The sequence below is a fragment of the Chiloscyllium plagiosum genome, unplaced genomic scaffold, assembly GCF_037043375.1.
Source record: "Chiloscyllium plagiosum isolate Xiang-an unplaced genomic scaffold, Cpla_swu_hap1 HiC_scaffold_36, whole genome shotgun sequence".
Classification (NCBI taxonomy): domain Eukaryota; kingdom Metazoa; phylum Chordata; class Chondrichthyes; order Orectolobiformes; family Hemiscylliidae; genus Chiloscyllium; species Chiloscyllium plagiosum.
Window position 1 is genome coordinate 53,807,063 of NW_028270174.1, and position 144,179 is coordinate 53,951,241.

Consider the following 144,179-nt stretch of genomic DNA (forward strand, 5'->3'; position numbering starts at 1 on the left):
GTATGTGCCTATTTCATTATTAAACGTGGACTTTAAAATTTTGTCGAAAATGCTGGCTTTGAAGGTCCATCGTGAAAGAGGACCATTTTTATTAGGGGTCGTAGGTCCTCTGATAATATTAGAAGAGTGCTAAATATGGTTCCAGTGTGCCAGCAAGGTTCGATTCCAGGCTCGGGGGTATCTCTGGATGCAGAGAAAGCACATGACCGGATGGAGTGGATGTGCACCTTTTATGTCCTTGAATGGTTTGGTCTTGGAGGGGTCTTCGCCAGGTGGATGGCAGTGTTATATAGTGACCCAAAAGCAGCGAATTTCACTAATGGTATAAGATCTGACAATTTTAGTATTGACAGTGGCAGCCAACAAAGTTGCCCTCTTTCACTGTTACCATTTACATTAATGATTGAGCCATTGGCATCCGGAGGGACGCCAATATCACTGGCAAGGAGGTAGGACCAGGAAGGCATACGATCACCCTTTAAGCAGATGGCGCTCCTCTCTTTCTAACTAACCCAATGATGTCTGTGTCCTGTTTAATACGAATGATTAATTTATTTGGATCTTTCTCAGAGTATAAAATCAATTTTATGAAATCGGAGGCCACCCCTGTTGGGGGTCTTAATAGAGTATCCGACCTTGTGGTGGAATCTGAATCCCTTTCAGATGGTCACAAGGAGGTTTCGGTATTTTTGTCATCCAAGAATTCGATTAATTATATAAAGCTAACTTTGTGCAGTTGCTAGAGAATATAAGACAGAATCATCCAATATTCTGTATGGGTTAACTCTGGTTAAAATGAATGTCCTTCCTTGCTTATGATACCCAATGCCAATGCTCCCTTTGACGCTGCACAGGCACGCGCTACGGAGGCTTAACAGTTGGCTTTGATCTTTCATCTTGCGTCACAGATGGCCTCCTATTAACCTGGACAAGTTGCAGCTTCTACAGTAAATGGGGGCGTGTCGATTTTCCATAGTTTAAGAAATACCAACCAACTTCCTTGCTTTCCGATGTGGCTGATTGGGCTTGCCAGGACCCATGGTCAATTTGGCTGGACATCGAGGCCTTCTAGACGAATTGTCCCCTTATTAATCTGTTGTTCATGGACAAGATGAGGACTGTTATGGAGAATTGCAGAAACCGATTGTCCTTAACACAGTGAAAGCATGATGGGACAAGTTGAGGGCACTTCACAAAACAAAAACTTCGGCTTTCACTCCCATTGTAGGATTGGTAGGATTCCAGCTGGGATTGACGGATTCTGGCTTTAGGTTCTGGGTGTCCAGATGAGTTTCCTGTTTGGGAGAATTTTTTTGACAGGGAGGTCATGATGAATTTTGAGCAGCTGAGCCAGGAATATGAGGTATCTGGGAGGGACCTTTTTTGTTACTTTCAGCTTCAGGACTTTATACAGAAAAAAGACTATATTAATGGTTCATCTCTGTAAGTCAGATATGGAAACGAGAGTGCTTCAGAGTATGGGCACTCTCTCGTTCAACGCCTTCTGTCATTTATTAGTAGGTAGTGTCTCGAAGGACATTGACCCTGTTACACCAGAACAGGAAGAGACTATTCAGTCCCTGGAGCCTGATATATAGTTACGGGAGGAGGCCAGTCAGCTCCTCGAGTCGATAACACTGGGCCCAGAGTAGGCCATGCAGCACCAGTATCCTGTTATGTAGCAACAGGATCAGTCTATTCAGCCTCCTCAAGTCTGTAACACAGAAACTGGAAGAGGGACTGGAGATTGGTGTACTGGGATACCAGGAGGATATTCAGTCCCATCGAGCCCGTTGCACGGGAATTGGAGAAGGATGCAAACTATGAGATTTCTTAGGGGAAAGGAGGAAGAATTTTATCTCACATGTCTCGTGTATGGGAACAGAAGAAGGCCAATCATTCCCTCAGTCCTATATCAGGGATGCAAGAAAGACCATTCAGTATCTCCAGCCTGTGATAGAGGAATATGAGTAGGTTTTCTCAGCCCCTCAAACTGTTATACAGCAACAGGAAGATTGCATAAACTCTCACGATCGTTACGCATGAACAGGAAGAGGACAGGCAGACCATCGAGATGGTGGTGTGGAACATGAGAAAAACATCAGCCCACCTATTTTGTGCACAAGGAAGAGAATGAGTCTATTCAACGACTCAGACCTCTTACAGAGCAATCACAGCAGGTCATTTCACGCCATGTTCCAATTATACAGGATTGGAGCGAACAAATAGATTATCGAGAGGTAAGAATTTAGAATTATCACCTTCGCAATGGAATATAGAGTAGTGAAAAAACTGTTCAAATTTATGAAATATTGTTAAAGTCGATTATTCAGGAATTAATGACAAGAAATTTGAAAAGTCAAACCACAATCCATCAGAATCAACATGATTTGGATCATTGTGGTCCTAGAGATGAAATATTTTGACTTCCAGAAGGCATTGAATAAGATCATTTACGATTAAAAGTAATTTATCAGCTTGGATACAGGCTTAGTGAAGCAACAAAATGCATTGAGAAGGAAAAAATATGGGTCATTTTCTGTTTGGCAAAATTCAACTTTTAGGAAACCATATGTCTTGGTCCCCAGGCTTCAACTATTTACAATCTATAGTCTTAAGTAGTTGAGAGGATAGAACATGTTATAACAAAATTAACAGATGACACTAACTCAGGTAAGAAATTGCAAGAAGTTAGAAAATGTATAGGTTGGGGGCAACATTTGACAGAAGAAACTGAACAACGAAAAGTATAAGTGTATCCGTTTGGATCAGTGTAACAGAAAGGCAAATTATTATCCAAATGGAGAGAGACTTCAGAATGATCAGGTGCAGAGGGATCTGGCTGCCCGTGTCCATACTACAGAATACTCTGATGTAGGTACAGCAGACAATGAGAAAGGCAAGTGCAACTTTGGCATTTATTTCTAAAACAATACATAATAAAAGGAGGGAGGTGTGAGATCGCAACTGAGTACTGTGCGCAGTCTTGGTGTCCTGAGGGATGCATTTGCCATGGACGCAGTTCAGAAGTGGTTTACTAGAATGACTCCAGAGATGGGGAGTTTCTCCTTAAAAGAGCGATTGAGCAGTTCAGGCAAACACTGCCTGGGAGTTTAGAAAAATGAGAGGAGATGTCAGACTCTGGACAATTTTAAAGGTGATTGACAATGTAGATGTGAAGTTGGTATTTCCTCATGTGGGACAATCTCGAACGATCCTAAAACCATAGTTTCAGGATGAGTTGGGGGAGAATTAAAACAGGGGTGAGGAGAGCCTACTTCTCTCACAGGATTAGGAATCTATGTAATTCACTGCCCAGAGTGCACTAGGTAATGGGATATTGAGTAACTTAAGGAACATGGAGAGCGGACAGGAACGGAGAACTGAGGCCGCAATGACATCAACCATGATTGTATTCAATGGCAGAACAGGCCTGAGGGGCTGGATTGCCGAACTGATGCTCCTCGTTCTTATTCAGCCCTTTAAATGTGTTACACATAAATGGGGGAGGGCTGGTTATTATACAGGAAGCAGGCACTCCGGAAAAATCAACCTTAGTCAGTTTGACAGAACGTCACCAGTGGAGTCACACAGTGACCAGTGTAGGGTCATCAGCTCTTTACAATTTCTATCAATGATCAGGAGGAGTGGAACAAATATACTACAACTAAGTTTGCCGATTTAACTAAGATAAACAGGAAGCTAAATTATCAAGGGAAGGTGGAGAGTCTGTAATTGGATATGGACAGGTGAAAGTGAGGACTGCAGATGCTGGAAATCAGAGCTGAAAAATGTGTTGCTGGAAAAGTGGAGCAGGTCAAGCAGCATCCAAAAATCAGGAGAATCGACGTTTCGGCCATGAAGAAGGGCTGATGCCCGAAATGTCGCTTCTTCTGAACTTTGGATGTTGCCGGACCTGCTACGCTTTTCCAGCAACACATTTTTCAGCTATGGACAGGTAAATTTAATGGATAAAAGTTTAGTGAATGGGATTTAAGATAATATATAGTCTGTCTCTTTTTAGGAAGAATGGCAGGCAGTATGTTACTGAAACGGAGAAAGACTACAGGACTTTGTGATGCAGTGTGTACTGGAGGGTTCATTCTGACCTGATCAGACATGGGAAATGTTGCTCCATCTCCCAGGGACCCCATTGCTCTTAATCACCGTATGTATCCTCCGACTCCAAATGGTGACGTTGATGTCGACATACTGGGAGATGATGGAGCTGTCACCCACTCTTGCCTGGAAAGTTCGGGATCATAGTAGCTGAATGAAACAGTGACCCTAACAACTACTGGCAGCACCGTCCTCCCCCTGGTGTGAAGCTGCAGGTCGTGTTTAAGGAAGTGACACCGGTCTGTGACCAGCTCCTTGTTCAATCAGGGTCCCCTCACACTCTGCTCGAGTTAAATGTAACTTGGGAAGCTGTTCCTGGAAAACGCAGACTGGATGCAGCAGATCCCTTTTCCCACACACACTCACTCCGTGGTTTCAGATCTTCCTCTCTGTGCAGCCTCTGCTCCATTTGTTGTTCATCTTACAGACACAGATGTTGTAACTACAGTCCCTCTGCTCCATCCTGAGTTGGGCCACCAAATCCTCAGGCCTCCCTGAATGTCTGAGGCAGCTCACCGCACAACATCCAGCAAACCATCCCCAGCAACTACACTGACTTTTCAATAACAGGAGTCAGTCAGAAGTTCCTCAGCTACAAGTTAGATGCCTGCTCGTTTACAATAATACTCGAGAGGTTTCCTCGTGTTACTAACCACACAATCATCTGAGAGGGACAAGCACAGGGGTTCAGTAGACACGCACAGAACAAGGTTCAAAGGTGTGTCTAAAGCTACTGGAACCCTTGTCCAACATAGAGCACCACATGGGGCACACCGGGAAGTGAACCGCAGCCCAGCACACACACATACACACCTGTCCAATGATCACCACATGGGGCACACCGGGAAGTGAACAGCAGCCAAACACACACACCCCTGGCCATGGATCACCACATGGGACACACCAGGAAGTGAACAGCAGCCAAACACACATACCCCTGCCCATGCAGCTGCACATGAGACACACCGGGAAGTGACCAACAGTCAAACACATAGACTCCTGTCCATGGAGTACCACATGGGACAAACTGTGAAGTGTACAACAGCTTGGTGCACACAGCCCTGTCCGTAGAGCACCACATGCGACACACCAGGAAGTGAACAGAAGCCTGACACATACCATTTCATTATTTCTGAGCTTTACAATGCCAGCTCTCGATACACTATGGAGCCAAATGGGACCCACAGACGGGATGTACAGGAGAGCACGAACCATACATTTTGCACATTGTTTCTGAGCTTCATAATGATTTCCCCCGGTTGCCAGGGATATGAGCACCAATGGCCAGGTTAAGGTACAGAAGAACGGATATTCACGTTATAATTGAATGATTACTTGATCGACAAGTTCAGTAGATGTGGCTCTTCTCAGACAAATGGGATTAACTAGATGAGTAGTACTTTCATAGGTCCAATAACAAAAATAAGAATATAAAGTAAATGTGCTGACAAATCAGCTGAAATCCACGTCACAGAATCAGACATCATAATCCAGATGATATATCTGTGCAGCATGTAGCAGTGTTCAGACAAGGCTAGTGTACTGTTCGATACAACCCAGCAATCTGTGCAGACCACACCAGTCCATGAACTACCTCTCCAGCATTGGGAGCTACACAATGAACAGCAGAGAATTGCTGTGTAAACTTGGAGCAGGTACCCTCCCAGCAGGTAGAGCAGTTTACACCACCCTAGGGCAATGATCTGTAAACCGGGAACATTTACCCTCCCAGCATGTAGAGCAGTGTACGCCACCCCAGAGCATGGATCTGTAAACCAGGAGTAGTTACCCTCCCAGCATGTAGAGCTGTGTACATCGCCCCAGTGCATTAATCAGTAAACCAGGAGCAGTTGCCCTGCCAGCATGTAGGACAGTGTACACCTCCCCAGTGCATTGTTCAGTAACACTGTATTAGATTACTGCCCAGAGTGGGGAAACTTGCAGCCCATGCTGGAAGTGACAGTATGTGCAGCTCTTATCCAGTTACAGCTCCATATCTCCATTGTGTCAATGGATGTAGAATATCTAAAGAGGAAGGAGGAAGATAACTTAAAGTTAAGTAGGCAAGGATCAGACAGGGCTCTAGAGGGTTAAAAGGTAGTCAGGAACGAAGTGAAGAATAATCTCAAGAGAACGTGAAGCGGGCATGAAAAAGACTTGGTGAGTAGGATTAAGGTAAAACTTAAGATGTGCTACACTTCTGTGAGGAACAAGATGATGGTCTGAGTGAGGGTGCGGCTCATCAGGATAGTGGAGGGAACTTGCGCCAGGGGCAGGAGAAGATAGGGAAACATAGAACATAGAACATTACAGCGCAGTACTGGCCCTTCGGCTCTCGACGTTGCGCCGACTGTCATACTATTCTGAAGCCCATCCCACCTACACTATTCCATGTACGTCCATATGCTTGTCCAATGACGACTTAAATGTGCTTAAAGTTGGCAAGTCTGCTATCTTGCAGGCCAAGCATTCCATACCCTTACTACTCTCTGAGTAAAGAAACTACCTCTGACCTCTGTCCTATATCTATCACCCCTCAATTTAAAGCTATGTCCCCTCGTGCTTGCCGTCATTATACTTGGAAAAAGGCTCTCCATGTCCACCCTACCTAACCTCTGATTATCTTAAAGTCTCTATTAAGTCACCTCTCAACCTTCTTCTCCCTAACGAAAATAGCCTCAAGTCCCCCAGCCTTTCCTCGTAAGACTTTCCGTCCATACCAGGCAACATCCTAGCAAATCTCCTCTGCACCCTTTCCAAAGCTTCTGCATCCTTCTTATAATGCGGTGACCAGAAATGTACACCAGAAATGCGGGCGCACTAGAGTTTTGTACAGCTGTAGCATAACCTCATGGTTGTGGAACTCGATCCCTCTCTTCAAAAAACTAGAAAACTGTTAGCCTTCTTAACAAACCTGTCAACCTGGGTGGCAACTTTCAAGGACTTGTGCACCTGGACACCGAGATCTCTCTGCTCATCTACACTACCAAGAATCTTACCATTAGCCCAGTACTTTGCATTCCAGTTACTCTGACCAAAATGAATCACCTCACACTATTCCGCATTAAATTCTATTTGCCACCTCTCAGCCCAGCTCTGCAGCTTATTTAAGTCTCTCTGTAACCTACAACATCGTTCATCACTATCCACAAATCCACCGACCTTAGTGTCGTCAGCAAATTTACTAACCCACCCTTCTATGCTCTCATCCAGGTCGTTTATAAAAATGATGAACAGCAGTGGACCCAACACCGACCCTTGCGGTACACCACTGGTAACTGAACTCCAGGATGAACATTTCCCATCAACCTCCACCCTCTGTCTTCTTTCAGTAAGCCAATTACTGATCCAAACTGCTAAATCTCCCACAATCTCATTCCTCCGTATTTTGTACAATAGCCTTCTGTGGGGAACATTATCAAATGCCTTGCTGAAATCCATATACACCACATCAAACGGTTTATTCTCATATACCTGTTTGAACACCTTCTCAAAAAACTCAATAAGGTTTGTGAGGCACGACCTACCCTTCACAAAACCTTGCTGACTATCCCTAATCAAATTATTATTTTCTAGATGATTATAAATCTCATCTCTTCTAACCTTTTCCATACTTTACCAACAACTGGAGTAAGGCTCACTGGTCTATAGTTACCAGGGTTGTCTCTACTCCCCTTCTTGAACAGAGGAACCACATTTGCTATCCTCCGGTCTTCTAGCACTATTCCTGTAGACAATAACGATTTAAAGATCAAAGCCAAAGGTTCGACAATCTCCTCCCTGGCTTCCCAGAGGATTCTAGGATAAATCCCATCCGACCCAGGGGACTGATCTATTTTCACACGCTGCATGATTTTTAATACCTCTTCCTTGTGAACCCCAATCACACCTAGTCTAGTAGTCTGTATCTCAGTAATCTCATCGAAATCATTGTCGTTTTCTAGAGTGAATACTGTTGAAAATATTCATTTAGTGTTTCCCCTATCTCCTCTGACTCCACACACAACTTCCCACAACTATCCTTGATTGGTCCTAATTTTACTCTCGTCATTCTTTTATTCCTTAAATACCTATAGAAAGCCTTAGGGTTTGCCCTGATCCTATCCAACAACAACTTCTCATGTCTTCTCCTGGCTCTTCTGAGCTCTCTCTTTAGGTCTTTCCTGTCTACCTTGTAACCCTCAAGTGCCATAACTGATCCTTCACATCTCTTCCTAACATAAGCCGCATTCTTCCTCTTGACCAGAGATTCCACTTCATTCATAAACTATGGCTCCCGCGCTCTACAGCTTCCTCCTGTCTGACAGGTACATACTTATCTAGGACACACCGTAGCTTTTCTTTGAATAAGCTCCACATTTCTAAAGTGCCCATTCCCTGCAGTTTCTTTCCCTATCATATGCTTCCTAAATCTTGCCTAATGGCATCGTAATTGCCTTTCCCCAGCTGTAACTCTTGCCAAGTGGTATACACCTATCCCTTTCTATCACTGAAGTGAAGATAATAGAATTGTGATTGCTATCACCAAAGTGCTCACCTACGTCCAAGTCTAACATCTGACCGGGCTCATTACCCAGTATCAAATCTAATGTGGCTCTGCCCCTTGTTGGCCTGTCTACATACTGTGTCAGGAAGCCCTCCTGCACACACTGGACAAAAACTGACTCATCTATAGTACTCGTACTATAGCGTTTCCGTTTAATATTTCGAAAGTTGAAGTCCACCATTACAACTACCCGGTCTTTGTCACTCCTATCGAGAATCATCTTTGCTATCCTTTCGACTACATTTCAGGAACTATTCGGAGGCCTATAAAAAGCTCCCAACAGGATCACCTCTCCTTTCCTGTTTCCAGCTTCAGCCCATACTACTTCAGTTGACAAGTCCCCAAACATCCTTTCTGCAACAATGCCACACCTCCCCCTCTTTTATCATATTCTCTGTTCTTCGTGAAACATCTAAATCCTGGAACCTGCAACAACTATTCCTGTCCCTGTTCTTAAGCATATCTCCAAAATGGCCACAACATTGAAGTCCCAGGTACCAATCCATGCTGCAAGTTCACCCACCTTATTCCATGTGCTCCTGGCGTTGAAGTGGACACACTTCAAAGATGTAGTCAGCAGGGACACTTGTGGTGACTCTATCCTCCCACATTCTGCAGGAGGAACATTCAACTGCCCTAACTTCCATTCCCACTATTGTAAATTCCCAAATAGGCTGTTGAAAAAAATAAGGAATTGAAAAAAAAACTCCTTACCTTACCAATCTGGTGCATAATCGGGTGACACAAACACATAAATATATGACTTCCCAGAAGTCCTTCGCTCTTCCTTCGTACCTCTCGACAAATGGAGGCCTGACTCCTGAGTTAAGCCCCTTATAATGCGGGAAACCTCACCCTTCCCGGTAGCCCTCGCTTCACTTCTCCTTCTCTCCTCTCAGCTCTGGCAAAATACATTAAGGACCTCTGGGAGAGGGACCTTCATGTTTTTAGGTACAGCGTTAAACAGGCAGATATGTTAGAACAGGAGGATGTGTTGAAAATTTTGAGAATCACAAGGATAGACAAATTTTCTTGGCCAGATGGGGAAAAAACCTAGGATACGAAAGGAAGCGAGAAAAGAGATTGCTGTGCGTTTTGCGATGATGGCAAATGTTATTCCCTTGTTCAAGAAAGGGAATAGAGATAATCCTGGGAATTAGAGGCAAATAATTCTTACACCATTGATGGGCAATTTATTGGACAGGATTTGAGAGAGACGATTTATGATTACTTCGAAAACCATAATTTGGCAGCATTCCTTTGTGGGGAACAGGTCGTACATCATAAATCTTATTGAACTTTTTGAGGTTGTGAAAAAAATACATTGATGCAGGTAGAGCAGTGGATGTGGTGTATTTGAATTTTAGAAAGTCATTTGATAAAGTTACCAATTGTGGGTTCATTCAGAAAGTATGGAGGCATGGGGTACAAGGAAATCTGGCTATCTAGATACAGAATTGGCTTTCTAAAAGCCGGGGAACTGAGTTTCATAGCTGTGAGGTTATGCTGCAGCTCTATGAAGTTGAGTGCTGTTCTTCATTAAAAGCTTGTAAGCACCTGTCATATAACTAGATAGCAGTCTCATAATGTACTTGGAAAATTGAAAATATGTAACATTTGGCTGTTAAAAAGATACCTTGAGTTTCAGTTGTTCTTTGGACAACTTTTCATATTTAACGAATCTGTTTAAATTAAGCCTCCGGATAATAAACCCAACAGATTTTGACTTTACTGTATTGCCAACATTGAACCAGAGATGACTTGTTGTTGAGGAGATAAAGCGGTAGACATTATGCAACTTAGACAGAGAGTAAACTGCCATCTACAGAGACTGCCATGCAAAACACTCTCTATCAAATTTATGGGGGTTTTTTGCATGAAATACCCTTGCAGTAAAAGACAGAAAACGACTCAGTTGAAAGGAAGAGGAGACTGGAGATGACAGCCGCTGTCTGGTTTTCAAATTAAATGATGTAATTTTAATTTAGTTATGTCTTAAAAGGAAACCGTATATTGTTATAGAGGAGGAGGCAGATAACAAACAGTTCAGAGAAAGGGAGCATAGAGCTGTGAATAGTCGTTTTTCAATGTTCACTTTTAAAGTTAAGGAATAAATTGATATCATTTTTCTTTAAATAGTGGAATTTTCGAGTTCTCTGTCACTCGTGCTTTAACAGATTATAAGGCAAGGTGAGCATTTCTGGGTGTTTGCTTTAATTAACAAACGGGTTCATTGCTGTGACGTAACAGCACACTTGGAACATTGTGTTCAGTGCTGGTCGCCTTGTTATAGAAAAGATGTGGAAGCTATAGTGAGGATGCAGAGGAATCCCTACGAATCAACAGAAATATTGGCACACACCACGCGATCGAGTGAAATATTGAGAAAGTCACCACGCGAAAAGTAAATACTGGCAGATTCTCCATGTCTGTATAAACGCCAGTGTGTCAGTGTTTGTGATGTGTCTGTACTGATGCCTGTAAATCTGTGTGTGCACATGCATCAGTGTATCGGAATTTGTCTCTGTGTGTCTGCTTTAGTATCTGTGTGACCGCACCATTCTCTGTGTGCCTATGTATCTATATTCATATCTGAGTGTATCTGCGTACCTCTGTGCGTATCCATGTGCACAGCGGATCTGCCAACCTCTGTAGTGTTTAAAGTGATGCAATGTCCGCCTCTGCTGGCCTTCCCACTCTACTGAATTGATGGCAGTGGAGGGAGAAAACCATAAGGGATTCAGTCTAGGAGGTGGGGAGAGGGAGATTGTTCATAGCACCATCCAAACTGACAGCACTATCTGCACACGCACACACACAGTTGGGCATAGGGAGGATCATAATTGTACGAGGACACTCAGAGTGGCTAATGCTCCTGAGGAGTAATATCTGTGCTTTTCTGCAATGTGGAAATGATTTTTCTTTGAAGATTACACAGAGTGTACACCTTAAAGAGTATTTCCACTGCAACTACATCCAAGCAACTCTGACCAAACCATTTGTAATGTGATGTGATGAATTTATTACATGTTCTTTAATTTGAAAGATTTTATAATTCACCCGTACAAGGTAGAAGTGAGAAAGGATTGAAAAGCCCTGAAACTGGCCCAGTGGTGGTGGTAATATATCTAGGTATCAGACAAAACTGTTCTGTGCACCCAGAGATATTTACAAAACCAAACAGCCGTGCAATGTGAAAGATTCACAGTATTTGATGTCCTCTGATAGAAACAAAACTGACACTTGTGCAGTGCATGGGGAGACGAGCAGAGGGTGGCATTGTATGACTATAAACTTATCAGGGACAGACGTAGAGGTAGAGGAGGGGAGTAAGGGTTTCTCTCAATTTCAGTGGATTTACCCCCAAAACCACAGAGCCATCATTTAACAGAGATGCACACAAACATACATAGACACATTAAACACACAACACACATACATACAGATATGGACACTTCTACACAAACACATGCAGACACCCCCAGACAGACACAGTGGTTTCTTTAAGATAGAGATAAGTACGTTTTTCATGAATAAGGGAATCAATGGTCAGTTGGTGAAGGCAGGAGAATGTGGCTGAGGAACATTTAAACCGTGATCAAACGGCAGAGCAGATCCAAGGGGCTAAATGGTCTCACCCTGTTCCAGTGTTCTATTTTGTGAAGAGATTCATTTTGGAAGTCGAATTTGAATGCAGATTACTGGGTCAAATGTAGGATTCGTAGCAGTATGGAGGAACAAACGGATCTTTGGGTCCATGTCTGTAGGTCTCTCAGTTGCCACATAATTTGATAGGGCTGTTAAGAAGGCGTATGGTGTGTTGGCTTTTATTACCAGGGGGACTGAGTTTAAGAGCCGCGAGATTATGCTGCAGGTCTATAAAGCCCTGGTGAGACCACAGTTGAAATGTCCTGATCGTCTCATTATAGAAAGGATGTGGAAGCTTTAGAGCGGCTGCAGAGGACATTTACCAGGATGCTGCCTGGACTAGAGGGCTTGTCTTATGAGGAAAGCTTGAGGGAGTTATAGCTTTTCTCATTGGAGTAAAGAAGGATGAGAGGTAACTTCATAGAGCTGAACAAGATGGTGCGAGTTACAGACAGAGTAAATAGCCAGAGACTTCTTCCCAGGGCGGAAATGGTTGTCACGCGGTGAGCATAATTTTAAGGTGTTTGGGAAAGGTTTTGGGAGCGGTCAAAGGCAGTTTGTTTTTTACACAGAGAGTGGTGGGTGCGTGGAATGCACTGCCAGCGGTGGTAGTAGAATCACATACATTAGGGACAGTTAAGTGACTCTTGGATAGGCACAAGGAAGAAAGTAAATTTAAGGGTATGTCGTTTAGCTTTATCTTACAGTAGGCTAAAAGCGTGGCACAACTTTGAGGGCTGAAGGGCTGTACTGTGCTGTATTGTTGTATGTTCTTATTTCCTACACTCTTGTGAGCTTATAGTATCTGGAATTCCTTTAACTTCAGTGGAGGTTACATTTGGTAGATATTTGATTGAAGCGAGTTAATGGAAATGTGGACAGGTTTGAGGGATTGAATGGTCTATATCTGTTCCTAATTGTTGTGTCCTTGTGTTTCGAAAGAGTGATGATAGGTTTGAGGGGAACACATTTTGAGAATAAGGACCTTCCCATTTCAGACTGAGACGGGGATGTTCCTTTCTCTTTGGGACTGTGTGATCTGTGGTGTTCTCATCACCAGGGAGCAGTGAAGACTGGGTTCCTGAACACACTCAAGGCTGAGTTCCGTAGCCCTTTGATGAACAAGAGAATCCATGTTTATTGGGGACAGGAAAGGGATTGTAGTTACAATCACGTCAACAATGCACACTCCGAATGGTGCAGCAGGCTCGAGGGGCTGAGTGGTCAACTGCTGCTCCTGCCCCATGTGTTGTTCTCTCACTCAGTCCCTCGAGGCTGTTACAGAGAGAGGAAGATCTCATTCAACCAGTCAGGATCGGTACAATGAGACACAAGGAGACCTTTGTGCCCCCTAAGGATTTATAAAGGGAGAGGATGAAGTCGTTCAGCTGTTTGAGTACAATACACAGCACAGGAGGAGGTCTTTCTAGGCTGCCACACAGGAACGTGGAGCCCTGAGTAACTATCAGGAAATTGACGTAAGGGATAAATGCTAATTTTCAGGTTGGAAAACTTTAACTTAGCGTAGTACTTCAGAGATCAGTGCAAGATCAACAACTACTTCGAACCTGTCAAGGATTTGGATGTGGGGACTGATTGTATTGGAGCTCAATTAGCTCAGTCACCAGGATAGTCATTCAATCAGATGTCAAGTGGAGATAGAGGGTCTGTAATGGCATATAGACAGGGGAGTTTAGTGTGGAAACCTTCAGCAGAAACAGCATAAGCTGTGCTACCGAGGTTTGTACTGTGAAAGAAAGATAAAACAACAATAAACTGTTTAAATGGCGCGAGGTCGCAAAACTCAGTGTGCAAAGGGATTTATAAATCCGGGTACAGACATCAGACAAAGTTATTAGGCAAACGTAGCGAGTGATTAGGAAGGTATATGGAATGACTCTAATGTATACAAAGGCTGTCAGGACATTTTACTCCATGTCTATAGGGGCCACATAAGAAGCATTTTATATAGCTATGATTCCCTAAACTGAATGGTAAATATACTCAATTGTTTTCGAGTCTTTGTTAAAATGTTTCACTTTACTTTTTTTTCCTGGAATGAAGGCCTTATTCTGTCTTACCCCATTAAAACAGAAACTTTGGTCCAACTTGCCCAGGCCGACTGGATGTCCTGAAGGAATCTAGTCCCATTTGGCAGCATTTGGCCCATATCCCACTGAACACTGCTTATTCATGCACCAAACTAATGGGCTTTAAATTATATAATTGTCCCAGCTTCCAAGACTTCCTCTGACAGTTCATTCCATAGACTCCATGAAAAGGTTACCACTTTTGTCTCTTTTAAATCTTACCCCTCTCGCCTTAAATTTATTTGATCTAGTTTTGGATTCCCCCAATCAAGGAAATGTCACCATGCCATTTCCATTCCCCTCGTCATTTTATACACCTCTACAGTTCAGAGTACTTCAGGATTGAGAATGAGTGAAATTCATACTGAACCATATAAGGTCTTGAGGATAGTCTATTAGTTGCATAGCTGATGGACATTTCCTACGGTTATGTGAGACAAGAATTAAGGATTCAAATTTAAGAGAATGATGTACTCATTTTAAAACAGATACTTTGACGACATGAATTGATTGAACAAAAATTATGAGGACATGTACAAAGGTATCTTCAAATCATACTTCATAAATTTCTTCTACAGGGAGCAGGTTACAGGGATGGAGTCATACAATCTCGAGGATGTTCAAGGAGGCTTCACATGATCCAGTATGGTGGTCAGATAACATTATTACATATTTCTGCTAAAAGATCGAGCGAATGCAACATTCTTGAGAAGCCACAGATTGCTGCTCCCTCTCTTTCCTCCTTCCTTCTCACAGCAACGTATGCAAGGTGAAATCCTGTCAGTCATCTTTACCATTCATGAAGAATTCCTGTTGAGGATTCATTCGAATATCCAAATTGCCTGAAGCAAAGGGAATTCAGCCAACTCCAAATGTCACAGGAAGGAATCTGATTGCCAACAGCTTGTGTGAGCAGAATAACCTCAGAGGCAGAATACTTATTATTTAGTTTTTTTTTTCCTTTTTGTCTTGAATCTAAATATTTCTTGTAAAGCTCTTTCGATCTGGTATTCGGCAGAGGTTTTTTTTCTGTCTGTCTTCAGGCATGTGTATGGGTGCGTCTGTGTGCACCTGTGTGTGTGTCTGTGTGTGTGCACAAAATGTGTTTGTTTATGCATTGAAAGATAAATATTAATGCACATATCTGTCCAAACTGCTTGTCATGTATCTTTCCATCTTACTTTGAGTATCTTTGATTTGGTGAATTATTTTTGCAAATGTAAGATACCGAACTGACTTGTCCCTCATAAAGAACGTGATCTAGTCTAAGACCAATATCATTGGCCAAAACAACAACCTGGTTACAATTAAAATTTATAATGACCAGTGGAGTAGCGGTACTATAAAATATAACAGTGACCGCAGTCTGAGCATGAGAGGAGAAATTCACAAAGGACGGTTTGAGTGGAAATGCTCTTCCCCAAAAGTTTGTATTGCCTGTGTGTTTGCCTTTAGTCAAAGTTAGTTAGATATTGGACAGTAAAGGACAATGAACTACAGATAGGAAATTGGGGCTTAGACCACAAACTGATCAGCCACAATCTTACAGTCTGCTGGAGAAGGCTCAAATTGTCGAATTACCCAATCCTGCTCCTCGGTCCAACGTCCCTATGTTCCATTCAGCTCCTCATACCTGCCAGACAAGAGCATTTACTCCGATGAGTTGGTACACAGAAACAGAGCAGACCATTCAGGGCCTGATGACTCGAGAGTGCAGTGCTGGAAAAGCACAGCAGGTCAAACAGCATTCAAGGAACAGGAGAATCGACGTTTTGGGCATAAAATGTTCATCAGGATTCCTGACAAAGGACTTATGCCCGAAATGTCGATTCTCTTGCTCCTCGGATGCTGCCTCGCCTGCTGTGCTTTTTCAGCACTACAGTCTCGACTCTGATCTCCAGCATCTGCAGTCCTCACTTTTTCTTAGCGCCTGAAGACTATCACACACAGTTTGGTATAGTGTTGGAAAATATTCTTGGGAAAAGAAAGAATCGGTGCCAGTGTGAAACATCCTAATCCTCTCTCAATTCAATTCAATTCAATCCAAACTCTGGGTCAGATACGTTGATGACACCTTTGTAATCATTAAAAACACAGAAATAGAGAATACACACCGGATCATCAACTCCACACTCACAGGAATCCGATTCACAAGAGAGGAAGAAAAGGACAACCAACTCCCATTCCTAGTCGTGAGGGTACAGAGAACACCAGACGGAGAATTCACCACTAAGGTACAGTGGAAAGCAACACACACAGACCAAGTCCTGAACTATGAAAGCAACCACCCCAATACACACAAACGAAGTTGCATCAAGACACTATTCAAAAGGGCCACAACACACTGCACCACACCTGAACTGCAAAAAGAGGAAGAGGAACAGCTATACAAGGTATTCGCAAAAAAACGGATACCCACGCAATTTCATCAACAGATGCCGAAGGGAAAGACAACAGAACGAGGACATGCCGCAACCCAAAGGACTAGCCTCACTACCATACATCAAGAACATATCTGAAATGACAGCCAGACTACTGCGACCACTAGGACTTATAACAGCACACAAACCAACAGCCACTCTCAGACAACAACTCACCAAAATGAAGGAACCGATACCCAGCGTGAGCAAAATTAATGTAGTGTACAAAATCCCATGCAAGGACTGCACAAAACACTATATAGGACAAACAGGAAGACAGCTAATGATCCGCATCCATGAACATCAACTAGCCACGAAACGACACGACCAGCTATCCCTAGTAGCCACACACGCAGACGACAAGCAACATGAATTTGACTGGGACAACACTACCATTATATGGCAAGCGAAACAAAGAACAGCCAGGCAATTCCTAGAAGCATGGCACTCATCCACAAACTCCATCAACAAACACATAGACCTGGACCCAATATACCGGCCACTACAGCGGACAGCTGAAACTGACAACCGGAAGCGGCAGGGACAGGCCACTATAAATGCCGGAGGAAACACCACAGAAGCGCTTCACAGGAGGCTCCCAAACACTGAGGATGTCACCTAGACAGGGGACGAAACGTTTGCAACAAAAACTTCCAGCTCGGCGAACAGAACCACAGCAACTCCTCTCTCTTTACAGAACTGTATTCATTTGTTGGTTATGTTACAGACCCAGATCCATTATGTGTACAGTTCCCTAATCTCACCCAGAGGTGGCTCACAAGATCATCTCGTCTCCCTGACTGCAATCTTCGATCGCAGGATTTCCAGGAAAATAACTTTCCAATAACTGAATGCGAGAACAACAGAAACACAAATAAGTCATTCAGCCCTTTAGGCGTATCTTTCCCTTAAATAAGATCATGAGTGATCTGCTTCACTCCTCTACTCCTCTTTTGTGCCCAATTCCTGCAGCCCTCAACTCTCTGATGTGTCAAATATGCATTGTGTACCCCACCCCCCCAAACTTCTCAGTGATCCATCTCCCTTACCTCTGGGTTAGAGAAGTCCCGACAGTCACTACCCTCTGTGAGAAGGAAACACTCCGTGCACACACACCATGACCTATTGACATGAATCAAAATTTGAACACAAGGTAAGTCTGACAGGCCTTGATATCAAAGCAGGATTTAACTGAGGATGGTATCAAGGAACCCGAACAGAATAGAATGTAATGGGAATGATGTGTAAACTCCTCAATGGTTAGAGGCCATTCAGAACACAAGGACAGATGTTTGTGTTGTGTGAAGATTAACCATCTCAGTCACAGGACATCTCTGCTGGCATCCTCAACGTAGTTTTCTTCATCTGCTTCAACATCTTTCTCAGAGCATACAGTTAGAAGTGGGAGATGTTCTCTGAATTTCGCACAATGTTCAGAATATATTGTCACGTCTCTGCCGCTGAAACAGTCTGTGTCCATGTGCAGCAAGACCTGGATAGCATTTAAATTGTGCTTTAGGTAACATTCATGTAACCATCCTGCGAGACATAGCTCATCTCCACAGTTAAAAATGAAGAGCTCATTCAGCACCTCACGCTGGTTTCAAGGGAATATAAGGACGCCATTCAACCCATTGAATCTATTGGATAAGCCCATTCAGTCCTTTCTGTCTATTACACAAAAAGGGAAAGAGTGTAGTCAGCACATCGATGTGTTAAAGAGGAACCAGGAGTCGCTAAGTCAGGTCCTTGAGCCACTTCCATATGATCAGGAAGAGGCATTGCAGCCTGTCAAGCTACTTATTCAGAAATAGGAGGATGTTACTGATACCCCACAGATAGACGGCTGCATGCTGTTCCTCCTGGGACTATTGCTTGTGGTAGACACGTGTCACTTTAATGTGGTTTGCTGAAGGTGAGGGTGGAGAATGGATGGTTTGTGCAAAGTCTCAAGAAAATACCTTATATCTCTGAGAAGACAGACTGGCATTCCTGTGGAGGTCGGAAGCTGGTGGGAATGGCCAACTTTTTCAGGAATAACGCATTGTGCCTACTGGCAGATTTATGAACAGTGCAGGGTCACACTCAACTGCACACTGAGACGGTGAGAGTTCATTTAGAGCCTAAAGCTACATTTCAACCAACATGGGGATTCAACACAGTTATGTGGAATATTGGGAAAAAACGTATCATGTGGAAAATGCAATTCCTCAAAAAATCATCGTCTTTTTCTCGACATAATGAGTGTTAGTCCATAATCCTCAAGTTTAAATGTAATCGCCTGCTATTCTCTCGCAGTGCTACAGATTAAACACTCATTTCCTTTATACTCGCTTTATCATCCAGGAATTAGTCTAGTGAAGCTCCTTTGCACTCTTGATCACAAAAACATCGTTCCTTACAAAAGAGAGAAAATCTGCCAACAGTGCCCCAAATTCTATCCCAGCAACACTCTCCGACTGCAGGAAGATGGCTTTACTCCTTTACTTGAACAATTTTATAATGAAGGACAACATACATTCACTGTCCTGATTACTTGCTTTTTCACAACTGCAGTTCCCAACCACTCATCTTCTAACAAATACAAAAAGGAAAGGACTGCATTTGTTACTCACATTCAAATTATTTCTTTGCCTTGTGAACAGCTGTGCTACAAGCACTGATACATTTGATACACTATTAGCAATGACCTTCAGTTCAGAGCAGGACCTTACTCTCTGTATTTTCCCCATTATCCAATTCTCAATCCAATTAGTATATTCACCCCTTACTGAAGGACTCTCACGTTCTTCGCTCACCTGTCAAATGCCATCTGAAAATTCAAAGACACCATTCCCATTTGTTCTCATTTGTCAATGTCACAATCTACATCCTCCAAAAACTCCTACTAGTTTATCAAAAACGATTTTCCCTTCCCTGAATCTCGGCTGATTCTACAAATCATATAATTATTCTCCAAAGATCTAATTGTCATTAATGACTAAAAAAGTTCTAATATTTTCCTCATTACTGACATCAATGTATCCATCAGTTGATATTCTCTTACCACTCTCTTTCTCCTGTTTTAAGTATTTGCGATCACAGTAGCTACTTTCAAGTCTGCAGGACCCTTTCCATAACATAAAGCGCTTTGACCAACTTTGACCTCCCTCATAGAATTATGGAATTGACAGTTTAGAAGGAGGCCAGTGACCCATTGTGTCCGGTCCTGCTCCGGACAGATCTATCCAGCAAACACAACTCCCCAGCACTAAATCTGTGACCCTCTCAATTCATCACTCATCTGGTCCAAAAACGTACCAAGCTTCAATACAATTATTTCCACTTTAATAATTCTAATTTCTTGTGGTTTCTCATTTGCCCCAGTCACTCTGCTCCTTAATATTTCAGGAGGATATTCTGTTGCTTCCTTGGTGGAGACAGAACCAACCTATTTACCTCACTATAGCCTCTGTCACCTCATGAAACCACGAGAGGATGGCACTCTGGCATAATGGGTATGTCACCCACTCCTGCCTGGAATGTTCCAGAACAAAACCATTGTTGGAGATTTTTAATACAGACCTCTCCCTGGTGTGAGACTATTGGATATGCTGAAGGAGGTTCACAGCTCTGTGACCTCCACATTGTTCACAAAAACTGGCTTCACACTTTGCATCTGGAAAAATATGTCATTGGAAAACATTTGTGGAAATTTCAGGATAGTGCAATGTCCTGCTCCTCCCTGTAGACCCAGACACTCTCTAAGTGCAGTGCCCACACCTTGTCCAGAGTGGGAACGTGAGACTCTCAAATCTGCCTGAATGATCGCAGCAGGTGACACCACAAGTCTGAGAATATCATCCACAGAACCTGCACTGTCTTTCCACGACAGGAACAAGTCAAAACGCTGTAGACAGGCATATCCACTCAACGTTAAAAAATGCTTTTCACTTCAGTTTCTATTCGGAGCTGAAAATCTATATGATCTCTGCATAGACACTGTCACCTGAATTATTAACAGCATTGTTCTCCATGGAAGTGTTTGACAATGTAAATGCACAATTTTCCTTACCTCAGTCATGATAATAGCAACACTGCTATTGCTGAAGGAGTTGTTGGGGAGGTGATGGTCTCATGTTATTTTCTCCAAACTATAAATCCAGGGACCCAGGTAATGACCCAAACACGGCCTTCAATCTCCCCACAGCAGACGGTAGAATTTGAATTCAATAAAATATTTGGAATTAACAATCTAATGAAACATTGATGGTTGTTAAAACTAAAAGCCCCTGGCTCACTACCGTCCTTCAGGGAAGGAAACTTGCTACCTTCACTGGTCTGACGTACATGTTACTCCAGACCCTCAGCAATGGTAGATTCTCAAATGCCCTTTGAAATGGCCAAGCCAACCATTCAGCTATAACACAAGTTCTCAAAGAAGTGAAACCAGTTGGACCTGAGCACTGGCAGCCGACACCACATCGACGTACAGTGGTTCAGAAAGGCAGTTTCCCAACAGCTTCTCAACAGCAAATAGGAAATAAAAATAAACTCTGGCCCAGCCAACATCAAACATGTCCCATTCATAAAGGAAAGAAAATGGCCACACTGAGGAAATAGATGGAGGGGACAGAACTCACTTCAAACAGGGACGTGGATATTTGCCCACACGTGCATTAGACTCAGGAATATGGGAGGAGGTGAAAAATAAATTAAAATAATGTCACATTTTATTTCCATCCCAGCTGATTATCAATAATCCTTGGTTATGTATTCTATCTCTCTATTTCCCGTATATTTATCTTACCCCACCAACAGACATTAGATTAATTCCCGGCTGCTTTCAGATCTGATACATGGTCAGTGGGCTCAAAAGGTTAACACTGTTTTTCTCTCGACACACGCTGCCAAACCTGCTCCATTTTCCCCGCACTCTGTTTCTTTTTAGTTCAGGTTTCAAGTATCTTCCATTGTTTGATTTAACATTTTTTTCCTTATTTTATGGGACATAGCCCCTTCGAATCCACACTGACCCTCTGAAAAGCATTGCACACAGACCCATCTCATGCCCTACTCCTGCATTTCCCATGGCTAACCCAACTACTAATCTATCCCTGCATCTCACATAGCTAATACACCGAGCAGTACACGATTGGTAATTTAGAATGGTCAATCGACTGAACCGGTTTGCAATGTGGGAGGAACCTGGAGCACCTGGAGGAAACACTTGCAGACCCAGGGACAATGTGAAAATGCAATACAACAAGTCCTGAGGGTGGAAGCAAACTGGGTCCCTGGTAGTATGAGACAGCTGTGCTAACCACAGAGACACCATGCCTCTCCCCCCCTCCACCAACACTGGGTCCCTGCTACAGTGAGACAACTGTGCTAACCACTGAGACACCATGCCCACCTCCCCCTCCCCTAAAAACGTATCCCTGGTACTGTGAGACAGCCGTGCTTACCACTGAGACACCATCTCCCCCTCCCACTTCCCACCAAACGGGTCCCTAGTACTGTGAAACAGACACGCTAACGCCTGAGACAACATGCCCCCTCTCCCTCCCCCTCCCCCTGTCATGCCCACCCCCCCCCCCCCCCCCCACCACCACCAAACGAAGTCACTGTGCTTGGGAATACTGTGGAAACTGTAAACCTGAACTGCAAACAGTAAACAGTGACAAAACCCCAGAGATGGTTCAAGATCTGGAGGGAGAAACATATTGAGTCTGATATGATCCTCTTCTGAAAAACTCATATTGGACTCAAAAGGTTAATTGTGTTTCTCTCTGCTCAGAACCGGTTATGGTTTTCCAGCACTTTCAACCTAGTTAATCTTTTGGACTGTGGATCGTTGTCTGATCTGAAAGGGAACTGTGAAGCTGCCATTTCTGTTGACTCTCAAGTATTTGGTGATGGTTTTTGAATGAAAAATTAAAACCTCTGTGAGTGACAGCTCCCTAAATACCGATAATTTATTGCCACTGTCATAATGCATTTTGAAAATGTTGAACTCGGTCATCATGACATCATACGATCAATCCTCTGAAAGTAACTGGTTGAAGTACTGATCCCAATTGTTATCAACTTCTTATCATGCTCCTGATGTCACAGGAAATATTCATCCATGGTTTGGGAAGGCACGAGCAAGGGTAGAGTTTATTTGTCATCCCCAATGGCTCTGGAATAAATGACACAGAGTTGTCCTGATTTACCTCTTCAATCCAAAGTGATGCAGATCCACATAGAGCTGTTTCTAGGAACATTCCAAGACTTTTAACATATACTTGTGAAGAAACAGCTAATTATTCCCTAGTCAGAATGACATGCAACTTGGAATATACCTGATACTGTGAGACAGCCGTGCTAACCACTGAGAGTCGATGGCCCCCTCCCAAACAGGTCCCTGATACTGTGAGATAAACGTGCTAACCACTGAGACACCATGCCCCCCCCCACAAACAGGGTCTGGTACTGTGAGACAGCCGTGCTAAAGCCTGAGACAACATGTCCCCTCCCCCTCCTCTTCCCCTGCCCCCCAAACGAAGTCACTATACTCGGGAATACTGTGGACAATGTAAATGTAAATGTAAACCTGAAATGCAAACAGTCAACAGTGACAAAACCCCACAGATAACAGACACCATTTCCCATTGTTCCCATTCCCAGTGCAAAATGTTCTCTAATTCCCATTAATCACAGTTTTGCTCAGGGTCCTTGATTCCATGCTCAGTCAAGTCCTGCTTCAACTGAAAGGGAAGTCACTCTGATCTCACCTCAAATTACATTGGAAGATCAGTTGAAATAATAAGGAGCAAAATTCAAGAACACTGTTTGCTTGAACAATGTCCTCACAATATTCAAAAGAAAAATTGATGTATGGTCTTCCTTAATGCATTACTTCAGAATGACATCACTTTTTAAACAATGTTCAAATCGGTTGGTGTTTGTTCTTTTAATTTGCTTTCAATTCAACGGAGAAATGAGAACGTGAATTGATCTTCTGTAGTGTGTTTATAATCCAGAATTTAAATCAACCTCTATCATCATTGCTTTAGCTCTTTCAAACAATTAATGAATGAGCCTGTGTCCATCCTGCAGATGAAAAAGATCTTTCAGCTCTGACTACTGCAGCGTAATTTGTAAAGAATAAGCTCCAGGCCCACATCAAATGGAAAGTTTGCAGGGCAAGGTGCCAAAAGCTAGTCCAAAGTTGATGATTTCCAAGCCTTATGAATAATACATGCGGAGGGGCGGGGTATTAAAGCAGAATTCCTCTCCACACCCAAAATACTATTTGTGGCTCCCTCACAAAAGACCACAACTGATTCACACTGTAAATTCACCAAAATAGAAAAAATAAGAGACTGAATTCTCAATTCTGCAACAACATCTGTGGAACAGGAAGAAAATCAAAGGTTGTTTCTGAAATTCATAAATATTGATGATAAGAATGTGGGAGATGGTGGGGATTTGGAGGATGATAAACAATTTTATGGAAGACACAATGATTAACCGGGTGGATCACAGTGATCATGAATGTCTTAGGTACAGGAGGGTACAAACGGATTGTCAGATGGCCAGATCAATGGCTGATAATAAGTAACACTGAAATATGTGAGATGCTGCACTTTGGAAGATGTAAAAAGACAAGAGAGAACTCAAACCATGAAGATAGGCTAGATTTGCTTTTGGAGCAGAGAAGGGTGAGGGTGAAACTAACAGAAGTGTATAAAAGCATGAGAGGTATGGGCAGAGTGACACAGAATGGGCAGAACAACAGCTGTTCCCATTAGTCAAAGGGTAAAAAAACAAGGGTACATACAAACAAGGGGAAGGTGGGACCTGTACAAGAAGGATGGGTTCCATCTGAACTGGAAGGGGACCAATGTCCTGGGTGGAAGGTTTGCTCGAGTAGTTCGAGAGGGTTTAAACTAGTATGGCAGGGGGGTGGAAACCTGAGCTGTATACCAGAGGTGAGAGTTGATGTGGATGAGGCAATAGCAAGAGGTAGACCAGCCAGTGGGAAGGAGTTTCCTGGAAAGGAACCAAGGGATCAGTTAAAGTGTGTTTGCTTTAACGCAAGGAGTATCAGGAATAAAAGTGATGAACTTAGAGCATGGATCAGTACCTGGTGCTATGATGTTGTGGCCATAACAGAGACATGGGTTTCTCAGGGGCAGGAATGGTTGCTGGATGTTCCAGGATTTAGAGCATTTAAAAACAATAGGGAGGGGGGGAAAGAGGAGGGGGTGCTGCACTACTAATCAGAGACGGTATCACAGCTATAGAAACTTCCATTGTCGAGGAAGATCTGCCTACTGACTCTATATGGGTAGAAATTAGGAACAGCAAGGGAGCAGTAACCTCTTTAGGGGTCTACTACAGGCCACCCAATAGCAGCAGGGAGATGGAAGAGAGCATAGGTCGGCAGATTTTGGAAAAGCGTGGACGTAGTAGGGTTGTTGTCATGGGTGACTTTAACGTTCCCAATATTGATTGGAATCTCCTTCGAGCAGAAGATTTGAATGGAGCTGATTTTGTAAGGTGTGTTCAGGAGTGTTTCCTAACTCAGTAAGTTGACAGACCGACGAGGGGAGAGGCCATTCTAGACTTGGTGCTCGGAAACAAGCCGGGACAGGTCTCAGATCTTGCGGTGGGAGAGCATTTTGGTGATAGGGACCACAACTGCCTCACATTCTACAATGCTATGGAGAAGGAGAGGATTAGGCAAAATGGGAGGATATTTAATTGGGGAAGAGGAAACTATGATCCGATTAGACATGAGTTAGGAAGCAATGACTGGGAGCAATTGTTCCATGGTAAAGGCACTATAGACATGTGGAGACTGTTTAAGGTACAGTTGTTGCAAGTGATGAATAAATATGTTCCTCTGAGACAGGCAAGTGGTAAGATAAAGGAAACTTGGATGACGAGAGCGGTGGAGCTTCTCGTCAAAAGGAAGAAGGTAGCTTACATAAGGTGGAGGAAGCTAGGGTCAAACTCAGCTCTAGAGAACTACACGCAGGCGAGAAGGAGCTCAAAAATGGTCTGAGGAGAGCCAGGAGGGGGCACGAGAAAGACTTGGCAGAACGGATTAGGGTGAACACAAAGGCCTTTTACACGTACGTGAGGAATAAGAGAATGGTCAAAGAAAGAGTAGGGCCGATCAGGGAGAGCATAGGGAATTTGCGTGTGGAGTCTGAGGAGGTAGGGGAAGCCATAAATTAGTTTTTTGCATCTGTCTTCACGAAAGAAACGAATTTTGTAATGAATGAAAACTTTGAAGAGCAGGACTGCTGGCTGGAATGGATAGAGATGGAGGAGGCTGATGTGCTGAAAGTTTTGTCAAACATTAAGATTGACAAGTCGACAGGCCCGGACCACATTTGTCGTCGGCTACTTTGGGAAACGAGAAATGCAATTGCTTCGCCACTTGCGAAGATCTTTACATCCCCGCTCTCCACTGGAATCGTACCTGAGGACTGGAGAGAGGCAAATGTGATTCCTCTCTTCAAGAAAGGAATTAGGGAAATCCCCGGCAATTACAGACCAGTCAGTCTCACGTCTGTCATCTGCAAGGTGTTAGAAAGGATTCTCAGGGATAGGATTTATGACCAACTGGAAGAGCAACTGGACTGCTTGATTAAATGCTGTCAACACGGCTTTGTGAGGGGCAGGTCATGCCTCACAAACCTTATCAAGTTTTTTGAGGATGTGACTAGAAATGTTGATGAAGGTAGAGCTGTGGATGTGGTGTATATGGACTTCAGCAAGGCATTTGATAAGGATCCCCATGGTAGGCTCATTCAGAATGTCAGGAGGAATGGGATACAGGGAAACTTAGCTGGATACAGAATTGCCTGTCCTACAGAAGACAGCAAGTGGTATTAGAAGGAAAATATTCTGCCTGGCAGTCTGTGGTGAGCGGTGTTCCACAGGGTTCTGTCCTTGGGTCTCTACTGTTTGTATTTTTTATTAATTACTTGGATGAGGGGATTGAAGGATGGGTCAGCAAGTTTGCAGACGACACAAAGGTTGGAGGTTCGTTGACAGTATAGAGGGCTGTTGTAGGCTGTAGCGGGACATTGAAAGGATGCAGAGATGGGCTGATAGGTGGCAGGTGGAGTTCAACCTGGATAAATGCGAGGTGATGGATTTTGGAACGTCGAATTTGAAATCTGAGTACAGGATTAAGGATATGATTCTTGTCAGTGTGGAGGAACAGAGGGATCTTGGTGTGCAGATACATAGATCCCTTAAAATTGCCACCCAAATGGACAGGATTGTTAAGAAAGCATATGGTATTTTGGCTTTCATTAACCGGGTTATTGAATTTAAGAGTCGTGAGATCTTTTTGCAGCTCTATAAAACTTTGGTTAGACCGCACTTGGAATACTGCGTCCAGTTCTAGTCGCCCTATTATAGGAAAGATGTGGATGCTTTCGAGAAGTTTCAGAGGAGGTTTACTAGGATGCTACCTGGACTGGAGGGCTTATCTTATGAAGAGAGGTTGACTGAGCTTGGACATTCTTCATTGGAGAAAAGGAGGAGAGGAGGGGACCTAATTGAGGTATACACGATAATGAGACGCATAGATAGAGTCGATAGCCAGAGACTATTTCCCAGGGCAGAAATGGCTAACACGAGGGGTCATAGTTTTAAGTTGGTTGGAAGAAAGTATCGAGGGGATGTCAGAGGCGGGTTCTTTACACAGAGAGTTGTGAGAGCATGGAATGCATTGCCAGCAGCAGTTGTTGAAGCAGGGTCTTTGGGGAATTTAAGAGACTGCTGGACATGCATACGGTCACCAAAATTTGAAGGTGCATACATGAGGATCAGTGGTCGGCACAACATCGTTGGCTGAAGGGCCTGTTCTGTGCTGTACTGTTCTATGTTCTAAAAGGCCAAGCCGGATGGTGCAGTGCCAGATATCCGTTCCCTCACTCCCTACCCACGCCATGTGGGTCGGACCCTGGTTTGAGCTGCAGAGGACCGGGAATTCTCGTGTGCAGATTCTGAAACATCCACGTCCCACCGACCGAGTAAGGAGCAATGTATAGTGAATGGCAATTCTCACTTTAAACCCACTGGCAGCTCCGTTCCCCCCTGGCACAACTTAGAAGCCGTGGCCCTGATGCCATTTCCCTTTTGTGTCGAGCTGGTACAAATGGAATCCCCATTGTTTTAGTTACAGGAGGGTGAGCTCATAACACATCGTCACCACCACCTCCCAGGAAGGGAGCACGGAGGGTCCCTCCTACACCTCCCCCTGTAAACAGCTCAGATTCTGAAACAAATCTGTGATAGTTACTGGTCTCCGCACATGTCCTGATATCATCAACAATCTGTGCTCGTATACAGCCAGGGCTCTAAATGTCATGTTGAGAATTTACTGGAGATTGGTGAGACATCTTCTGGAATACTGTGTCTAGCTCTAACTGATCTAAATGTCATTTGAACGGTGTAACTGTCCCTGCTTTCACCACATCTTCTGGAAGTTCATTCCACACACAAGCCAGATTCTGTCTAAAATTATTACCCCACTCTCATGACTTTTGTATATCTTTTTCCTCGCACCTTAAAATATCCCTCAGTTTTGAATCCCCAACTCTCTGGAAAAGACATCCGCCCTTCAGCTTATCTGTACTCCTCATGCTTTTATAAACTTCTGTAAAGTAACCCCTAAATCTCATACTCTCCAGTAAAAAACGTCTCAGCCTATTCAGCCTCTCCTTAATACTCACTCCTTCCATTCCCAACAATATCCAGGTCAATCTCTTCTGAACCCTATGCAGCTTAATAATATCAAGGTCAACAATATCAAATGAATAGACCAGGTATTTTCTAAGTTAGGGGAGTCCAAAACTAGAGGACATAGTTTTAAGGTGAGAGGGGAAACATTTAAAAGCAAGCTAAGGGATAGCTTTTTCACACAGAGAGTGGTGTGCCTATGGAATGAGTGGGCAGGGTGACCAGACTGGACACAGTATTCCAGACGAGGTCTTACCAATGTCCTGTATAACCTGAACATGACGTCCCAATTCTGATACTCAAAGGTCTGACCAATGAAGACAAGTGTGCTAAATACCTTCTTAACCACACTATCTGTCTGAGATGCAAATTTTAAAGAGTTGTACCTGATGGCCTAGGTCTCTGTTCTGCAACACTGCCAAAGACCCTACTTTTAACTATATATGTCCTGTTCTTGTTTGATTTACCAAATCCAATTCCTCGCATGAATCCAAACTAAATTCCATCTGCGACCGCTCAGCCCAGTGTGTGATACTACTGCCCCCTCCCCCTTCAATTTTAAAATGCCCATCCCTCTCCAGGAGGCCTGCACACTCCAGCCTTGATTTTCACAAAGACCCTGAGCTTGGTTTGCCTTGCGTGTTTAGGGGAAGGAGGGACAGATTGCAGACACAGTCAGTGGGGAGGAGAGACTGGACATTAATCAGCGGCCTGGTATCATTTCATGGTTTTAGGAAGAGGGCCGTCGCACGTGAGAGTTGGGTAATAGTGATCGGTGCTTTGGGGCCAGCAATTATGCTCTTTCTCCGTCTCTGGTGTTCAGTAATAAATATCTATTTGAGATCCTTCATTGTGCAGAGTGTGTCTGCAGGATTTCTTTCCCTAATATTGCAGGCTACAGATAATAGCGATTAAAGATATTCATAGTTAATTTTGATGGCACAGTACGTACACTCAATATCCTACAGTTGAGACAAATATTTTGCATTTGTTTAACAATACAAAGTGTTTTGTGGAGTTCAGTAATGGTAACCTGATTATAATAAATCCACACCGAGCTGAAAGCGGGCACTCAAATATGACCCAAAATCTGGGTATGTCGTGTGGTGGGTAGTGTCCCTGTCTCTGAGTCAGAGCTCTGGATTTGATTCCAATTCCTGAACATGTGTGGTAGTGTCCCTAGCTCTGAGCTCGAAGTTCTGAATTCAAGTCGTGCCTGTTGCAGAGGTATGTCACAGCATGTCAGAACATGCTGATGAGCAAACACACAGGAGAATAATATTATAGCTTTATGGGTATTGCCCAGTGATGCTAGTGTCCCTACCTCCGAGCACAAAGGTCTTGGTGTAAAGCCCACAGAAGTGTCTCATGATACATCTGAACAAACTGATTAAAATGGATTTAGAATAGTGATTTGATGGAGAAGGAAGACGTGTCAGTATTGAATTTTAGAATTTAGGCCCGGGATAATTGAAAGCACAGCTATTCGTGTTGATTGGAGTCACATTTCGCAGCAGTAAAGGTTTATAAAATCAGAATGATCATAGATATGGTGAGTAGTTACGGTTTTCCCCCAGGTTAGGGGCGTTCAAAACTAGAGGGCATTGGTTCAAAGTGAGAGGGGAAAGGTTTTGAAAAGGCCTTTTCACACAGCGGGTGGTATGCGTATGGAATGAGTTTCCAGAGGAAGTGATGGAGGCTGGTACAACTGCAGCATGTAAAAGGCATCTGGGTACTGACAGACCTGCCGAGCTTTTCCAGCAATTTCTGTATTTCTTTAAAAATACATTCATTTTAACACAGGTATTTTGAATAAATTGAACATTTTATTTTTTAATGATGCATGACCATGTAAACATATTTCAAATTGACCGAGACCATTTTCTACTAAGTGTATGGCTCTATGCATGACAGCAGCAATGACGCACCTACATGGAACAGGGAATGTGATGGAGACATAGTTTGGACAATGTACAAGGAGACCTCACATGTTCCAGTTTAGGAGAGGATGACATTACTGTGTGATTCAGCTGAGAGAGGGAGAAAATATAATCTGCCCGAGAAGGAACGACGTATTGAACTCTCTCTCCTTCATTATTCTTCGTCACAGCAATGTGTGCGAGCTAAAACAAACTCTAAAGTCATCGTTACCATTCTTGGTTTTTATAGAATTCCTGCAGTGTGGAAAGAGGCCCTTCAGCCCAACAAGTCCATACCAAACTTCCAAAGAGTAACCTTCCCAGACCCGTTCCCCAACATTTACCCCTGACTAATGCAGCTAACCTATAAATCCCTGAACACTATGGATAATTTAGCAAGACCAATCCAGCTAACCTACACTTATTGAGATGTGGGAGGAAACTAGACCACCCATTAGAAGCTCACACAGAAAAGTGGAGAATGTGCAAACTCTGCACAGATAGTCGCCCGGGGCTGGAATCGAACCCAAGTCCCTGGTGCTGTGAGGCAGCGGTTCTAACCACCGTGCAACCCTTTGGGTGATCCTTAACCAGAATTCAATGGAATCAACTCACTGCCTAAAGCAAAGGGAATTCAGCCAAATCTAACTGTTCCAGGATGAAATCCCATTGCAAGTAGAATATCTTCAGAAGCAGATTCACATTTTGGACAATCTCTCAATTTTTCATTTTGTCATGAGTTACACTAATACCTGGACAAAGTTCTTTCAAGTTAAAATTGCAGAGATTTTGTTTGTGTGTGTGTGTGTGCGTGGGTGTGTGTGTGTTTTTAGAAAGGGAAATTTTGATTATATATTTGCAATACCCAAACAGTTTGCCATTCATTTTTCCATCATAGTTTGAGTAACATTGCTCTGGATCATAAACGTGTTGTTTCAACAAATTAAAGAAACTAGCCTGATCTGTTCCTGAAACTGACCCTGACCCAACCTGAGACCGACATCATCGGCCATATCACCAAACTGGTTACATTTTACATTTGTTGTGACCAGTGGAGGAGTGGGACTAGAAAAGGAAACGGTGACCCAAAAAGCCGGGGAACTCTAGACCGGTGAGCCTGATGTCAGTGGTGGGTAAGTTGATGGAGGGGATTCTGACGGATAGCATTTACATACATTTGGGAAGGCAAGGGCTGATCAGAATAGACAACGTGGCTTTCTACATGGGAAATCATGTCTCCTTAATTTGGTTGAGTTTTATGAAGAGATAACAAAGAAGATTGATGAAGGCAGTTTGGTAGACATTGTCTATATGGACTTCAGCACGGTGTTCATTTAAAGAACAAAGAGCAAAGAAAATTTACAGCCCAGGAACAGGCCTTTCGCCCTCCAAGCCTTAGCCGATCCAAATGTACTGTCTAAATCTGTCAGTCAATTCCTACGCATCTGTCTCCCTCTGCTCCCCACCTTCTCCTGCATCTGTCCAGACGCATCTTAAATGAATCTGCGGTGCCTGCCTCTACCACCTCTGCGAGCAACGCGTTCTAAATGCCCACCATCCTCTGTGAGAAGGACTTACCGCGCGTATCACCCTTAAACATTCCATCTTCCACTTTGAAAGCACGACCTCTCGTTATTGAATCCTTCACCCTCAGAAAAAAGCCTGTCTCTGTCCACCCTGTCTATACCCTCCATGATTTTGCAAACCTCAATCAGGTCCCCCTCCTTTTTCTACAGAAAATAAACCTAACCTACTCAGCCTCTCTTCATAGCTAGTATTTCATTCTTATTGGTAGGTAGATAGTAAGTTTCAGTCACATGGGATACAGAGGAAGCTAGTCACAATTGACTTGAAGGGAGAAGGATGTTTGTCAGACTGGAGGCTTGTGAGCAGCAGTGTGCTGCAAGAATCAGTGCTGAGTACATTGCATTTCATCATTTATGTAAAGGATTTAGATGTGAATATTGGGGCCATAATTAGTAAGTTTACAGATTACATCAGAAAGGTGGTGCATTAGATTATCTCAGAGTACAATGAGACCACAATTAGATGGGACAAAAGGGCAAGGACTGACAGATGAAGTTTAATTTTGATAAATACGAGGTTTTGCATTTTGGGAACGCAAATCAGGGCAGAAATTATACACTTAATGATAAGGTCCTGGGGAGTGTTGTGGAACAAAGGGACCGAGCGATGCAGGTATTTTGTTCCTTGAAAGTGGAGTCGCAGGTAGACAGAGTGGTGCTGAACACATTTGGCACATTTGCCTTAATCAGTCAGAGCATTGAGTATAGGGATTGTAGTGGCATGTTGTATCTGTACAGGATGTTGGTGAGGCCACTTTAAGAATATTGTGTACAACGCGGTTTTCTGCAGAAATGACTTACACGAATGTCCCAGGACTGAAGGTTTGAGCTGTAGGGTGAGGCTGATTACGTTGCGGTGTTCCCCCCTGGAGTGTCAGAGGTTGAGGGGTAACATTTTAGAGGTTTATAAAATCATCAGGGGCACGGATATTCTGAACAGCCATGTTCTGCTCCCCAGGATAGGGGAATCTGAACAAGAGAGCAAAGGTTGAAGAGGAGAGAGCAAATGATTTATAAGGGATCTGAAGGTAAATGTTTCACACAGAGAGTGGTGTGTTTACAGAAAGTGCTGTCAGAGGAAGTGGTCAAGGCGGGTACAATCACAGGAGGAATATTGGCCAAATGCTGGCAAATGGGACTAAATCAGATTTGATATCTGATCAGAGTGAACAGATTGGACTAATGGGTCTGTTTCCGTTCTGCATGATTCTCTGATTCTATAAGAGGGATGAGGAATAATTCTGAAAGGACCTTTCAAGTCGGAATTCTCTTCACTGGAAGGTCATCGTGTCTCTATGTTCACATTGATTGAAAGCTGCGTTAGTTAAATATTTGACAGAGAAGTGAGTCACGCATAATGGGATACAGACAAGAAAGTGGAGCTGAGGCCACAGTCTTAGTGCCTGGTGGAGAAGGGTCAAAGTAGGCCCTTCAAGACTGTCCCACACGCTTTGAGGTGATTTGGGAAATGTAATTGGAAAACCAGGCTGGGTATAAAAGAGGCCCCTCATCTCCCTTTCAGAGCTTCCCCTCTCTGCAACTTGTGCTTTATTTGTTGGTCATGTTGTAGACCCAGATTCACTGTGAATACAGCCCCCATACCGCACCCAGAGATGGCTCACAAAATCCTCTGGGCTCCCTGTCTGCAACATTCAATAACAGAACATTCACGAAAATAACACCCACTAACTTTCCAATAACAGAATGTGACAACATCAGAAACAGGGGCAGGTCATTTACTCCCCAAGCCTGCTTTGCCCTTCATAATATCATGACTGATCTGCTCTTGCTGTCAAATTCTTTTTCATACCCAATTCTTCATAGCGCTCACCTCTCTGACAGGTCAATATCCATCTACCTCCCCTTCAAATACGTTCAGTCATCTAGCTCCCCCAACACTCTTGAGAAGAGAAATCCTGACATTTAATACTACCTGTTTGAAGAAAACACTTGATGCTCCTATATCATGGCCTATTGATATGAACAAAAGAAGTTGACACAAGGGTTCAGGTAAAAATGACTGGGTCCGATATCAAGGCTGTGGTTGACTTCTGTTGACATAAAGGAGCTTAACAAAACTGGACTTAATGGGAATCAGAGTAACCTCTCCAGTGTTTGGAGTCAAACATGGCACAAAAGAAGATGTTCTTCATCTCCGTCCTTGATCACCTCTGTGGGAGATCCTCAGGGTAGCTTCTCCTTCACAAACATCTTCAGCTGCTTCATCAATATCTCCCAGCCCCCACCCTCCCCACCATAAGATCAGAAGTGGGGATGGTCACTGAAGATTCCACAATGTTCCCCGTCAGCTCCTGAACTGGCCTCTGTCCGTGTGCAGCAGGATCCAGACTCCATTGAGGCTTGTGCTGTTAAATGGTCTGTAACATTCACGTAACAGCACTGCCTGACACTGCACATTGCCACAGTAAAACAAGAGTTCATTCAGCATCTCATACTGTTTTCACAGGAATATGAGGAAGCCATTCAGCCCATTGACACTATTGGAGAAGAACAGGTACAGCCCATTCAGTGCCTCCAGCCTATTATTCATGAAGAGAAGGAGTCTAATGTGATGGACCACACGAGAGCCCCTCGAAAATATTTGAAGGCAGCAGCCGAGACTCTAATGTATTCTTATTTTAAAGGAAATATAAAGTGTCTGTCCCAGATACAATGTGACTGGTCAAACTACTCGGTGTGAAGCAAAACGCCATCTACTTAAACACGGAAGAGAAAATGAAACCAAAGAAAGAGGAATTTAGAATAATATAATTCTATTGGACAAGTTAACAGAATACTAGATATAAGAACTACGACTGATGAACTGTTCCAATCTAGGAAAATCCCATAAACACAGCCCTTGGCAAAAAGAAATATTCAGACACAGATTGTCACAAACATCTCTCCAATCCAGGAATTAAAAACAGCATCAAGAGAAATTTCAGAGAGAGTAGCAGCCAGAAAACCTTCACTGAAGCTTCCAACTCTGTGGAGACCACAATAGTTTCTGATGTTACTGAGAAACCAAAACTCAAAGATCCTAATCTGTGAGAACTGGCCACACACATTCAAGCTGCATTAAAACAAACCCAAGGCCTCCCTAGCTGTTACACAAGTGGTCTTTACTAGCCAGCTTGGTAACGATCGTTCAATCTCTCTCTTAAAAGAAACCAGGAAAAAATAACCTCTTAAAGCTGAAGCTGGGCGGCACGGTGGCACAGTGGTTAGCACTGCTGCCTCACAGCGCCAGAGACCCGGGTTCAATTCCCGACTCAGGCGACTGACTGTGTGGAGTTTGCACGTTCTCCCCGTGTCTGCGTGGGTTTCCTCCGGGTGCTCCGGTTTCCTCCCACAGTCCAAAGATGTGCAGGTTAGGTGAATTGGCCATGCTGAATTGCCCTTAGTGTTAGGTAATAAGGGGTAAATGTAGGGGTATGGGTGGGTTGCGCTTCGTCGGGTCGGTGTGGACTTGTTGGGCCGAAGGGCCTGTTTCCACACTGTAAGTAATCTAATCTAATCTAATCATTGTCACACTAGTCAGTACAATGAGCTGTCTAACAGGAACCAGGGGTAACCAGTCACGCCCTTGGCCCTGTCCAATCGGACGAGTTTGAAGCAAGTCAGTCCCTTGAGTTACTTATACAGGAACAGAAGGAGGCCATTCCCACCTCAATGCACTGACACGGGGGGGGCAGAATGAGGTAATTTATGCTGATTCCTGATGAATGTCTTATGCCAATACGTAGATTCTCCTGCTCCTCGGATGCTGCCTGAACTGCTGTGCTTTTCCAGCAATCAACGCTCTACTCTGATCTCCAGCACCGGCAGTCTTAGGTATCTCCTAATTGATGCTCCAACATGATGAACAATTGAAGCAGAGGCTGCACAGACAGACTGCTCCACGTTGTTCCTCCTGGCTCCGTTGCTCATGATACATAGGTGGGACTTCAACGTGGTTTTCTAGTGGTGAGGAGGGAAGCTATATGTCTTGTGTGAAATCTCAGACCTTCCATCTCTGAGAAATCATCCTGGTGTTCTCTATGCAGGGCAAAAGCTGGTGGGAATGGTTACTTGTTTCAGATGGAATGTATTGTGGCTGCTGTTGGGGATTGTGAATAACATGGCGTTCAGTCCGGGTTCACACGCCAACTGCATAATAACGTGGGGAGAGTTAATTAAGGCATATAAACTATTAGGAAATCCACATTAGATTCTAAGTTAAAATAATGCTAACTGTGTTCATGTTGATCTTGGCGAGTGCTTGTCTTGTGCAGTGTATTCTGTATGCCTTACTCTGCCCAATCCTATTTCCACCCTATGATCTGTCTGGTCATGCGTACTATGATCTCTCTCCACTGCTCATAAATAAAGTGTTTCCCTGTATTGAGGTACACGTGGCAATAAATCAAACCAATCAATCTTGGTAAAAGTATGGAATTTCTCACCCTATCAATGTCTCTTTTGGAAGTAAGTGACCCCTGCCACTCCTCATGCTTCAGCATCACCATTTCTTCGTCACTCACAGCTCGACAGATTAAATACTCAGCTTATTCACTCTATCCTCATTTTACCATTAACCGTGTATGTGGTAAGGAGATCATTCCTTATAAAGGAGATCCAATCTGTACAGAGTGCCCCAAATACTCTCTCAGCAAGGCTCTACAACAGCAGGAAGCTGGCTTTACTTATGTACTTGAATCATCTTACAATGAAGGACAGCATACCATTGACTGCATCCATTACTTACACAGGGTTTGATTCAGACCGGTAAGCATAGACTTGTGAGTGAGAAATCATGCTTCCCAAATTTCTTAGAATCCTTTGATGAAGTGACCAGGAAGTTTGATGAGGGCAGAGTGATAGACGTAGTCTCTATGGATTTCAGTAAGGCCCCTGATAAGTTTCCACATGGCAGGCTGCTCAGGAAGGTTACATCACATAGAATGCTGAGGGAACTGGCCAATTGGATACACAGTTGGCTTGATGGTAGGAAGCAGAGGGCTTAGTGGAAGGATGCTTGTCAGACTGGAGGCTTGGTCCATTGCTGCTTGTTATCTATGATTTGGTTGAGAATGTACAAGGTATGACTATAAGTTTGCAGATGACACTAAAGTAATGGGGAGCATGATCAGTGAGGAAGTTTATCAGAAATTGTAGCAGGACCTTCGGCAGTTGGGGAAGTGGGCCGAGAAATGGTAAATGGAATTTAATATAGAAGCGTGAGGTCTTGCATTTTGGAAACTCAAATCAAGGTAGGAGTTCCATGGTGCATGGGAGGGCCGTAAGGGGTACATGGGCAGAGGTACCTTGGTGTTCAGGTGCACGGTTCTCTAAGAGTGGAGTCACAGGTAGACAGGGCAGTGAAGAAGGCTTGTGGTACATTGGCCTTCATCAAGCAGGATATTGAGTGTAGATATTTGGAACTTATGTTGCAGTTACACAGGACTTTGGTAAGGCCGCACTTGAAGTATTGTGTTCAGTTTTGTCACCTTGTTATAGGGAGGATGTTATTAAATTAGAAAGAGTGCAGAAGAAATGTACAAAGACGTTGCCAGGACCCAATGGTCTGAGTTATAGGGAGAGGTTAGACAAGCTAGGACCTTTTCTTTAGCGTGTCGGAGACTGAGGGGGGACCTTATAGAGCTGTATAAAATATGAATAGGGTTAATGCTCTCAGTCTTTTTCCAAGGTGTAGAGAATCGAGGATTAGAGGGGATCAGTTTAAGGTTAAAGGGGAAGCAATAAAAGGGAACCTGAGGGGGCACTTCGTTACACAGAGGGCTGTTACGTGGATGAGGTGCCAGCAGATGTGGTTGAGGGCGGTACATTAGCAACATTTCAAAAACATTTGGATAAATATGTGGATAGGAAAGGACTGGAAGGATATGGGCCAACTTCATGGAAATGGGGTTAGCGTGGATGGACATTTACAAGGTGGAGTCCAGCCCCTCTGTGAATTAAAACCAAACACCCAGAAATGCTCGCCTCACCTCATAATCTGTTAAAATATGAGCTACACAGGTCTCCTACATTCCACTATTTCAACAAAAATTAACAAGTTAGTTTCTTAACTAGAATAGTGAACACTAAACAACCACTATTCACAAATATAAGTCCCTCTTTTCTTAACTACTTACTATCTGACTCCAACTCTGTAAAAATATGTTGTTCCAACAACTCACATATTAAACATTACAATCTCAAGACCATAAAGTCTCTATCTTCCCAGCTGTGTTCACTCTTTCAGCTGCTGATCTCCCTGGGTCATTTTTTTTAAATTGCAAGTAGGTTTACATGAACATGTATCTTTGATAGAGAGTGTTTGAGATGGCCAGTTAGCACTCCTGCTCTACAGCAGTTGCTCTGCTGTTGGATAGCAGTAGCTCTCCCTTCAGTGTTCAAAATGCTGGGTTTATATACTCCCCATGATATAATAATTCTCAATATCGGATTGCTTTCCAGGTGTCCAAACAATAATATTCAAATTCTGTTGGCTTCTGGTATCCTGAGCGTTATTTAAACACTTTCGTTGTATTTGAATGGCTATCAAAACAGCAACCAAAACTCAGGTATCCATTTCCCAGCGAATGGTGACATGAGGAACAGAGTGACCTTTAGCTGGCATCTGTGGCTTTAATTTTTATTCAGCAAATGCCGTCCTGTCTTAAAGTCCCCATACATGTTTTTGCCTTCATAACATCTCCCCGCTTCAGAAAATAAAATGAACCATCAGAATGAACTGATGGCTACATTTCTTTTCCTCTAATTCTTAATCCCAATTTTATGAAACACAAAAGTATTAATCTCAGTAATATCATTCATATTAATTCTGCACACCAATATAACACTGGAATAAGTCAAATCTTATCTACACTTTTTCCTTTAAACCGTGAAAACACATCTGCTATCATATTGTAGGAGCCACAGCATGTACATTTTGTAAGTTTAAATTCGGTAAGGTAAGACTCCAATGAAATCGTCTCATACTCTGGTCTTTAAATATTCCAAAAAATGCGAGAGATTTGTCATTGTCCACAACCATCTCCGACAATTTGTTTGTCATATACACATTAAAATATTTTCAGGCCAGTGTGACACTTAATCATTCTTGTTCAATAATGGAGATTTTGTATTTTTTTTTTCTGGTGAATATCTATTTTTTCGACAAGTAGCCAATTGGTTACTCAATTCCATCATCATCTTTTTGTGTCAATACATTTCCGAACCCTATATCCCGAACATCAAACATAATTTTTCAAAGTGTTTCAAAATATTTGTTGTAGCTAAAACTGGTGTGGTGATTAATCCTGTTTTAAAATTCTCAAATGCCTCTTGGCATTGTTCCGTCCACAACAACTCTATGTTCTTCTTTAGGAAGTACATCAGTGGTGCGAGTACGATGCTGAAGTTTGGAGCAAACTTCCGATAGAATCCACTCAGTTCCAAAAATCCTCTTTCTTCGAGAATGGTCGTGGAAATTCCTCAAAGCCCTTCGTCTTTGTGTTCCATGGGGTCAACCTTCCATGTCCAATGTAATGTCCCAACAACGTCACCTCTGCCTTCCTGAATTCTGTTTTCTTTAAGTTTATTACCAAGTTTGCTTCGTGTAATCGTTCATCATGCTCTGCCAACTGTATCATGTGAGCTTTCAATCACTTGCTAAAGATCACTACATCATACAGATAAGCTGCACAATTTGTTCATGTGGCCACAACTCTGTTCCTGTGTCTTAAATGTGGCTGGTGCATTATTCATCCATATGAAATTTCGATAAAGTTTTTTGTCATCTCCGGTATCTTTACTAGATAGCTTAACTGACTCCACATTTGTTTTTTTAATTTGAAAGGGGCCACTAAACCAGGTTTTGAAGGGATTTCTTACCACTGGTGGCAATACTAATACGTCATCCCCATGTTAAATCTTCAAAGTTTCAGAGTTTTTATCTGCCAACTGCTTCACTCTATGTTGTGTTCTTCAGATACTGTTTCGCTAACTCACCTTCTCCATTCACTCTCTCCTTCACCCCACATACATAATCCAAGTGTGAGATTTCCGACTTCGGTCCTGTCAATTTATATTTAATTAATTTCAAAGGACCTCTCAATTGATGTATGAATATTAACTCAATGGAAGTAAAGTGAGTAGATTGATTTGGGGCATCTCCAATAGCAAACAATTTAATGGGACACCTTTATCCCAATCATTCGGGTAATCCTAACAATACGTTGTTAACATGGTCTTCAGTGTCTGATGCTAACTTTCCAAGGCTCCCTGAGATTCAGGATGGTACGCCCTTGATTTAAAATGCTATATGACTTCCTTAAACAGCTGAGCTGTAAAACGAGACCCTTTGTCTGACTGAATCTCTCTGGGCAGTCCACAGCGAGTAAAGAAAGCTACCAACTCCTTCACCTCCCTTTTTGGCTTAACATTCCGTAATGGAATTGCCGCTGGAAATCTGGAAGGCATATCCATTGTGATCAGCAAATATTGTTTTCCACTTTTATTTTAGAAAGGGGAGATACACAATTAATCATAACCCATGTGAAATGTTCTTCGAATGCCGGAATTGGCAACAAAAGTGATGGTTTTATTACTGCCTGTGACTTACCTAAGATTTTTTTTTAGATTAGATTAGATTACAGTGTGGAAACAGGCCCTTCGGCCCAACAAATCCACACCGACCCGCCGAAGCGAAACCCACCCATACCCCTACATTTACCCCTTACCTAACACTACGGGCAATTTAGTATGGCCAATTAACCTAACCTGCACATCTTTGGACTGTGGGAGGAAACCGGAGCACCCGGAGGAAACCCACGCAGACACGGGGAGAACGTGCAAACTCCACACAGTCAGTCGCCTGAGTCGGGAATTGAACCCGGGTCTCTGGCGCTGCGAGGCAGCAGTGCTAACCACTGTGCCACCGTGCCGCCCATTTGGTGTGTATGTCACGTACAACAAAAATTAACCATGTCCTTGTGCATTCCACGCTACTAGAATTGCTTCTGTACCTTAGCCTGAGTTTTCTGTACACCTAAGTGACAGCCTGTAGTTAGTTTATGAGCTACCCGTAACACTGTACTTTACTGCTAACACAATCTGGTACACTTTCGCCTATTTCCCTTCTGCAGTAACATATCGGGGTCTCCATTTTAATTTTAGGATTCTATCTTTAAGTTAATAACTTTCGGCAATATATTCCTTTTCTGTGTGTGTGCATGTGTATGTGTGTGTATATATATCTGTTGTAAGTCTATTAGCCTTTCTGGACTAAACACCTCTGCCTGATCCTCTGCTTGTTCAGGTTTTTTCTGCACCGTTACATCAAACAGGGTGTCAGTTCACTGGGCATCAACCCATTTGTCTTTTCGTTCGTTTTTTCTTCCTGCTGTAACTTATGACAGTGGGATCTTGTTACGATACAGTCTGGAAAAAAAAATCCTGGGTAATTTTCTTTTAACTCACCAATTCCAAAGTCTTCCTTTGGCTTCTCCACCACAAGGAAAGCCTCTCCCACCTTGGATTCTGCTAAATGTTTCCCAAGAACAAACTGTAATCCTGGAATTGACACTCTCACTGTTACTTCCCCAATCTTGATTTGGCACTCCATCCTGTTGTTACACAAGGGAATGCTTAATTTCTGTCCCCATTCCACAAATGATCATGCTCTTGAATAACATGCCAGAAAGAGTGAAAATACTTCCATATCTTACTATTAGAGGGTGAGAAAAAGTGAGGACTGCAGATGCTGGAGGCTAGAGTTGAAAAGTGGGCGGTTGGAAAAGCATAACTCGTCGGCAGCATCCGAGGGGCAGGAGAATTGACGTTCCAGGGATAAATCCTTCATCAGAAAAGTGGGGGGTAAGGGAGGGGGAAGGAGGTTGAGAAATAAATTGGAGGGTGTGGGTGGAGCTGGGTGAAAGGGAGCTTGGAAGGCGATAGGTAGATGCAGGTGGGGTGTGATGGCGATAGGTCGGACAGGAGGGTGATAGAACACCCAACGGTGGTAAAACAGCTGGAACCCTCAAACTGTACAGCATCAATTTTGACTTCACCAAATTCCAAATCTCCCCTCCACCACCCTCTCCCAGATCCAACCATTCAACCTAGCACTGCCCTCTTGAAATGCCCTAACTGGCCATCTTCCTTCCTACCTATCAACTCCACCCTCCCCACCGACATATCACTAACAGTCCCCCTACATCTTCTTATTGCCTTCCCAGTGACCCTCCCACCAACCCAGCTACTACCCTTGTATTTATCTTTCAGCTCCCTTGTCCGCCCACTACACTCCTGACGATGGGTTTCTGCCTGATATTCGATTGTTCTGCTATGCAGATGCTGCCTGATCTGTTGTGCTTTTCGGGAGCCTCACTTCTCAACCTTTAGAGACTGAGCAGATTCGGTATCTCACAAAATTATAACTTCTTGTCCTTCTCCCTCTGTTCTTTCTGAGTAAACTTTATCTACAGAGGCGAATTCTTTCGAGAGATCAGGCACTGCCTCCAGACCCAGCCCTTGCCTAGGCTGTGCAATCTCCTGCAGCTCCTCGGCTCCACTTGGGGTCTCTTTTACCAGTTTCACTAATGCCACTGGGCTTAGCCTCTTCTACCACATCTTTCCCCAAAGTGTCTTCCTTCAATGGCCAGCACGGTGTGTCCCAACTTACTGCAGTGAAAACAACTTTTACCCCGTGCCCTTCTTAAACCATCAGCACTGTAAGTTTATGTGTTCCACACCCTTATAGTAAGAACAGCTGAGGCCTTTCACCACCTTTCAGCCCCCATGGGCTTCTTTTTTCACCTGTGGTAAACTATTGTGCGCTACTGTTCGCTTTGTAATTTGTTATCTTCCCTTCTCCCAATTTCTATCCCTCACAGGATGAAAATCCTGCCAGAATCTAAACATCATCTCATGCCCCAATGCGTATTTACATGCCATTTCTGCCGCGCTTCGCACTTCTTGAACTTTCTGCACATTCACATGGATTCTTACTACCTCTGGAAGTGAGTCTTTTAACTTCTGCAAAAGATTAATCTCCCTTCGAGCCTCACAGGTCTTATCCATTTTTAAGGCCAGCATCCACCTATCAAAATGACTGTGGTTAATTCTTTCAAACTCAAGATAAATCTGACCTGGTTCCGTCTCTATATTTCTGAACTTCTGTCTATATGCTTCTAGTACCAATTCATAATCAATCAAAAGAGCCAATTTGGCATCTTGATAATCTCTTGACCCCTCATCTGACAGTGCTGCATATGCCTCACCAGCTGTGCCCTCCAGCTTAGTCTGAAATAGCATTACCCGCAAGTTCACTGAACACGTCATCTGCCTAGCCATTTTTTCAAATGAAATATAACAGGTTTTGACATTTTTCTCACCGAAATATGGCAAGTTATTAACATTGTTTTATACATCCCTTGTTCTCCCTTCATCTCCATCCTGTTAATTTAACTTTCTTGTCTAATTCACAATTTCTGAATTTCAAATCCTCTCTCTCTTTCTTTTTCCTCTCTTTCTCTTTCTTCTCTCTCTGTTTCCATCCCTTTATTATCTTCTAACTCCAGTTGCCACATTTGCAATTTTAGTTTTTTTAACTCTACTGCAGTTGCCTGTTTCTCTGATACATCAAAGTGTTTGACCAACTCCATTACAATTTCAGCTTCCCTTTTGTCCCTGGTTAAACCCAATTCCAACCTATTTACTAATTCTAAAAAATGTCCTCCTTCTGTCTTTCTAAACTTCCTTGGAAAATTTGGAAACCTCTTTAGTAATGTTAAAAGCCATTTCTCTCACTTTTAATTTAACCAGCCACAAGTTAACAAAAGTAAACTAATTTTCCCACTGGTTTTATGTGAAGATCCAGGTCATTAATTGCCACGTGCTGGAATTTGCTGGGACCTTTTGTACCCCAAATCTGTTCAAATCTGTCCAAATCCATACGGCAAGGCCCCAAACTGCTATGACATCAATGTAGAATCCCTTTGTTAATTAAAATCACACACCCAGAATAGCTCACCTCACCTCATAATCAGTTAAAACGTTGGTGACAGAGAACTCCCAAATTTCATTAATAAAATAAAAATAACAGTTTATATGTATGCAAGTTAGCTCACTGAGCTTGAAGGTTTTTTTTTCAGAAGTTTCGTCACCATGACTAGGTGATATCGTCAATGAGAGTCTCCGCTGAAACTCTGGTGGTATGTCCCGCCTCTCTATTTATAGATCTTGGTTTCTTAAAGTGGGTGATGTCATTTCCGGTTATTTTAACAAGAGAATGTAGACAGGATCTAAATCGATGCGTTTATTCATGGACTTCTGGTTAGAATGCCATTCCTCCAAGAAGGTCCTTCAGTGCCTTTGCATGTGTGTATGCTTTGTCCCAGTCAAAGTGGTGCACTTCTTTGTATGTATGTATAGAACATAATGATAATGGAACATGTCTTTTGTTGGCCAGTTGGCGTTCATGTATCCTGGTAATATGACAACAGGACACTTTCAATGGTGGAAAAGTGATTTTATATTCACTGTTTAATCAATGTGTGTGTGCAGATAAGTAGGATTTTTCACATGTGCATAACACATTGTAAATGAACAACAGAGACACATGTAACGAAAAATGATGCATATGATGTATAAAATTGATAAATCATTAAAACATGATTTGATCCTCTCAACGTTCCCTCCTTTTCTGAGATTCCCAACTCTACTCTCTCATTCTGACTAGGATGTGTGCTCTAAATTCGTCATTCTGGTGTCTCAACTTATTTCAGTTAATTCCCTTTCTACCGGGACTTCAATATATTGGCCTGTTGGGTTCTTCCCAACGCTAGTGTTTGTCATATTATTGGAGATAAATATTCTGGCATCAGACTCAGCATTTGAACATATTACTCTGTTGCACATGCACTGTACAAAGGACCACAGCACACAGGCATTGCCAAAACATTGGGGGATGTTCATCTCCTACTTTCGATAATGTGGTTGCCTCATTTTCCACATCTCCATATCTATATCCTCTCTCTCGTTCTTCTTTTGTATCTAGTTAAGAAGTCCACCAATTATTCTTCGTGTCCCATCTCTCAAAACTCCTTCTTTCAGTTTATATCTAACGCTCTCCTCAAGATGTAATGTCTTTGTAGTTACATTGCGTAATTATAACCACATGCGGGTGTAGCTGGCCAGAGTTAATTGGAAGGGAGGCTGAGCAGGAAAGACCATGGAGCAGCAATAGCAGGAGTTTGTGGGGATAATTGGGAAGATAATACCAACAATTCAACCCCAAGATGATGAAACATACTCATGGGAGGACAAGGCAGCCATGAGTGATAAGGCATCAAACGAAAAGAGGAAACATACAATGTGGTGAAGATGATTGGGAATCCAATGAATTCATTGGCTCTGAAACTACGTAAGGCTGGCATCACTGACACGACAGAGCTCTTAATCATGGTCAGGGAGAGAAACAGAGGAAACACATTCACTTTAAAAACAAGATGGTATTTCCCAAAGAAAAGGATTCAGGTGAATTAAACATTTGAATTAAAAAATCACATGAACTTTAACCTGATGCTAACTCAGTAATGCTACCAGACATGACCAACAGATCTGATCGAAGCCCTGCAGTCCTGTCACGTTCACTCATAAATAGTGATGGACGATCAAACAAATGACTGGAGGAGAGGGCTCCACAAATATACCCATCCGGAATAATGGAACAGACCTACACATCAGTATAAAAGAGACGGATGTTTTATCTGCACCAGCCTCTGCTAGGAGTGTTGAGTCGATATTCCACCTCACCCTCATCATGATGCCCACGAAATCATAGATGCCAGTCTTCAACCAATTTGATTTGCTGCCCGAGAGATGAAGCAACAGCTGAACAGAGTCGATACGACAAAGGCAATGGGCCCTGACCCCATTCCTGCAATAGGACTGAAGACTTTTGCTGCACAACATGCCCTGTCCCTGGGGAAGCTGTTTCATTCCAGCTCCAACTCTGACATCTCCCTGGCAATGTGGAAAATTACTCAGCTAAGTCCCATCCCCGAAGAAGGGAATAATTACAATCTAAACAATTACCACACCTCAGTCCCATCACGACAGTCAAATTGGTGGGAGTTCTTTTTGACAGACTGTCAAGCAGAACAGAAATGAGCTGTTCAGTGTGGTTTCCGACAGGTCCCCATGTGGAGATGGTGCTGTTGTGGAAATGTCACTGGATTACTAATCCAGACCAGGCTAATGCTCTGGCAGCTCGTGGAAGTTAAAAACAATTAATAAATTATCGAGATCTAAAATCTGGCGTCAGTAACAGTGACCTTGAAGCCAATTTGGATTGTAAACAGAATTTCCTTCTCCAATGTACTTTTAGGAAGTGAATCTACCGTGATTTCCTGGGCTGGCCTAATAGTGACTCCAACGACCCTGACATGTGATATAAATTTCAATGATCTCTGAAACGGCCAATCAAGGGCAGTCATTTGTATCAAACTACTCCAAGGTCTGAAAGGATGAAACCGGACAGAGCACCCGGCTTCAGCATCAGTGTCGGAAAAGGGAATGGGAACACAGTCCTGTCGACCCTGCAGAGACCCCCTTCCTAACATCTGAGAGCTTGTGACAACATTTCCTATAGACTGCACAGAAACAGCGGGAAAGGAGTAGATCATACAACACATTGAGCCTCCCCCATTCTAGTTCATGGAAAACATCTCCTCAATGCACTTATCCCACACGATGTACATATCCGTTAATGTGAGTAACCTTGGGAAGCTATAAAATAGGAAGAGCAGTAGTACGTTTGGTCCATCAAGTTTGCTACCCAATTCACTCTAATGATGGTTGGTCCTTCATTTCCACACCGTACTCCTGCTCTCCCACCATCCCTTTTCTGTCTCTAAATCCTTATTTATAATCAGTGTATTGGTTTCCAAGTGCGAGGGAATTCTCCATGTTCACCAGTCAGTGAGTGCAGACATTTATTCTCATCTCAATGCAGAGTGACTGCCTGTACCTAATACTGTGGCCCCTTGTTTCAGACATCCCAGCCAGGGGAATTATCATCCCTACTTCCAATCTGGCTCACCCCGTCAGAGTTTTGTATATTTCACTGAGATATCTACTCATTTTCCTGAAGCCCATGGAATACTGGCCCAGTCTCCCCAAACTCTACTCCCACAACAAGCCCGTCATCCGAGAGATCAGTCTGGTCATCCTTCACTGCTCTCCCTCAATGTCAGGCTTGTCCTTTATTAGATAAGGAGACCAAAACTGCACATAATGCTGCACAATGTTCGAGATGATGTCTCACCAAGGCCCTGTACAGCTGCAGTAAGTCACCTTTTCACCTGGACTCAAATCACCCTGAAATGAAAGTCATCACACAATTTATCTTCCTAACTGCTTTCTTTTTCTGCAATATTGCTTTCAGCGACTGGGGTACAGGGAGATGCAGATCCTTTTCAGTGTTACAGCTCCCCACTTGGTGGGTCTGTGTACACTGGGCAGCGTGCCCAATGCCATGCCCAGTATTGACTTCTGGTTGCAGACCTCACTGCGCTGCATGGGCCTCAGAGCTTTATGCAGAAGGAAACAACAGAAAGGAGCATACGTCCCTTTGTAGAATAACATGCTTCAACCAATCCCTTTCAAATGGTAGGCTGCCAATTTATCGTTTCCACCAAAGGGCACACCATCACCCCTATCCACATTGTTCTCCATCTGTCACGTATTTACCCATTCACTCCACTTGTCTTAGTCTTCTCGATGCTTTTTTTACGTCCTCCTCACCCACTCACAATCCCACATTCGTTAGTGCTGTCAGCAGGCTGGGATATATTGTATCTGATTCCAGCAACCAAATGTTTAAAGGACATTGTGGACAGCTGGGCCCCAAGCACTGATCCCTGTGACACCTCAGCAACCTTCCTCTGTTAATTTCTATTTATTTATTTCGTGAATCTCGGAGTCACTGGCTGGGCCTGCATTTATTGCTTGTCCCTAGTTGCCCTTGAGAAGGTGAGCTGCCTTGTTGAACGCTGCAGTTCACCTGCTGTGGTTGGCCTCCAATGCCATTAGGGAGGGAATCCCAAGATTCTGACCCAGTGACTGTGAAGGGGCGGTGATATATTTGCAAGTCAGGATGGTGAATGCCTTGGAGGGAACCTGAAGATGATGGTATTCCCATACATCTGTGGCCCTTGTCCTTCTAGATAGACATGGGAGTTGGGAAGATGGTCTCTGAGGATCTTTGGTGAATCATTTGATTGCAGCATGTAGATAGTAAAACACTGCTGCTCCTGCTGAGCGTTGATGGTGGAGCATTGTGGATGAAGGGACAGTCAAACTGGCTGCTTTCTCCTGGATGGTATAAAGCTTCTTGAGTGTTGTTGGGGCTGCACACATCCAGGTAAATTGCGACTCTTCTATCACACTTCTGACTTATTCATTGTAGATGATGGACAGACTTTTGGAAGTCAGGATGTGAGTTACTCGCCGCAATATTCGTAGCTTCTGACCTGCTCTTATAGTTACTGTGTTCATGTGGCGAGACCAGTGAGTTTGTGAGCAATGATTACCCACCAGGAATCTGATACTGGGGGATTCACTGATAGTAACACCATTGAATGCCAAGGGGCAGGTTAAATTATATTTTATTGGTGATGGTCATGGTCTGGCATTCGTGTGGCCGGAATATTACTTGCCACTTGTTAGCCTGGATACTGTCCAGATCTTGTCGCATTTGAACATGGACTGCTTCAGTATCTGAGGAGCCACAAATGTTGCAGAACATTGTACAATCATTGGCGAACATCTCCACTGCTGACCTTAAAATGGAGGGAAGGTCATTGATGAAGTAGCCCTAAAGAAGTTTTCTGCCACCCCTCGAGGGACTCCTACAGATTTGGAGCTGAGTTGACTGATCTTTATCAACCATGTCCACCTTCCTACGTGTCAGGTATGATTCTAACCAGCAGGGAGTTTGCCCCTGATACCCATTGATTCCAGTGTTGCATAGGCCCCTTGATGCCACACATAGTCGAATGCAGCCTTGATTTAAAGGGCTATTGCTCTCACCCCACCTCTGGAATTCAGCTCTTTTGTCCATGTTTGAACCACGGTACTGAGGTCAGGAGCTGAATGGCCCTGGTGGAGCCCAAACTGAGCGTTGACCAGTGTATTGCTGAGCAAGTTGCTGCTTAAAAGCACTGAGACCTTCCACCACCTTACTGATGATCGAGAGTAGACTGATGGGGTGGTAATTGACCGGATTGGATTTGTTCTGCTTTTTACATTCAGGAGATACTTGGGGTAATTTCCCACATAATCAGGAAAAGCCATTGTTGTAACTGTATTGAAACAGCTTGGCTAGGGGTCTGGCTAGTTATGGAGCACAAGTTTTCAGTACTATTGCCGTAATAGTGTCAGATTATCCACCTTTTGAAGTATCCAGTATCTCCAATCGTTTCTGGATATCGCGTGGACTGAATCGAATTGGCTGATGACTGGTAACTGAATTGCTGAGGACCACTGGAGGGGGCTGAGATGGATCATCCACTCAGCACTTCTGACTGAAGATTGTTGCGAATGCATCAGCCTTATCTTATACACTGAAGTGCTGGGCTCTTCCATCATGTAGGAAGGGGTTATTTGTGGAATCTCTTCATCCGGTGAATTGTTTAATTGTCCCCAACGTTTCTCGGCTAGATGTGATAGGACTGCAGAGCTTAGATCTGTTCCTTTGCTTGTGGGATCACTTAGATCTGTCTATCACTTACTGCTTATGCTGGTGCAGAAGTAGTCCTCTTTGGTGGCTTCACCAGGCTGACACCTCATTGTCAGGTATTCCTTGTGCTGCTCCTGCCCTCCTGCACACTCCACTGAACCAATGTTGATCCTCTGGATTAATGGTAATTGTTGTGAGAGGGATATGCCAGGCCATGAGGTTATGCGGGAGTACAATTCCACTGCTATTGATGACCTACAACACCTTATGGACATCCAGATTTGAGCTGCTAGATCTGTTCAAAGTCTGCCCTATTAAGCACCACGATAGTACCACCCAAAATGGTGGAGGTTATTCTCAATGTGCAGGTGTGACATTGTCTCCACAATGACTATGCGGTGGTCTCTCTTACCGATAATGTCATGGACAGACGTTCTGCAACTGGCAGTATTAGTAAGTCTGTGGTCAGTATGTATTTTCCTCTTGTTGGTTCCTTCCCCATCTGCTGAAGAACCAGTCGAGCAGTTATATCCTTTGGGGCCTGGCCAGCTCAATCAGTAATGCTATAGCTGAGATACTCTTGGTGGTGAACATTGAAATTCCCCACCCAGAGTAGATCTTGCATCCGTGCTACCCTCATTGCTTCCTCCAAGTGTTGGTCATCATGGAGGAGTACTGATTCATCAGTTCAGAGAGGCTGGTACATGGTAATCAGCAGGAGGTTTCCTTTCCCATATGCAAACTAATGCCATGAGACTTCATGGAATATGGAGTCACTGTTGAGGACTCCAAGAGCAATTCCCTTCCAACTGTATCCCACTGTGCCGCCACGTCTGCTGTGTTCGTGCTACTGATGAGACAGGAGATATTCGGCGTAGGTACTGGGGTGTCTGGGATATAGTCATACTCACAGAATCATACCTTACAGACAATGTCAGGCTGTTGCTTGACGAGTCTGTCTATTTCTATTCACCGTTTCCTGCCAGCTGTCCCATTCTAGAAACATAGCCATATATTAGCCCTCAATCCACTCAGATTTGATTTTGTAAATTTGGCTTGGTGCTTTCCCAAAATCTTTCTAAAAATCAACATGTTTTACATCCATTGTTTCTCTTTCATTTGTCTTCCAGTTTGTTTCTCAAACATAATTCCCATTTCATAAATCTACGTTAGTGTTGCCTATGACCATTACTTTCAGCCACAATAATTTCTTCTAAAGCATTTACTTACTATGCTCTATGTTCGATATACTCTATCATTTTCCCACACCAGACTTGGTTTTCCTAGTATTGTTTGAAAGTTCTGTGAAGATAGAACTGAAGTAGTGGCTTCATAGTTCTGCCATTTCCCTGTTTCCCATTCTCTATTCTCTGGTTCAAACTGTAAGGTAACTGCACTTGTTTTGTCATATTTCTCGAATTGACATAATTTAACAAGCTATTACAGTTTGCTCTTTTAACCCTTTTGAATATACTCTTCAGAAAGCCATCAATTCCTGCTTTAAACTGCTCAACAATTGACCTTCCACACCATACACTCACAGGAGCATAGACTCTGTGCCAACAGAAATACAGCACGAACTATATTAGTCCCACTTTCCTACACCAGGCCCATAGCCTGGAATGTTATGAGACTTCCAAGTGCTCGTCCAAGTACTTTTTAATGATTGTGAGGTTACCTGTGATAATTCCCCTCTCAGGAAGTAATCCCAGAACCCCACATCCTCGAGGTGGAAAAATATTTAAATCCTCTCTGAACCTCAAACTCGTCACTTTAAAAGTGTACTCCTTTGTTCTTGACCCTCTGACTAAAAGGAACAGCTGCTGTCTATCTACCCTGTCCACGTCGCTTATAATCTTATCCTCCTGAATCACGGACCCCTCAACTTTCTCTGCTCCAAAGTAAACAATCCGAGCTTAACCAGCCTCTCTCCATAGCTGATATGCTCCATCCCAGGGAACATCCTGGTGAATCACCTCTGCACCCTCTACAGTACAATCACATCCTTCCTGGAATGTGGCTCCCAGAGCTACATACAGTACTCCACTTTGGCCGAACCAAAGCCCTGTATTGCTCTTATAATCTACGCGCTGATTTGGAAACGCTACACCCAAGGTCTAATTCTTAACTAGTTCATTAACCTGTCCAGTCACATTCAAGGATGTATGGAGAAGCACAATCTGAGCTTCCCAGTGTGCTGCCATTCATTGAGTCCTCCCCTGTCTGGTTCCTTCTGCCAAAGTGCATTACCTCATATTTATCAGGGTTACATTCCATCTGCCATTGATCTGCCCATCTGACCAATCATCTGCTTCTTCCTGTAACTTAAGGCCTTCCACCTCACTGCGAACCAACCGGTCAATCTTTATGTCAAACATACAGTTACTTGTCACACCTCCCCCACTCTCCACCTAGCCCCCTCCACATTCGCATCTTCTTTTTATGAATAACACAAACAATAAGGGACGTAGCACTGATCCTGTGGTACACCAGGGGACACTGGTCTCTAGTCACAAAAACAACCTTCTCCCACCACCCTCTGCCTGCTGCCACTAAGACAATTTTCCTTGTAACTTGTCAAGTTATCCTTCATATTGTGAGATTTTACATTATTTCTCAGTTTCCCAGCTGGAAATTTGTCAAATGCCTTCCTCCAAAACTAAACAATCGACCTCTCAAACTAATTCAATCAAATCCATTAGATGCGACTTCCTTCTGATAAAGTCATGATAATTAGCCCTGATCAAACCTTGCGACTCCATCATTTTAACATTTGTTATGAGTTCAAATTTCTCTGTCTCACATTTCTCGCGAGAATTATCTACTCTGAGACCTATATCATTGGCCACCTCACTAAACTGGTTGCATTTAAGATTGGTGTAACCAGTGGAGGAACGGGACTGAAAAAGGAAACAGTGACCCTCCAACTTTGCATGGAACACAAATGAGATATTCTCAAAGGGCTGTTCAAGTGTAATTCCTTTCCCCAGACTTATGTGGTGCCTGGATGTTTACATTTATTCAAAGTTGTCTTTGGTGACATTTGACAGGCAAGTGAATTTAGGAAAATGGTATACAGACAGAAAAGTGCTGTTGAGACCACAATCTTTGTGCGTGGTAGAACGGTGAAAAAGTGGCCCACTCCTGCTGCTCAGCCGTACGTTCTGATGTTCCATTCAACCCCTCAACGTTCATGCAAGGAGCAGATCGAGGCCACTTCCTCCAAATACCTGATTTACGGTAACACAGGATATCATTCATTCCCTCTAGACTATCTCGCACGGTTTAGTGTGAGTTGGAAAATGTTTTTGGAAAATAGAGGCTGGGTTCGAAAGATGCCTCTGGTCTCTTTCCAGAGTGTCTCTTTTCTGCAACTAGTGCTTCAGTTTGTTGGTCATATTATTGACCCAGATTCCCTATGAATACAGCCCCCATACCTCACTCAGAGATGACTCACAAAATACTTTACTCTCTCTAATTGCAACATTCAATAACAGAACGTTTAGGACAATTACAACCATTAACTTTGTAATTACAGAGTATGAGGACAGAAAGATCAGGATCGGTATTCGGAAGATCAAGCCATTGTATACAATCATGGCTGATCTACTGCTGACTTTAACTCCTCTTTAATGCCAATTCGTCACACCCCTTAGCTCTCTGACAGGTCAAAAATCCATCAACATCCTCCTTAAATACTTTCAGTGATGTAGCTCCAATAACTCTCTAGCCCAGATAATTTCTGACAGTGATTAACCTCCGTGAGAGGAAAACAGTCCCCACACATACACCGTCACCTATTGATATGAACAAGAGGTGAATACAGGGGCTCAGAAAAGAGTGAATGGCTTTGATATCAAGGCAGTATTTTCCTGAGGATGGCATCGGGGCCACCTAATTACTTGAGCTGAAAGGGAATGAGGTGTAACTTCCCACTTGTCTGGGTCTTTCAGAGCACAAAGAAAGATGCTTGTAGTCAGTGGCCAACAGTCCTCTCAGTTCCGGTACATCTCTGCAGGAGATCCTCAGGTTAACCTCCTCAGCACAAACATCTTCAGCTGCTCCATCAATGTTTTTCCCCATCATAAGATCTGAAGTTGGGATGAGGACTGAAGATCACACAATGCTCAGAGCATTTTGTCCCTCATCAACTATTCTGTGTCCATGTGCAGCAGGACGCGGGCAACATTCCGTTTTGAGCTGTTTAAGTGCCGGTAACATTCATGTAACAGCACGGCTAGACACTGCGCATTTCTACAGTTCAAAGAGGACCTCACTCACCATCTCAAGTTGGTTACACACGGATATGTGGAAGCCATTCAGCAAACTACTGAACAAGAATAGGGACAGCCCATTCAATCCTCCTGCCTGTTCCACAGGAAGAGAGGGGGTCTGACAGTTCACCGAGCTGTTAAACAGGAGCAGGCAGAGCCCAATCAGACCCTTAAACCTGTTGCATGAGACCAGGAGTTGAAAATGTGTGTCTGGAAAAGCGCAGCAGGTCAGGCAGCATCCAGGGAACAGGGGAATCGACGTTTCGGGCATAAGCCCTTCTTCAGGAGGGGCTTATGCCCGAAACGTCGATTCTCCTGTCCCCGGGATGCTGCCTGACCTGCTGCGCTTTTCCAGCAACACATTTTCAGCTCTGATCTCCAGCATCTGCAGACCTCACTTTCTCCTCTCCATGAGCCGAGGAGGAAGCTAAACAGTCCCTCGAGACACTTATATAGGAAAAGGAGGTTGTCATTGATAGTCCAACATGACAAAACAATGAAACTGAGACTGCACTGATAGAGGGCTCTATGGTGTTAATGTTGGCTCCACTATTTGTAGAACGTTTGCTACTTTAACACGATTTGCTGGCAGTGAGGAGGGAAGCCAAATATTTTGTGTCAAGTCTCAACGAGGCATCTTCCATCTCCGATAAGACACACCCATGTTCTCCATTGAGGTCAGATGTTGCAAGGAAGAGTTAACTCTTTTATAATGAAGGTCTTGTGGCTCCTGTCGGGATTATGGATAAAACATGACATTCACTGCAGGATTACACACCAATTGAACTGTATTAATATTTGGAGAGTTTATTCAAAAGCCTGAACCTCTCTCTCTTTCTCTCTCTCTGTCTCAATCAAAATAGGGAGTGCGTGCAGTTGGGTGGAACGTTCGCAAAGGCTCTTAAACTATCGAGAATAATGTAACCCGAGTGACAAAAATGCCATGGAATTCATCTCTGTATCAGTGCCTATTTAGAACATCATGAGTGATTGTCCATCTCCCTTAAGGTTCAATGCAATTACCCCTTATTCTCTCACTGAGCTTCACTCACTGCTCATGGTGCCATTATCTCAGGGATCAGTCCAGTGAAACTTCAGAGAAAGTCTATCCACAGTACCCCAAAAACTGCCTCAAAAACACTCTCAGGAATGATCGCAATAATCCTTTTCTCTCACTTAGACATCGCCATTTCTTCTCTATGCACTACGTCTGTCATGGAATTCATAAGTCCCTTACATCCGTACGTCAGCATCAATAAAGCCAGCACCAGCGCTGCCTATTGAGATATGCAACACTCTCGGGGAGAACTTTGATGAGATTGAATACACCCAAACTAGGGGATGGTCACTTACCTGAATAGAAATGAGCTGTAAGAATACCTGAAAGAGGCAGAGGAAGGGAGCTATGTTTACTTTTGATCTTCTCTCACAGAATGTATGCAGCCCTGGTGAGGCCAATATGTTATGCTGATCGTGAACTGAGTGGCTGGTTCAACTATTCCACAGGACAGTAAAGAGTTAAACACATTGCTGGGGGTTTGTAGTGTCACAACACAGGAGCAATTCTCCTGCTTAATTAAAACCAGAAACAGAGAAAAGATTTATCCCATGCAGTAATGTGTGATAATTCTAGAGTCCAAAACTATTAAAAGCAAAAATTAACAACTTTATTCTTAAAGTATAACAGAGAATAATAAACGAACTACTGTTTACAACTTCTTCCTCTAACCTATCTTTTACCTTCCCCCTCCACAATATTAGTCTGATAATACGGCGAATGAAGATTTACAAAGCAAAACTTCTAACCTCAAAACCAGGAAGCTTTCGGATCTTCACCATATTCCTGTTTTCTTTTCTTCTTGGGGATTCTGCTTCACCAGTTGCTAATCAATAAAAGTACCCTTAAGAGAGCTATTTTTCAGGCAGTCTTTGCATGCTAGTAGTATGGTAGTTCTCCTCTCAACTGTACAATTTTCCACGGTCTTGTACCCCCAAACCATTCGACTGTGTCATTGGCCTTTACGATTGTCAATACACTAAATTCAAACTTGATTAGAGGTGGGTATTTTGGGGTATAATTTAAAGTGTTTTGCTGAATTTGTTTTTGGCTCAAGACAATGAGCTAATCAAGTTTTTCAACCAAAGGTTACATTATATCTATTTTTCAGAGCACATGATGCTGTAAGGTAGTTATTGCTGGCATGTAATTCTCTTAAAGGTACAGTAACCCACATGTTCATCGCAGAAGTCACACAGAAACCTGACGAGAGAAGCATGACACATTGACTTCCCTAAAGGACATGAGGCAAGCAGATGGGTTTTTATAACAAATGATAATGGTTGCTTTTAAATTCCACCAATTTCCTTCATGAGATATTCTGTTGTTCTAAATTTTGAGTCAATGGCTTGACCATCATAAACTGTCTTCCCATATGTGCAGAGAACAAGTTAAACATCATCAAGAGCAATTATTTAGTGACGGACATGTCACTAAACTTAAAACTGTTGCATCCAGATTGTACAAAGTCACAAATCATGGTTTATTCAGACGTTGCACTGAGACTGAGATGAGACTGCGATACAATGATGGTGGTATTGGACACGATTGGTGGGTGGGGAGGACATGGAGATGTATATTTGTGAAGTTGAAAATGAATTATGGAGTTTGAGAACAGTCTGGTTCCATCTCGCATATCAGTGAGTAATTTATAAATAGTAATTTGTTAGTTATAATTTATAAGGAAAGGAATTTTTATTTGGAACTGAAGACATTGACTTCCACTTTCTAAAATGTATATATCATGAGCAGAAATTGAGATCAACCCGGTTTAGTCGACAAATATAATGACTTACCAGGAACACCAACTATCGCAAGGATGGGATAGTAACCACCTTGAATAATCCAAAGGATACACTTGATCCGCAATGTTAATGTTATCCGATTCCGAGAAACATAGTAAAGACCCGAGTATAAACTCCTGCCCATTGTTGTACCATTCCCGCCTAATGTTCTCTGATTCTGATCCATTGTTGGAACAATCCAATTCTAGGTCCTCAGATTTTGAACAAGTATTGTAACATTCCAGTCTAATGTTCGCAGATTCTGATCTCTTCACCCCCTCTCACTCGAGCTGATGATCCCTGTTAGTGCTGTCAGTGATGCTCCTACTCATACTATGGAATAACACATTTACAGAGCCCATTTATCATTCAATGACGCAAACTCTCCACTGGGATAATTAGGATCCACAGAGATTGACATTAATCACAGTCACTGAACAAATAGATCCAGTTAACCTCTTTCATTTCAATATTCATTTTATTAAAAATCAAAACAACGTTTAAAATTTACACATTTGGGGTGAGATATATGGGGGTGACTAAAGGAAGGAATATTGGAGATGGAAGCTTGATTGTGTACAATCATTCAATCTACCTTGGATATGGGAGTAATGTCAAAGGATTGTCAGAACATAAACTGTTTCTCCGTTTATAAATAGAAATATAAAGTCTGTAACTACTGATCAGTGATTATAATGTCAGTAAAATATGGAGGGAACTTTTCTAGTCCATAATCAGACAGGAAAATGTGCCTACAACAACATGAGTTACCACAGACAAATGGCATGGATATGTTAACAGAGAATATGATGTGTCACACAATTCAGATGGCTATTCAAAAGATCAGAGAGGGCAGGTGAGGGTCTTACTGTTAATGTTGTCGATGTTAATCAAATGTGGTTAAGTATCATTCACTGGATTTCAATTGCAGTGTGATTATAATATTGGAGACTTGGCTGCTGAGACTGGAGGGAGGGAACATGATATTTCCCAGTCATTTGTATTGGAATGTTACTCTTTATAAATCATATGAAGATAAATTCCAGGATACATCTCCAATGAGGAATGAGGAGAGCCAATATGAACCAAGCAACCAGAAGACATTGGAGCAGAAATTTGTCCATTCAGCGCATTGAACCTGCTCCACCATTCAATAATGGCTGTTAAACTTCTCATCCTCATTCTCTCGCTTTCTATCTGTAACCCTTGATCAATTTTGCAATCAAGAACTTATCTGTCTCACTCTTAAATATACTCAATGACCTTGCCTCGACAGCTTTCTGTAGCAGAGAATTCCATAGATTCACCAGTCTCTGGCTGAAGAGGTTCCACCTTACCTTTGTTCTAAACGGTCTCCTCTTTACACTGTCCCCTCGAGACCTCGTCTCTCCTACCATTGGAAATTAATTTCCAATATCAATTCTGTCCAGGTCATTACAATATTCTGTAAGTTTCAATTAGACCTCCCAGTATCTTTCTGAATTCTATTAAATATAGACGCTGAGCCCTCAGATGTTCTTCATATGTTAAACTTTTCATTCCTGGGACTATTCTCGTGAATCTCCTTGGAAAACGTTCCAGGGCCAGTACATCCTTACTGAGATATGGGACCCAAAACTGTGCACTATCATCTAGATGTGCCCTGACCAAAGCCTTATAGAGTTTCAAAAGTACATCCCTGCATTTATATTCAAGCCCTCTTGAAATAAATCCCATAATTGTATTTGCCTTCCTAACTACTGACAACCTGGAAGCTTACCTTTCGAGACTCCTGGACTAGAACTCCCTCGTCTTTTTGCACTTCAGACTTCTGAACTTGCTCGCTATTCCTCATGCCTGTATTCTTCCTGGCAAAGTGCATGACGTCACACTTTCCCACGTTATACTCCACCTGCCACTTCTTTGCGCACTCCCCAAACCTGTGAAAATCCTTCAGCAGGAGAAAGTGAAGACCGCAGATGCTGGAGATCAGAGGCAAAACATGTGGTGCTACAAATGCACAGCCAGTCAGGCAGCATCCGAGGAGCAGGAGATTCGACGTTTCAGGCATAAAGTCTTCATCAGGAATGAGGGGGGTGGGTGAAATGGGGCTGAGAGATAAATGAGAGGGGCTGGGGCTGGAAGGCGATAGCTAGATGAAGATGGGTGGTGATAGTGATAAGTCACAGTGGAAGGTGAAGTGGATAGATGGGAAGGAAGATGGACAGGTAGTTCATTTAAACAGGGTGGTGCTGAGTTGAAGGGTTAGTTCTGGGATAAGGTGGCGGGAAGGCTGATGAGCAAACTGGTGAAATTGCCCTTGATACCGTGTGGTTAGAAGGTCCCAAGGTGGAAGATGATGAATTTTTCCTCCAGACGACTGCTGGCTAGAATTTGGCTGGATGAGGCCAAAAACTTGCAAGTCTTTGGTGCAGTGGGAGGGAGAGTTGAAGTATTCAAGCACAGGGAAGTGGGGTTGTTGGGTGTGTGTGTCTGAGAGTGTTCCCTGAACCGTCTGAAAGTTGATGTCCTGTCTCCCCAATGGAGAGGAGACCAGGAGCAATAGACAGAGTAGGTGAAGTGTTTGGAATCATAGAATGTTCTTTGCCTGATGTAGAAAGATCGTTTGGAGCCTTGGATGGAGGTGAGGAGGGAGGTGTTGACACAGGTTTCATACCTCTTGTAGTGGCAAAGAAGGTGTCAGGAGTGGAAGGTGGCTTGGTGGGGGTGGGGGGCATGAACCTCACGAGGGAGTTGTGAAGGGAATGGTCTCTACAGACTGCTGATAGGGGTTGGGAGGGAAGTAAATCTCAGGTGGTGGAGTCTGACTCTTAGTGGCGGAAATGTCTGAGGATGATGCGTTGTATCCTGAGGTTGATGGGATGGAAGGCGAGCACCAGAGGGGTGCTTGTTGTCGTTTGGAAGAGTGGAGCTCAAGGGCAGAGGTGTGGGAAGTTGAGGAGATGCGCTAGAGCACCCTCCTGCAGCTAAATCACCGCTTCAATGCTACCTGTCCCTCTATCTATTTTTGCACTGTTTGAAAAACCCAGCTAGAATCCCCTCAGTTCCTTCATGTAAATCATTAATGCACAAAATGAATAGTTGTGGTCCCAACACTGAATCTTGTGGAACACCACTTGTCTCTGCCTGCCATCCTGAGAAGGACCCTTTTATCCCTACTCTCTGCTTTCTGTCAGACAGCCGTGCTTCTATCCATACTTCTATCCATACTAGCAGCTTGCCTCTAACACCATGGGCCCTTATCTTTCTCAGTAGCCTTCTGTGTGGCACCTTGTCAAAGGATTCTTCAGGAACAAGTGGATAACATCTATTGGTTCTCCTTGGTCTAATCTGCTCGTTACTCAATCAATGTATTCTAGCAGGTTTGTCAGGCCAGATCTCCCCTTGACCATGCTGACTCTGTCCTACTTTACCAAAGACCTCCAAGTATTCAGAAGTCCCATCCTTCAGATGGATTCCAGGATGTTACCCAGAACTAACGTTAGGCTAATCAGTCTGTAATTTTCCATCTTCTGCCTAACTCCCTTATTAAACGGAGTGTCATGTTAGATATTTTCCAGTTACTTGGTCCTTTCCTGATTTTAGTCATTCCTGAAAGATTACCAGTTATGCTTGCACTACCTCTTCAGGTATTTCCCTTACAATGCTGGGGTGTAGTCCACCTGGTCCAGATTATTTATCCACATTCGGGCCATTCAGTTTTCTAACATGTTCTTCTTGATGATAGCCACCATACTCAGCTCTGCCCTCTCACTCTGTTCATGTTTTGGGAAATTACTCACATCTTCCACCATGAAGACGGATGCGAAGTTCCTCATTCGTTTCTTTGTTTCCCACTACTGTCTCTCCAACATCATTTTCCAGTGGCCCATATTCACTTTTGCACTTAATCTATCTAATGAACCTCTTATAGTCTCCTTTATATTACTGGTTAGCTTACCCCGACATTTAATATTCTCCCTCCGTTTTTTTTTATCTTACCTTCTGTTGATCATTGTAAGTTTCCCAATTCTCTAGTGTCCCACTACCCTTCACCACATTATATACTTGTCCTTTTGCTTCTATGCAATCCCTGACTTCCCTTGCCAGCCCTAGTTGCCTCGTCCTTCCTGTACCATGCCTCTATTCCTCAGCATGAATCTCTGCAGTGCCTTCTGAATTAATCTTGGAATCTCCTGCCATTGCTGTTCCCCTGCCTTTCCTGCTGGACCCCTCTCCCGGTCAATCCTACCCAGCTTCTCCCTTATGCCTCTGTAGTTGCCTTTATTCAGCTGAAATACTCTTACCTCTGATTATATCTTCTCTCTCTCAAATTGCAGAATACATTCAAACATGTTCTGATCACTGCTTCCGAAGTTTCCCTTCACCTTAAGCTTTCTTATCTAGCCTGCCTCATTAGATCCAGTATCGTCTTTCCCGAGTGGGCTCTACCACAAGCTTCTGCAAAAAAAAAGACATCGCATAGACATTCCTGTAATTTCTTTCCTTGCGATCCACTACCAACCTGATTTTCCCAGTCTGCCTGCATATCGAAATCACCCACGATCACTGTATTTTGCCTTTCCTACACATCTTTTCTATCACCTGGTGTATCTTCTGCCCCCGCTCCTGACTATTCTTTGGAGCCCTGTACAAGACTCCAAATGTGGTTGTCTTACATTTGTGCTTCCTCAGTTCCACCCACGCAGATTCTACACTATCTGACCTTACTTCCTTTCTTACTATTGGTTTAATTTCATTTCTTACTAATAATTCATATTCACTCCCTCTGCCCACTTGCCTCTCTTTTCAATAGGATAAATGTCCTTAAATATCGTGATCCCCTTGCAGCCACTTCTCCGTGATGCCCATCACCTCATACCTGCCGATTTCAATCTGTGCCACAAGCTGATTTTCCTTATTCCTTGTACAGCATGTATTCAGATATAATATGGTCAGTCCTGTATTAACTGTACCTTCTGTCATGCCATTCATTTGACCAGTTTGCTTGAAGTTTGATCGTTAAACATTCCCAGATGCTCTATCCTATTTCTGTCTGTGCTGGAGATTTTAATAACCTCTCCTGAGTTCTGTACTCTTACCTCCTCTTTTAATTCGGCTTTTCTAATTAAACCCTGTAACTGAACCCCCACCCTGCACACACACACACTCCTAATCAGTTTAAATCTATGTTCTACAGTCCTAGTTAGGATTCACTTGGACTTTGGTCCCAGCACGGTTCAAATGATGACTGTCCCATCGGAACAGATCTTTTCTTCCTCCGTCATAAAATTGATTTATTCAACACAAAACACAGGGGCAAAATAAACTTTTGTGTACATACCAAAATATGAAAACTACAAAGAGACAAAGTTGTTAAAATACACTTACTATGTGGTGCTATATAAATTGAAATGTGAATTACAAAACCATGGAAGTGATGTGCAAACGTTGTCAATCATTATTTGACCCGCAGCTGAGATCCTGATTTCCCGTCTGTCAGTAATCCCCATCACGGAGATTCTCTCGCCCTGTCTCTCACACAGTGTCGAGAGGGGTTGCAAGTTGATGTTGGCCCAGAATAATTAAATTAATCCACCTTCTCTCTGGAGCCAATCTATTGGTCTATTGGATTCTGATTAGCTGTCAGCAACTCAGCTCCGTGATGTCATTGGCGGTAAATGATCTGGGATGACAGCCAGTATCACAGGGTATGGCACCAGACAACGCGTTTGCAGTCTCTCGGAGTTTAGAAATGAAATTTCTGTGTATTTCTCCTCATGCTGCCTCCTGATTACTTCACACTCGTCTGACATCCGTTGCTCTCACTCATTCTGTTGTTCCGTTTTCTCGCCACTCTGTTTATCTCAGTTCACTTTCTTTCTCTCTGTTTATTCCTCTCTATCCCTCTCAGCCTATCTCCGATCATTCTCTTTATTTTCAAGTGGTCAAGTTGGAGAGCTCGTGGACGCATGGTGGGCTGATTGGCCTCCTCTGTGCTGTATTAATTATGAATTTCACTGACCCAAAGTAAACACTTTAGGTGCCTGGAGAGACAAGCTGATCCACTGAAGGACACATCGGACAATTAACCGTTATCTCTTCCTGTTTTCTGACATGCAGGGATCTCGAAATATCTGTCCAAACAAACAGACTCCTCACATTAACATCAGCACACTTCAGACTGCCAGGTCCACTGTGTTCAGTAACTCTGCCTGCTTGCAGTTGGTCTTAGCTGTACTGATATTAATCTACAACTCTCCTCAGTCACTGTTCCTGTGGACCTACTGCTGTCGTTCCCCACGCCCCTTTCCCTGACCCCCACCCTCCCCACCCCCACCCATCGCCGCCACACACTAGTTTAAACCCTCCTAAGGGACAATGACAAACCTGCCTGCCAGGAGATTGCTGCCAGTTCAGGTCTGTCCTGTCCTTCTTGTGTCGGTCCTACCCATCCGGGAATCCCAATGATTCACATATTGGAGATTGCTGCCAAATCAGGTTCAACCCGTCCTTCTTGTGTGTAGGTCCTACCGTCCCGGGAATCCCAATGATCCACAATTCGGAGATTGCTGCCAGTTCAGGATCATCCCGTCCTTCTTGTGTATATTCTATCGACCCGGGAATCCCAATGATCACATATCAGAAGTGCTGCCTCCCCTACTAGCTCTTTGGCAGTGCAGTTAATTGTGTTATCTTCCTATTTCTAATCTCACTCACACGTGACATATTCTAATGTCTCCAAAATTCAAATATCCTTTCAGCACAACTCCATCAAGGCATTTTCTTTAAAGTAGATAGACTTGATAATAAAAAAAAGTGCGACGTCAGGAAAGTGAGACCACTGAATCAGTCCAATGACCAGAGGATCTGATATCTATCCCCGCCACCAAGCGTATTTGACAAGGCATACATATTGACCATCTGTTTGCAGATGAACGAGGATAAACAGAAGATTAGAAAATGTCAGACCAGATGGATGGCATTCAACCTGTTTACTCAGCTTTGCTATTCAAATGGATTCTACTTATTATGTTCCTTTCAATGGCAGCATCTTTACCTAGCATCCCCAGTGGGTCAGAAAGTTCCCAGTGTCGTTGTGTGCACAGTCCTGTGAAGGCAGGCAATGGGGTGTGGGGAGTCGCAGGGGTGGCACAAGGAAAGACTGCATGTAGTGACGATGGACTGAGGGACTGAAAGAGATGGAGTGGGTAGCCAGGGACACTGCACTCACACAAATGGCCGGGCAAGATTCCTAAACACCCAGAGGAACCCGCGAAGCACGACTGCTTTTACAAAAACCTGTCACATTTGCTGCATTTCTCCATCGAACAAAAACAAAAATACTCTAGATGGTAGAAAACACAGAGACGTACTGTGGAGAGAGAAAAGAGTTAATGTTCCCAATTCAGACCCCAGAGGAATGTACAAAGTCCATACAGACAGGACCCAGAGATTGGAATTGAATCCGAGTCCCCAGCACTGTGACGCAGCATTGCCGTGTCACCATGCAGCCCAATGATGGAAAATTGGGGATAGCATAGTTAGAGGCATAGATACTGTTCTCCATGATCAGGATTGAAAGTCCTGAAGCTTGGGTTGTCTACCTGGTGCTCGGGTTTGGGATATCTCATCTGGGTTGCAGAACTTGGAGCGGGAGGGGAATGATTCGGTGATCAGTGTCAGTGTAGGTACCAACGACTGGACAAACAAATAATAAGAAGAGCGACGGGTAATACAGGATTGAACTACTATATCAGAATGCATGCAGTATAAGGAATAAGGTAAACACGCTTGTGACTCATGCACAAATTAGCTTGTACGACATAGTGGGCTTTACAGTGATATCGCTGCAACAGGATCAGGATTGGGAGCTGAATATTCAAGGATATTCATCCTGCCGAAAGAATAGGCATGTGGGCAGAGAGATAGAGTTGTCTCATTATTAAGAATGGAATTGAGTTAATGATCAATAATAAGAAATAAAGTAAGGTCAGATGGTGTAGAATCTGTGTCGGTAGAATTGAGGAATCAAAAAGGTGAAAAAATGCAGTATGTACAGGGAGTTGGGGTGCAAGACACACCAAGAGGTGGAAAGATCTGAAGGAAAGGTAAAATTGCAGTGACCATGTGGTATTTCATAATGCAGGTTGACTGGCAATTCAGGTTGGTAGTGCTTCACAAGAAAAGTAATTTGTGGAATGTCGAAGAGATGGCTTCTTGGAGCAACTTGTGTCGGCAGAGTAGATGAGGGAAGCTTAAGGTGAAGGAAATCATAGGAGGCAATGATCATAACATGATTGAATTTACTCTGCAATTTCAGATGGAGAAGTTAGAATCAGAAGCAACGGTATTACAGCTGAATAAAGACAATTACAGAGACATGAGGGAGGAGCTGGGTATAATTGACTGGGAGCCGGGCCCAGCAGGAAAGGTAGTGCAACAGCAATGACAGGAAATCAGGTATAGCATAAAAGCAAAAGATAAAGGATATAATGTGGCATCGTGCAGTGGGAAACCTGAGGATTGGGAAACTTACAAAGACAAAATAGAGTGCAAACAAAACAAAATAAGGAGGGAGATTATTAAATATGGGGGTAAGCTAGCCAGTAATGTAAAAGAAGACTGTAACAAATTCTTCCGATATATAAAGTACAAAAGAGCGGCAAAAGTGAACAATGGACCACTGGAAAATGATACTGGAGGGATAGCAGTGGGGAACGAGAAAATGGTCAAGGAACTGAATAAATACTTTGCATCAGCTTTCACGGTGGAAGACACGAGTAATTCCTAAAACATTCAAGAGATTGAGGGGCCAGAGCTGAGTGTGATGGCCACGACTATTGAGAACATGACAGAATAAAAATTGAATAACACGAAGGTGGTTAAATAACCTTGACCAGATGGACCACATTCCAGTGTTATAAGGGAGATAGCTGAAGAAGGAGTGGAGGCAATCGTGTTTATCTTGCAAGAACCAGTTAAATAAGGAACGATCCCAGTGCACTGGAAACACACTAACGTGACACCCCTTTTTAACAAGGGAGTAAGGAAAAAAGCCTCCTGTGAAGCGCTTCTGTCCTACAATAATAGTGTTGTCCCAGTCGACCAGTGACAGCCAGACTACTGCGACCACTAGGACTCATAACAGCACGCAAATCAACAGCCATCCTCAGACAACAACTCACCAGAAAGAAGGACCCGATACCCAGCATGAGCAAAACCAATGTAGTGTACAAAATCCCATGCAAGAACTGCACAAAGCACTACATAGGACAAACAGGAAGACAGCTAACGATCCGCATCCATGAACACCAACTAGCCACGAAACGACACGACCAGCTATCGTTAGTAGCCACACACGCAGATGACAAGCAACATGAATTCGACTGGGACAACACGACTATTATAGGACAAGCCAAACAGAGAACAGCCAGGGAATTCCTAGAGGCATGGCAATCATCCAATCAATAAGCACATCGACCTGGACCCAATACACCGACCACTGGAACACCGGACAGCTGGAACTGACAACCGGAAGCGGCAGATACAAATCACTATGAATGCCGGAAGAAACATCACAGAAGCGCTTCACAGGAGGCTTCCAAGCACTGAGGATGTCACCTAGACAGGGACGAAACGTCTGCAACACAAATTCCCAGCTCGGTGAACAGAACCACAACAACGAGCACCCGAGCTACAAATCTTCTCACAAAGTTTGAATTTCAGTCTCATGTTCACAGATTCTGATCCAGTGTTGGAACATTCCAGTCTAATGCTATCAGTTTCTGATCTCTCCTCAGCCTCTCTCTGAAGCAGCGGTTCCCTGTTACTGGTTTGGGTGATGCTCACGCTCATACGATGGGATAAAACACTGAAAGCATTCCTTATTCATAGAAGAGAGAGACGCATAGGATCCATGGAGACTGACATAATCACAATTGCTGAATAAACAGCTCAGTTAATCCCTTTCAATTCAATACTATTTCATTAAAATTCAAAATAACTTTGAACATTAGTGCATTCTGGGTGTGATATTTGAGTGTGACTGAAGGAAGGACTGTTGAAGATGGAAGATTGTTTGCGTGTAATCATTCAGTCTGCCTTGGGTATGGAAATGATGCCAGAAGTTTAACAGAACATAAACATACTTCTCTGCTCTTACATGGAGAAACACATCCTGTAACTACAGATCAATCATTGCAATATTCAGATTGTTATTCCAGAATCAGAGAGGGCTGGTGTGGGTCATGTTGTTGATGTTATCGATGCTAAGAAACTGTGACGGTGTATCACTTACTGGACTTCATTTACATTGTGGTTATGACATTGGGGAAAAGAAAGAAGGTGGAGAGGATTCGGGGACATGGCTGTTCAGTCTGGGCGGAGGAACAATGATGTTCCCCAATCACTAGCATTAGAACTGTGCTCTTTATAACTCATACAAAGAACAGATTCAAGGATACATCGACAATGAGATATTAACAGAGACAACATTAATGAAATACATTTATGCAATACAAAATACAGGAAATAAATGATTTTCTATACAGACCGAAATATGCACACGACAAAGGGATAGGTTGTTAAAATGCACTCCTGATATGGAGCTATATAAATTAAAATGTGGATTACAAAACTATGGAAGTGGTGTGAAATATTTATCAATCATTATTTGATCCACAGCTGAGATCCTGATTTCCCCTCCGTCAGTGTAATGGAAAATTAACAAAATTAACATTTTCTAAGAAACCTGAAAGAGAATGCTATGCTAAATTTCAAACTTTTCTGAACTTTGCTAATAGTTTGCTGAATTCTGCAGTCGAGGAGACAGCTTGTCTTTACTGAACATTGTAAACACTCAACCTGGTCTGGCGAGCAGTCGAATTCAGCAGAAAAGAATAACATAGAGACAGTTATTTCCACGGCAAAGGAATGAGAAAATAAGAACTCGAATGTTTCCCAGCCCTTATTCTTGATCGTGTGATAAGAATAGTTTACAGGAATATATGAATTTTGTTCCGGGTCCTTACACAAAGCGTTTTTTTGCCAAGTGTATTGGTTCCCTGCAGTGGTGAAAAATAAAGCTTTTTCTTTGCTCTTGATAGCTTCTGAGTTCAGTCAGTTTAATTTCCATGACAGTAAACGTGGGGGCTCGTCCAATATCCCGCGTTTAGCTAAGATTCTGAAGATTCCTAGGAGGTGCAGGTGGCAGCGCCTTGATGGTCCTTCACATCATCTTGAGCACTGAAGTGTCCCCTTTGCGTGAGAGGACTGGGAGTCTGTGGATTGCGCCATAGCTGGGGGTTTGAATGGAATAGTGTTGGGGTAAGAGCCGTCGCTTTAATAATCCTATGTAGGGACTCATTCTAAGAGAATAAATTAATCAGGAAGAAGGTTCAGTAAACTCTCGCACGGTATTCGAGCAAAACTCAAGGGAAAGAATTGCCGTCTCTAAAGTAGTTAAGAGACAGCAGGCTAAGGGTGGCTTTAGACTTGGAATCAACACAGGTTGAGTTTGACTCGCCAAAGACATACCGTGTACGTGGTTTCTTGGTTTACAAAAAAAACAAGGCATTGTGGCGGACGTGCCCAATGCGAGAGGAGACCTCCAGAGGTAAAGGCAAGTTAAATGGAAAAGATAACGGCACCGCGAGAGAGCTGAACACTTTTCCAGTAACGCGGAAAATGGGCTTCAGCAAGACCAAACAAAACGAAGGTTAACAGAGGACTTGGAATGGCCAACCAACAATACAATATATGTTAAGTAATTACAGCCCAGCGTCTGTAAAGCAGTTAGAATTGTGGATCAAGGAATGTGATTTTAGTAAAAGGCAATTGGAAATACTGAGGTCACGGTTGGAGGAGAGACAGTAGGAGAAACGGAAGAGGAAAATAGAACCTAGGAATTGGAGTGCTTATAATATGTGGAAGGCTGAGGCTGATATCAGTGAAAGGAAATCTCTAGTAAAAGACATATCAAATATACGTACAAACACTAGAGCACATGCAGACGTGTGCAGAAAACAACCTAACGAAGCTGAACAGTGCCTTAAGTCTGTTTCAGATCCTGATATAGATGGCTACCCTCCGAGACGAATAGCCCTCCAAGATCTGCCTGGTGAAGATCCCAAGTTAGCGACCGCAGCCTCAGGGTCTGCTGAATTACCGATGGCATGCCAAAGCCAACCAACTGAAGGAAGAAGGCCAAAAGAAGGATGCCCAGTCCACGACAGGAAGGTATCCAGAGTCTGTCCGCGATCACCCCTTGACGGATGATGAGTCAGGCGGTGAGAGTATTGGCTTATGATCATCTTACCAGGTAGTTCTGCAAGCACCAATGGTTGATGTTGCAGGTATCAGAAGGGTGCCCAGTGTGGGTCCACTGAACATGGACCATTAAAGATTTCGGACATGCCTCTGGGCAGTTGCCTGATCCACGTAAGATTGGAGGGAATAAGTTCACCGAAGAAGTCACGAAGTTCTGTACCAACCTCCGTCCCACATTGCATACGATGAGACGCCTCTTGGGATGAAAGCTTTGTGCTGATGTCACCAAAAGCATGTATAACTGGCCAGCCATAAATGTCCATGCCAGATCAACCGACCCACAAGCGGAAGAAAATGGAGACTTTAGTGCTTTTGTTTCAGCGCTGGCAATCGCCTGTAGGGAGGCATTCCCAGTGCGAATGGATATGACCAAAACTGCAATGTGTAAACAAGGAGAAGGTGAGACAGTGTCCCAGTACCTTCCGAGCCTCACTGAAGTCCATAACATCCATAGTGGACTGAGACCACCCGACGACATAATGGCAGAAATCACGGCGTATGAGGAACACCTGAGGAACATCTTCATCAATGGAATGAAGGACGAAATAGTGAAAAAGGTAAAAGGCACATATATTACCTGGGACACGGGAAAACTGAATTTGATAGAACAAAATGTGAGACATGCTGAAAAATTGCTTACCCAGGAGAAGGATAGGTGGAAACTAAAGATGGACAGCAAGAGCATAAAGCTCAGCTTACTTTGATGCAAATGGTCATCCAGCCATTGGAGGGATATGCTGCGGGAAAAGAGAGAGGCAGAGGGGAAGGTTGAGGAAGGGGTTGCAGAAGAAGTGCTGGCAGAGGTCGATCTGGCGGATGCTTAGTTTGTGGAGCAATGGACCACTGGGCGTGACAGTGCCCGCACAGACAGGCTCACTCGGCCCTGGAGGCTAGGCAGCAGTGTGACTGGCAGGGGAAGACTGAGTTCGAGGTCGGCAGCCCACAAGGAACAGGCAAGCCTCTTTCCTTTATGCTTGGCAATGAAGACTCGCTTATGCTAATCTCTTCGACTAACCTTATTGGCCCTGAGACGTGTCCCACCTCGATATTGAGCACTGTGATTGCGAAGTGTGGACAATACGTCCATTATAACAACGATGCCTATAAGTCGATGCCTACCTCTATGTTATATGTGGACAGTACACCAGTTACTTTTTTTAGTAGACACAGGGGCAGCATATTCAGTCATTAAATCAAGTCAGTTCAGAGAGTCAACGCCAATAAAGTTGAGTGGAAGGTTCCTGAACTCAATGGGTGCATCAGGAGTTGTGCTACGAGAGAGATTTACGGCACCGCTGCAGAGCAGAATACCCGTTAAAACTTGAGGCTATAGCAGGAATTACTCCAATCTTTGAATCCCCCTTTTCAGGCAATAACTCTGTTGTTCCGCGCGCCTCAAATGTTCCTAACTCCTGTACTATATTAGATCAAATTCCACCGGACAGTAAACGGGTATTCTGTGGATTTAGCAAATACCTTTTTAAGTGCACTAGATAGTCAATTCTGATTTGATTTTTTTTATTCAAAGAGAAATCATACAACTTCACATGACTTTGTAAAGGTTACTGTGAGTCCCCCACCATATACAATGAGGCTCTATGCAGGATTCTGGAGACTTTTGTTTTAACCCTGGGGTCAGCGCTTCTGCAGTGTATAGATGATTGCTTGATAGCAGCACAGACTATACCTACATTGGGGATTCCGAATCCAAACAAGCCTTTTGTACAAACGGTAGATGAGAAGCGTGACTGCATGACTCTGCCCGGTTGCAGGCTTATCGGGGAACGATTGCGGCTAGTTTTTCAGTTAAACTAGACCCCATAGCGGCAGGATGGCCTAAATGCTTGCAAACCATGGCCGCATCTGAAAAGGCTGTTGTAGCATTCAGGGATATAGTCAGCTATGGTGAATTAACCCTACTGGTCCCACATGTAGTATCCTTACTGCTTTCCGAGTAAAAGACAGCACACATGTCATCAGCACGTTGGCTCAGATATAACACTGTATTATTGGAGACGCCTGACATTACAATAAAGAGATGTTACTTCCTTTACCCTGCTAGCCTTCTCCCCAAAGAAGGAGACGGAGACCCACATGAGTGTGTTGCTGTAACTAATGAAATTTGCAGCCCTAGACCAGACTTGCAGGATTCTCCACTTCAGAATCCGGAAATGGAGGCTTTTGTGGATGGGTCAACATTCAGGAGCAGGGAGACAGGCCAGAAATGTGTTGCATATGCTGTAATGACTACTCAAGAGGTAGTCAAAGTGGGATCATTCCTTTCTCAGCATTTGCCTTGACTGAGGCATGTAAATTGGCTGAGGGAAGGCCAGTGAATATTTACACCGACAGCAGATATGCATTCGGGTTTGTACATGACTTTGGAACCCTATGGAAACACAGGGGCTTCTTGACCTCCACTGGAAAGCCCATCACACACCGTGGTCTGATTTCTGACCTCCTGGAAGTGGTGCTACTGCCCAAATCAATTTATGTATGTAAATGTGAAGCCTCCACAAAAAATAACGATTCTATTTCTTAAGGCAATGCGAAGGCAGACACAGCAGCAAGGACGGCAGCCCAGCAGCTGCGAAGTAATCAGTTTGACATGTGCATGACAAAGATTTGCACCCCAACAGCAGACGTACGGGAATTACAGTCACAGGCAATGCTGGAGGAGAAGCGTAAGTGGACAAGGGCAGTGTGCAGCTTGAATAAAGGGGTGTGTTGTGGCCCTAATGGTAAAGCCTGTCTACCACAATCATTATTTCCATTCTACGCCAAACTGACACACAGTAAGGACCATGTGTCAAAACGGGAGATGTACAACAGGATTTCGGCACACTGATACACTAAGGGATTTACGCATTAATCCCAGAAATATTGTGAACGATGTGTTATCTGTGCCACTAATAATGTGGGGAGGGGATTACAGACGAGACAGGCAGCACGCCCCCAATCCCAAAGACACTTTGAGCATTTACAGATGGATTTCTTTGAACTAACTCCCAGCGGAGGGAACATATATTGTCTGATTATAGTTGATATGTTTTCCAAATGGTTGGAAGCATTTCCCACGTCAAAACAGGATGCCATGCCTCGGCTTTTCTAATTGAAATAATTCCAAGATGGGACATCCCTGAAAGCCTTTGTAGTGACAATGCAACACCATTTGTCAATAATGCCTTGCAGCAGATCCGTGATTATTTGGGAATAAATATGAAACAACACTGTGCCTACCACCCAGCGAGCGGTGAGGCAGTGGAAAAAGAAAATGCTACCCTAAAACATATAAATGGACGAAATGTTGTGAGGAACTAGGGTTGACATGAACAAAGTTTTGCTAACGTATATAAGATCTACGAGGAGAGGAAGAGCTAATCTTAGCCAGTTTGAGATTTTGTTTGGTAGGCCACCAATTACAGGAATGGGCCCATGACCTAAGGTAAGACAGATAACAGACCTTTGTGAGGATGAGATTTTTTGTTACTGTGTAAAGTTCTCTACACTTTTGTGTCAAGCATCGAATCAAGTGAAAGCAACACTACCCCAATCAGCAGCGGGGAAGTTGCACGATCTGGAGACTGGATAGTGGTTAAAAACCTCAGGAGGAAAAGCGAGAAGGCGAACAGGTGACTGGGACCGTTTGAAGTGCTCCTTACAACACGGGCAGCTGTTAAGGTCGCTGATGGAAAGATATCTGGCTCTGTTTTTTTTTAATGTTGTTTTGTACATTTCTTTTTTTTAATTCTGGCTCTGTTTTCTTTGTCCTTGTTGCCATAAAATGACAAAAATGGGAAATGTAAGGGGAAATTAACAAAATTAACATTTTGTATGAAATCTGAAAGCGAATGCTATGCTAAATTTAAAAGTTTTCCGAACGTTGCAAACACTTTGCTGAATTCTGCAGTCGAAGAGACAGCTTGTCTTTGCTGAATTTTTTAAACATTCAACCTGGCTGGCGAGCAGTCGAATTCAGCAGAAAAAGCGAAGGAAAACATAAAGACAGTTATGTCCACGGCAAGGGGATGAGAAAATAAGAACTCGAATGTTTCCCAGCCCTTGTCCTTGAGCGTGTGATAAGAAGGGCATAAAAGGAATACGTTAATTATGTTCAGTGCCCTTACACAAGGCGTTTTTGCCAAGTGCATCGGCCAACTGCAGTAGGTAAAAATAAAGCTTTTTCTTTGCTCTTGTTAGCATCTGATTCCAGTCAGTTTAATTTCCACGACAGTCAGTGATCCACCTGACTGAGATTCTCTGGACCAGTCTCGCACACAGTGGGGACTGTCATCATTTCCTGCTGGTCTTGGAATAGTCTATTTTTAAAAGTCCAACTTCTCTGTGATACTAATCTATTGGCCGAATGGATTTTGTTTAGCTGTTAGTAACTTAGCTCTGTAATATTATTGGGAACAAGTGATCTGGGCTGACAGCCAGTACCAGCACACTGCTCACAGTTTATGATACTGAGACAAAGGGCTTGCAGTCCAGAGGTATTTCTAAATATAACTTCTAACTTCTGTCTGTCCATATTTATCCACCTTCATGCTGTCTTTTGATCTATTTAACTTCACCCTCATCTAACACCTCTTCATCTCCCACTCAGTTAATCATTCCCCTTTCTATTCTCTCTCAGTTTATCTCTCTTCTCTTTCTTTCTCTCTGTTTATTTCTCTCTCACACAATTTATCTCCACATACTCTCTCTCGCTCCAATTGTGCCGTTGACTAGATTGTGACCCCACGATGGGCTGTCTGACTCCCATTTGTGCTATAATAATTCCGCGGTTCTCTAACCCACAATAAGTACTTTCGGTGTCTGGACAGACGCACTGGTCTGGTGACAGGTACAGTGCACAATTACCATTATCCATTCATGTTCTTCTCTGAAGTGCAGCTGTCTTGACATCTCTATTCAAACAAAACAGACTGAATGGAATTCGAGCAGTCGGGATGACTTTCATCACCATGCATTTCAATCAGGATTTACTGAAGGATGAGGTTCCACAATAACATAACAATAATAGCAAAACAGGACAACACAATGAATAACAGTTGAGTACAACATGGTATTACCGCGAGATTATTAATCCAGAAAATCAGCACCTGTTCTGTGGATCCAGGTTCGAATCCTGCCACTGCAGATGGTGGCAATTCAATTCAATAATTTAAAAATATCCCTGGAATTAAGATTCTGCCTATGAGAATGAAATCGTTGCCGATTGTCAGAAAAATCCATCTGGTTCACTGATATCCTGATTTTCCATTCCTCATCTGGACTGGCCGACCGTTGACTCCAGACCCAGAGCAATGTGATTGACTCTCAATCGCCCTCTGAAATGGTATAGCGAGTCAGTCAGATGTGCTGCAAAATCTCAAAGAAATGAAACCGGATGTATTGACCTGGATACCGGAAAAGTGAACGTTAGAAACATTATTGTCGAACCTGCAAAGTCCTCCTTACTAACAATGAGTACTCGTGCCAAAATTGGGACAACTGTTTTACAGACCAATCAAGCAACAGCTTGACATAGGCATACTCACGGAATTTTACCTTACAGATATAACCCAGACAGCACCATCACCATCCGGGGGTATGTCCTGTCCCAAAGGCAGGACCGATCTAGCACGGGAGGCAGCTCAGTGCGATAAAGTCGGGAGGTCGATGCTCTGGGAGTCCCTGTAACCGTAATCTCATATACCCAGCATATCCCCCACTCAACAATTACCATCAAGCAAGATGATTAAACCTGGTTCAAAAGAGAGTGCAGGAGGGCAAGCCAGGAGCAGAACCAGGCATACATGAAGATAAAATATTAATCTGCTGAAACTTCGAAACAGAACTATTTGCATTCCAAATAGCATAAAATGCAAGGGACAAGCAGAGCTAAGTGATCCCAAAACCAACACATCAGATTTAAGCTCTGCAGTCCTACGAATCTGATCGTGGATGGTGGCGGACGATTAAACAACTCACTGGAGCAGGAGGCTCCACAAATATCCCCAACCTCAATGATGGAGGAGCTCAGCACATCAGTGCAAAAGATAAGGCTGAAGAATTCTTCACTCAGAAGTTTCGAGTGGATGACCCACTTCGGTCTCCTCTAGTGTTCTCCATCATTACAAATTCAATTGACTGATATCAAGAAATGGTTGAAGGCACTGGATACAGCAAAGGCTATGGGCCCCTATTAACATGCTGACAATAGTCCTGAAGGCTTGTGCTCCAGAACTTCCCGCTCCCTTAGCCGAGCTGTTTCAGTATGGTTACTAACCAACAATGGGAAAAGAAAAACTGCTCAAGTGTGTTCTGTACATAAAAAGCAGGACAAAGTCAACCCTGCCAAATACCACGTCATCAGTCTACTCCCCATTGTCAGTAAAGTGATGGAAGGGGACATCAACAGTGCTATCAAGCCAGCACCTGCTCAGCAATACCTGCTCAGTGACACCCAGTTTGGGTTCCACCAGTGACACTCAACTCCTGACCTCATTACAGCCTTGGTTCAAACACAGAAGAAAGAGCTGAATTCCCAACCTTGACATCAAGACTACATTCATTCAAACGTGGCTTCACGAAACCCGAGCAAAAACGGTATTGCGGGAAAATACTCCATTATTGGAGTCATACCTGACAGATAGGAAGATGTTCATTGTTGTTGGAAGTCAGTCATCTCAGCTCCAGAACATCTCTGCAGTAGTCCCTCAGGATAACATGGATGTAGGTTAGCTCGCTGAACTGGAAGTTTCATTATCAGACATTTCATCACCACACATGACAACACCTTCAGTGACTCTCCGGATGAATCCTAGATCAAAGCATCTTCAGCTGCTTTATCAATGACCTTCCCTCCATCATAATGTTAGACGTGGGGATATTCTACAATGACTGCACAATGTTCCGCACCATTCACAAATGCTCAGATACGGAAGCAGTCCATGCCAAAATGCAACAAGATCTGTCCCTCTCCATGCTTGGGCTTACAAGTGGCAAGAAACATTTGCACCACACAGATGCCAGACAATGACCATCACCAATAAGAAACAATATCACAACTTAGTATTTGCAGCATTATCATCACTCAGTTCCCCACTATCAATATCCTGGGGGTTATAATTGATTAGAAACTCAACTCGACTGACCACATAAATGTAAGAGCAGAATACTGCGCGAGTAACTCACCTCCAGACTTCCTAATGCCTGTCGATCATCTAAAAGTCACAAGTCAGGAATGAGATGGAATTCTCCCACTTGCTTGAATGAGTGCAGACCCAACAAGGCAAAAGAAGCTTGACACCATCCAGGACAAAACAGTCTATTTGATTGGCATCACATCCACAAGCATTCACTCCCTCCACCACCGTCGCTCAGTAACAGAAGTGTGTACTATGTACAAGACACAATGCAGAAATTCCCCAAAGATCCTCAGACAGCATCTTCCAATCCCACGAACACTTACATTAGAATGACAAGGCCAGCATACTTATGGGAATGCCACCACCTATAAATTCCCTTCCAAACCAATCAACATCCTTATGTGGAAATATATCTCCGTTCCTTCACTGTTACTGGTAATAACCCCGGAATTCCCTCCTTCATAGCATTGTGAGTCAACACACAGCAGGTGGACTGCAGCGGTTCAAGAAGGCAGCTCAACACCACTTTCTCAAGGGGGCAATGAGGGACGGACAAGTATGGTGTGCCCATACAGCGATTCACGCATCAAAAAAAAGATTTTTTTTAAATAGTTCCAGTTGAGCATCTCGATGGGATAGGTTATCTGATTTGAACATGAACAGGAAAGCAGTATTTCTTATATCGAACATTATCGACGTTTCTATTATTAGATGGGTGTTCAGTGTTCGACGACTTATTGTTACTGTGTATTGTGATAAATTCCAACTGTTTTGTTAAATTCAGCAACATTAGCATAGCAGGATCGATCCTTCGAAAATGCCAGACTGAAAATGGCAATAATTTGAGAGACAGTGTATTCCTGCCAGATTAGACTCACACATAGCTGTTTATATTCAACGTTTAATGGACTACTGGCCGACATTGAATCCTCCCATCGTCCATAACACAGGGGTTACCATTGAACAGATCGTGAAGTCAAATCAACATACAAATACAAGGGTTACAAGAGCTGCTCAGAGACTTACAATTCTGCCTGAATAATAGACAACATGACCATAAGAGCATGAGATATTGCTATAGATTGAGGCCATTCAGCCCATTCCTTCTCTGTGAAACTGCCGTTTTGTCATAGTTGCTATGACTACTGAACATATCTTCTATACACTGTATCAATCTTTGCAGTAATCAATCAGTTTCTATCAGATACCTCGCCTCCCATTCTTCTAAATTCCATCGAGTACACAGACTGCCGCTCATGACAAGCCACCATCCCCAGGATGGATCACCGCCAACACCAGCTGATCTTTCCCCAGAGATAGTGCCCAAAATAACTCCCAATATTCCAAATGCCGTCTGACCATAGCCCATTACATTCTCAGCATTATGTCTCCTCTCTTGTATTCTAGCTCCCTTGAAATGAATGCTAACATTGCGTTTGCTTCCTAACTGCCAACTGAACCTGCACAATAACCAGAACAGAGGATGAGTGCTTCAAAATCCTTTTGTGTTTCAGATTTAATGGATCCTATTAGAACGTAGTGTCTGCCTCTAGTCCGCCCACCAAAGTGCATAATCTCCCACCTTCCCGTATTGTATTCCATCAGCCACGAGTTTGCCCACAGCCCTAAACTGTCCACGCTTTTCTGCAGCCTTCCCATTTCATGAATATCGCCTGCCCATCCAACAATCACTATCATCTCCAAACTTAACAAAAACGCCCTCACGTCCTTTAGAACATAGAATATAGAAAAATACAGTGCAGTACAGGCCCTTCGGCCCTCGATGTTGTGCCGATCCAAGCCCACCGAACCTAAACTAGCCCACTATCCTCCATATGCCTATCCAATGCCCGTTTAAATGCCCATAAAGAGGGAGAGTCCACCACTGATATTTACAGGGCATTCCATGAACTCACGACTCTCTATGTAAAGATTCTACCCCTAACATCTGTCCTATACCTACCACCCCTTAATTTAAAGCTATGCCCCTTCGTAATAGCTGACTCCATAAGTGGAAAAGGGTTCTCATGGTCAAGCCTATCTAAACGCCTAATCATCTTGTGCACCTCTATCAAGTCATCCCTAAAACTTCTATTCTCCAATTAAAACAGCCCCAAGTGCCTCAACCTTTCCTCAGGTGGTTCATGTAAATGGCACTTCCTGACTCCCTAAGGACTGTCCACCATTGAAAAGGCACAGCACTCAAGGTGGTTGACTCCATTCAGGTTCAAGCAGTGAGTTGACTGGAATTATACCTGTAACATCTTCACTCCCTGCACCACTGACACCCAGTAGGAGCACACACTGCCCCCAAATTGTTGTGAATTACCCCGTTATGGTGACAAAGGACTTGATGGCGCACAATACCAATCTAATGATGTCACTCTGTCTCAACACTAACGGTGTGGTGCTCACAACAACCAATGTCACTGTGTGTTGATGATGACTGAGGGTGGTGGTGGAGGGAATGTCTATTATGAATGACTTGTGACTGCCAGCGTGAAACCTGCCCTGACAGCCTCGGATGTACCTGTGCCCGCTGTCACCACTGCAAACATGATGTCTTCCTGCAGGTCAAGTCAAGGAAAGCGACAGGCCTGGAGAGTGTTCTCGGCTGAGCACTCAGATCCTGTGAGGCCCAACTGGCAGAGGTATTTACAAACAACTTCAGCCTCACCCTCCTGAAGCCGAAATCCCAACCTGCTTCCAGAAGACCACCATCATCCTTGCAAGTGAGAAAGCACGTGCAACATTCCTTAATGACTACCGCCCAGTGGCTATGACCTCAATAAACATGACGTGCTCTGCAACGCTGGTTATGGCCCACACCACCTTCACTCTGCCAGCCTGACCTGTTGTCCGAAAATGTGCCAATTGATGTAAAGGGTCCACAACGGATGCCATATACCTGCCCTGCACTCATCCCAAGGATGCCGACACCAGAATCCTGGTCATTGACGACAGCACCACCTTCAACATCATTATCCCTTCCACGCTGATCTCAATACTCCGTGACCTTGATCACGGCTCCACCCTCTGCAACTGGATACCCTGGTTTCTGACACACAGACCACAATCTGTGAAGATAGGTATCTGCACATTCTCCACAATAAAACTCTGGAATTCCTGGAGGATGTGTTCTCAGCCCCCTATAGTACTCTCCGTGCACCTATAGCAGTATCCTCAGTATACTCCCTGCATACCCACGGCTGTGTCCTCAGCCCACGACTGTACTCCATGTACACACACGGCTGTGTCCTCAGCCCCGACTGTACTCCCTATACACACCCGGCTGTGTCCTCAGCCCCCGACTGTACTCCCTGTACACACACGGCTGTGTCCTCAGCCCCCTACTGTACGCCCTGTACACACACTGCTCTGTTGTCAAATTCCAAACAACGCCAGCTACATGTTCGCTGATGACATCACGAAGTCAGGAGGGATATCAAACAACGAGTCAGAATACAGAAAGGAGATGGAGGATTGATAATAACCTCTCCCTGAAATTTGGCAATAGTAAGGAACTGATCATTGACTTCAGAAAGAAAGGAAAGGAACACGCCGTCATCTACAGCAATGGTTGAGGAAGTGCAGAGGATCAACTCCATCGGAGTGACAATAACTGACAATATACCCTGGTCTTCCTGCATAGGTGTGACAGTCTAAAAGGTTCAACAACGCCTCTTCTTCCTCAGGTGGCTCAGGAAATTCAGCATGCACTACATTGACAGATACACCATTGGTAGCATACTGTCTAGGTGCGTCACGGCTTCATATAGCATCGCTCTGCCCCGGACCATAAGAAACTACAAAAGGTTGGGTGCACAGACAATCTCCCAACCATTCACTCTATTTACACAGCTCATTGCCGCAGAAAGGCTACCAACATCGAGAACATAGAACATAGAACAATACAGCACAGAACAGGTCCTCCAGCCCACGATGTTGTGCCGACCATTGATCCTCATGTACGCACCCTCAAATTTCTGTGACCATACGCATGTCCAGTAGTATCTTAAATGTCCCCAATGACCTTGCTTCCACAACTGCTGCTGGCAACGCATTCCATGCTCTCACAACTCTCTGTGTAAAGAACCAGCCTCTGAAATCCCCTCTATACTTTCCTCCAACCAGCTTAAAACTATGACCCCTCGTGTTAGTCATTTCTGCCCTGGGAAATAGTCTCTGCCTATCGACTCTATCTATGCCTCTCATTATCTTGTATACCTCAATTAGGTCCCCTCACCTCCTCCTTTTCTCCAAAGAAAAAAGTCCGAGCTCAGTCAGCCTTTCTTCATAAGATAAGCCCTCCAGTCCAGGCAGCATCCTGGTAAACCTCCTCTGAAACCTCTCCAAAGCATCCACATATTTCCTATAATAGGGCGACCAGAACTGGACACAGTATTCCAAGTGCGTTCTAACCAAAGTTTTATAGAGCTGCAACAAGATCTCACGACTCTTCGCCTCAATCCCCCTGTTACTGAAAGCCAAAACGCCATCTGCTTTCTTAACAACCCTGTCCACTTGGCCATTTTAAGGAATCTATGTACCTGCACACCAAGATCCCTCTGTTCCTCCACACTGCCAAGAATCGTATCCTTAATCCTGTACTCAGTTTTCAAAATCGACCTTCCAAAATGCATCACCTTGCATTTATCCAGGTTGAACTCCATCTGCCACCTCTCAGCCCATCTCTGCATCCTGTCAATGTCACGCTGCAGCCTACAACAGCCCTCTATACTGTCAATGACACTTCCAACCTTTGTGTCGTCTGCAAACTTGCTGACCCAGCCTTCAATTCCCTCATCCAAGTCATTCATAAAAATTACAAACAGTAGAGGCTCAAGGACAGAGCCCTGTGGAACACCACTCACCCACTGACTTCCAGGCAGAATATGTTCCTTCTACTACCACTCGCTGACTTCTGTTGGCCAGTCAATTCTGTATCCAGACAGCTAAGTTCCCCTGTATCCCATTCCTCCTGACCTTCTGGATGAGCCTACCATGGGGAACCTTATCAAATGCCTTGCTGAAGTCCATATACACCACGTCCACAGCTCGACCCTCATCAACGTTTCTATAACATCCTCAAAGAACTCGATAAGGTTTGTGAGGCATGACCTGCTCCTCACAAAGCCGTGTTGACTATATTTAATCAAGTCATGCTCTTCCAGATGGTCATAAGTCATATCCCTCAGAATCCTTTTCTAATACCTTGCAGACGACAGACATGAAACTTACTGGTCTGTAATTGCCGGGGATTTCCCTATTTCCTTTATTGAAGAGAGGAATTACATTTGCCTCTCTCCATCCTCAGGTATGACTCCAGTGGAGAGCGAGGATGCAATGATCTTCGCAAGTGGCGAAGCAATTGCATTTCTCGTTTCCCAAAGCAGCCGAGGACAAATCTGGTCCGGGCCTGGCGACTTGCCAATCTTAATGTTTGACAGAATTTTCAGCACATCAGCTTCCTCTATCTCTAACAATTTCAGCATGCACACCTGCTCTTCAAAGGTTTCATTCACTACAAAGTTAGTTTCTTTCGTAAAGACAGAAGCTAAAAGCTCATTTAGGGCTTCCCCTACCTCCTCAAACTCCACACAGAAGTTCCCTATGGTATACCTGATCGGCCCTACTCTTTCTTTGACCATTCTGTTATTCCTCACATAAGTGAAAAATGCCTTTGTTCTCTCCCTAATCCGTTCTGCCATGCCTTTCTCGTGCCCTCTCCTGGCTCTCCTCAGACCATTTTTGAGCTCCTTCCTCACCTGCCTGTAATCCTTTAGAGCTGATCTTGAGCCTAGCTTCCTCCACCTTATGTAAGCTACCTTCTTCCTTTTGATGAGAAGCTCCACTGCTATCCCAGATTACTGAGGGAAGGAAGAACGGAAATAGTTGGGGCATTAACAGATATCTTTGTAGCATCCTTGAACTTAACTGAGGTCCCGGAGGACTGGAAAGTAGTTGTTTAAGAAGGGTAGCATGAATAATCCAGTTAATTATAGACCAGTGAGCCTGTCATCAGGGTTTGGGAGCTGCGAGAGAAGATACTGAGGGATAGGATCGATTCTCATTTGGATGAAAATGGTCTTATCAGTGATAGGCAAGATGGTTATGTGCAGGGAAGGTCATGTCTTACCCATTAATAGAATTCTTTGAGGAAGTGACAAAGTTGATTGATGAGGGAGGGGCTGTAGATGTCATGTACATGGACTTCAGGAAGACGTTTGATAAGTTTTCCCATGGTCGGGTTATGGAGAAAGTGAAGTTACATGGTGTCCAGGGTGTGCTAGCTAAATGGATAAAGAACCGGCTGGGCAACAGGGTACAGAGCGAAGTAGAGGAAGGCAGTTTCTCAAAATGGAGAACTGTGACCAGTGGTGCTCCATTTAAGATTTTTCCAGAAAGACACATGAAAGGGCAGGGAGCAAAGGGATACAGACGCTTAGAAAATAGGCGACAGATTTAGATGGATGAACTGGATCGGCGCAGGCTTTGACTGCCAAATGACCTGTTCCTGTCCTGGAAGTTTCTTAGTTCTAACATTACCAAAGACCCATCTCATGCCTGTAAAGATCTCCCACAACTTCTGCCATCATGCTAAAAGATACAGAAGCTTGAAAACACATGACAGCTGGTTCAGTAACAGCTTCTTCCTGGCTAAGTACCCCACGATCTCTGTTTTCCTGTTTACTATCATGTGCCTGCACTCCTCGTAAAACAAACCTTTCCATTGTATATTTGACTAAAATAAATCAAATCAAATCAGATAAATCACGTGGCCTGCAATGGCTCAAGGTCTTCTCAAAGGCAACTGTGAAAATGAACTAATGCTGGCCCAGTCAGAGATACCCATATCCCATTAACAAATATAAGAAGATGACCACACTCAGGGAAGACAGACAGGGGGAATCAAATCGCATTAAACATGATCTTAGATATATACAGGTTTCCTCGCTATCTGTAAGTAGAGTGTTCCGACGAAACCGTTCGGAAGCTCATATGATGTAAAGTGCAGTAGCACTAATTTATATGGGAAAAAAATTCGCCTTTCTTCGTAAAAGTGAAAATCCTGTGCGGATTTCTTTTGGTTAGCGAAACAAGGTCCTAATGTAGTTCATTCAGAATGGGAAGTGGCGAAAAGTGAACTTTTGAAAAGCGGGGAATACCTGTATGTACATGCACGTGATATTCAGGAAAATGGGAATGGCGAAAAATAAATGAGGTGAATCTCACATTTTATTTCCAGCCCAGCTGATCATCATTCTCTTTGTTTGCTCTTTTTCTTCTATATCTCTCTTTCTCTATTTATTCCTCCTTCCCTTCAAAAAAGACTTCCCTGTCAATGGTATTAAACACACTCCTTTCCACCTGCTGTCATTTCTGGAAAGATCCCCAGCACTTTCTATTCGTTTCTTTGCATTTCCTTGTATAATGTCAGATTTTCAGAATCATCCTTTATTTAATTTCACTTTCAATTTTATTATTTCGTGGGATGTTGGCATCTCTGCCAAGGGCAGCATTTGGTGACCATCATTAATTGCCCTGACTCTGAGGCCATTTCACAAGCCAATATAATGTAAAACGCATCGTCATGGGTCTGAAGTCTCAAATGACTCAGACCAGGTAATAACATTAGTTTTCTTTACCGAAGGTGATCAGTGAGACAGGAAGGTTTTTCAGACAAAATGTTGCTTTTATGGTTGTTTTTTGTGAAATTCACTTTTAATCCAATTCTTATCATTTTTATTTAAGTTTTGTCATCAGCTGTGGTGGACTTGAAACAAATCACTTGAAATAATATCTTTCCTTTAATAAACTTTGCTTCTGAATTACATCCAGCGACATTCCTACATTCATACAATGTCCTAAACATGAAGTAACTTCCGAGACAAGAACAATTTTATGATTGAAATATTTGTAATTGGAAAAGTGGTCAGCAGAGAGTTTGAAACATCAAGTCTGATTTTTACCAAAGTGTAGGCAATGGTTTGATCAACAACAGCACTGACACAGAGATGAAGATAAGGGATATTAGGAGCTGGGAGTGGACAGGTTTGCTGACAGAGAAAACAGGAGACATAAATCAGTTCAGGGCAAAAAGGGATCTTGAGGTTGTGCACAGTTTTGTTTGCAGATGTTTGTGAGGGAGTGGTCTGCAATTCATGGGTAATGAATGGAGACTGCAATTGAAACTGAAGACAATAGTTTCTTTCTCTGACAAATATAGGTAACAGAAATTGCAACGAATTTCAAACTTGCTTGTGGGATTAATGAATGGACAGAGGTAGAGAACACCAACAGTAGCAAGAATAGGGTAGTAGCACACACTTCACCCTGTCCACAATAATCATCAGCACCGTGAATATATGATATGGTAGAAATTCCCAATAGGGGGAAATCTTGAAAAGACTCAAGAAAAACCTCCTCTCCACTGTTGTAATCTTCCAGTCCGCTATTCTCAGATTCAGATCTGTCCTCTCTCTGTCTACACAGCTGTTGATCTCTGTTAGTGTTGGAGCTGATGTATCTGCTACCACACTGGGATAGCACACTGAATGAAGCTCCTCAACAATAGGAGAGGGAAACCCTCCAGTGACACAGTAACATTGCATGGAGACTGACATCAATCACAGTCACTGAGAAAACAGTCCCAGCTTTCAATACAGCACATTCAGTTCACAAAATAACTGGACTGGACGACATGTTGGCATTGCTGGCTATTGGTCACATCTCCCATCACCAATTGCTCTAGTGATGTCAGTTGTGAGGGCGAATGATGGATGTTATCTTTTCATAAGCTAGATGATTCTGCTTTGTTGTCCGTTTACTATACTGTAACCATCTCTCCCCAAATCCCTCCACCCCCAAAAAAGAATCACAGTCAGGATGTTGTTTCTGTGTGGATCTCTCCTCCACAGGAACAAACGCCAGCCAACACACCCTCACTGGGCACAGTTGCTCTGAACATAGACAGGAAGTGTGGACTTCTCTGAATGTTCCTCTCCCTGCTCTAATAAGGCAACTTTGAAACTTCCATAGAGAATATTCTTCAGTAAATTGTATATACAAATTTACTGTAAACCATATTTTACGCATTTTGGCCTCAGCCCAAAACCAAAAGTGATAATTACAATGAACTTATTCATTTAGACTTATGAATTAGTAAGTCATGTTCGAATGAACATGTTATTGGCTGGGAGATAGGGTGGAATGGGGGCAGTGGCTGTGGAGACTACATGGGAAGTTCAATGATATTCCCCAGTCATCATCACTCTTTCTGACAGACAGAATTAAATCTAATGCACAACAAGGAAATAGCCAACATTTGGGAGATGCAATACTGAATGACAATGTGAACTAAGCAGGATAATTTTAAATGTAATAAAGTGAACCATATTTCATATACACACCATTTAATCATTGGGAATACAGATTGAGTAGGATCACTGGACCAGAAACATTAACTTTGATTTCTCTTTGCAGATACTGCCAGACCTGCTGAGCATGCCCACTAAGTTCTGTTTACATTTTTTGTTTGAGTTTGATCATTTTGTTCATATCTGGCAGACACTGATAACAAAATGTGGAGGGCTATGGGGACAGTACAGGAGACTAACAATAGAGATATTGTCATTCCAAGCTGGAAGAGACAATGGGCTGAGTTTCCCCCACTTTTGCTGTAAATAATTCTGTGATATGTAATCAAAGCCTTTGGAGAGGGGGTAGACAAGCTAGTTCAACAAAGGACACAGAGTGCTCCACCATCAATAATCTATTCCTGATATCTCATGAAATTTCAGCTGCCTCTAAAATTTCTTTTCAAACAAAGTGGAGTTCCTGAGATTTACAGGGTAATCAGAAAAATATTCTTTTTTCCTTTGAATCTTAAGGAAGAAACAGATTTTGGCTGTAGCACATTTGTCACAGACACACCCACTATAATAGGAACAGGAAAGGACTACATTGTCCGTATGTAACCCAAATTCAGCATGTAGCCCTGTCAAGAAACATAAAATATAGTGATACGGAAACATGAAATACAAATAGAAAATGATGGTAGAAGCGCAACAGATAAGGAAGTATCTGCAGAGAGAAACAGAGTTAACATATCGAATATGATGTGACACTGTTCTGAAAAAGTCAAATTGGAATCAAAGGTAATTCTGTGTATCTCTGCTCAGATGGTGCCAGACCGGCTGAGATCCCTCTATCGATTTCTTTTTTCTTTCTGAACTGTGGCAAATTGACTGATCAGTACGACATAAGCAAAACTGCTATCTCTGTTGAATTTCAAATATTTGTTTATGGACATTAAATGAGAAATTACAGTTCCTATGTTTGACAGAGCCCTAACTATCCATGACGTATTGCATTGTGATACAAAAACATTGTGAGACATTGTTAAAACAAAAACCGAAGTTGCTGCAAAAGGTCTGCAGCTTCTGTGCAGAGAAATCAGAGTTAACGTTTCTAGTTCAGTGGCCCTTCCTCAGAACGGATGGTAGCCCTGAAAATGTTGATTAATATACAGCAGAGAGTGAATAGCTGTTAATGGAGACTGTTAGCAGCTAACAATAGGGGGTGAGTAATGGAAGGCCACGCGAGAACTCGGCCTGGTGTATAGGTAGAGGCATTGAGGAATTCAGTCCTAAAATTTTGAACATTATGTTGAGGCTGATTGGCTGCAGGGTCCACCAGTGGAAAATGAGGTGTTGTTCTTCCAGCTTGCGCTGAAATATCCTGGAACACTGCAGCAAGCCTGAAACAGAGATATTGGCCAGGGAACAGGATGGGATATTAAACTGGCAGGCAACTGCAAACTCAGGGTCTTTTGCATAGGTACAGCTTTGATATTCTGAGAAGGAGTCATCCAGTCTACCTTTAGTTTCCCCAGTGGAGAGCAGATCACAATGTGAGCAGCAAATGTAGTAGACCAGATTGTGGGAAATGTTGATAGGATGCTGCTTCATCTGGGAGGTATGTTTGGCCCTTGGTTAGTGACGAGGGAGGAGGTAAATGGGAAAGTGTAACACCTCCAACAGGGAAAAGTGAAGTGTACCTGTGGTGGGGGCTGGGGGAGATGGTGGGGGGGGGAGGTTTGAGCAGTGAATAACGAGCGGACCAGGGTATCCTGGAGGATTGGTCGCTTCGGAAGGCGGAAAAAGGAGAGGAGGCAAATTTGTGTCTGGTGGTGGCATCTCGCTGGAGGTGGGGGAACGCAGATTGATGATCTTCTGCATGTGAGTGCTGGTGGGATGGTAGGTAAGGACAAGGGGAACTCGAACGCTATTGCAACAGGGAAGAAAGAGGCTGAGGGTAGAAGTGCAGGAGGTGGGTCGGAACTGTTTGAGAGCCCTGTCAATAACAGTGCTGAAGAGTTATCGGTTGAGGAAGAAGGTGGACATTTCAGAGGCCAAATTTTTGAAGTTGACATCATCAGAAGCAATGCGGTGGAGACGAAGGAACTGGGAGAATGGAATAGAGCCTTTGCAGGAAACAGGGTGTGAGGATGTATACTCCAGGTAGCTGTGGGAGTCGGTGGGTTAATACTGGATATCAGTGACCGGTCTATCCCCAGAAATAGAAGCAGAGATGTCGAGGAAAGGAAGGGAGGAGTCAGAGGTAGACCGGTGAAAGTGAGGGAAATGTGCAAATTGGAAAGGATAATCTTTTCCATTTCTGGACAAGAGAGAGGAGCAGCAGCGATGATATAATCTACATATCGGAGAAAGAGTTGTGGAACAGAACTGGAATAGAACTGGAACAAGGAATGGTCTACTTACCTCATGAAGGAACAGGTATAACTTGGGCCCACGTGTGTATCCATGCACCCCCTCTGTATGGCAGGAGCAGGCTGAGGCAATGGGTCTGCCCAGGCAGTTCTGTTTGTGGATTATCAGGAGGAGATAAAAGCGAACTCTGCTTTCAGAAGACCATGAGCTTCGGGACTGTTAGGTGGGGGTGAGTGGTGGGGGAGGGGGGCGAGTGGCTGGGAATCTCCAGATAAAATGTGGTCAGATTTAGTTAATAAAATAGCCTGATGTGCTATGGTAGGGTTATGGACCAGCAGGTGATATGTGGAGGTATCTGAGAGCTGGCACTCAGCCTCTGAAATGTAGATGTGAGTCCACCAGACTACAGCAGCACCACCCTTATCGGCACAGGCTGAGTAACATAGTCAGGGTTGGATCGAAGCATACAGCATACAATCTGTTCAGAGGGTGATAGATTGGATAGGCTGAGGGGGATACAGAGAACTTAAGACAACCAAACTCCCATGGAGCGTTCTCATTGAACAGACTGAATTCAAGTAAACGCCAGAGGAATGGATCCAGGTTGAGGGAGAGTGTTGGAGCTGGGTGAAGGGTCTATGGGATAAGAGGTATGGAGAGGATGGGGAAGGAATGGACACCGAGGAGAAGATGGTGGAAGAGGAGTTCAACATTATGTCGTTCCTGAAATTCATTAAAGTGGGGCACAGAGGGATAAAGCTGAGACCCTTGCTGAGTACAGAACATTCTGCATTAGAGCGTGGAAGGTTAGGAGGGATGGTGAATACACTTCAGGAGGTGGGCTTTGGGGAGGGGATGGACTCAGAGCGCAGGGTATGGTGGGGTGGCAGGGTCCAGAGGCTCATAGGCATCTCTAAGTTATGAGCTAGAGAATGAAGTAAAATTGGGTAATAGTGCAGCCTTGAGCAAATGTGATGTGATGCTGTTGGGAAGAGAAAATGTTGATCGCTGTGGCAGCGACATCGCACGATCAGTCCTCAGAAAGTAACTGATTGAAAATAATCGGAATCGTTATCTTATTGTAATACTCTGATTTCATTGGGGTGACACTCAACCAGCAAGGTCTTACTTTTCTGAGACTTTAGACCAAACTGTGAAAACTGAATGTATCTTGATGTTAGTAATAAGACAAATCCATCCATGGTTTAGGAAGGCACTAGAAAGGGCAGAGTTTACTTGTCATTCCCTTTAGCTCTGAGGAAGGTGTCATTGTTCATTGAGGAAATTACTAGCACAGAATTTCCTCTGATTTCTATTAACCACAGTTTGCTGAGGGCGAATGATGCTACAGAGTCAAATGCTACTTTGATGGCAAGGGAAGTTACTCTGATCTCACCTCAACTGACATTGGAACATCAGTTAAAATACTAAAGAGAAAAAGGATAGAACACGGCTTATTGAACAATGTGGTCACTGTCCTCGCAACATTTAAGGACAAACAGACGCATGGACGTCTGATTCTGAGGAGAGGTGTTTCCTATTTGGGATGAGGCTGTTTGGTTAAGCACTGTGACAGAGAGACAGAAAAAAACGTTCCACGCTGTATGGGGAGAAAACCCACCCTATTCATGGTGCATTGGACAATGACAGACATACACGAGTAGACATTTGGCATTGATCATCTCAATCTCATCATTCACTGAGATTGAGATGATCAGCAGCACAGAAGCCAGGAGCTCCCATCTCTCCAGTTGGAAAGCAAAAAGGGGTAAGGGATGGCCAGTAGAAGTGGGAGTAACTAGGGAACTGGTGTAACTTACAGTGGGAGTGGCAGAAGGGTGTGAAGAGATATCATCAGTGGAAGAGTATGTGGCAGCAGAAGGGGTCGTGCAAGGGAAGTAGGACTGTAAAGAAAGAGGAGGAAGGGGAGGAAGAATGGCTAATGAAGTTTTTAATGACTGGGTAAAGCTTGTTTTTGGAAAAGTGAGGTTGGGTGAAAACCACCACTGTTCAGGAAAATTGGGATCTGATTCCATTGAAAATTAAGATTTGATGTACTTCTTCTTCTATCACTTGATTCTTTATCAGATTGTACATTCACTCTGTGGTTTTGTATCTCCATAAAATGCAGGTTACGTGTTTTTTTTCTCCCCTGGTGTTGTGTCTCAACATTTTAAATTTTGTTAACAGTATGTATTTGCTTCCAATTCAAGGTAGACATGAGAATATGATTTGTTCTCCTTCAGTTTGTCCATAACAGAGAATTTAATTGAATATTTATCCTCATCACATTAACTGATACAAGCAATGAATCTGTGTCCATCCTGCAGATGCAAAATTTCTTAAGTTCTGACTATTGTTACAAAGGACAGTGCCACACAAAAGCCTAATGTTCCAATGCAAGGTGCCAAACCATAGTTCAACCTAAATTAGTTACAAGCTTTATGAATAAGACATGCTGAGGGACAGCGTGTAAAAGCTGAATTTAACTTTGTGTCGAAAATGGTATTTGCAGCACACTCATAATAGGTGTTAAATACATCACTCTGTAAATTCCTCAAAATAAGAACAACAAGAGACTAGAATTCTTAATTATTCCTTTGTGAATAACACGTGGAGAATAAAAAGGAAATCAAGGTTTGTTTGTGATATTCATAAATGATGATGGTGAGAATGTGGAAGATGGGTGGCAGTGGAATGATAACTAATGCTGGGGATGACACAAAGATTAGCTGGGATCTTCACAGTGAGGAGGAAAGAGTTAGGCTACAGGATGATATAAATAGATGATTTCTATGTCCAGATTAATGGCAGATGAAGTTTAACACTGATAAATGTGAGATGATGCACATCTGAACTAACAAGACAAGTAAGTACTCAAATTTTGAAGGGCGAGAGCTAAAATTGCTCCTTTTTTCTTTGCAGCAGGGAACGTTGAGGAGGAAACCTGGTACAGGTGTTCAGAGCATAAGGGGTATGGAGAGGATGAACAGACAGCAGCTGTTTCTCTTACTCGAAAGGTCAAAAACAAAGGGAAACATACTTAAAGTGAAAGGCAGGGGATTGTGAGAGGGTTTGTGGAGTCTGTACAGAACTGAGAAGGTGGCACAGACATATAATATAAAGTTCCAATGTGTGGAAACAGATCCTTCAGCCCAACAAATCCACACTGACCCTCCAAAGCGTAACCCACCCAAACATGTTCCTCCTATATTTCCCCCTGACGAATGCACCTAACCTACACATCCCGAACACTTTGTGCAATTTAGCATGGCCAATTCACCTAACCTGAACATCTTTGGATTGTGGGAGGAAACCGGAGTACCTAGAGGAAACCCATTCGGACAATGTGCAAAATCCATACAGGCAGTCACCTGAGGCTGGAATCAAACCTGGGTCCCCAGTGCTCTAAGGCAGGAGTGCTAGCCACTAAGATTAGATTACATTAGATTAGATTACTTTTACAGTGTGGAAACAGGCCCTTTGGCCCAACAAGTCCACACCGACCCGCCGAAGCGCACCCACCCAGACCCATTCCCCTACATTTACCCCTGCACCTAACACTACAGGCAATTTAGCATGGCCAATTCACCTAATCTGCACATTTTTGGAGTGTGGGAGGAAACCGAAGCACCCGGAGGAAACCCACGCAGACACGGGGAGAAAGTGCAAACTCCACACAGTCAGTCGCCTGAGGCGGGAATTGAAGCCGGGTCTACTGGCGCTGTGAGGCAGCAGTGCTAACCACTGTGCCACCGTGCCGCCCACGACCCCTAAGCCGCCGTTCGGCCCCTGGTGACATGTGTCTGGAATGCATTTCCTAGGCGGGTGATTGAGCAAATAATATCACAAACTTTTAAAAAGCCTTTGGATATGCACTTGGTGGTGCAGGCTCACATTTTCATTCAATGATTCTATGTGGTGGCAGCCATGAGCACTCTGATATATTCTGAAGTAATAGCTAATGGCAGTTCCTGGTTTGTTCCATTGACTGTACTCAGTAAGTGAGCCTCCAGTGAAGTGCTGGTGTTATCTACCACTTTCTATTTAAATGTTTCGGTTTCCTTGAGTTGGTAATGTAATTTCCTGTGTCTATTATGTCATTTCATGCCCTTTTTCTCAGAGGATGGTAGATGGAGTCAAAATTGATGTTTTGTTGATGTAGTTCCGGTTAGGAATTCTTGTGCTTGTCTCTGTTTGGCCTGTCCTAGGATGGATATGCAGACCTAGTCCAAGTGGCGTACTTCCTCATCAGTATGTAAGAAATTAGTGTTGGGGTCATGTCTTTTGTGGCTAGTTGATGTTCATATATCCTGGAGACTAGTTTTCTGCTAGTTTTCCATGTAGTGTTTGTTACAGTTCTTGCAAGGCTTATTGTTCCAGGAGGAGAAAGTAAGGTCTGCAGATGCTGGAGATCAGAGCTGGAAATGTGTTGCTGGAAAAGCGCAGCAGGTCAGGCAGCATCCAGGGAACAGGAGAATCGACATTTCGGGCATAAGCCCTTCTTCAGGAATGAGGAAAGTTTGTCCAGCAGGCTAAGATAAAAGGTAGGGAGGAGGGACTTGGGGGAGGGGCGTCGGAAATGTGATAGGTGGAAAGAGGTCAAGGTGAGGGTGAGAGGTCAGACTGGGGTGGGGGCGGAGAGGTCGGGAAGAAGATCTCAGGTTAGGAAGGCGGTGCTGAATTTGATGGATTTGACTGAGACAGGGTGGGGGGAGGGGAAATTAGGAAACTGGTGAAATCCGAGTTCATCCCTTGTGGTTGGAGGGTTCCTAGCCGGAAGATGAGGCGTTCTTCCTCCAACCGTCGTTTTGTTGTGGTCTGACGATGGAGGAGTCCAAAGACCTGCATATCCTTGGTGGAGTGGGAGGGGGAATTGAAATGTTGAGCTACAGGGTGGTTGGGTTGGTTGGTCCGGGTGTCCCAGAGGTGTTCTCTGAAACCCTCCGCAAGTAGCCGGCAAGTTCCGCAAGTTCCAGGAGCAGAACAGACAAAGATGTGAATTTATTGCGGTGCTCAAAAGTATGAAAAAAGTTGCAGAGTAGAAAAAGAATACTCTATTAGTTGGCATTACAGCATCAAGGAATTCTAATTTCAAGGTTGTCAGCAAAACAGCTAGGAGTGAAATAAGGAAAAAGGTCTTTATTTCGAGAGTCGTTACGAATTGGAATTGTCTGGCTGGGCAAGTTGTGGATGAAGATTCAAAAGAGAACTGGATATATATTTGGAAATTATTAATGTAACGGGCAACAGAGGGAGGTCTGGCAAATGAGGGGTGCTTGGGAGACATATTTGGAGCTGATTCATACATAATGGCCAATGGCTTCCTCCTGTACTTTAAAGTTTTGTACTCTATCATGTGCCAACTGTGAATAAAAGTCAGTATCCAATTATTTCACTATGTAAATGCTCGTAAATATCTGATTATTTGGTGCAGCATAAGCATTTAAAATGCAAGTATTGCAAGGTCAGCTTCATTATGAAGTCTAATTATTACTCAGAACATGAATATTTTACATGTTGTTTTCCAATTACTAAAACAAATATATCATTGCTTGTCACAAAACCCTTTGGAAAGCTCTGACTTTTCACTGTCACTATATTATGTTCGTTGTTTTTTTTTCACTCTCAACATTTCATATTAAACATCATTCATTCTGAAAATTGGAAGTTTTCAAATTATTATTCACTAAAATTTGATAACACAAATAATTTATTTAGTTTAATATTCACAGTCCATGTTGAATTATTGCCATTTTTATATTGTTGGCAAGTAGCTGAACATCGCACATTTCAGTGAGAAATAAAACTGATTGTTTATTTAAAATGCATAAGAACGCTAATTCTATTTGTATGTTCAATCGTTTGCTCACTCTGAACATGTAATCACTCAGAAGCCAACCACTTTAAAATTATTGGAGTGGCAAAACATTGCTTTGAATCCTGACATTGAATATCTAATTCTGATTACACGAGAGTTATGTTCTTTCTTCGATAAAAGAAAATGTACATACTTTATTTCTGTATTAGAAAATCTTGACAGGAGTTTCTATTTTAGTTCCATAAATATAGAATCAAATAATTGATTTAAGAGATTATCGTTCAGTTGAATGATTATCATTCACAGCTTATTTTTGCCCAATTCATGAAATATAGCAAACATCCGATTATTGTTCTGGTCAGTGAACTCACCACCTTGCAATGAGATACGCTGAAAATTGCTTCCAATAGATCTGAAATCATTTACAGTGTTATTGGACCTCACAGCTGCCTGTGATACAGAGAGACTCAGTGGCATGTTCCAAAATCTGCGCATAGAGCTTCTAACCTGGTTCAGGGCAGTCAGTCAAACATTACTTCAAAACAAAGAATTTGGAATCCTCCTTAGGCAGGGGGAGAACCCGTCAACAGACTATCACTGGTCTCAGTGTCGGTACAAATGTTGTCCAGAATTAGATACTAATGGCTGACCATCAACCAAATTTTAAAATTCATCTTCAGTCAGAGCCTGGCCCAGAGAGCAGACGTGTTGACATGGAGAGCCAGAATCACACCATACAAGTTACCTATGGTGATGAAACCTGACCTGCCTCCCAGACTCCATGCATCTGCACCCCGATCAGACATGGGTGAAGACGTTCACAAGTTGACAATCTATTGCAGTGCCTTGTGTCTCACAAAGAAACCTGTCAATCCATATCCAATAAATGTCACCTTCGCATTCTCCAGTATCAAAATAAAATTGTACATCTTTGTGAATGGTCAGAGATTACTACATGGATCACACAGTAAAATTTATGTGAAGTAACCAGCAGCAAACGGCAAACCAAAAATCACATTAATAACTGAACTTGGCGGATTCTGTCTGGTCCAAGTAACCACACATATTATACTGGCTTTCAGGTGACTGTAACAATGTATACCATAACTGGAGGTTTTGGCCTTACATCCCTCCAAACCTTCCTGATTCACACACATCACTCCCTCACACGTTAAACAACTGATGGGAATCCTCAAGCTGGGTGAAACTGGAAACATAGAACAGTGTAGAACAGTGCAGCACTGTGCAGGCCCTTCGGCCTTTGACATTCTGTCGTCCTTTTATCCTACTCTAAGATCAGACTAACCTACATACCTTTCATTATACTAACATTAATTTGCCTATCCATCTCAATATCCCTAATATAGCTGACTTTACTACAACTGCTGGCTGTCCATTGCACACACCCACCACTCTTTGGGTAAAAAAGCTCCCTCTGACATCTCCCTTAAACCTTCCTCCAATTACCAATCATACCCCTCGAGAACCATTTCCACCCGGGGAGAAAGTCTCTGGCTGTCCTCTCTATCTATGTCACTCATCATCTTGAACACCCCTGTCAAGTCACTTTCCATTCTTCGTCGTTCCAATGAGGAAAACACCCGAGTTCCCTCGAATTTTCTTTGTAAGACATGCCTCTAGTCCAAGCAGTATCTTGATAAATCTCCTCAGCACCCTCACCAAAACTTCCACATCGTTCCTATAACGAGGCAACCAGAACTAATCACAATATTCTAAGTGTGGACTCACCAGGGATCCATAGAGTAGCAGCATAACCTCGCAGCTCTAAAACTCAAACCCTCGGCTAATGAACACATCAAACACCTCCTGAACAACCTTATAAGGACATTTTTCCCATTACGGAGATGTGTTTGAGGGATATTGAGGCTGACAACTCATAATTCTGTGGTACCAGAACTATAGTCAGGACAGGAGAGTGGGTAAAAAAAGAAATGGTGTTGCCTTATTTATGATGGAGTCAGTCACTGGCGTAAGAAGGGACGACATCTTGAAATGATCTTCTAATGAGGCTTGGTTGTTAGAGCTCAGGATCAAAACTATGACAGAAAGACTGCTAGGGATATATTAAAGACCCACAGATAAAGGAAAGTATGGGAGCGGGTATATAACCAAGTTATTGAGGTGTGTAAAAACAATAATAGAATCATTACATTCAGACATGTCTATTCCAAATATTCATTAGGTCAGTGATAACTTTTTAAGTGGGGGCAGGTATTTTGACATTTATTCCAGACAGCTTCTTATATCAACATAGAGCAGATGCAACAATGGGCAGTGCAGTGCTGGGCCTCACTGTGGGGAACGAAGCCAGTCAGCTGTTCCAGGCAGAAGTGGGAGTGCAGTATAGGACCAGTGAATGTGATATCACACATTTAGACTTTGCTAAGGAAATGACCCCAAAAATGTTAGAAAAATAAGAGCTTTTTGCATTGGGGAGACAGGTTTTATGGAAACAAATGACAGGATGTGGCCAAAGTGCAGTTACTTCTGGGTGAAACTGTAGTAGAACAAGGTGGGGCGGGGGTTGGGGGATCAGTTGATTAAAATTGAATTGATGGCAGTGTCGGTCCAGCATGTTACACCGAAGATAAAATTTAGGAAAACAAGGCCAGAGAACCTCAGATGTGGACACAAATTCAGAATAGGATGAAAAAGGAAAGAGAAGCTTAAAACAGGTACCAATGAGCAGGTCAATGAAGGTCCTAAAAGAATATAGAAAGCGAAGGGCTAAACCTAAAAAAAATTAGTGGAAGAGCAGAAGGAGGCTTGATAAAACATTAGCGGGTAAGATTAGCAAGAATCCAAAGTCATTTTTTTTTAAGGGGAAGAGGGTAACGCAGGAAAGAATGGGAGTGTTAGGGACTAAGGGGGCAGCCTGTTCACAGAGCCAGAGAATATGTTAAACACATCCTACGAATGGGTCTTTAGTTTGGAGAAGCAGTTCCTGGATTCAGTGAGAGTGACCGTTAGACCCTTGAGCAAATTGATACAGGAGTTGAGGAAGAATTGGAATTTTATGGAAGATAGAGTCGGCAAATCACCAGATTAAAGACCAAGTCTCACATCGGTGAGAGGGAAACAATTGTAGACAATTCGGAGGAGTGTTGAGGCTGGATCATTAAATACCTTCAAGGCCGAGACAGACAGATTTTTATACAAGTGTTACCGGGAAATCACAGGAAACTCCACACAGACAGTTGCCCGAGGCAGGATTTGAACTCTGATCGCTGGTGCTCTGAGGCAGCAGTGCTAACCCATGAGCGACCGTGCCGCCCAGCATCCCTCCCTAACACGGTCTCCCAGGAGCACTGCTGCCTCAGAGCAGCAGCAACCAGAGTTCAAATCTTGCCTCGGGCAACTGTCTGTGTGGAGTTTGTACATAGTCCCCGTGTCTGCATGGGTTTCCTCTGGGTGCTGCGGTTTCCTCCCACAGTCCAAAGATGTGCAGGCTAGGTGAATTGGTCATGCTAAATGACCCGTAATATTGCATGTAGGGGAGTGGGTCAGGGTGGGCTGCTCTTCGGTGGGTCGGTGCGGACTTGTTGGACCGAAGGGCCTGTTTACACACTGTAGGTAATCTAATCTAGGATGCACTCAGGGTCATCCGAAATACTGACAAATTCATAGACACGCCCCTATTGATGTTTCTTTAATGACTAATATTCCATCGCCCTGAGTTCATTAGCCTTATCTGTCAGTCCTGTTGTATTTAAATAAACACAATTTAATCCAACAGGCCGTTCCTTGCTTCCTGTCATGTTCCAGGCAGAGAGTAGATGGGCGACCATCAGGAATGGCAAAGGGAGTGCAGGAATCCCCTGTGGCCATTCCCCTCGAAAACAAGTAGACCATTTTGGATTGTTGGGGGTGATGACTGTTCAGGGGAAAGTAGCAGTAGCCAAGTTGGTGGTATTACCACTGGCTCTGGGGCACAGCGGGAAAGGGTAAAGGTGTACAGGACATTAAAGATAGGAGGTTCGATTGTTATTGCGACAGATCAGAGATTCTGTGGTAGCAAACGGGAATACAGGATGGTGGGCTACTTCCCAGGTGCTAGGGTCCAGGCTGTCTCCAAGTGGCTGCAGAACATTCTGAAGGGAGACGGTGAGCAGCCAGAAATCATTATGCTCGTTGGCACAAATGATACCCGTAGAAATAGGGACGAGGTCCTGCAACGTGATTACAGAGAGCTAGGAGAAGCATTTATTAAAAAAACGTTGACAGTGATAATCTCCTGAGAGGGAGATTACCGTCCGAGACATGCACTGGAGGGGATACCACTATCTTGGCGGCCAGTTTTGTGAGGGTTACAAGGGAGGGTTTAAACTAGATTGGCAGGTGGTCGTATCCTCAAGAGCAGGGAGGCAAGTGGAAGGAGATACGGTAATCATAAATAGTAAGGTTAGGCTGGAAAACGACAGAGGGAAAGTAATGCCTGTTGGAATAAATTGCATCTGTTTCAATGCAAGAGGCCTGACAGATAATGCCGATGAACTCAGGGCATGGATAGGTAGGTGGGACTGTGATATTATAGCCATTATAGAATTATGGCTAAGTGATGGATAGGACTGACATCTTAATGTGCTAGGGAACAGGTGCTTAGGTGAGACAGAGATGGTGGAAGGAGGGGATGGGGAGTTGCATTGCTGATTAAGGGGAGAACCACAGCAGTAATCAGAAATAAAATAACTGATGGATCACCCACTGGGGCTTTGTGGGTGGAGTTAAGAAACAGGAATGGAATGGTGTGGTGATTGGGGTTGTAATTCCAGTCCCCAATGAGTCAACAGGGATGAGATTAACAAATATCCAGGGAGAGAGGGGAGACCTGCAGGAGCAATAGTGTTATCATAATAGGGGATTTTATTTTTTCGAATACAGATTGAAACAGCCAGAGAGTTAAGGGATTTGATGAGGTAGAATTTGTTAAATGCGTCAGGAAATTTTCCGAAGCAGTATATAGAGTGTACTACTCGGGAAGGGACAAAACTCGAAATTTTCTTAGGAAATAGGGCAGGACAGGTGACTGAGTTAATAGTGGGGGAGCACTTTGGGACCAGTAACCATAGTTCTATTAGTTTTCATATAGTTATGGAGAGGGACAAAACTGGTCCACAGGTTCATGTTCGAACTTGGGGCTTGGCTCAGGTCCAGGCAGCTGGGATCAAGGGAATCCCTGGAGCTATATAAGAGATGCAGAATTTTGCTGAAAAAGGAAATCAGTAGGGTGAAAAGGGGGCAAGAAAGAGCCTTGGCTGAGAAGATTAGGATGAATCCAAAAAGGTACTTTAAATATATTAAAAGAAAAATCAATAACTGGATAGAAAATAGGATCCCTCGAAGACCAATGTGGACAGGTATGTGTGGAACTACAAGAAATGGGTGAAGTCCTCAAAGAATATTTCTATTCTATGTTTACCGTGGAGAAAAACATGTTTACTTGAGAACTTGAAGAAGTTAGTGGTGATATCTTAGGGACAATCCATATCATAGTAAAGGAGATTTTGGACGTACTAGAATGTTTGAAAGTGGATAAATCTCATGGTCCTTACCCGATATATCCAAGAACACCTCAAGGGGCTCCAGAAGAATTTGCGGGGACCCTGGCTTATAATGTTGATCATCAGTAACCACAGGTAATGTCCTGGAAGACTGGAGGATAGCAAATGTTGTGCCCTTATCCAAGAAGAACTGAACAAAAAAAGCCTTGGAACTATAGACCAGTAGGTCGAACATCCGTGGTAGGAAAGTTACTTGAGGAGGTTCTGAGGGATAAGATTTACATGCATTTAGAAAGTCAGGCTTTGATTAGAAATAGTAGGTGTGGCTTTGTGCGAGGAAGTTTGTGCCTGACAATTCTCTTAATGTAATCGGATGAAGTGACCAAGAAGATTGACTTGGTGGGACAGTAGACTTCAAAACATATGGTGTTGGAAAAGCACAGTAGGTCAGGCAGTATTCGAGGGGCAGGAGAATCTGTTTTGGACATAAGCCCTTCATCAGGAACGTCCAAAACATCGATTCTCCTGTTCCTCTGATGCTGCCTGACCTGCCGTGTTTTTCCAGTGCCACACTTTTCGACACTGATCTCCAGCATCTGCCGTGTTCACTTTCTCAAAGGGCAGTAGATTTAGTCGATATGGATTTCAGTTACAGCAGAACAGAATGAGGCTTTTCAGTCCCTGGAGCCTGATATACAATTACAGGAGGAGGCCAATAAGCCCCTCGGGCCTATAAAACTGTACCCAGATCATGCAGCACCAGTATCCAGTTGCACAACAATAGGATCAATCTATTCAGCTACTTGAAGTCAGTAACACAGGGAATGGAAGAGGCCACAAAATGACTGGACTATGGAATAAAACCAGGCTACATATCCCCTCAGACCTGCCCTTCCATTCAGTAAGTTAGGGCTGATTTGCACTCGGCTGCAATTTCTCTTACATGCCCCACTTTTTTGTAGCCGGCGACTCTCTGACGGGTCAAAACCCATTGACATCCACTCGCAACCCCCAAACATTTCAGTGATCTAGCCTCCCCTAACTGTCTGGCCCCAACCATCACTATTCCCTGAGAGAAGGAACCACTCCCCACACATATACTTTGGCCTATTGACACGGATAGAAGATATGAACACAACGTGAAGTGACTGGCCCTGATATCATGGCAGAATTTGATTGAGCAAGATGTCAAGGAGACTGAACAAAATTGAACTTGATGGGCATCAGTTGTAAACACCCCGCTGGTTGAATCATTCAGAGCACAATGGGGCTGGTGGACATCAATCCTACCAGTCCCTGGATATCTCTGTGGGCAATCCTCAGAGGAGCTTCTTTGGCACAAACATCTTCAGCTGCTTCATCAATGTCTTTCCCTCTGTCATACGTTCATGGGTGGGGATGTTCTTTGAAGATTATACAAAGTTCAGAACAATGAGTCGCCTCCTAAGGTACTAAAGTATCAAATCTGAACAACATTCAAGCTTGTGCTGTTAATGTAAAGGTAACATTAATCAAAAGCACTGCTGGACACTAAACATTTCCACGGTTAAAGAGGAACCTCTTCAGCAACTCTAGCTAGTTTCACAATAATATAAGGAAGCCATTCAGCCCATCAGATCTATTGGATAACAAGACGCACAATCCGTTCACTCCCTCCTGCCTATTACACAAGAAGACAATTTAAAATAAAAGCAGGTGTTGGAATCCAAAATATATACGCAGGAAGCTGGAAGAACAGAATAAACAAGGCAGCATCAAGACTTTGAGAAGTGAAAGCCTTGGATATAACCCTTCATCAGGGCTGTGGATGGGAGTAATGGGGGCTATAGCTAAAGTAGCGGGTGAGGGATGAGGAGGCAGAGTGGCGAGTTGGGTATAAGTGAACACAGACAAAGTGTATCAGCAAGTTGTTGATGGGAGCGCTGAATCCAGTTGGTGGCTGGACAAAAGGTTGATCAGAGGAATGGAAGGGAGGGGAGGGCTTGGGAAGGGAGTCGGGACTGGAAGGGAGTTTATTTGAAATTGAAGAATTCAATGTTGTGTCCCCGGGGTGCGGGCTGCACAGGTGACAGATGAGATCTTGTTCCTCCAGATTATGGTTTGGTTCATTGTGGCAATGGAGGAGGACAAGGATGACGATGTCGGAAAGGGATTGGGAAAGAGAATTGAAATAGGAAGTGAATGGGAGGTCTTCCATTCCACCTAACAGCCCTACCTTTCAGATCCCAACCGGATTCATCCCTCCCCTTGCCCAACCAGGTTGCACATACTACTTGTGTCCACATAGCCGTAACTCACCATCCTCCTGATCTCCCCACCCCACTCCCTTCTCTATTTATCTGCAGCTCCCCCTACACCGCAACCCAGTTCTGAAGAATGGTTATACCTGAACTGTTGACTTTCCCAGCTCATGATGCTGCCTGCCTTGCTGTGTTCTTCCAGCCTTCTGTTTGCCTCCTATAACTCAGGAAGATAGAGTCTAGTCAGCACAACGTGCTGGTAGGCAGCAACCAAGGGTTGCCCACTGAAGTCCTTGAACCTCTGCCCTTGGGTCAGGAGGAAGACATTAAGTTCATCGAGACACTGACACATGAACAGAAGAGGCCATTCAGCCCCTCCAAACTGTTAGACTGAAATAGGAGGATGTCATTGTTGCTGCAACACGACAAACCTATGAGGCACAGACTGCACAGACAGACTACTCCATGTTGTTCCTCCTGGCTCCATTGCTAATGGTCCACACGTGTTATGTTAACGTGATTAGCTGATCATGAGGAGGGAAAGTGATTGGTTTGTGCCAAGTACCAAGGAGGCATCTTCTCTCCGCGATGTTATGGGCTAGACTAGACTAATTAAAACATTTTTAAGCAGGCAGCCCAGAGGATACCTTTGCAATTTGTTTCGTTAAGTGTACAATGAAAATTAGCCGGAGTAATTTACCTAGGTTGACTACTAGATTTTAAAACAGACAAAAGCTTTATTCATAAAATTACGCAATGCAACACCATGAACAGAATAAAGGATCACGACAGAATTAAACCAATTCAGCTAGACTTAATTATGCTGTTCCAAATATACACAACTGTCCCAATAAGCAAACTCCCAATATAAACCAGTATAAATGGAATACATACTGCCAGGTTGAAGTTGAAGGTCAGAAAAGAGAGAGAATTTCCACACAGCTCCCAGTTGAACTTCCCAGTTCAAGACTCAACTGCAAACTGCTCAGCTCAGCTCAGCTAGTTCAGCTAAAATAGCTCATCACTCTCCGTTCATTATACTGGCCACTTATAAAACATGACCACTTTGGCCTGAAGTCTCATTTATTTACATATAAACAAAAGGCCTTTGAAAACATTTTTCATCTCTGTACCAAACCAGACTGATCTGAGCTTGGCCCCGTTTTATTGTCCCTCTGAAAAAAACAAGGGCAGAGTCTCCTTGAGCCAAGGAACAGCTTTTCGACAAAAAAGGGACTAGCTTTGTGACATGTCTGCCCCACTTAAAAAAAAACCATCAGTGCTAAAAGATGGCTGCATTTTTAACCCATCAAACCCAGTTGGTAGTCTCAAAACAGAGATATACACTATACTAACTGTAAACATTCAAACATGCACAAACCCATGCAAATTCAGGCCGCGGTACACCCACCATTGAACACCTCCGTATCTCATTCGACTCTCAATAACTCATCAGCTTTCACATTTTCGCGACCTGCCCCATGCACAGTTGTCAGATTGAATGGCAGCAGCAACAAGCTCCATCTAAACAGTCTGATATTTTTGTCCTTAATATTTTCCACAAATGTCAATGTGTTGTGATCAGAGTACACGATTGTCTCAGATGCATTGCTGGTAATATAAACACTGTTCTGGTGTAATGCCAACACCAACTTTAAAGTCTCTTTCTCCACCGTTGAACATTTCTGTGGATGAACGTTCGACTTCCCAGAAAAATACCTGATAGGTCTTTCTATTCCCTTATCATCCTCCTGCAGGAACATAGGACAATACCCACATCACTGGCAACGATAGCCACCTTGAAAGGCTTCGTGTAATCTAGTGTAGCTAATACTGGGGGCAGTGTTAACACAGTATTTAGGCTGTAAAATGCCTTTTGACAGTGCTCTGTCCACTGAGAGTTCTTGCCCTTGAGAATTTGGTGAGTGGAGCAGCCGCATTGCTTAAAGTTTGGCACAAATTTTCGGTAAAATCCAGTCAATCACAGGAACGTCGTACTGCGTATTTCTTTTTGTCGACGGTGTGAAACATTCCCCAACAACTTTCGTTTTCGTATCTCATGGGGCAATTTGTCCATGTCCAATAACGTGACCCAGGAACGTGACTTAGAATTTCAAAAAATCACTTTTAGCTAGGTTTACCACCAAGTCTGCCTTCTGAAGTTGATCGCACAAAGCCGATAAATGCTCTAAATGTTCCTTCCATGAGTGACTAAAAACCACCAGATCTGTTCGCCGAGCTGGAAGTTTTTGTTGCAAACGTTTTGTCCCCTGGCTAGGCGACATCATCAGTGCTTGGGAGCCTCCTGCGAAGCGCTTCTTTGATGTTTCCTCCGGTGTTTATAGTGGTCTGTCCCTGCCGCTTCCGGTTGTCAGTTTCAGCTGTCCGCTGTAGTGGTTGGTATATTGGGTCCAGGTCGATGTGTTTGTTGATGGAGTTTGTGGATGAATGCCATGCTTCTAGGAATTCCCTGGCTGTTCTCTGTCTGGCTTGCCCTATGATAGTAGTGTTGTCCCAGTCGAATTCATGTTGCTTGTTGTCTGCGTATGTGGCTACTAAGGATAGCTGGTCGTGTCGTTTCGTGGCTAGTTGATGTTCATGTATGCGGATTGTTAGCTGTCTTCCTGTTTGTCCTATATAGTGTTTTGTGTAGTCCTTGCATGGTATTTTGTACACTACATTCGTCTTGCTCATGTTGGGTATCGGGTCCTTTGTTCTGGTGAGTTGTTGTCTGAGCGTGGCTGTTGGTTTGTGTGCCATTATGAGTCCTAGGGGTCTCAGTAGTCTGGCAGTCAGTTCCGAGATGCTCCTAATGTATGGTACCAATTGTACAAATTGTGAATTTTTGATTTCTGATACACTTCCTGTTTAATTGTATGCTGCGATACTTTTAAATGCTGTCTACCCAACTCCGCAGCTCTATTTAATCATTCCCTAAAATTTGACACATCGTCGAAATGGGTGGTCTCTGAATTCTGACTTATTAATATCTCCTAAACCAATGTTAATGGTCTTTTTACTTCATGCCTACAAATTAATTCAATTAGACTGAATTTGTTCAATTCATTCTGTGCGTCTCTGATCACAAAAAGTTCAAAAGGAATTTCCTTTTCACAATCATTTGGATATTCCTGACCTTAAACCTTCAACATGGTCTTCAGTTTCTGATGCCATCTCTGTCATGCTCGCTGTGATTCCGAATAGTATGCAGTAGATTTGAATTGCTTTATTCCCAAGTTATCCATCACCTCCTTGAATAGTTCAGATGTGAGGTTTGATCTGTCTGGATCTCTATTGGTAGTCCGTATCTAGTAAAAACATTAAGTAAATTTTTTCTACAACTTTTTTAGCTGTGATGCTGCATAATGGGATTGCCTCTGGAAATCTAGTCGACGCATCCGTTATTGTTAATAAATACTTATTCACACTTTGTGTTTGAGGTAGGGGCCGACACAATCTATCAAGACTCTTCTGAAAGGTTCCTCAAATGCTGGAATATGTATTGAAATTGCAGGTCTTATTACTGCCTGTGTGACATGTTTGAGACATCTGGCAAAATTCAACTACATCTTTGTGTAGTACAGGCCAGTGAAAATATCTTTGTACTTCAGCCTGTATTGTCCTGTCCCCGAAATGATCTCCAAGTGGTAGCTCATATGCCACTCGCAGCATCTCCTTTCTATACCCAACAGGCAAAACAATTTGATGAATTTCTGCGCACGTCTGATCTGCTTCAATGTGTGCTGATCTCCGCATTAAGACATCATTTGTTAAATAATAGCACACAGGAATGCAATCATTCTCTTTCTTGCTAAATGCCTTTTGATAGAACTCATGTAACTCCTCATTTTCTGCTGCAAATCAATGCGCTTAGCAGAGCTAGAAATACTTGCATGTTTTCCTACTTGCTCCTTCTCTGTTCGACTTAACTGATCAAAAACAACTTTTGGATAACTCTACGTCAGCTTCCTTATCTGAGCCTATATCCTGCTTCAATCAGTGCATCTGTGATCTTGTGATCATTCAATCAGGGAAAATTTCTGGAGAAACATTCTCCAGGTTTTCAGTTGCTTTCATTTCCACTGGCTTTTCAACTAGAGAAGGCAGCACGCCTACCGGTGAATCAGCTATATCATTTGCAAGGACAAATTTTATTCCTGGTGCTGAGAATTTGTCCAGCACTCCTACCAAACATTATCTACACTTCTCGGGACACTTTAGCGTAACTTTACATAACTGAGAACTTTTTGTCGCATCATGAATTCCTGTTACAAGCACATTTTCTGGCAATAGTCTCTCAAAAGTGCATATATCCTCATCCCTCAGCATTACAGACTGAAAAGATCCTATGCCAATTAATATTGGAGCCCCCTTACAAAATTACTTCTGGCCTATGCAAATAAACTTTACCCTTTCATGTAGATTTTATAAGCAGATCTGGCACATCCTCTGAACACCTTGTACACTCTGAGGCAGTTGTCTATCTTCCCTTGTGCGTTTTGTTACTAGTCCAACAAAACGTCCAGGCTTGTGTGGTTATCCTACATCTGGTTTTCTCCCAGCCGACCAACACTATGATTTTGTGTAGCCCACTTTATTACAATGAAAACACCAGAGTATTTTAAACTACTTTGTCCCCCTCAAGGTTTTCTTTTTTACCGTGGTAAATTATCTTTATGATCTTCACTGAGATTTTCCTTTCCCTTTGCACGTGAGGATATCTCTTTGCTCAGTTTGTATCTCTTATAGACTGCAACTGTATCTGAGAGCTAAACCAAGTCTATGGACCAGTTCATAATCATCAGCCACTTCAGCTGCAAACCTTACTGTTTACACTCTCTGCTCTTCCACACGAGTTTGCACTACTTCAGACAGTGATTTTTTGAATTCTTCCAAATACTAATCTCTCTAAGGTCATCATAGTTTTGTTTGATTTTTAAAGCTCGTATCCAACTATCGAAATTAGTCTGTTTGATCCTTTCAAACTCAATGTAGGTGTGACCACGATGCTTCCTTAGATTCCTGAAACATTGTCTATAGCCTACTGGAACAAGCTCTATGCAGACAAAATGGCTTTTTTTTTTACCTCTTCATACTCACCAGATACCTCCACTGATAGGGATGTGAATACCTCACCAGTCCTACCTATAAGTTTCCTTTGGATCAACAAAGTCCACATTGCCTCTGGCCACTGCATTTATTTAGTCACCTTTTCAAATGAGATGAAAAAGGCATCTCATTCTTGTTATCAAATTTAGGCAATGCTTGAACGTGCTCAAACTGTTTCTCACTGGACTTTTGACGACCAAGGCTTGCTCATCCTCACTGACTTCCTTACTATACCTACCCTCAGCCGTTATCTCCAGCCTTTTACACTGACTTTCCTTTTCAAATATCAGTTTTGCTATTCAAAAGCTCTCTCTTTCTCTCTCTCCTGCTTCTCTCACTTTTGCCATTCTTTCTTTTTTCTCTCTTTCTGTTCAGTTGCTCCCTCTTTTCCCTCTCTTCTGCGATTAATCGTAACTCAAATGTTTCATTTATGCTGCCCTTTCCTTATCTCTCGCAGCTAACTCAAGCTGCTTCATTTGCAACTGAATTCTTGTCATCTCTATAGATTCTGATGGTTTCTCCAGAAAGTTTAATTGACGAGCCATTGCTGTAATTATCTCTCCTTTCCTCACAGAAGCAGTCAGTTTCAATTCCAGCTTCTCTGCTAATTCTTGCAACTTGGTCTTATTCAATTTTTGTAAAATTTCCAAAGTCACTGCATGCACACCCAGGAAACGTTTGGCGTTCAGCCAGTAATGGCTGAAAGAGCCATTACTATTCTAACCTGTTGAACTTCCAGTTCAAGACTCAACTGAAAACTGCTCAGCTCAGCTCAACTCAGCTAGCTCAGATAAAAGAGCTGACCACTCCCCAATCATTATACAGGTCACTTCTAAAGCATAACTACTTTGGCCCGAAGTTTCATCTGTTTACATATAAATAAAAGGCCTCTGAAAATCCTTTTCGTGTCTGTACAAAACCAGACTAATCGGAGCCCGTCCCGTTTATTGTCCCTCCGAAAACATCAAGGACAGAGTCTCCTTGAGCCAATGAACAGCTTTTAGCAAAAAAAAAAGATTGGTTAGTGACAGAGAAGACAGGATAGTGTCCTGTATGGAGGTCAGAATCTGGTGGGAATGCCGAACTCTGTCAGAGCGCGGCTGCTGACAGGTTGTGAAAAACATGACGTTCAGTGCAGGGTCACACACCAACTGCACATCGAGACCTTGAGAGTTCATTCAGAACCTGCAGCTCTCTCTCAACCAACATGGGGGATTTACGGAACTCTGTAAATGATCATAGAGTCACAGAATCCTATAGCAAGGAGACAGGCCCTTTAGCCCAAACTAGTTCATCCTGTCCAAAATGTCCATCCATGCTAACCCCATTTCTCTGCGCCTGGTCTATAACCTGCTAAATCTTTCCGATCTATGTATTTGTCCAAATGTGAAGACATGTATCACGGAAAGCATGTTATATTTAATGCTATCAATGTTTTGTTTTGGAAATAATGAGTGGTGATTCATAATGCTCAAGGGTTAATGCAATCACTTTTTATTCTTTTTATAGTGTTACAGATTAAACATTCATTTCCTTGACACTCTCCTCATGGTACCATCACTGCAGGGATTAGTCTGGTGAATCTCCATTACACTGTCTCTCTGTAGCAAGGAGATCATTCATTATAAATGAGAGAAATACTGTCTCAAGAACACTCTACAACTGCAGGACGAAGTCTTCACACTTATACTTTAATCATTTTGCAATGAAGGACACTACTCATTTATTGTGCTGATTCCTTGCTGAGTCATAGAGTCATAGAGGTGTACAGCATGGAAACAGACACTTCTGTCCAACCCATCCATGTCGACCTGATATCCCAACCTAATCTAATCCCACCTGCCAGCACCCGGCTGTTCTGTATGAATTCTGTTAGTGACTCATGCCCATGGACATCCAGCTCCATTTCACAAAGAGCACTTCCCATCATCTCGCCTTCTCGTAAATACAAAAAGAGAAGGATGGTGTATTTTGCCAAATCATTTATTAGCCTTATGAAACAAAGTCACACCAACAACAACACCACTGTTGCCATTCGAGTTGATTGGTGATGCTGAGGAGGTGATGGCCTAGCTGTTTTATCTCCGGAATATTAATCCAAGGAATCAGACCCGGATCTGAATCACATCACGTCATATGTTGGAATTTGAATTCAATAAAATATCAGGAGTTAAGAATCAAATGAAACAATGAAACCATTGTCGATTGTCCTACGGCACCCTTATGCGCTTCAGGGATGAAAATCTACCATCTTCACCTTGTCGGGCTTACATGTGACTCCAGATCCACAGCAATCTGGTTAACTTTGAGTTGCAGTTTGAAATGGCCAAGCCAGCCACACGGTTATATCACTCACTTCAAAGCCTCAAAGAAATGAAAAGCTTAGACCTCAGCACTGAATACTTACAGCCCACGGACTGCAGTGGGTCAGGAAGGCAGCTCACCAACACCTTCTCAAGAACAATGGGGAAAGGGAATTAAATCCTGGCCCAGCATCCCACTAATGAATAAAGGGAGATGATCACATTCAGGGAAGAGAGAAAAATCTACATAAATCACTTTAAACAGGGATTTTGATGTACACCTTACATGGTCATGATTTTCAGAAATATGGGAACAGGAGAAAAATAAATAAGATTAATCTCATTTTTAATTTCCATCCCAGCTAATCATCAACAATCCCTTTGTTTGCTTCTTTCTCTCTATCTCTCTCTTTTTCCATCTATTCAACTCAGTCCTTCGCCCTTTCATAACAGATGTCGCAGTAACCATCATCAATCACACTACTTCCCAACTGTGTTCAGTTTTGAACTATGGTCATTAGAATCAAATTGCCAATTCTGTTTTTCTCTTGACCCGAGGCTGCTAAATCTGCTCAGTTTCTCTGGCATTTTTCGTTTATTGTTTCTGAACTATTGCATCATTCTTTGTTGTATTTAATCTTTAATTTTGTTATTACTTGGAATGTCTGCATCGCTGACAGGGGCAGCATTGTTCACCTTACCAAATGCCCTTTACTGTGAGGTCATTCTTTCAGGCAGTACAGAACCAAGCACATTGCTGTGGGTCTGATATCAGTCTTAAGCCAGACCAGGTAATAACGCTAGTTTTCTTTACCAAAGGACATCAGTGAAATAGATAAACGCATCGACAAAATGCTGGAGATGTTGTGGTTGTTATTCGTAAAATTTGCTTTTATTTCCAATTCCTGTCATTTGAATTTACTTTCTGACGTCATCTGTGTTAGGATGTGGAAGAGTGTCTTTCTGTGCAATAATCTGTGCCTCTGAATTATATTTCTTCAGACATTACTGCTCTGAGAGAGTGTTCCTGTCATTAAGTTACTTTAGAGACAAGAACAAGGTTGTGATCAAAATATTTGCAACTGAAAGTGTGCTTAGAGGAGAGGTGGAACCATAACGTCTGAACTTTACCAAGGCATAAATAATGATTTATTAAGCGTCAACATTAATACCAAGATGGTGCCTGGGGATATAATCGAGCCGGTAGTGGATAGGTTTGGTAATGGACAGAATACCGAGACATAAATGAATTCAGGGAAAAAAGGTACTTCGGTATTCTGAACAGTCTCGTTCTCAGATGCTTGTGAGGGCGGTGTTGTGGGCGGTTCTGAAATTTGTGGGGATTGAATGGAATTTGCATTTGAAACTGAAGACAATAGTTTCCGTCTTTGTCATATATAGATAACAGAAATAGCAAAGAAGTTTGCCATGGTTAAAGAGATTAATAAATGGACAGAGATGAAGAAACTTACCAGGAACACCAACAATAGCGAGGATAGGATAGTAACCCGCCTGGATAATCATCAGTGCACCTAATATCTGATATGGTAATGTTGACCTGGACCAGGAAAGAAAAAAGACCCGAGGATAATCTCCTGTCCATTGTTGCAGCTTTCCAGTCTAATGTTCTCAGATTCTGATCAAGTAATGGATCATTCCAGTCTATTCTCAGATGTTTATCTCTCCTTTTCCTGTCTCTGCAGCTGCTGATCCCTGTGAGCGTTGGAAGTGATGCATCTGCTGTTATAATAGCATAAAGCATTGCAAGAAGCCCCTTACTAACAGGAGAGGGATACCATCCAGTAGCATCTTTAGAATCCATGGAGTCCGGCATCAATTACAGTCACTGAACAAACAGATCCAGTTAACACCTTTCAGTATGGTTCCTTCAATTCACAAAGACAATTGGACTGGATTGATTGTTGGCATCTCTGACTATTGGTCAAATCATCAATTGCTCTCGTGACGTTAGTTGTGAGAGAGAATAGTGGATGTTTTCTTATCCCAAGCTCGACGATTCTGCTCCGTTGTCCATTTGCAATACTGTCACCTCAAAAACCACAATCTAGATGTTGTTACCGTGCCAATCTCTCCTCGACTAGAACAGGCACCAGCCAATATAATTACAGTGGATATATTTGCACTCCAATACACAGGAAATGTGGATATGCCTGGGCATTCCTTTAATTGATCTAATGAAGCACTTTTGTATCTCCAACACTCAATGTGCTTCAGCACTTTTTTATATAAACTCACAAGCACGTTAACATACTTTATTGACTTCATTGTTTGAATTCAGTCCAAAGCCAAATGTGGCATGTTGTCACAAAGCCGGACTTTTTACAAGGTTATGTTATCCTTGATTTTTCTTCTTCAGAGAAGTTCTAAACGACCTAAGACTCCAATATGTCTGACTTTTGAAAGGTTTATTCGGGGTCCTTTTGTTTATACCTAATCAGGCAGAACGCTTTAAAGTTTTTAAATAAAAACTTGTATAATCAAGAGGACATGGCCAACTCTCTAGCTGGGCAGATTGGTTCAGTTTGGGGGTTAGTTGAGTCAGAGTGACTATGGAAATTGGACGCTCTCCCCTTCCTTCTGTCCTTTCGACCTCATAACCTGTAAGCTTTTTGTATCAGATTTACTGTTTGTGATAAAGCGTTTGTTTATTGGGATTGTTGCAAGTATTTTGGAACAATATCCTAAACTCGGGATAGTCTCTCGGTTGGATATGATACGTTAGTTGGGTATTCTAGTTTCAATGCATGTGCTTCATTCCATAATTTGGTGAATAAAGTCTTTTTTGTTTAAAACTAAGCAGTCTGACCAGCTAATTCACTCTGTGAATACCCACTTTCCACTAATCTTCAACAAATACCAAAATTACGTCTGGTCTACCTGCTTTAAAATGTTTTGAGGGGTCGGGCATGGTCCATAACAGTTTGGGGGGACTTTGCGGAATTAAGACAACGAGTGGCAGGTGTTAGTGTCTCTTTGTTCGTGTGTGGATTTGGTGTGTAAACAGAGCTACAGATAGCAATAACTCCTACAGTCACAAAAGATGTTTTGGAGATGGGAGAATCAACCTTGGGAGTTTCACAAAATGCACATAAGTCCAAGCTGCGGGAATTAGTAGACAAGCTAGAGTTGAAGCTACCTCCTAATGTGAGGAAAGATGAGATGATTGCAGCAATAGTTCAGCATTCCAATTTGCTGGAAACTCCAATGGGGTCTGTAGAAATGGCTAAACTTCAATCGCAAATAAAGCAGCTTGAGTCAAAAGCAGAAATGAAGCAGTTTTCAATACGACTAAAATTAAAAGAGAAACAAAGAGAACAAATTGGTTTATCCAGGAAAGAGAAAAAAAAACGAATGGCTTTAGCTGGAGAGAAACAAAAAGAGAGAGCGTTTGAGCTTCAGAGGTGGACACTGAGAGTGGAAAGTCAGCTGAAAACGATGGAGGCTGAATGTAATCTTAGTGAGGAACAGCATGAGGATTAGCAAACCCATGCTAGTCAAAAGCCTGGTGAGATACTTTTTAAGTATATTCACACCTTGCCTAAATTTGATGAATAGGATATAGAAATCGTTTTCATTTCATTTGGAAAAGTGGCGAAACAATTGCAGTGGCTAGTGGCCACGTGGGTTTTGATGATCCAAATGAAACTTGGTAGAGCTAATGAGGTATCTGCAACAATATCAGAGGAGAGATCTGGGGAGTATGAGGAGATGAAGAAAGTGCATATGAGCTTGTGCCAGAAGCCTATAGATAACATTTCAGGAATCTTATGAGTGACCCTAGTTAAACTGATATTGAGTTTGAAAGGGTCAAAGAAAGTAATTTTGATAAATGGATAAGAACTTTAAAAATCAAGCAAATCTATGATGCACTTAGAGAGATAATTATTTTGGAGGAATTCAAAGATTCATTGCCTGAAGTAGTGCAAACTCTTGTGTAAGAGCAGAGAGTGAAAACAGCAAGGTTAGCAGCTGAAGAGGTAGATGATAATGAATTGTTCCATAAAACACATTTTGGCTTCCCAAATCAATTTCAGTTCATGAGGGATAGAGAAATCCTCACATGGAAATGAATATGGAGATCTCAGTGAAGATCCGAAGGATAACTTACCACAGCGTAAAAAGGAAACCCTTGAAGGGGACAAAGAAGCAAAAAAGCTCCGATGTTTTCGTTGCAATCAATTAGGTCACAGGCAATCACTCTGTTGGTGGGCTAGGGAAAAGAAAACAGATGAAAGAAAACAGGATAAGCCTGGGAGTTTTATTGGAGCAGTAACAGAAAGCGCAGTGGAGGCTAGGAAGCTGCATCAGAGTGTACAAGTTGATCTGAGGATGGTCAAGGAGGAAATGCCAGATCTGCTTATAAAATATACCTGCGAGGGGAAAGTGCATTCACATAGGTCAGGAGAAGCAGATAAAGAGGATACACTATTAAGAGACACAGGATCCTCTCAGTCTGTGATGCTGAAAGATGCAAAGGTGTGTATTCCTGAAGGAGTATTTCCATAAAAGGTACTGCTAAAGTGAATTCATGTGAGACAAAAAGCACATAATTATGTAAAGCGGGGATGGAGTGTCCAGTAAAGTGTCGAGAAATTGTGGTGGGAGTATTGGACAAACTTTCAGCTCCAGGAATACAATTTGTCCTTGTAAAGTATATAGACGATTCATCGGTAGATGTGCTGCCTGCTCTGGTTGAAAAGCCAGTGGAGTCACAGGCAACTGTAGCAACGCAAGAACCTTATCCTGGAATCTTTCCTGATTGTGGGGTAACAAGGTCCCAATGTCACCAGCTGAAACAGGAGAGATCAAAAATGTAAAGACGAGGAAGCTGAAGTGACATTGGCAAAGACGTTGTTTCATCAGATAGTTGAAACAAAACAATAGTAAATATGTGATTATGAAAATATGTTTAGATCAGCTAAAATAAATGAGTTACAGCATTAAAATGAAAATTTAAAGCAGTTAGGTCCCATGGAATCCAGGGAAATTTAACCAATTGGATGCAAAATTGTCTTGAAGGTAACGGATTATTTTCCAGACTGGAGGCCTGTGGCCAGTGGTGTGCTGAAAGAATCAGTGTTGAGCTTGCTGGTTTTCATCATGTATATACACAACTTGGATGTGATTATCAGAGGCATGATTAGTAAGTTTACCGATAACAGCAAAATGTGGTGCAGTGGACAGTGAGGAAGATTATCTCAGAGAACATGAGCTTCCATGGAAGCGGGTATAATTAGACATTGAAAATATATCTGGATAGATACACAAATAAGAATGGTTCAGATGTATATTGGCAAAATGCTGGCAAATGGGACTAGATCAGATTAGGATGTCTGGTCAGCATGGACAATTTGGACAAAAATGTCTGTTTCCGTGGTGTCTGACTCTCTGATTCGATAAGATGGATTAGGAAAATTTCTAAAGGCCTTTCGAGCGGAAATTCTCTTCCCCAAAAGATTGTGGTGCTTCTTTGTTTACATTTATTCAAAGATGCATTAGTTAAGTATTTGTCCATGGATAAAGTGAGTCATGGATAATTGGATACAGACAGGAATGTGGGGCTGAGACCACAACCTGAACAGCCACAATCTTAGTGCCTGGTGGAGAAGTCTCACAGTGTGTAATGACTAGCTACTTTTCTTCAGTCCCATGTTTCTGTGTTCTATTTAGCCCCTGAAACCTGCTAGACAAGAGCACTGGGAGGCTACGTACTGCTATCACCTCGTGCACAGAAACAGAGGAAACTATTCAGTCCCTCAATACTTTCCCACACGGTTTAGGTGATTTGAAAAATGTAATTGGAAAACCCAGACTGGGTATCAAAGAGGCCCCTAATTTCTCTTTACAGAGATTCCGCATTCTGCAAAATGTGTTCCATTTGTTGGTCACGTTATCAAACCAGGTTTACTGTGAATACAGCTCGGACACATCACCCAGAGATGGCTCAGAAAATCCTCTGGACTCCCTGACTATAACATTCAATAACCAAACTTCCAGGAAAATAACAACCTGTAACATTCCAATAATAGAATGTGAGAACATAGAAACAGAAGCAAGTCGTTCGCTCCCTACCCCACCCCTCAAGATTGCCTTGCCCTTCAGTAAGATCATGGCTGATCTTCTCTTGGTCTCAAGTCGTCTTTCATGCCTAATTCTTCATAGCACTCAACACCATGACTGGTAAAAATCGATCTAAAGTCTCTTTAAATACTTTTGTAGATCAGAGAATATAGGACAGTACAGCACAGTACAGGCCGTTCGGTCCTCGAGGCTCTGCTGATCTTTTCTCCGACTCTAAGATCAGACTCATCGATATACTTTCGTGCATTATCTTTAATGCACAAACACTCTCTGTGTAAAGATTCGAACTCTGACATCTCCACAAAACCTTCCTCCAATCACCTTAAAATTATGTACCCTCGTTCCCTCGTTATAGACATTTCTGCTGGGAGAAGAATCTCTCTGGGGGCTATTCACTCTATCTATGCCTCTCATCATCTTGTACACCTGTATCCAATCACCTCTCATTCTGCTTCACTCCAATTAGAAAGGCCATAGCTCCCTCAACCTTTCTTCATAAGACCTGATCTCTAGTCCATCAGCATCCTGGTAAGTTCCCTCTGCACCCTCTCTAAAGCTTCCTTATCCTTCCTAGAATGAAGTGACCAGAACTGAACACAATATTCCAAGTGTGGTCTAGCCAAAGCGCTATAGAGCTGCAGCATTACCTCACGGCTCTTAATCTCAATCCCCTGCTAATGGAAACTGAAGTACGAAATGCCTTCTTAACAACCCTATCACAATTTGGGTAGCAAACGTAAGGAATCTATGGACATGGATCCCAAGATCCATCTGTTCCTCCACACTACCAACAATCCCGACTTTAACCCTGTATTCTGCATTCACATTCGAGCTTGCAAACAGAATCACTTCACACTTTTCCAGGTTGAAATCCATCTGCCAGTTCTCAGCCCAATTCTGCATCCTGTGAATGCCCCATTGCAACCGACAACAGCCCTCCACATTATGTACCACTCCACAAATCTTCACATCATCGGCAAACTTACTAAACCACCTTTCCATTTCCTCATCCAAATCATTTATAAAAATCACAATGAGCAGTGGTCCCACAACCGATCCCTGCAGGACACCACTGGTCCCTATTAGTGATCTAGCTCCCTTAACTCTCTGTGTAAGAAAAGTCCTGACAATCACTTCCTTCTGTTTGAAGAAACCATTCTCTGCTTCTACACCATGACCTGTTGATATGAATAAAAGAGGGAACACAGCCGCTCAGGTAAGAGAGACTGGCCCTGTACTCAAGGCAGTATTAGACTGAGGAAGGCATCAAGGAGCCTGAGCAAACTCGCATGGATGAGAACCGATTGTGCCCTCTCCACTGCTCGGAGTTATTCGCAGCACAAGGGAAGGTGATTATTATCGGTGGGCATCAATCATCTCAACCGTGGGGAATGTCTGCAGGAGATTCTCAGGGTATCTCCCTCAGCCCAGGCATCTGCAGTTGGTCAGCGGGGAATTCTTGCAGTGTGGAAGCAGGCCATTCAGCCAATTGAGTTCACACCAATCCGAAGTGGGGATATGCACTGAAGACTACACAATGTTCAGATAAAAATTTCAGCACTCAGATTCTGAAGCCATTTGTGCCCATGAGCAACAAGACATAGGCAACATTCAAACTTGTGCTGTTAAAGTCTAGCAAACATTCACGTAACAGACACTACGCATTTCCCTAGAAACAGAGAAAAAAGCTCATTCAGTACCTCAACCTGGGTTCACAAGATTATGGGGAAGTCATTCAGCCCATCAAAACTACTGGGCAAAAAGAGGAATACTTAGTCAGTGAATCATAGGAGCAGGGGAAAATGCAGGAAAGTGGAGTTGAGAACTATCATAACAAACATCATTGAACAGTAAGGCAGAACATACTCGGAGAGCTGCTGGGCATATTGCTGCCCCTATGCCTTGTGGTATCCAGTCTGCTACTATTCCTGTGTTTGTGAGAACATCAATCTGTCTCCCATTGGAGTCAGACACAGTTCGGAATACAACTGAATTTATAAATGGTCCACGAATAGCCAGAAATTAGTTAGAAGTAGGAATCTAATCAGTGTTCTGTAACTTCCAATGAAAATAATTTTCATTCCTTGAAACACCAGAGAACAAAGGCCAAGTTTCTCATGGACACCTTTGATAACATTGTCCTTGGTAGAAGCTTATTGAACCTTCCTTTTCCTCTCTCTATGGGAATAAAATATTTACTGAGAGAAAGAACCAAAACTGCACAGAGTCCTCCGGGTGCAGTCTGACCAAGTTCCTCTCCAACTGAAGCAAGACGTCCCTCCCCTTGTGCTTACACCTCTTACAATAAAGGTTCTCATTCCACTGTCTTTCCAAATAGCCTGCTGCACCTGTTAGTTAGACATCAGCAGCGCATTGACAAGGACACTTTGGGTTTTATTTATATCTGTACTTGTCAACGTTTTCCAGTTATGAAATATAATGTCTATTAATTTCTCCAATAAAGTGGATAAATTCACGTTTCTGTATCATATGTCATTTGCAATGACGTTGCCCATGTGGAGGCCCGTTCCATATTCATAAATATTTACATCTTCCTCACAGCACACATTCCCACACAAAAATTAACTGTAAATTCTTCACTCTGTTTCCTGTCTTTTCATGAATACTTAATCCATCCGAGATCATTCATAATTATAGTTTTGTTCAAGTGAAGGAAGCCTATACTGACCTCACTGGCCCTTCAAATGAGCATTATTACCTCCACCCAATTTCCCACTTTTACTATGCAACCTCCTTGATGCATGCCAACCACAATCTATTTTTTACTTTGAAAAGCTGAACAACTGTCTTTGTCGAAGAAACTATTCGCAACAGAAGCAAAGGCAATGAGTGAACGACATTACCCCATCGTTCAAATTGTCCCTCTACAGCCTACATTTCAGGTTATCCACTCAACACCCATCTTGCTACCTCTTTTGGTTGGTATTGTTTCGTTCTTTGTTTACACCTGAATATCTGAGAGAGAAACCCTTATGCGAAGGAAGGGTCGTGACAGATTTGGGCCAAAGACATAAAAGGAGTTAAAGAAAAATCAGTTATAATCTCCTTAAATTGTGGATCAGGCACAAAGGTTTCAACAACCTCATCCTGTCCTGATCGTATTGTGTTCCACATTGCAATGGAACGGCGATCATGCAGCCAATTACAAACTCATTTCAGCAGATAATTGTTCAAATAAATTACTTTGAGACACTGATTGTAACAAATTGAAGTCGTATTGCCAAAATGTAGCTAAGACCATATCTAGAACAGCTATGCTGCCCATGTATATCAAAGGGTACATATGTAGTCTAGCAGGATTGCCACAACATCCACAACATTCACTACTTCCATAATCAACCCTCAATGGAGGTAGTGTGTACCAGCTACAAGATACATTGCAGACATTTATCAAAGTCCATTCAACAGCACCTTTCAAGCCTTGATCATCTGAACTAGTAAGGGCAACAGATCTACGGAAAGACTAACCCTGCAAGTTGTACATGACCTCAATGACCATCCTGACTGGATATATCGCAGTCTCGTGGGTGTCACTTGATGAATATTCCGCCTTTTATTCCCTAACATTATTGTGGGTGGTCCTGCTGCATGGGCAGCACACAACCACCTTGTCCAGAACAACAGTATATGTGCAATAAATGATGGCCACCCAGCAATGCCTGACACCTATCAGTGAATAATACACAAATGTTTCACTGTTTGGCATCTGAGTGTCCTTTGCTGCATTTGTGAATAGAGTTAATCGATTTTTCTTGAGTCTCAGGAAATGGAGAAGTGATTTGTTTGAGGAGCAAAAGCTTCTGAGTGGAAAGAGCTTTATAGGGCCGATGCTGAAAAATTATTTCTGTGGGTCTGGGAATCCAAAACATGATGACAGGATCTCAGGATAAGGGGCAACTTATCTGGGACTAAGATGGTGTGAAATTATATCCCTCAATGGGTATCAGAGTATGTAGTATTCGCCATCTCAAAGATTGTGGATGCATGTCAATGGCGAGTATGTAGTATTCGCCATCTCAAAGTTCACAGCGATATGGATGAGCTCCAGGTAAGATACAGTTACAGTGACATGGAGGTATAGGTTCAGGAGGGTGTTACAGATGAGCGGAAGCTGCAATAGAACAGAGAGATTACCGAGATACGGAGGGGTGTGTGTGCTAGAAGACTTTACAAAATTAGAGAAGGCTGTGGGGGCTGTAAGTTTTTCCAAAGGCAGGGAGGAATGGAGGAGCTTGTGATGTTTATAGCGAGAGGGTAGTATGTAATTACTAGAGTGGGTCCAGAGATATGGAAGGATATACCCGCTGAAGGAAGCTACAGTGATAGGAAGGACTGATGATGCTGCAAAAGATTGCAGAGATCAGTAGGGGTGAAGGGCTGGAAGATGTATGTGTTGGTGGAGGTTATGCAGATACGAATAGGTTTAGATGTTGGAGGATGTCAGCGATAGAGAGGTGTGGAGAGGCTGGAGGAGGAGACAGAGGTCAGGAAGACCGCCGATGATGAATGAAGATCACAGAGGTGGGGAGGTGAAGAGCGGCTGGAGGAATTTACGTAGATAGAGAAGAATGAAGTGGGTGGAGGGGGTACAGAGATGAAAAGGGCTGCAGTGACTGCGTGTAGTTACTGAAGTGGGGAAGATGTAAGGGTTTATAGAACATAGAACAATACAGCGCAGAGCATGCCATTTTCCCCTCGATGTTGCACTGACCTGTGAACTAAGCTACGCCAATCCCCCGACACTGTTCCATCATCATCCATGTGCTTATCCAAGGATTGTATAATTCCCCCTAACGTGGCTGAGTTAAGTACATTGGCAGGCAAGGCATTCCATGCTCTTACCACTCTCTGAGTAACGAACCTGCCTCTGACATCAGTCTTGTAGCTATGCCGCTTCGTACAAGCTAATGTCATCATCTGAGGACAAAGGCTTTAACTGTCTACCCCATCTAATCTTCTGATCACATTGTATGTCTCCATTAAATCCCCCCTTAGCCTTCTTCTCTCCAATGGGAACAGACCCAAGTTTCTCAGCCTTTCCTTATAAGACCTTCCCTCCAGACCAGGCAACATCCTGGTAAATCTCCACTGCACCTTTTCCAATGCTTCCATTCCCTTCCTGTAATGGGGCGACCAGAACTGCATACAATATTCCAAGTGTGGCCGCACTAGCATTTTGCACAGTTGCAGCTTGACAATACGGCTCCAGAACTCAATACCTCTACCAATAAAACCTAACACTCCGTTTGACTTCTTAACAGTACAATCAACCTAGGTAGCAACTTCCAGGGATCTATGTACATGGAAACCAAGATCCATCTGCACATCCACATTACCAAGAATCTTTCCATTGACCAAGTATCCCGCCTTCCTAGTATTCTTCCCAAAAGGAATCGTCTCATATTTAGCTGCATTGAAACTCCATTTGCCAACTGTCAGCCCAATTCTGCAGTTTGACCAAGTGCCTCTTCAACCCACAAAATATTTCCACACTGTTCACTACTCCTCCGATTTTAGTGTCATCTTTGGACTTACTAACCCATCCACCTATGCCTGCATCTAAGTCTTTATAAAAATGACAGTAGTGGTCCCAAAGCAGATCCTTGTGGCTCACCATAGTTACTGGACTCCATGCCAAATATTTTCCATCAACCACCTCTCGCTGCCTTTTATAGAAAACCAGTTTCTAATCCAAACTGCTAAATCACCCTCAATCCCATGCCTCTGCATTTTCTCCAACAGCCTACCATGTGGAACCTTATCAAAGGCTTTACTGGGGTCCATGTACACCACATTAACTGCCTTACCCTCTTACACATGCTTGCCACCTTCTCAAAACCTCAATGAGGTTTGAGAGACATGACCATGTTGACTATTTGCAATCAAATTGTTGCTTGCTCGATGATTATAAATCCTATCTCTTATAATCCTCTCCAAAATATTTCCTACACACACATTTGGCCAACTGGTCTGTAATTGCCTGTGTCATCTGTACTGCCCTTCTTGACCATGGGCAAACATTGGCAATCCTCTAGTCCTCTGGTACTAAACCTGTAGACAATGAAGACTCAAAGTCAAAGGCTTCAACAACTCCTCCCTAGCACCTCAGAGAATGCTCAAGTAAATCCCATACAGCTCAGGGGACATTTTCACTTTCACTCCTTCTCGAATTGATAACACCTCTTCCTTACCAACCTCGATCCTTTCTCGTCAAATATCTCGCATCTCATTCTTCTCCATAATATTCTCCTATCCTTCAGTGAAAACCAATGAAAAATGTTCGTTTAGCACCTCTCCGATCTCCACAGAATCCACACTCAACTTCCCACTTCTGTCTTTGACTGGCTCTATCCCTACCCTAGTTATCCTTGATTTCCTAACGTATCTATACAAAGCTGTAGGATTCTCCTTTATTCGATTTGATAAAGACTACTCATGTCCTCTGTTTGCTATTCTTAACTCTCTCTTTAAATCCTTCGTAGCTAATCTGTAACTCTCCATCGTCTCATCGTCACATAAGTCTCCTTCTTCTTCTTAACAACAGATGTAATTTCTGTAGTAAACCACAGTTCACCCTTACATTATCACTTCCTCCCTTCCTGATAGGGGCATGCTATTTAAGGACACGCGATGTCTGCTCTTTAAATCAGCTTCATATTTCGATTATCCCCATCCCCTGCATTTTTCTATCCATTCTATGCATCATAAGTCCTGCTTAATCACGTTACAATTGCTCTTCCCCCATTGATAACTCTTGCCCTGTGGCATGTACCTATCCCTTTCCCTCACTAAACTAAACGAGTTTATGGAGGTTATATACATAATAAAAGGTAGAGGACTAGAGAATGCCAGAATTATGGGGCGGTATGGAAATGCTGGAGGAGGTTACAGAGACCATGAGAGTCTCGTGGTTGGGTGAGGTTTACAAAGATCGAGAATGGGAGTGGCTGGACAAGATTACAGCGAAAGGGTATATTTGAGAGCAGCTTAGAGAGATATGTCGGTTGTAGGGGCTGAAGTAAGTCACAGATAAAGGGAGATATGTAGATGATGGAGGAGGTTAGAGAAATAGGGAGGGATGTAGGGTTTGGAGGTGGTGAGAGAGATAACGAGGGGTGCAAATTTTGGACGTGGTTAGAGAGATAAGAAGGGATTTGAGTTGGAGAAGGTTGCAGAGTTAGAGAGAGGTGAAGGAGTTGGAAAATATTACAGAGATGGAGAATAGTGTTGAATTTGAAGGAGGTTAGAGAGATAGGAAGGTGTGTAGTCTTTGGAGGTGATTAGAGAGATAGGGAGGGATCTGGGTTTAGAGTAGGTTGCAGCGATAGGCAGGTGTGAAGGAGATGGAGAGTATTGGAGAGATAGGGAGGGTGTAGGTTAGAGAGGTAAGGAGGGATGTCAGATTTAGAGGAGTTTAGAGAGACAGGGATGGTTGTAGGATTTGGAGGATGTCAGAGATATAGGGAGGGGGACAGGGTTTGGGGGAGGTTAGAGAGATAGGGAGGGATCTTTGTTTGGAGGAGATAAGAGAGCTAGGGAGTGGAGTAGGCTTTGGACGAGTTTAGAGAGATAAGGAAGGATATGGGTTTGGCGGACTTTGCAGAGATAGGGAGTGTTATGGGGTTGGAGTAGGTGAGAGAGATAAGGAGGGGTGTAGGGTTTGGAGGAGGTTAGAGAGATAGGGAGGGATCTGGGTTTGGAGGAGGTGAGAGAGCTAGGGAGAGGAGTAGGGTTTGGATGAGGTTAGAGAGATGAGGAAGGATCTGGGTTTGGAGGAGTTTGCAGAGAGAGGGAATGTTATGGGGCTGGAGTAGGTGATAGAGATAGGGAGGGGTGTAGAGTTTGGAGGTGTACAGAGAGGTAGGGAGGGTTTGGAGGAAGTTACAGAGATAGGGAGGCATAGCATTTGGAGGACATTAGAGATGGGGAAAGGATAAGGTTTGAAGGAAGTTACAGGGATAGGACGGGTTTGAGGCTGGAGTCGACTAGAGAGACTGGGAGGGGTGTAGGGTTTGTAGGTGTTTAGTGAGATAGTGAAGGGTGTAGGGTTTGGAAGATGTTACAGATAGGGAGGGGTATAGAGTTTGGAGGAGTTTAAAAAGAGATAGTGAGGACGTGGGGACGTCACAAGAGCCAAAGAGTCAGTGTCATACCCACAGGAGAGGCCCTTCTGCTGGCAGTAATAAAAATAAAAGGCCCTGTAGACCATGCAAACTCCTCCTTCCTAATGCCTTGGAGCTTATGGCAGAATTGAGAGAGATATCCTCCAGACTGCTCAAGCAACAATGTGACATGATAAAACCTCATGGGGTCATATCAAAGCCTGACACGGAAACCTCCTGCTGATTCACTTCTCTCAGCCTCACAGTGTCAGATCAAACACTAATATGGAAACCTCCTGCTGACACCCCTTCTCAGCTGGCGGATCAGTGTCCCTCTACATTGAGCAACACTTGGAGGAAGCACTGAGAGAGTGACAGAGCTGGAGAATGTATACTGGATGCGCCATTTCAAAACCAACACCAAGAGGGGCACAGCAGCAGAATTGCTGATCGAGGTGTAGGGTCCAAAAGGACATAACTGCTTCACTGCATCTGCACAGGGTCGGGGGGAACGACTGACAGGTAGAAACAATCTTGACCTCATCCTCACCAACCTACTGGCTGCAGACACATTGTTCGATGACCGTATTGGGAATGGTGACTACCACACACAGTATTTCTGGAGACAAATTTCCACTTTTATATCGTGTAGACCCCCTGTATATTTGTGATACCATCACTGCGCTAAACATGGCAGATTTCCAATAGATTTTGGAATTTTGCACTGGCCTGTGTGAGGTGATTCGGGTCATTACCAACAGCAGCAGAATTGTACTCCAGTATAATTTTCACTAGGAGGAGAAAGTGAGGTCTGCAGATGCTGGAGATCAGAGCTGGACATGTGTTGCTGGAAAAGCGCAGCAGGTCAGGCAGCATCCAGGGAACAGGAGAATCGACGTTTCGGGCATAAGCCCTTCTTCATTCCTGAAGAAGGGCTTATGCCCGAAACGTCGATTCTCCTGTTCCCTGGATGCTGCCTGACCTGCTGCGCTTTTCCAGCAACACATTTCCAGCTATAATTTTCACTATCACTGCCTGACATGTGCTCCACTTTATCCTGACCATCAACTCAGGGATACACCCTTGTTAAATGGAGAATACAGGAAGGCCTGCCTATAGTAGCACTAAATACATCTCAGAATGATTAAGTTACTAAATTGGGCCCCTTACTCATCAAATGGTATAAATAGCAAATGATACACAGATCTAACCAATGAATCACCAATTATCTCTGCAATCCAATCATATACAGTCTGGGTGAGTGGTTGTGGACAATCACACAATTCACTGGAGAAGGAGGATCCAAAAATACCACCTTCCTCGAAGATTGAAGAGCCCAGCACAATAATAGGAAAGCTAAGGCTGAAACTTGCACAACAACGTTCAGACAGAAATATCGATGGGTTGGTCAAATTTTGTCTCCTCCAGATGGCAATCTTCAGCTAAACGATGTATAACAAGAGAACACAGCTGAATTCGAGAGGTGAGGTGACAGTGACTGCACTTTTAACATGATCATAACTGCATTTGACCAAATGTTGTATCCAGGATTAACGGCAAACCTGGAGCAAATAGGAATTGTCTGCACTGGCAGAAGTTACACCTGGTACAAAGGAAGGTGGCTGAGGGTGGTGGAGAGCAACCATCTCAGCTCTGCCGCAGTTTCCCAGGGGAGGGGTTTCTGGGTAAGCCTGTAGATCAGAAATCGAAAGTTAGGGCACCATGCCCTAACAGGATGATAGTGCTGCTCTCTCGTTCGACAAAGACGGCTGGCGGTAGATTAACTGGACAGTCATCATGCCTCAAGTGAGAGAGAGTTCGAGTAGGACAGCCCTTTTCAGACACCTCAGTCAGTGCAGGAATTGAACTCATACTGTTAGTATTAATCTGCATTACAAGCCAGCTGTCCAACTAACCAAGTCATCACTCAGCTCCACATGGTAGATATTGTAATATTGCATTCAGATATGTTGCTAAACACGTCTGGAGCAGGTGGAACTAGAAACCAGCTTCCTAGCGCAGAGAGAGGGACAACATCAGTGAGCTGTAAGAGTGCTCTCTGCCCTAGGCCCAATAATTTTTAGCTGCTTCATAAATGACCATCCCTACTCAAGTGAAGTCACAATTGGGGATGTTTACCAATGATTGGACAATATTCAACACTATTTGTGATTTACTCTGATACTGAAGCAATCCTTATCCAAATGCAACCAGGACTTGGGAATATGAAGGTGTGTGCTTAACAGTGACAAGTACCATTCCATTGCACACATGCCAGACAACGACTACCTCTAATAATTGAAAATGGAATCATATCCTCTAAAGTTCAATATCAGCACCATCACTGAACTCCCAATGACCAATATCCCGGGGCTTACCGTTAACCAGAACTGGACTGACCATATAATTTCATTACCCATTTCTGTGAAGGGCTTACGGAAAAACTTCGACTCTCCTGTATCTCAGATACTGACTGACCTGTTGTGCTTTTCCAGCGTCACACTTTGACGCATATAAATTAATTGGCTACAAGAGTATTTCAAGGGCTAGTAATCCTGCAGAAATAACATACATCATGATTTGCAAAAGCCTGCACACCATCTATAAGACACACATTGAATGTGTGTACGATGAAATACCCGCCTGCTCCCCATTTGTCTGCGAATGCAGCTTCACCCCTCATACACTGACACTCAAGAGCAGCAAGACCTGCCATCGACACGATGCCCTGCAGATATTTAACAAGGTTTCTTACAGCGTATCTCTGAAACCATGATTGTGAAGAAGGACAAGGGACACAGACACATGGGTCATCATCATGTTCGCATTCTGTTCCAAGTCACCCACCATCCTGATTGGGAAGTATATTGCCATTCCTTCAGTGTCACTGTTTCAAGTTGCCTCCCTAATGGTATTACAACATAGAACATAGAACAGTACAGCACAGAACAGGCCCTTCAGCCCACGATGTTGTGCCAACCATTGATCCTCATGTATGCACCCTCAAAGTTCTGTGACCATATGCATGTCCAGCAGTCTGTTAAATATCCCCAATGACATTGCTTCCACAACTGCTGCTGGCAACACATTCCATGCTCTCACAACTCTCTGTGTAAAGAACCCACCTCTGACATCCCCGCTATACTTTCCTCCAACAAGCTTAAAACTATGACCCCTTGTGTTAGCCTGTTCTGCCCTGGGAAATAGTCTCTCTTGCTATCGACTCTATCTATGCCTCTCATTATCTTGTGTACCTCAATTAGCTTGCATCTCCTCCTCCTTTTCTCCAATGAAAAAAGTCCGAGCTCAGTCAACCTCTCTTCATAAGATAAGCCCTCCAATCCTGGTAAACCTCCTCTGAACCTCTCCAAAGCATCCACATATTTCCTATAATTGGGCGACCAGAATTGGACGCAGTATTCCAAGTGCAGTCTAAACAAAGTTTTAGAGCTGCAACAATATCTCATGACTCTTAAACTCAATCACCCTATTAATGAAAGCCAAAACACTGTATGCTTTCTTAACAACCATGTCCACTTGGGTGGCCATTTTAAGGGATCTATGTATCTGCACACCAAGATCCGTCTGTTCTTCCACACTGCCAAGAATCCTATCCTTAATCCTGTACTCAGCTTTCAAATTCGAACTTCCAAAATGCATCACCTCACAATTATCCAGGTTGAACTCCATCTGACACCTCTCAGCCCATTTCTGCATCCTATCAATGTCCCGCTGTAGCCTACAACAACCCTCTATACAGTTAGTGAAACCTCCAACCTTTGTGTCTTCTGTAATCTTGCTGACCCATCCTTCAATCCCCTCATCCAAATCATTAATAAAAATTACAAACAGTGGAGGCCCAAGGACAGAGCCCTGTGGAACACCACTCAATTCGAGGCAGAATGTTTTCCTTCTATTACAACTCACTGTCTTCTGTTGGACAGCCAATTCTGTATCCAGACAGCTAAGTTCCCCTGTATCCCACTCCTCCTGACCTTCTGAATGAACCTTCCATGGGGAACCTTATCAAATGCCTTGCTGAAGTCCAAATACACCACATCCACAGCTCGACCCTCATCAACGTTTCTAGTCAGATCCTCAAAGTATTGTAAGTCTAATTACAGCACATCGACTGCAGTGGTTCAATGTGGCAACTCACCCTCACCTTCTCAATGGCAACAAGGGATGGACAATAAATGCTGGCCCAATCATATTCTATGAATAAATCAAAATGAAAATATTGTCCAGACCTGCCCAATGTTGGACACTGTGCTTTGGATTTTGTGAGCTCAGGCTGTTAGTGTCCAGGCAATAACCTGTTTGTTGGAAACAGCTGAAGGGATGTGCTGTTTAAACAATCTGTCAGTCTCTCAGAGGCATGGCCTACACACCAAGCATCACACAGACACTGCCATTCACATCCCATATTACTGAGCTCTGAGATAGACAGAAGCAATTCAAAATGTACTCATATCTGACTGTAACATGTTTAAACACACAGTGATATTGTTGCCATGAAAATGATTATGAGTGAATATTAGCAGGGAGAAAGTGAGGACTGCAGATGCTGGAGATCAGAGTCAAAAAGTGCGGTGCTGAAAAACAAACACAGCCATTCATGTAGCCGCTGAGGAGCAGGAGAGTCGACTGTGAGTTCACAATATTAATAAAAGGGAAAATAACAGTATATTTTCAAAGTCCTTGTATTTAATCATAATTTGGTCTTGGGTGCGGTAATGAGACTCATCATTTCAATGCTCCTTACTGTGAGTTGGGCACTGTTTTCATCATATTGCTGTTATAAAAGTGAACTGAATACATGGGTGAATATTATGCTTATTGGGCAATCTAAAAGTTGGTATTATGAAAGGCTATCGAAACTTCAGTAAAAAGACTTTGCTGTTAATGGTTAGAACAATGCTGCAAACATTTACACAGAGATTTCCAGCTCAAGTCACACACAAGGTCATTGGGCTGGGATCATACTGGCCATCAATGGAGCTGTACAATTCTGTTTGGATACTGACATTGTTGGGGCTAACAAACACTGGATATGCTTTATGATGGATTCAATGTAAGAGGCCATGTGCTGCAGGAGCCCATCATCTTTATAACACCTTCATTCAGGATCGGGTCCAAGGTGCAGAATTACAGAGTTGAGGTGGCATACCAGAAGGGATATACTTGCAAGACATGGTTGTTTATAGATCATTGTTACCAGGCGGAGGGGGTAGCTCCTTGGTACAAAATCAATACAGTGTTCAGCATTGATGCTGGATCCTGTGGCTGCGAGACTGCTCTGTGGCAGATTATAAGGGAATCAGTAAAAGGGAAACATATCATTGACCACATCATCACCGATCTACCTACTGCAGATACTCCTCTCCATTTCATATATCGGTAAGAATAGGTCACTGCACGGTCATTATGGGGAAGCAAGGGCTATCTTTACATCTTTCAGACCCACCTCACCATGATACGGGTTTCTACTGGGACAGACCTTAAACAGATTGAGCAACAAATGATGATGCATCCATGAGGTGCAATGGGCCATCAGCAGCAGCAGAATCGTACTCTGTACAACTCAGTCTGCAACCTCACACCCGACATACCTTCCACTGTACAGTAGCCATCACGACCCGACATACCTTCCACTGTACAGTAACAGTCACAGCCTGGCGTACCTCCCACTGTACAGGAACCATCGCGGCCCAACATACCTCCCACTGTACAGTAACCATCACGGCCCGACATACCTCCCACTGTACAGTAACCATCACGGCCCGACATACCTCCCACTGTACAGTAACCATCACGGCCCAACATACCTCCCACTGTACAGGAACCATCGCGGCCCAACATACCTCCCACTGTACAGTAAACATCACACCCGACATACCTCCCACTGTGCAGTAACCATCACGGCCCGACAAAGCCCCCACTGTACAGTAACCATCACGGTCCGACATACCTCCCACTGTACAGGAACCATCATGGTCCAACATACCTCCCACTGTACAGTAACTATCAAGTGCTCAGTGCTTAGCACTGCTGCCTCACAACACCAAAGTCCTAGGTTCCATTCCGGCCTTGGTGACTGTCTGTGTGGAGTTTGCACATTCCTCCCTTGTCTGCGTGGGTTTCCTCCGGGTGCTCCAGTTTTCTCCCACAGTCCAAAGATGTGCAGTTCAGGTGAATTTGCCATGCTAAATTGCCCATAGTGTTAGATGCATTAGTCAGGAGTAAATATAGGGCAGGGGAATGGGTCTGCGTGGGTTACTCTTCAAAGGGTTGGTGTGGACTGGTTGGGCTGATGGGCCTGTTTCCACACTGTAGGGAATCTAATCTAATCTCCAAGGTTCAAGTCAGGAATATGATGGAATATTCGCTTGTCTGAATGAGTGCAACTCCAACAGTACTCTAGTATGGACTTACTCGCAACAGGCAATGTAATTGTGTGGGAAGATCCTGTCTCACAAACTTGATTGATTATTTTGAGGAAGTGACAAAATTGATTGATGAGGGCATGGGGCTAAATGTTGGCCGATTGGACCTTAGCAAGGCCTTTGATATGGTTCCTTATGGCAGGCTCATACAGAAGGTGAAGTGAAATGGGATCAGCTGTCAGTTAGTGAGATGGACAGAGAACTGCTTGGTCATAAAAGACAGAGTCGTGGCGGAACAGTGTTTTTTGTGACTGGAGATCTGAAAATATTTTCACGGAGTTGCAGATTGTGAGGATGATTGCCAGAGAATACAGCAGGATATAGGTCAGCTGCAGACTTGGACAGAGAAAACGCAGATGTAACTTTATCTGGACAATTGTGACTTGATGCATTTTAGAAGGTCTAATGCAGGAGAGAAGTATAAAGTGGATGGAAAAACTACTGGCCGCATCAATATCCAAAGGGATCTAGGTGTACAGCTCCTCAGTTCCCTGAAAGTGGCAACACGGGTGGATAGAGTGATCAAGAAGACTGATGGCAAACTTGCAGACAGGCATCGGAGCATGCAGTATGAAAATTAGCAGGCCATATTCCCGCTGTAGAGAAGCTTACTTCGGGCACATTTAGAATATTGTGTACAGTACTGGTTGCCACACCAGCAAAACGATGTGGAAGTGTTGGAGAGGGTATGGAAACATTTTACCAGGATGTTGTCTGGTTTGGAGGATATTAGCCAGAAGGAGAAATTGAACATACATGGTTTGTTTCCAACTGGGCATCACTGGTTATGGGGCTACCTGATAAATATTTACAAAATTATCAGAGGCATAGATAGAAATACAGTTAGAAGCTTTTTTCTCAAAGTAGAAATATCAATTACTCAGCACCATAGGTTTTAGGTAAAAGGGAGAAAGTTCGGGAGATATGATCGGCAAGGTTTATTTTTGCTTTTGCAGATAGAATGTGCAAGTGCCTGGAATGCATTGATAGAGGAGAAGAAGCTAATATAGCAAGGTTTCAGAGGGATCTTGGCACAAATATGAGTAAGTAGGGAACAGAATGACATAGAGGGTGTCGGAGCAAAAACTTTCTTTTTAACTTTAGAACGGCATCATGTGTCAGTGTGGGCTTGCTGGGCTGAAGGGCCTGTTCCTATGCTGGACTGCTCTTTAAAACAAGATTTGAGTGCGCGAGTGGCAAGATGTTGACTGAATTATTATTGATGATCAACGGCCACATTCAGTGGATCTCTCCTCAAAAACTTGCAGTTTCATATCCTGCCTCCCACTGTGGGGAATATGGAGAATTTGACATGAAAGTTCGAGCTGGTAACTGGTGACTCCATCTCGCCCCACTCTCCTACGGCCTTCTATCTTGGACATCAACATCTCAGGGGACACTGCACTGATAGAAGCTACATGTACTCCACACCCTCCAATGCTGGTATCTGTCACATGCCAGCCTCACCATGCCATCCCGGCACATCTCCAACCCACTGACAATACACTTCTGTACTTCAATGCTGCAGCTCAGGGTGCACTGACAACTCTCATTTCAATGCTGCTGCAAGGACACTGTGCTCAGGAATACACACACTCAGCTCATGGGCTGTCCCTCTGGGCCGCTCACTCTGTGTCTGTACACACTCACTTTGAGCTGACTTGAATGCTGACAGAATTATTGTCTTGCAGTCTTACCCCTGCTAATCAAGGAACCAATACCTTTCACCAAATCATTGATATGTATCACAAGCAGCAGTGGTCCCAGCACGGATCCCTGTGGAACACCACTGGTCACAGGTCTCCATTTTGAGAAATTCATTTTGCAATCATTCATGTGTCTATCTAAATATACTTAAATGTCTCTATTATATCTGTCTCTAATATCAACACTGGCAATACATTCCACCCACCCACCACACTCTGTGTAAAGAAGCTACCTCTGGCATCTCCCCTCAACCTTCCTCCAATTACCTTACAGTTTTGCCTCCTAGTTATAGCCATTTTCGCACTGGGAAAAATCTCAGGCCACCCACCCTATGTCTGCCTCTCATAATCTCGTACCTCTATCAAGTCAATTCTCATCCTTTTTCATTCCAAAATGAAAAGCCCTGGCTCCCTCAACCTTACTTCGTTAGACCTCCCCTCCAGACCAGGCAACATCCTGATAAGTCTCCTCTGCAACCTCTCCAAAACTTACACATTTTTCCTGTAATGAGGCAACCAGAACTGAACACAATATTCACCTGCCTGCTGTATTGTCTTGGTGTTTAGCACAGACACAAAAGCAGGAAGCTTAATATCATTGTCCACAGTCAGTCACGGTGCCCAGCACAGTCAGTCAGGTGGAGTCTCAGATCCCAGTCCGGGAGCTTGGACACGGTCAGTCAGCCTCTCGTGGTTGTTGGGCTCAGGACTCTCCCCCTGTGAGAGGACAAGGAGCTGAATGTTAGTGAGACCAATGCGTCTCTTGGGTATTTCCCTCCTATTGTGGAACGGTTCCTTCTGGAATGTGAAAATTAACAAGTGTTATTGAAGAAGATGGAAAAGGTTGGTACAGCTGTTAGTGCTGGGACAGCTGGGGAAAAGGTGGCGAGGTGTCCTGAGTTAGTGAGTAGACAGCACAGACACCAGGCAGAGTTGGGCAGAGGGACAGAGAAGCGGTTAGAGAAAGACGAAGAGAAGGTTCTGCATTCAGTGAGAGTGGGCGAACATGAGCCTTGGTGGGAGGTGGGTGCAGTAACAGAGATAGAGTGAGGGTGAGCTCACAAAGTGCAGATGGTGGCACTTATCCTGGTGGAGTACAGAAGGTCATTGACCTCCTTCCTACACTGCTGGACATTCACTCAGAAGGCTGGCACCTCACTGACCCAGGGGTAAGCCTCGGATCAAGCTGGCAGGGTCTGGTGCCATGGCCTCCCCTGCCAATCCTGTGGGAAGATAATGTCCCTCTCGTGCACCATACCATCCACCAGAACCTCATGGGCTTGTCCACAAAGTGAAGCCCCAGTTTTACCCCCTCTGCTATCTCCTGGGCCATTTCAGACTGACAATCTAAGAGTGTAATGCCTTTTTAGTAATGGCCCCTGGAGCAGGGAGGCCGGTGCATTCTGGGATATCCAGGCAGTTGGCAGCTGTTATGGCGAAGGGGAAGATCATCGTGTTAGTGTCAGTTGAGAAGATAACCACGTGTGCAGGGAGGGTGGTTAATGAGGCAGATTGGGGATGGTATCATGAGAAAATGCACTTCACCTTGTGGAGAGAAACCCTCCATAAAACATGACTACAATGAGACTTGACTAAATCGTAAGATGGTTTAGGCCTCTGTCTGTCTGAATCAAAGTAGGGATGCAGTGTGAAACATTGGGAGCAACAAACTTGGAGCGGAGAATTACAAAGGAGATTCAAATCCTTAAAAAGGGATAACACAATGTTCCAGACTGTTAAAAGGAGCCGGGAAAATCCCCTGCCTTATAGTTACCTACATTATCCAATCCTCACTGGATGCAGGGATGGTGCTGGAGGCCTGGAGAACGGCTAATACCGCAACTTTGTTTAATGTGGAGCAAGGGACTGACTGAATAGGTCGAGGCTGGAATTCCGAGACAGTGGATAAACGGTCACTGAGGAAGTCCCAGTGACTCCAGGACAGTTCGTCTGGATTTGTTCAAGGAAGATCGTATGTAATTAAAATGAGTGTATTGGTTTGAGGCAGTAGCTTGGAACTGCATGTGACTTACTTGGATTTAATGAGAGATCCCATGGCACACTGTTTAAAAACAGAAACTATGGGGTCCTGGTGAATGGAGCAAACAACTCAGAGAAGTGTAAGGCAAGGCATTTGGGGACATCAACAATAGAGAGGAATGGACAATAAATGAGAGCATAGTCTGTGTGGCGGATAAATGAAGGTACCTGGAAACATCAATAATCTCGTTAATGTAGCAAATGGTATCATTTCCTCTATCTGCCAAAGTGCAGAATTTCAGAGCAGGAAGCTTATGCTGGAAATGCATAAATAATGAGTTCAGTCACAGCTTGGGGATGGGGTGCAGTTCTGGTCACCCCATCACATGGAAGGATGGAATTGGACTGGAGAGAGTACAGAGGAGATTCGTTACCCTGTGACAGTGGAAGTGCAGTTCTGAGGAAAGAGCTGAAAATTTGTTGCTGGAAAAGCGCAGCAGGTCAGGCAGCATCCAAGGAACGGGAGAATTGACGTTTCGGGCATAAGCCCTTCCTCAGGATTTTTTTCTGATCTCCAGCATCTGCAGTCCTCACTTTCTCCTCCAGTTCTGAGGAAAGACATGAACGGAGGATGCTGAGAGGAGATTTGATTGGGGTGCACATGCTGTCAGGGGCCTGGGTACAGAGGGAAATAGCATCTTGTTCCTTTTGGTAAACTGCTTTACCAGTGGTGAATATTTAATATAATTGGCTGAAATATCAGAAAAGTGGTGAGGAAAGTTGTTATTTCACCCAGAGTATGGTTGGGATCTGGGAGGCACACATGGAAGCGGAGTAGAAGCAGAAACTCTCAAACCATTTTAAAAAGGTGCCGGGATCTGCAGCTGAAGTCCTATAGTATCCGGGGAGACAGAACTAGGACTTTAAATAACAATGTTACATCTTGTCTAATGATGACAGTGGATAGAGTGATCTTCTCTATACTGCTATTTTCTGAAGTTTTCAAAGTTTACCAATATCTGATAGAATCAATACGCAGGGATGAGGGGAGAGGGCAGGGAGGAGCAGTGTGTAAATTGATTAGCATCACAATAATACTGACCCCACCCTTTATAAACAATGCTACTTCACTGTGTTGGCCTATTTATCCTTCCTGTAGAACTGCGGAAACCTTTGATTATTCAGATCTCAGTCATGGTCACACTGCAGCCCCATCTCAATCTGACCTGGTTCCCACTATTTAAAGCTACCATTTCATTGGCCTTGTTGAAAAGTTCCCAGCTTCATTCTTGCCCGATTAAAGGCTGCCATCAGTCAACTAATGTTTCTCAGTCACAATTATTGCATATTTGCATGATGATTCTCCATCATCATCCTGAACATTATAATAAAATGATCGCTGCGCCCCAAAACCATCCCCTACTGACACTGGATCCACTTGGTCCACCTCTTTCCAAAGCACGAGGTCCAACAGTACATGCTCTCTTGGGCTGGACACATACTCTTGAAGTGTGGTCTCCTCGATGTAATCCAGGGATACTGGCCCCTCATGACCCTGCGCACCAGTAACCCAGTCAATATCGGGATAAATTAAGTTTCTCAGTATAACTAATCTGTAGTATTGTCATCGCTCTCAAATGACCCTGCATATTTATTCTCCATCATTTCTTTGGTTGCTTGCTGACAGACTGTACCTCACAGTGTAATTGTATACCTTTTGTTCTGTAGCTGCACCAAATTCATTCTGTCCTTGGACGGATCCTGTTTCTCTTGGGCTCCTTAACTAACGCTAATCATAACCAATACTTCTAAATTCAGCCTTTCCCTTCCCTTCTATAATTTTGGAATCATTTATACCCAGCAATATTTAACACCAGTCCTGCCATTCATTGAGCCAGCTTTCAGTGATCAGTACATCAGATTTCCACACACCAATCTGCATCTGGAACTCCGCACACTCCATTCATGTCCATGCAGAGTACCTCAGATTAAGGCTCTCTTTCTTACTCCATCTCCCACTGATAAACTTGTTGTTGTAAATTAGTACCAACTGCATGTCCCCTTATTTTGAGAATCCTGGTAGTCTTCTCTAATATTCCTTTTAGGATCCTAAACACACCAAGTTATTTTCAATTCCTCCCAAACACCCCGTAAGAAATTCAGTCCCAGCTCTGTCACGTTAGCCCATTCAGCTTGTACAGTTTCTGCTTTCCCCAGAACCAGTCCCAATGTCCTAGGAAGCCGAAGCCCTTCCTGCTGCACCATCGTTCCAGTCACACTCTCATCTACCTAAAACTCTCTGAGTTCTGGTCTCACTTGTACATGGCAGCGGGGGGTGTTCCAGGGATTGCTACATTTGAGGCCCTGTCTGCTAACCATCCACCTAGCTCCAAAAGGTCTGACTCCCAGACCACTTCACCCTTCCTACCCATGTCATCCCTACCAACATGGATATGACCTTTGACTGCTCACTGCTTCACAGACGAATGTCCTACAGACACCGTGACATGCTTAACGCCACTATCCTGGAATTACAGACACGCTGACATCTTCTTCACTTTCCTGACTCCCCTGTGAATATTGCTCCTCCTTCCTTCTCCTTCCCCTGCTGTACAGTCAGGCTGCTTGTGGTACCACAGACATGGCACCGACTGCCCTCCCCTGAGCAGCCAGCACCTTCATCAGCTTCCAAACCGGAAAACTGAATTGGGAGGGAGACACCAGGATATTATTTTATTCCCTGACTGTTTCTCGGTGGCACAGTGGTTAGCACTGCTTCCTCACAGTGCCAGAGACCATAGTTCAATTCCAGTCTCGGACAACTGTCTATGTGGAGTTTGTACATTCTCCCCGTGTCTGCGTGGGTTTCCTCCCACAGTCGAAAGATGTGCAGGTTAGGTGAATTGGCCATGCTAAATTGCCCGTAGTGTTAGGTGAAGGGGTAAATGTAGGGGAATGGGTCTGGGTGGGTTGCTCTTCAGAGGGTTGGTGTGGACTTGTTAGGCCTATTTCAACACTGTAAGTAATCTAATAAAATAAAAAGGACCCTCAGGACATAAGGAGGCACGGAGAATGGGAGTTTTGCAAATTAGTGGGATTGCAGGGGCTGGAAGAGCCAAGATGGATAAGGAGGATGAAAAGTACCAATTTAGCACAACCAGCCGCTGTAATTCACAGAGATTAAAGGAAGGGAACGTGTGCTGTCATTAAATACAGTTATATGGAGAGACACAAATACTGAGGGGTTACAAATTTAGAAAGGAAGAGGTTATAGATGATCAGAAGTGTAAAGAAGAATAAAGAAATTTTAGAGATCACTCGCACAGATGGGAATGGAAGTGCTGAGACATTCTGATGAACAATAAGAGTTGTCAGCAGAGAAGGATGTCACATATAAAGGAAGAGCTGCATTATTTGTACGCAGTTACAGAGGTGAGGAGTGCTGTAGCGCCTGCTGGAGGGTACACAGATAACAACAGTTCAAACGGCTGGTGCAGTGGCTCAGGAAGGCAGCTCAGGGACACAGCTCAGGGACAACTCCAAATCAACAATACATCCAGCAATGCTCATGACCACGAGTGAATAAATAAATAAAATATCTACAAGCAGCACTGAGGTCACTCAGGAAGGCCCTTTCAACAGCCCTTCACAAACCCGGAACAACTATACCCGGGAAGGACAGGAGCTCCAGGTGCACGTCAACACCAGCATTTCCAATGTGTCCTCCAAGCCACGCTCCATCCTCCGAGCAATCTATCTGTTCCTGCACCTAAAAGATTCAGTGGGTGAAGAAGGCAGCTTACCACCACCTTCTCCAGGGAATTACAAATGGAAAGGTAATGATGGCCGAGCAAGTATGGCCACATCCCATCAATGAATTTGCACACGGGAAGCTCATGGACTGTTCATGTCCCCTTTGCTTCCTCCACGCAATCCACATTCCCATCTCGTTCTGTGTCAGCAACAAACATGGAAGCAGTAGATTTTGTCCATCCATGAAATGCATCGAATCCCTTTGTGAATAGTTAGGGTCAAGCACTAGTCCATTTATTCATGCTTAGTTTTCGGTTGAAGAATTATTCATGCCAGTGCGTTCCCTCCAATCCCACATTTGCCAACTTTGCTTATCCACCTCTTCAGTGGGACCTTGTTGAAAGGTTTCTGAAAATGCTGACAAACCATTCCTCCCTTTTATCTACTCTGCTTGTTTACAGCCAGACAGGAAAACAAATCCAGCAGGGTTTGTGAAATGAAATTTCAATTTCAGAACAACATGCTTGGCATGGGTAGAGGATTGGCTGATTAGCAGAAGACAGAGCAGGTATAAAGGGGTCGTTTACACGATGGGAGCTGGTGAGGGGAATTCAGCAGGGGGCAGTGTTGAGACCACGCTGTACATCTTATCCCTTAACAGTCTGGATAAAGGATGTGAAGGGGTACAAGAACTAGTTTTACAAGAAAGAGCCCACGATGAAATGTTTGTCATATGAGAAGTTGGTGAAGTCTCTGAGTCTGTACTTGATGAAGTTTCAGAGGCGGCGGTGGCAGGATTTCATTCAAACTTTCAGTATACTGAGGGGCCTGGATGGAGTGGACGGGGGTGGGGAGATGTTTTCACTAAGCAGAGAGACTAGGGGCCAAGGGCACAGCTTCGGAGTGAAGGAACGACTCTTTAGAATGGAAATGTGGAGGAATTTATTCAGCCAGAGGGTGATGAATCTGTGGAAAGGTTCCTGCCGTAGGGAGGGTTATAGATGAGGGTGATATTTACCTCAGATAAAGCTACAAGAGCTGGAGAAGGTTATGGAGAAAATTAGATGGATGGAGATACTCGAGGAGCTTTCATTGATAGGGTGGCTGATAGTGACGGGAGAATGTTACACAGATAGTGACTCTTGTAGGAACTGGATTGGGAGAATCACAAACATTGGATTGGGTTCTACAGATTGGGAGAAATGCAGGGACCTGAGAGGATTACAAAAATAGGGAGGATTGTGGGGTCTCCACATTTTGAGAGGGTTTCAGGTTACACGAATAAGGAGGGATGTTGCAACTGTCGGAGTTTACAGAGACTGGGATGTTTAATTCCGAGAGGGATATTTGTAGGGTCAGTAATATGGAACGCAGTTTAGATTTTATTAGATTCCCTACAGTATGGAAACGGCACCTCAGACCAACAAGTCCACACCAACTCTCCAAAGAGTAATCCACCCAGACCCACTTTCCTCTGAATGATGCACCTAACGTTCTGGGCAGTTTAGAATGGCCCATTCCCCTGATCTGCACATCTTCAGGCTGTGGGAGGAAAATGGGACACCTGGGGGAAACCCATGCTGACACAGAGAGAATGTGCCAACTCCATGCAGACAGTCCCCCCAGACCGGAATCGAACCTGGGCCTCTGGCACTGTGAGGCAGCAGTACTCACCACTGAACTACCATGGCACCCTAAACTGCAGAGCTACACAAAGAGAGAGTGCTTGAGGTGCAGGGAGGAGCGCACAGAGATGGGGAGTATTGTTTCTGTTGGAAAAGGGTCTGGAGGTGTTTACACAGATAAGAAGGTCAGTAGGCATGGGAGATGGTTACAGAGGTCGTGTAGAGCTGTAGGCCAGGAGACAGGAATGGGATTGGGCCTGCAGAAGGTTACAGTGATATCATGTTCTCTTGGGGCTTGAGGAAGGTACATAGGGGGGTATTTTGGTCCGGGCTGGAGGATTTTACAGAGACAGGATGGACTGTAGTTATTGTGGAAAACTACAGAAATAGAGATTATTGTATTGAGTGCAGGATGGGATTATTTTACTGAGTGCAGGATGGGATTATTGTACTGAGTGCAGGATGGGATTATTGAGATGGGCATGTTATCAAGACTGGAGCAATTTACAAATAGGGAGAGTCGTCAGCATTGGAGTAGGTTTCAAATATACAGCAGGATAATGGGAGGGGTGGGGGTTACAGAAATAGGAACTTTTCTGGCAATTACAACCATTCAAGACACTGGTGCAGATGAGATGGACCAAAAGGTGTGTTTCCTTGCTGTATGACTCTATCACATGACAAGAGACGCTGTGAGAGGGGGAATAGGGAACAGAAAGATCCCAGATTTCAATACCACCTTCTTAAGGAGGCCTTCTTTCCCCTATGTTGTCCTGATGCTCACTAAGGCAGCACGGGCCAGGATTGATAACTGAGCTTCCTATATTGCCATAGGAAGTCTCTGAACTGCAGTGCTGAAAGTTATCAAGAGAGTGGAGATTGAGTCTGGGACCTTCATGATCTGTGTTCACCCTTCAGCATTGTATCTGTGTCAGGTCTTCCGGACCAAATTTTGATCCCTTAAATTCGCTCTGCTCTGTTCATTGTGAGTGATCTGATCTCGCTGCAGGATTTATTGAAGACTCCAGATCTCCCTGCCCTCTGGCTGACCATCTGTGTTCAATGAGATGATGGATGAAACACCCAGCAGTTGGGAAGTTTATTGAGTCAAGAACGTCCTGAATATATGCAGGAGACAGAGAAGTAGACCGAATGGGAAAATAGACTGATACAGTGAGGGTTACACATAGAGAATGGCACTGAGTCCCACAGAGATCTGGAAAATCCCAGTATTCATCCCTGGCCTGCGTTGCTTTGTCTCCATGGAGTGCAGAATTCTGTTGGCTCAGGATCTGGAGTAACTACAAAAGCTGCAGTCACCGGCAGCAATTAGACCCTCACAATGACAGATGTCACATGGAGAGATACTGAATGATAGCACCAGATTGCTGGAAGGTGTCAGGATCAAACCACGGTCACGAAGAAGGGGTTTGATTCACGGTGCTCAGGGATGAGGGAGCTATGAGATCAGTGCTCAGGGATGAGGGAGCTATGAGTGGGCCAGGCGATGGCTTAACATTACTCTCACTAGCCTGTTCATCCAGAATTTAATGCCAGTGGCAGGGAAAGCATCTGAATGCTCAATATTCGTTCAGGAAGGAAATCAGTGGTAGGCAGCTGGTCTGACCTACATATGACTCCAGATGCAGAACAATGGAGTTGACTTTAAACTGCCGTTTGTATTAGTCTAGCAAGGCACTCAGCTCAAGGGCAGCTCGGGGGTAGGCATGAAATGCTGGGCAGCCAGAGACAGCAAAATCCTACGAGTGAATTAAAAACAACATCGTTGGGACCAGCGTCTTTGCCAATCATGTTGGTAGGTTTATGGACAGGGCTTTAAGCTAACATGGAGGATGCAGGCACAAGGTTCAGGTGAAAGGAGCTTTCCAAATCCAAAGAGAAAAGGTGACACATCGGAACAGCATGGGAATGTGACTGAAGACACGCAGAAAGGAACAGGATGGGACAGAGTTTAACTAAAACTGTACGTCAGTGAATTGGTTTGCGACAGGACATTGTGGGAAAGAATAAATTATATATATATATTTTTGCAATTGCCAAAGTATCTGCAATAAGATAATAGACTTGTGGCAGAGAGAGAAATGGGATTTAGTCAGCAGAGAGATGTGGTTACAGGGTGAACAAAAGGTGGAACGTAAATATACAATGGTCCACAACCTTGTGGGATCTCAGGCAGAATGGGAGTACAGGATGGGTAACCCTGACAGTAATCAATAACAAGGGCATTACAGAGAAAGCATTTGGCCTCAGATGATGTGGCTGAATTAGCCTGAATGTGAATTCTGGGTCCCATGTGTCACAAACCCAAGCAGAAGAACTTTTGTTTTCGGCTGCCTAGACGCATTTCATTGTTCCTCCCTGCATTAAACAGGAATTCATTGGAATTTGTAACAAAGGCTTGATGATAGTTTTAGGAGACTTCAATCTTTGCATGATCTGGGACAGTCACACTGACAAGAGTGATATTATCAGAGCTGCTCTTTGAATGTTCTTTTTGTCAGTGTTTCTTTGAATAACATATTGTGCAGATGGCTAGGGATATCCTGATCTCAGATTGACCGTTGAGTGATGAAGCTGAGTGAAGGTGTGATGTAACACAGAGATTCCCCAGGAGATTGCAATATAGTGGAATTCAAAGAGATTACTAAGTTTTCAAATGACCATAAAGCACACCCGAGCGTCAGAAAGAAAGCCAATTACATGAGTGTGAGAGGAGAACTGACCAAGGTAAACAGAGGAAACAGACTGAAATGTCAGGCTGTAAATGAACAGTGGAAAAACAAATAGATTCATAGAGTGATAGAGATGTACAGCAGAGAGACAGACCCCTCGGTCCAATTCGTCCACGCCAACCAGATATCATAACCATTCTAGTTCCATTTACCGGCACTTATTTCACTAATTCCTTCCTATTCATATAGCCATCCAGATGTCTTTTAAATGCTGTAAGTTTACTTGCCTCCACCACTTCCTCTGGCAGTTGATTCCGTACACACAGCACTGTCTGCGTGAAAAGGTTGCCCCGTAGGTCCCTTTCAAATCTTTAATCTCTCCGCCCTGAAGTTATGCCCTCTCGTTCTGGACTCCCCCATCCCAGGGAAGCGACCTTGTCTGTTTATCCTATCCATGCCCCTCCTGACTTTATAAATCTCTATAAGGCCACCCCTCAACCTCTGACACTCCACGGAAAACAGCCCCAGTCGATTCAGCCTGTCGTTGTAGCTCAAGTCCTCCAACCCGGGCAACATCCTTGTAAATCTTTTCTGAACCCTTTGAAGTTTCACAACATCCTTCCGATAGGAATGAGACCAGAGTTGCACGCAATATTCCAACAGTGGCCAAACAAGTGTCCTGTACAACCGCAAGATGACCTCCCAACTCTTATGCTCGATACTATGACCAATAAAGGAAAGCATACCAAACGCCTTCATCACTATCTTATCTACCTGCGACTCCACTATCAAGGAACTATGAACCTGCACTCCAAGGTCTCTTTGTTCAGCAACACTCCCTAGGACCTTACCATTCAGTGTATAAGTCATGTGAGGATTTGCTTTTCCAAAATGAAGCACCTCACATTTATCGAAATTAATCTCCATCTTCCATTCCTCACTCCATTGACCCATCTGATAAACAGGAGACATTGAGGTCTGCAGCTGCTGGCGATCAGAATTGAGAGTGTAGTACTGGAAAAGCACAGCAGGTCAAGGCAGCATCCGAGCAGCAGGAAAGTCGATGTTTTGGACTGGAGCCCTGCATCAGGAATGAGGCTGGGAGCCTCGGGGGTGGAGAGATAAATGGGAGGACGTGGGATTGGGGTGAAGGTAGCTGGGAGTGCAATAGGTATTTGGAGATGTGGTAAGAGTTCTAGGTCAAAGTGGAGGGTGGAGCAGATTGGTGGGAAGGAGGATTGACAGATGGGACAGGTCATGAGGGTGGTGCTGAGCTGGAAGGTTGGAACTGCGGTAAGTGGGGAAGGGGAAATGAGGAAACTGGTGAAGTCCACATTGATGCCATGAGGTTGAAGGGTCCCAAGGCAAAAGAAAAGGCGTTCTTCCTCCAGGCGTCGGGTGGTGAGAGAGTGGCGGTTGGAGGAGGCCCAGGACCTGCATGTTCTTGGCAGAGTGGGTGGGGGAGTTGAAATGTTTGGCAACTGGTCATTGGGTTGATTTTCAGGTATCCTGGAGACTTTTTGTGAAGTGCGCTGTGAGAAGACGCCCAGTCTCCTCATTGGGGACATGGGACACCTTCTCACAGAGCAGGTTAGAGAACACCTCCGGACACCGGCACCAATCAACCCCACCGCCATGTTGTGCAGAATTTGAACCTGTGTGGGCAAGCCCCAATGTATTTCTAACCCATCGCCTAAACCACACGACTACAACTACATGCTTACAGAGGTTGCAGAGCAAAGGAGGATAGTAGGGACTGGAAGAGGTTTCACAGTTTAAGAGTGTAGTGGGGACTGGAGGAAAATACCAAAATAGGGAGGGTTTACGTTTGAAGGATTCTGCAGAAAACCTTTACAGTGTTAATACAGGATTCTTGACAGTGAGGAGTAACAGAAAAATCTTGGGTCAATGTCCAGGGATCCTTCACAGTTGCTAACCAAGTTGTTAGGGCTGTTAAGAAAGCCAATGATATGTTGGCTTTCGTTTGCAGGGGCCGTGAGTTTAAGAGCTGTGAGGTTATGTTGCAGCTCGATACATCCTGTGGTTAGACTACAATTAGAATATTGTGTTCAGTTCTGGTTGCCTCATTACAGGAAAAATGTGTAAGTTTTGGAGAGGTTGCAGAGGAGACTTATCAGGATGTTGCCTGGTCTGGAGGGGAGGTCTAACGAAGTAAGGTTGAGGGAGCCAGGGCTTTTCATTTTGGAATGAAATAGGATGAAAATTGACTTGATAGAGGTACGAGATTATGAGAGGCAGACATAGGGTGGGTGGCCTGAGATTTTTCCCAGTGCGAAAATGGCTATAACTAGGAGGCAAAACTGTAAGGTAATTGGAGGAAGGTTGAGGGGAGATGCCAGAGGTAGCTTCTTTACACAGAGTGTGGTGGGTGGGTGGAATGTATTGCCAGTGTTGATATTAGAGACAGATATAATAGAGACATTTAAGTATATTTAGATAGACACATGAATGATTGCAAAATGAATTTCTCAAAATGGAGACCTGTGACCAGTGGTGTTCCACAGGGATCCGTGCTGGGACCACTGCTGCTTGTGATACATATCAATGATTTGGTGAAAGGTATTGGTTCCTTGATTAGCAGGTTGGAGGTGACACTAAGATTGGTGGAGTAGCAGATAGAGAAGGGGATTGTTAGAGAA